Below are 118327 nucleotides of genomic sequence, written 5' to 3'. Positions count from 1 at the left end.
TGGGATGCCAGAGAGCCACAGTTGGTTGCTTCCCGAGCCCGACCCGAGGGGCCAAGGCCTGGGCGCAGGCCAGTAGAGGAGTCAGTCAGTAGTGCGGTGGCCGAGCAGAGGACCCGGGTCCAAGATGGGCCCGACCTGGAACCTAGTGGTCCCAGGGCAAGAGGAAGTCACGGGTCAGGCGCTGTCCCACTAAGGCGCCGGCGTCGGAGGCGGTGGCGGCGGTGCGGGAATTCTCTGTCTGTCGCGGAAGCAGGTCCCCCAGAGCGGAGGGGTCCGTGCTGGGGTTTGAGAGGCCATCAGACCCCCGGCACACAGTCCGGTCCAGCCGCGCGACCTTCGTCGCGCCCGCTCAGACCCTTGGCTCTTCCGTGATGGAGGCAGCTTTGGATGGGTGCGTGGCCGGGTGGCCGCGGGGCAGTAAGAGAATTCTGGCCCCGTGACCCGCCTCTACCCCCAACGTCCACGGAGCTGAGCGCCAAAGAGACCCGTGTTCCAACCTGCCCTGGACATCCTTGCCCGTTTATGTGTGTGTGGCGAGGCTCGGGCTCCGTGTCTGGGTGTGGATGTGTGCACGAGTGTGCGCATGTTTGTGCCTCTGGTTTTGTACGCTCTGGCTTGGCTGTGCGGCCGTCCCTCCTTGCTAGAGCACGGGTGCTCGCTCCATCCAGTGAAGACAGACAGACAGACAGACAGACTTTGTGGCTGCAGGGCCCTGCCCGAGCTGTCTCATCCATTGGCAAGGGAAGATGTTCCCGAGGAGTCGGGGCCTAGACACACGCTTCCTTCCTCGTCCGGGACTCTCCAGAGGACAGTACTCTCCACAGGCAAGGTGGGAGGAGGCCCGCTGGCCGGGTGGGACCGAGGATAGATAGTCCAAGAGACGCCTGGCCCGGACGGGACCCGCCTCTGCCCCCACCGTGCACGCGCAGAGCGCCAAGACCCAAGTTCCAAGTTCGCTGGGACCCATGGGCGCAGGATCATCTTGCGCGCCTTCGCCTTCCAGCGAGACATTCTCCCTTCTCCCGGGCGGGCGGGCTGAGCGGGGCGGCTCATCATCATCGCTGCCGCCGCCGCCGCCGCCGCCGCCGCCGCCGCCGCCGCCGCCGCTTCCCGGGGAGGGAGGCTTCTGCCACGGAGGAATGGATGGACGGGTTCTCCGTGGGGGTGGGGTGGGGGTGGGGGCAGAACCTGGAGCCCACGAGCTGGCATTCCAAGTTCCAGAGAGGGAACCAAGGTCCATCCAGGAGGTAGGGAAGGGTGTGTGAATGGGCGTGCATGTGTGTGTGTGTGCGTGTGTGTTTGTGCATGCCTTTGTGTGTGTGTGTGTGTGTGTGTGTGTGTCTGTCTGTCTGTCTGTCTGTCTGTCTGTGTCTGTCTGTGTCTCCTGGGGAGAGGAGGAAGAGGAGTAGGAAGGAGCAACGGGGGGGAGGAGGAGGAGGAGGAGGAGGAGGAGGAGAAGCCGACAGTTCCCCAAGGTGAGAGATGACAGTCGGTGCGAGCACCCCATCCGTCCAGGCACCACCTCGGGGCAGCACCGTCAGGAGGGTGAGCACCCTGTCTGGACGGGTGGATGACCCACCCGAAGGATCCGGCCGCCTTGCCTGCGCCTCCCTGGGCACCTCCCCTCCCCGGGAAGCCAGGAAAGAAAGTGGCAGAGCGCAGCCCGGGCAGGGCCACCCTCACCCCCACTCCCCACCCCCCCACCTCCACCTCCCCACCAGGACCCCCGAAGGCACAGAAATGGCCTGCAGGTCAGAGGAGGGCTCCAACCTGCTTGGCACAAAGACCAGGGGCTGGCTACCTGGCAACGGGTGGGGCGAGTCGCGGAACCAAGGCAGCCCCTGCCCTGGAAGGAAGAAGGTCCTGAGGCTTCAGCGCCCGCAGCCGTGGAAAGCCGAGCGGGGGAGCGGGAGGTGCGGGCGCGTGCACACCGGACCCGCCCGAGGCCCAGGGAGAGGGAGGAGCAGGCTTGCGGGCGAGCCAAGGTGCCAGGGGCCCGCCGGGTGTGCCCGGTGGGAGAGTGCGTCCGGCCGATGAAGCAGGACCGGGAGAGGAGAAGGTCCCGGGGAAACGCTGGCCACTGCCGGCCCTGGGCCCCCGCTGCGGGCCACGGACCACGGGCCACGGAGGCGGGCAGAGGGCTGAGGAGGGCCTCGCTGGCGTGCCGTCGCGTTGAGGGTGGGGCGCGAGCCGGGCTCAGGGGCGGCGGGTGGGTGGGTGAGCTGCTGAGGGCAGCGGCGGAGGTGAGGCTCTTGAGGCTCCGCGGGCCGGGCGCCATCGTCTACGGCCATACCACCCTGAACGCGCCCGATCTCGTCTGATCTCGGAAGCTAAGCAGGGTCCGGCCTGGTTAGTACTTGGATGGGAGACCGCCTGGGAATACCGGGTGCTGTAGGCTTTTTTTTTTGCCTTTGCCCCTTTTGGCCTTTGAAAGGCAGGCCCTTTGCGGCCGCGGGCCCCCATGGGGCGGGCCCCCGGACCCCTCCGCCTCCGCCTCCGCCTCCCACTCCCCCTCGCCCGCAAGGCTGCCAATTCGCCCGGCCATCGCAGCCCTCAGGCACGCTGCCAACCCACCGGGGGAAACACCCGAGTGGGGTTCCCAGGACCCCAGAAGAAGCTAAGATTCACATGAGAGAGGCAGGTCTCGCCTGACAGGCAGCCCAGGCTAGCCTTGCCCTCCACCAACCGGGGCTCCATCGCACCTGGCTGCCTGCCTGGCTCCACAGGCGGGGGTCTGGGAGGAGGACACTCCGGGTCCCGGCACGGGGGTGGGGTGGGGGGACAGATCCGCCCACCACCTCCACACAGCCCACCGCTTGGAAGCAGTCCCAGAGGAACCAGGCTCCCACCCGAGCCCTCCACCACGCCCACCTCCCCCACTAGGAGCCCCCACGGGATGGGGTGGTGGTGCCCAGGGGCGTGCCTACGGGCCTGCCTGCCTGCCTTCCTGCCTCCCTGAGTGTGTTTACTTTGGGTGCGTGCATTGCTGTGGATATTACTCTATGTAAATAAAACACTGATGGCCAGTGACCAGGCAGGAAGTATAGGCGGGACAAAGAGAGAGGAGAATTGGGGAAACAGGAAGAAGGAGGGAGAGACACTGCAGCCACCGCCAGGAGAAGAGCATGTAAAGAAGCCGGTAAGCCACCAGCCACGTGGCAAGCTATAGATTTATAAAAATGGGTTAATTTAAGATATAAGAACAGTTAACAAGAAGCCTGCCACGGCCATACAGTTTATAAGTGATACAAGCGTCTGAGTGATTATTTTATAAGTGGATTGTGGGACTGCGGGGCTTGGGGAACCTGGAGAGAAGCTCTCCAGCAACATGCACAGGTGAGTAGGCCCGTGTGGGAGTGCGTGTGGGCCTGTGTGCGTGTGTGCTTGTGTGCGTGTGTGCGTGTGTGTGTGTGTCTGTGTGTTCGGATCGGCCGCATTGTCATCTTGTGTGCCTGTGTAGCCTCATTCCTGCATCCTTGCATGTTTTGTGTGTTGGGGGGGGGATCTCACGCAAGTGTATGTGTGTGTGTGTGTGTGTGTGTGTGTGTGTGTGTGTTCCTGCGGGCGCACACGCACGCGGGCCTCTGTGCCTGCAGGCACCCTGGCTCGTGCGTGGGTGTCTGTGTGTGTGCGCGTGCGTGCGTGTGCGGGGGCACACATGCCCGAGTGTGTTTCCGTGTGGGCGAGCGTGTGTGTGGAGGTCTACGTGTGTGCGTGCATGAGTGTGAGTCCACGTGAAGCGGTGCCCTGGGGGGCTGCGACGTGTCCGTGGGTGTGGCTGCGCGTGTCGCCGGTGGGATGGGATGCCAGAGAGCCACAGTTGGTTGCTTCCCGAGCCCGACCCGAGGGGCCAAGGCCTGGGCGCAGGCCAGTAGAGGAGTCAGTCAGTAGTGCGGTGGCCGAGCAGAGGACCCGGGTCCAAGATGGGCCCGACCTGGAACCTAGTGGTCCCAGGGCAAGAGGAAGTCACGGGTCAGGCGCTGTCCCACTAAGGCGCCGGCGTCGGAGGCGGTGGCGGCGGTGCGGGAATTCTCTGTCTGTCGCGGAAGCAGGTCCCCCAGAGCGGAGGGGTCCGTGCTGGGGTTTGAGAGGCCATCAGACCCCCGGCACACAGTCCGGTCCAGCCGCGCGACCTTCGTCGCGCCCGCTCAGACCCTTGGCTCTTCCGTGATGGAGGCAGCTTTGGATGGGTGCGTGGCCGGGTGGCCGCGGGGCAGTAAGAGAATTCTGGCCCCGTGACCCGCCTCTACCCCCAACGTCCACGGAGCTGAGCGCCAAAGAGACCCGTGTTCCAACCTGCCCTGGACATCCTTGCCCGTTTATGTGTGTGTGGCGAGGCTCGGGCTCCGTGTCTGGGTGTGGATGTGTGCACGAGTGTGCGCATGTTTGTGCCTCTGGTTTTGTACGCTCTGGCTTGGCTGTGCGGCCGTCCCTCCTTGCTAGAGCACGGGTGCTCGCTCCATCCAGTGAAGACAGACAGACAGACAGACAGACTTTGTGGCTGCAGGGCCCTGCCCGAGCTGTCTCATCCATTGGCAAGGGAAGATGTTCCCGAGGAGTCGGGGCCTAGACACACGCTTCCTTCCTCGTCCGGGACTCTCCAGAGGACAGTACTCTCCACAGGCAAGGTGGGAGGAGGCCCGCTGGCCGGGTGGGACCGAGGATAGATAGTCCAAGAGACGCCTGGCCCGGACGGGACCCGCCTCTGCCCCCACCGTGCACGCGCAGAGCGCCAAGACCCAAGTTCCAAGTTCGCTGGGACCCATGGGCGCAGGATCATCTTGCGCGCCTTCGCCTTCCAGCGAGACATTCTCCCTTCTCCCGGGCGGGCGGGCTGAGCGGGGCGGCTCATCATCATCGCTGCCGCCGCCGCCGCCGCCGCCGCCGCCGCCGCCGCCGCCGCCGCTTCCCGGGGAGGGAGGCTTCTGCCACGGAGGAATGGATGGACGGGTTCTCCGTGGGGGTGGGGTGGGGGTGGGGGCAGAACCTGGAGCCCACGAGCTGGCATTCCAAGTTCCAGAGAGGGAACCAAGGTCCATCCAGGAGGTAGGGAAGGGTGTGTGAATGGGCGTGCATGTGTGTGTGTGTGCGTGTGTGTTTGTGCATGCCTTTGTGTGTGTGTGTGTGTGTGTGTGTGTGTGTGTCTGTCTGTCTGTCTGTCTGTCTGTGTCTGTCTGTGTCTCCTGGGGAGAGGAGGAAGAGGAGTAGGAAGGAGCAACGGGGGGGAGGAGGAGGAGGAGGAGGAGGAGGAGGAGGAGAAGCCGACAGTTCCCCAAGGTGAGAGATGACAGTCGGTGCGAGCACCCCATCCGTCCAGGCACCACCTCGGGGCAGCACCGTCAGGAGGGTGAGCACCCTGTCTGGACGGGTGGATGACCCACCCGAAGGATCCGGCCGCCTTGCCTGCGCCTCCCTGGGCACCTCCCCTCCCCGGGAAGCCAGGAAAGAAAGTGGCAGAGCGCAGCCCGGGCAGGGCCACCCTCACCCCCACTCCCCACCCCCCCACCTCCACCTCCCCACCAGGACCCCCGAAGGCACAGAAATGGCCTGCAGGTCAGAGGAGGGCTCCAACCTGCTTGGCACAAAGACCAGGGGCTGGCTACCTGGCAACGGGTGGGGCGAGTCGCGGAACCAAGGCAGCCCCTGCCCTGGAAGGAAGAAGGTCCTGAGGCTTCAGCGCCCGCAGCCGTGGAAAGCCGAGCGGGGGAGCGGGAGGTGCGGGCGCGTGCACACCGGACCCGCCCGAGGCCCAGGGAGAGGGAGGAGCAGGCTTGCGGGCGAGCCAAGGTGCCAGGGGCCCGCCGGGTGTGCCCGGTGGGAGAGTGCGTCCGGCCGATGAAGCAGGACCGGGAGAGGAGAAGGTCCCGGGGAAACGCTGGCCACTGCCGGCCCTGGGCCCCCGCTGCGGGCCACGGACCACGGGCCACGGAGGCGGGCAGAGGGCTGAGGAGGGCCTCGCTGGCGTGCCGTCGCGTTCAGGGTGGGGCGCGAGCCGGGCTCCGGGGCGGCGGGTGGGTGGGTGAGCTGCTGAGGGCAGCGGCGGAGGTGAGGCTCTTGAGGCTCCGCGGGCCGGGCGCCATCGTCTACGGCCATACCACCCTGAACGCGCCCGATCTCGTCTGATCTCGGAAGCTAAGCAGGGTCCGGCCTGGTTAGTACTTGGATGGGAGACCGCCTGGGAATACCGGGTGCTGTAGGCTTTTTTTTTTGCCTTTGCCCCTTTTGGCCTTTGAAAGGCAGGCCCTTTGCGGCCGCGGGCCCCCATGGGGCGGGCCCCCGGACCCCTCCGCCTCCGCCTCCGCCTCCCACTCCCCCTCGCCCGCAAGGCTGCCAATTCGCCCGGCCATCGCAGCCCTCAGGCACGCTGCCAACCCACCGGGGGAAACACCCGAGTGGGGTTCCCAGGACCCCAGAAGAAGCTAAGATTCACATGAGAGAGGCAGGTCTCGCCTGACAGGCAGCCCAGGCTAGCCTTGCCCTCCACCAACCGGGGCTCCATCGCACCTGGCTGCCTGCCTGGCTCCACAGGCGGGGGTCTGGGAGGAGGACACTCCGGGTCCCGGCACGGGGGTGGGGTGGGGGGACAGATCCGCCCACCACCTCCACACAGCCCACCGCTTGGAAGCAGTCCCAGAGGAACCAGGCTCCCACCCGAGCCCTCCACCACGCCCACCTCCCCCACTAGGAGCCCCCACGGGATGGGGTGGTGGTGCCCAGGGGCGTGCCTACGGGCCTGCCTGCCTGCCTTCCTGCCTCCCTGAGTGTGTTTACTTTGGGTGCGTGCATTGCTGTGGATATTACTCTATGTAAATAAAACACTGATGGCCAGTGACCAGGCAGGAAGTATAGGCGGGACAAAGAGAGAGGAGAATTGGGGAAACAGGAAGAAGGAGGGAGAGACACTGCAGCCACCGCCAGGAGAAGAGCATGTAAAGAAGCCGGTAAGCCACCAGCCACGTGGCAAGCTATAGATTTATAAAAATGGGTTAATTTAAGATATAAGAACAGTTAACAAGAAGCCTGCCACGGCCATACAGTTTATAAGTGATACAAGCGTCTGAGTGATTATTTTATAAGTGGATTGTGGGACTGCGGGGCTTGGGGAACCTGGAGAGAAGCTCTCCAGCAACATGCACAGGTGAGTAGGCCCGTGTGGGAGTGCGTGTGGGCCTGTGTGCGTGTGTGCTTGTGTGCGTGTGTGCGTGTGTGTGTGTGTCTGTGTGTTCGGATCGGCCGCATTGTCATCTTGTGTGCCTGTGTAGCCTCATTCCTGCATCCTTGCATGTTTTGTGTGTTGGGGGGGGGATCTCACGCAAGTGTATGTGTGTGTGTGTGTGTGTGTGTGTTCCTGCGGGCGCACACGCACGCGGGCCTCTGTGCCTGCAGGCACCCTGGCTCGTGCGTGGGTGTCTGTGTGTGTGCGCGTGCGTGCGTGTGCGGGGGCACACATGCCCGAGTGTGTTTCCGTGTGGGCGAGCGTGTGTGTGGAGGTCTACGTGTGTGCGTGCATGAGTGTGAGTCCACGTGAAGCGGTGCCCTGGGGGGCTGCGACGTGTCCGTGGGTGTGGCTGCGCGTGTCGCCGGTGGGATGGGATGCCAGAGAGCCACAGTTGGTTGCTTCCCGAGCCCGACCCGAGGGGCCAAGGCCTGGGCGCAGGCCAGTAGAGGAGTCAGTCAGTAGTGCGGTGGCCGAGCAGAGGACCCGGGTCCAAGATGGGCCCGACCTGGAACCTAGTGGTCCCAGGGCAAGAGGAAGTCACGGGTCAGGCGCTGTCCCACTAAGGCGCCGGCGTCGGAGGCGGTGGCGGCGGTGCGGGAATTCTCTGTCTGTCGCGGAAGCAGGTCCCCCAGAGCGGAGGGGTCCGTGCTGGGGTTTGAGAGGCCATCAGACCCCCGGCACACAGTCCGGTCCAGCCGCGCGACCTTCGTCGCGCCCGCTCAGACCCTTGGCTCTTCCGTGATGGAGGCAGCTTTGGATGGGTGCGTGGCCGGGTGGCCGCGGGGCAGTAAGAGAATTCTGGCCCCGTGACCCGCCTCTACCCCCAACGTCCACGGAGCTGAGCGCCAAAGAGACCCGTGTTCCAACCTGCCCTGGACATCCTTGCCCGTTTATGTGTGTGTGGCGAGGCTCGGGCTCCGTGTCTGGGTGTGGATGTGTGCACGAGTGTGCGCATGTTTGTGCCTCTGGTTTTGTACGCTCTGGCTTGGCTGTGCGGCCGTCCCTCCTTGCTAGAGCACGGGTGCTCGCTCCATCCAGTGAAGACAGACAGACAGACAGACAGACTTTGTGGCTGCAGGGCCCTGCCCGAGCTGTCTCATCCATTGGCAAGGGAAGATGTTCCCGAGGAGTCGGGGCCTAGACACACGCTTCCTTCCTCGTCCGGGACTCTCCAGAGGACAGTACTCTCCACAGGCAAGGTGGGAGGAGGCCCGCTGGCCGGGTGGGACCGAGGATAGATAGCCCAAGAGACGCCTGGCCCGGACGGGACCCGCCTCTGCCCCCACCGTGCACGCGCAGAGCGCCAAGACCCAAGTTCCAAGTTCGCTGGGACCCATGGGCGCAGGATCATCTTGCGCGCCTTCGCCTTCCAGCGAGACATTCTCCCTTCTCCCGGGCGGGCGGGCTGAGCGGGGCGGCTCATCATCATCGCCGCCGCCGCCGCCGCCGCCGCCGCCGCCGCCTCCCGGGGAGGGAGGCTTCTGCCACGGAGGAATGGATGGACGGGTTCTCCGTGGGGGTGGGGTGGGGGTGGGGGCAGAACCTGGAGCCCACGAGCTGGCATTCCAAGTTCCAGAGAGGGAACCAAGGTCCATCCAGGAGGTAGGGAAGGGTGTGTGAATGGGCGTGCATGTGTGTGTGTGTGCGTGTGTGTTTGTGCATGCCTCTGTGTGTGTGTGTGTGTGTGTGTGTGTGTGTGTGTCTGTCTGTCTGTCTGTCTGTCTGTCTGTCTGTGTCTGTCTGTGTCTCCTGGGGAGAGGAGGAAGAGGAGTAGGAAGGAGCAACGGGGGGGAGGAGGAGGAGGAGGAGGAGGAGGAGGAGGAGGAGGAGGAGGAGAAGCCGACAGTTCCCCAAGGTGAGAGATGACAGTCGGTGCGAGCACCCCATCCGTCCAGGCACCACCTCGGGGCAGCACCGTCAGGAGGGTGAGCACCCTGTCTGGACGGGTGGATGACCCACCCGAAGGATCCGGCCGCCTTGCCTGCGCCTCCCTGGGCACCTCCCCTCCCCGGGAAGCCAGGAAAGAAAGTGGCAGAGCGCAGCCCGGGCAGGGCCACCCTCACCCCCACTCCCCACCCCCCACCTCCACCTCCCCACCAGGACCCCCGAAGGCACAGAAATGGCCTGCAGGTCAGAGGAGGGCTCCAACCTGCTTGGCACAAAGACCAGGGGCTGGCTACCTGGCAACGGGTGGGGCGAGTCGCGGAACCAAGGCAGCCCCTGCCCTGGAAGGAAGAAGGTCCTGAGGCTTCAGCGCCCGCAGCCGTGGAAAGCCGAGCGGGGGAGCGGGAGGTGCGGGCGCGTGCACACCGGACCCGCCCGAGGCCCAGGGAGAGGGAGGAGCAGGCTTGCGGGCGAGCCAAGGTGCCAGGGGCCCGCCGGGTGTGCCCGGTGGGAGAGTGCGTCCGGCCGATGAAGCAGGACCGGGAGAGGAGAAGGTCCCGGGGAAACGCTGGCCACTGCCGGCCCTGGGCCCCCGCTGCGGGCCACGGACCACGGGCCACGGAGGCGGGCAGAGGGCTGAGGAGGGCCTCGCTGGCGTGCCGTCGCGTTGAGGGTGGGGCGCGAGCCGGGCTCAGGGGCGGCGGGTGGGTGGGTGAGCTGCTGAGGGCAGCGGCGGCCAGGCTCTTGAGGCTCCGCGGGCCAGGCGCCATCGTCTACGGCCATACCACCCTGAACGCGCCCGATCTCGTCTGATCTCGGAAGCTAAGCAGGGTCGGGCCTGGTTAGTACTTGGATGGGAGACCGCCTGGGAATACCGGGTGCTGTAGGCTTTTTTTTTGCCTTTGCCCCTTTTGGCCTTTGAAAGGCAGGCCCTTTGCGGCCGCGGGCCCCCATGGGGACCCGGGACCCCTCCGCCTCCCCCTCCACCTCCCCTTCGCCCGCAAGGCTGCCAATTCGCCCGGCCATCGCAGCCCTCAGGCACGCTGCCAACCCACCGGGGGAAACACCCGAGTGGGGTTCCCAGGACCCCAGAAGAAGCTAAGAGTCACATGAGAGAGGCAGGTCTCGCCTGACAGGCAGCCCAGGCTAGCCTTGCCCTCCACCAACCGGGGCTCCATCGCACCTGGCTGCCTGCCTGGCTCCACAGGCGGGGGTCTGGGAGGAGGACACTCCGGGTCCTGGCACGGGGGTGGGGTGGGGGGACAGATCCGCCCACCACCTCCACACAGCCCACCGCTTGGAAGCAGTCCCAGAGGAACCAGGCTCCCACCCGAGCCCTCCACCACGCCCACCTCCCCCACTAGGAGCCCCCACGGGATGGGGTGGTGGTGCCCAGGGGCGTGCCTACGGGCCTGCCTGCCTGCCTGCCTTCCTGCCTCCCTGAGTGTGTTAACTTTGGGTGCGTGCATAGGTGAGTAGGCCTGTAGTGGGTAGCCATTCCAGCTTGGTTCTGGTAGTTCCAACCCCCATTGAGACTCTGGCAACTGTCACGCCTAAGAGGCGTGTGTGTGTGTGTGTGTGTGTGTATGTGTGTGTGTGTTCCGGTAGGCCGTGTTGTCATCCTGTGTGCCTGTGTAGCCTCATTCTTGCATCATTGCATGTTTTGTGTGTGTGGGGGGGTGGGGTGCTCACGCACGTGTATGTGTGTGTGTGTGTGTGGTGTGTGTGTGTGTTCCTGCGGGTGCACAGGCACCCAGGCCTCTGTGGGTGCAGGCACCCTGGCTCGTGCGTGGGTGTCTGTGTGTGTGCTCCTGCGTGCGTGAGTGCGTTGGGGGGGCACACATGCCCGAGTGTGTTTCTGTGTGGGCGAGCGTGTGTGTGGAGGTCTACGTGTGTGTGTGCATGAGTGTGAGTCCACGTGAAGTGGTGCCCTGGGGGGCTGCGACGTGTTTGTGGGTGTGGCTGCGCGTGTCGCCGGTGGGATGGGATGCCAGAGAGCCACAGTTGGTTGCTTCCCGAGCCCGACCCGAGTGGCCAAGCCCTGGGCGCAGGCCAGTAGGAGTCAGATGCTGCTTCCCGGGGAGGGAGGCCTCTGCCATTGAGGAATGGATGGACGGGTTTTGATGGTATGACGGTATGAATGAAAAATGTCCTGTATGGGTTTTGTTTGAACACTTCCTCTCCAGTCGGTGGTATTGTTTGGGAAGTTTATGGAAATGAAGCCTTTGCTGGAAGTAGTCTTTTCGCTAGGAGCAGGCGTTGGCGTTTTACAGCCTGGCCCCACTTCTGTTTTCTCCCTTTCCTCTTCCCTCCTTCCAGTACACTCAGGCTCCATAAGAGGCAGGGCAACGGTTACTCATCACTCCCTGTTCCCATGTTGTCAACTACGTACCGCTCAGCTCCAGTGTAGCCTTACCTGCCTTCCAGCCCTTCACTTGCTAGTGCCCGTGAAGCCTGTGGTCATTTTCACATCTAGCAGGTTCATGGACTCCAGACTGCATGGAGCTCTCCAAAGAGGCCTCACGCCATCCTCAGTCCTCAGGAAAGTTAGGATTGTCTCCTATCCCAGCTAACGCAGCTGCACTGTGCAGCTGAATTCTCCCAGGAGACAAAGACCAAGCAGATCCTGGACTGAGGTCACTCACCGTCTTCCAGCACCTTCTGGCTTCTCTTAGGGGTTTACCATCACGAAAAGATGGCACTGGTTAGTTTTTGTCAATTTGACACAAACCAGAGTTAAAAGGGTGAGGAAATCTTAACTGAGGAGATGCCACCATCTGTGTGCCATTTTCTTGATTACTGTGGGAGTGCCCAGCCCATTGTGGGCAGTGCCACCCTGGGCAAGGTGGTCCTGAGTTGTATAAAAGCCATGCAGAGGAAGCCAGTAAGCAGCATCCTCCATGGCTTCTGCCTTAGTTCTTGCCTCCAGGTTCCTGCCCTGACTTCCCTCAGTGATGGAGTGTGACCTCAGAGTTCTAAGCTGAAATAAACCCTTCCCTCCACAAGTTTCTTTTGGTCATGATGTCTATCACAGCAATAGAAAAACCAAACCAGGACAGAGCCCTATAAATTCCACGAGTCTCTGCTGTTGAGCTCATGGTTCTATACCCCCTACCAGGGCAGGCTGTGGAGAGCCTGGCCCACAGGAGGGAGCCTGCCAGTCCTCTCTGACTGAGCTGCCCAGTCAAATCAAGAGCATGGGCTTCGTGCTCAACAAAGGACACTGAGTCACTCTCCTGCTGGGGAGCTTAGTACTCAGAGGTGACGTAGAGAAAGGACTGCCGAGGCTGGAGGCAGGACCCAAAGGGGCAAGTGTGACCCAGCCTGGGGAGGACATGGAAGCAGGTACACTAGAAGACCTCCACAGAGGCCTCACAGGTACTTCTTCCCCACAAAGACAGAATACAAAGGAAATGTGGAAAAGCTTTCATTGCTGATGATGAAGTCTATAAAACAAAAACTTGCTGTTCTCGCAGGAGAATGGGTATCATTTGGAAAGTGGGACAGGCCAGCTCTAAAGGTAAAAGCCCCCAGAAGGTAGCTATGTAGGGGCACCCACAAGTCCTGCAGGGCCCTGTCCCAGTGTCTGTCCGATCACTGCTGTCTCCAGGGGCTTGAACCCCACATTGTCCAGTGGGATCCCGAAGGCCAGTAACTTCGCCTCATACGTACGCAACAGGTCATTGTGGGCCTGAAAGGACAGAGCAATGTCAGGGAGAAAAGGAGTCCACATGGGCCTAGGAAGCATAGTAAACACGCTACGGCTCACCCAGAGGTAGGCTCCATCCCAGGGACGGGCAGGGTGGAAGATCTGGGCTAAGCATCTGTGAATGGTTTGTTCGGTGCTAGCGCCGATGTCCTTATGGCATTAACTCAAATAACTCACAATAAGGACAGACTCAGAGCTGAGAAGTGGGGGACGCCTGGCTCTTTAGCAGGTGCTTCCCAGTGAGGGTCTCTATCCCTTCCCTTCTGCCAAGGTAGAATGGCATCTATTCCCTGCCTCTGGAGACCTTAGCACCACCCAACTCCCCAGTGACTCTGCAGAGGCTACATGTGGAGGGCCCTGGGCCTCAGAAACGGTGCTCTTGGGGCCAAGAAAGACAAGTGAGTTCCCTGTGGGGAGGGGGTTCTCTGCTAATCTTGTTTTGGCTTCTGAAGTTTTGTTTTCATTTTTGTCTGGGAAAAGGCCCCACCATATAGCCCAGGCTGACTAGAACTTGCTATTTTCCCAGAACGGACTAGCACTCAAAATTTTACTGCTTCAAGGAAAAGTCAGTGTTCTCCAAGCAGTGTCTCTGGGCACAGCAACCACATTCTAGGACCAGGAGTAACTGGCCAACACAAAACAAACTCTGTGTGTGTGTGTGTGTGTGTGTGTGTACTTTGGTGTATGTGTTTGGACATTTGTTTGTTTTATTGATCTTTTACTTTTTTTTTCATTTTGATGGGTTTTATTTATTGCTTTTGTTTATGAAAGGAAGAGAGAAAGAGCATAAAGCTGAGTGGGTAGAAGTTGGGGGGTCTGGGAGGAGTTGGGGGAAAGGAAGGAACATGATCAAAATATATTGTATTAAAGTTTTTAAAATTAAAATAACTCTGTTTCACATGAGTGCTAAGATTACAAGTATACACCAACACACCTTGCAAAGTTTTGTTTTGTCTCTTTACACAGGGTCTCCCTATATAGCCACTGATATTCTGGACTTGCTATGTAGATCAGACTGGCCTATAATTTACCAAGATCCACCTGTCTCTGCCTCCTGAGTGGCAGTATTAAGGGGTGTGCCAACACATCCAGCTCAAAAAAGCATGTCTAGTCCTTTTTATGGTGTGTGTGTGTATGTGTGTGTGTATAAGAGTCCAGAAGAGAAAGTCGGATTCCTTGGAGCAGAAGTTACAGGCAGCTGTGAGGCACCCTCGTGGATGTGGAGAACTAGACTCCAGTGTTCTTAACCACTGAGCCATCTTTCCAACCCCAAAAATGCACTTGTTGTTTGTTTGTTTTTCTGAGACAGCGTTTCTCTGTGAAACAGCCCTGGCTGTCTGGAACTTGCTCTGTAGACCAGGCTGGCCTCAAACTCAGAGATCCACCTGCCTCTGCCCTCCAAGTGCTGGGATTAAAGGTGGACACCACCATGGCCCAGCTAAAATGCACATTTTTAATTGGGAAAATTTCACTAGGTGGTTGCAAAAACGTGAATTTGTTTTACTCATTTGTCTGAGACAAGGTCTCACTTTGTAGCCTAGGCTGTCCTTGAATTCCTGTTCCTCCTGCCTCGGCATCCCTGAGAGCTAGGATTACACTCGTTGATGAACTGAGTGAAATGAGAAATGTTTGAAGCCTGTGAGCCTCCCAGCAACTGATCAAAAGGTTCACTGGTTAGGACTGTTGTGCACACCTTTCATCCCTGCTCTCAGGCAGAGGCACACAGATCTCTGTGAGTTCCAGGCCAGCCTGGTCCACATAGTGAGTTCCAGGCCAGCCAGCATTATAGAGTGGGACTATGTCTCAAAAACAAAAGGATTCATTATCTTCATTGTGGTTAAGTAAAGAGAACTAATGTTTGGAACAGAGAGAAAAGGTAAATAAGGATGGGCTCCAGAGAGAACTTAGAGGCTGAGCTCTGGTTACCAGGCACCCCAGGTTCAGACACCTTGATCAGATAAAAGCCAACAATATTCCCAGCCCCCAAGAGCTATACTCACAGCAGATAGTCCTAATTTTGCTCAGCCATGTCAGCGCAGGGACAGGTATGATCGGGAAAGCTCTAGCCTGAGCACTAGGGCGGGCTGGGAAGCCAGGGCAGCTTGAGCAGCATGGAGCCTGGGAAGCAGTAACAGACACTGCCTACCTATATCTAGGGTTAACTGTCTGTCTGTCTGTTTTGTGAGACAGGGTTTCTCTGTGTAGCCCTAGCTGTCCTGGAACTCAGAGATCTGCCTGCCTCTGCCTCCAGAGTGCTGGGAAAAAGGCATGCACCAACCACCATTGCCCAGCCAATGTTCACAAGCCGAAGCTGGATACTTGGGCACAGCTCTATGGGAGGAGATAGCCCTGAGGGAGAAGGTGGGGCTTTGGGGATTGGGGGGCGGGTTAGCCATACCTTGCAGACACGGGCCAGCTCATACTGTAAGTCCTTGATGGTGGTATTCTTTGATTCTAGAACATCCTAAGGAGAGAGACAAGGGTGACTTAATATTTGTCATCTGATAGAGGTGGACAGGTGGACACTAGTCTAGGGCTTCCCTAAGGGTTGGAAAGGCACAGGGAATCGTAGTATGGGTCACCTCAGCCCATACATGCATCCACACAAGTCTGTCAGCAGGAAAGGTCTCCAAGGTATAAGCCAGGACCATAGGAAGGGACAGCAGCAGTGACTCTGCATTGCCTACATCCTTACAATGAAGCACCAGACTGCCCAGATGAAACCGGTTGACGTGTGTGTGTGTGTGTGTGTGTGTGTGTGTGTGTGTGTGTGTGTGTGTCATAGGACATGTGACACAGGACAGAGGTAATTGTGGGTGTCATTCTCTACTCTCTTTTCTTTCTTTCTTCCTTTCTTCCTTCCTTCCTTTCTTTCTTTCTTCCTTTCTACCTTCGTTCCTTTCTTTCTTCCTTCCTTTCTTTCTTTTTCTTTCTCTCTTTCTCTCTTTCTTTCTTTCTTTCTTTTTTTTTTTTTGAGACAGGGTTTCTCTGTGTTGCCCTGGTTGTCCTGGAACTCACTCTGTAGACCAGGCTGGCCTTGAACTCATAGAGATCAATCTGCCTCTGCCTCCCAAGTGCTGGTGGAGATGTGCACCACCACCACCTAGCCTGTAGGGCATTTTCTTAATGATTGATGCAGAAGGGTCCCACTCATGTGGGTGGCACCATCTCTGGGCAGGTAGTCCTGGATGGTGTATCAGGGATGGTATAAGAAACAGGTTGATAGGACAGCCAGGGCTCCATAGAGAAATCCTGTCTCAAAAAACCAAAGTGGGGGTGGGGGAAACAGACTGAGCAAGCATGAGAATAAGCCAGTCAGCAGCGTCCTCCATGGCTCCTTCTTCGGCTCCTGCTTCCAGGTTCCTGCTCTGACTTCCCTCAGTGATGGACGGTGATGTAGAAATGTGAGTGAAATTAACCCTTTTCTCCCAAATTAGTTTTAGTCATGGTGCTTTATCACGGCAACAGAAGCTAAGATTCAGGTGCAGACACCACCACAGCCAGCTTTTCATGTGGGTACTGGGGATCCAAACTCAGGTCCTCAGGCTTCCACAGCGAGACTTTACCTGCTAAGCCATCTTCCCAGGCCCTAATTTTTTTGTATGTTTAATTTTGGTTTTTTTTGTTTGTTTTTCTTTTGGGAAACGGGATTTCTCTGTGTAGCCCTGGCTGTCCTGAAACTCACTCTGTGGACCAGGCTGGCCTCGAACTCACAGAGACCCATGTGCCTCTGTCTCCAAGCGCTGGGATTAAAGGTGTGCACCACCACTACCTGGCCCTAATTGTTTTTAAAGGAAAAAAAAAGGTATCTGTATAACTTTTAAAACTCTCCAGTTGCTGGGAAGTCCCACCTGCTCCCTGACCACCGCATTCCCACCCAAGGCAGAGTGGGCTCTTTCTGACCCAGCTTCTGTGCTCAGAACCTTCCGTATTCCCATCATCATTAAACTCATTAGCCTAGTTGTCGGGTCTTTGCAATCACCCTCAGTCTGCATCCCCCACCCCAGGGTACTCCCTGGGGGTGGCTCAGCAGCAGGAGGCTACCTGCAATGCCTAATGTCACAGTGACATACAGGCGGCTAGGCAAACAGAACCGGTACATGGACTGACGACTTACACACAGTCAGTCCTTTGAGCCTCAAGTCTGTATGAGAAACTGGCATCCAAGTTCAGCCAACCTGTACGCTGATGCTGCAGCACTTCTCAGAATAAAACCTAACCAGCAGCAGCTGCATGACCGCCTTTCCGCTGCAAGCTCAGCACAAGCAACAGAGAAGCCAGGCGCCCTCCTGCCCTGGCAGATCTGCTTTGGGATGAATTGGCCACCCTTACTGGGCGTGCTGGGGCTTCAGACATGGCTAGTCACACCCTAGAGGCATCAGCGACTCTGGGAACAAAGCATCACACCTGTCTCCAGGGACCCTAGGAAAGATGACCACTGCTGGGGGCCACCCAGAGTCTGAAAGTCACCCGGTGACACCAGCTAGCTGCTGTTCATGACAGCCAGACTCCCTCCAGCTGGGCCACCTGCTCCTTCTATGTTCCCCTCCCCCAAGCACGCCAGGCAGAGGGAGCAGAGAGACCTGGCCATTGCGGAGCTTACGAGCAGGCAACAGGAGAGCTGGGAGGTCCTGTCAGAGGGTCAGCCTCCTGACTTTTCAGGTAGCAGAATCTTCTGTCCCCAGCTAACCCATGGTAGATGAAGTACCACTTGTTTTATTTATCACTGTCCCCACCTGGATTACCCCAGGACAGCACTGTCACATGAAGAAGTGATGTTCTTAGCTCTGTTCAGACATTATTCCCCAGGTCTCAGGAAAGCAGCAAGGGTTAAGTAAGGTTCCATGGTCCCTGTGGCACAACCCTCCTCCTTGTCACTGTCCAAATTCTAAACCAGCAATCTGGGGTACTCACAGTGACAGAGCCATCCCACCTCAAGGAACAGAGGACCTTGGACTCGCAGATTCCTGGATGAGCTTCCCCCCCGCCCCCCAGCTTACCCATGTTCCATTTAGTGACTAATGTTGTGGGACAATCGTTTTGTACACTGTGAAGGTGTGTCTCTGCCAAGGCACCCTCTGATGATTTGCTAAAGAGATGAACGGCCAATAGGAGAGGACAGGCAGGACTTCAAGGGAAAGAGAGGAATTTGGAGGAGGAATCTGAGAGATGTAGAATTCACCAGCCAGACACAGAGGAAGTGGGACGCACGGTACTGAACAGAGATAACAAGCCATGTGGTAGAATGTAGATTAATATAAACAGGTTAGTGTAAGTTGTAAGAGCTTGTTGGGAACAAGTCTAAGCTAAGGCAAAGCTTTCATTATTAATAAGTCATCTCCGTGTCATTATTTGGGAGCTGGCAGTCCAAAGAAAGTCTGACTATAGACTAAGGCTTGACACACTATGAGCCAAGGTAAAACAGGAACAGCAGAGACTCGGGTTAGGGACAGGGTTGGTGAGGGGCTGGGACAGCTCAAGAGAGATCACAAAGCTAGGTCTACATGGTGAATCCCTGTCTCAAAAAGAGATGTAGGGTAGGGGCAGAACCGGAAGAGGACAGTTCCAGTGCACAGGGGCCTGAAGCACATGCTCTGTTCTCAGATGCATAAACCATGGCAGCCCCTGACTTAACTGAGGGGCCTCTGTGCCACCCAAGAAGACAAAGCACAAGACTGGAGGACCCACCGTGGAAAAGAAACGCTGTGGCGCAGGAGGCCATCAGCACCTACCTCAAGTTTCCGGGACACGAGCGTCAGTGCCGCAGGATCCAAGTTGGAGGCTGCCAGCACCTCGTTGAACTGCACCTCCCTCTTCTCCACAGCGGCGTTCAGCGCCTGCAGTTTACGCTCCAATACTAGGTTCTTGAAGCCGGACTTCTGCTGCACCTCCTGGATGGCTGCAGTGAACTTGCGATAGAGCTCGTCTCTCTCCTGCTGCACCTGAGAACAGCGAGACCGGAGTGAGCAACAAGGACCCTGACGTGAGACATCCCTAGGGAGAAACCACTCCCCTGCCCTAAGGCTGTTGCTTCCGTAGACGGTCCCGTTTACTACTGCTACATCCACGGCACATGGGCATCTGCTGTGCACACTGCCTGCGCTCTACCCTACGTGCACAGAGTAGAAGGTTTACAGTTCAGCGCATGGCAGAAGGTGAGAGAGAGGAATCGGCATGACCGCTTATCCTAGTTAGGGCTACTATTGCTGTGATGAAACATCACGACCAAGCAACCTGGGGAGGAAAGGGTTTATACTTCTACATTGTATAAAAGGGTCATACTTCTACACTGTAATCCATCATTGAAGGAGGTCAGGACAGGAACTCAAACAGGGCAGGATCCTTGAGGCAGGAGCTGATGCAGGGGCCGTGAATGAGTGCAGCTTACTGGCTTGCTCCGCCTGCTTTCTCATAGAACCCAGGAGCACCAGCCCAGGGATAGAACCACACACAATGGGTTGAGCCCTCCCCCATCAATCATTAATTAAGAAAATGCCTACCAGGTGGTGGTGGTGCACAGCTTTAATCCCAGCACTTGTGAGGCAGAGATAGCCAGAACAGGGCTACAAAGAAAAACCCTATCTCAAAAAACCAAAAGGAAGGAAGGAAGAAAGGAGGGAGGGAGGCAAAGAAGGAAGGGTCTTATAGACCAATTTATTTATTTATTTATCATGTATATGGTGTTCGGCCTATATGCCAGAAAAGAGCACTAGATTAAATTATAGATGATTGTGAGGCACCATGTGGTTGCTGGGAATTGAACTCAGGACCTCTGGAAGAGCAGCCAGTGCTCTTAACCTCTGAGCCATCTCTCCAGCCCCCACAGACCAATCTTTAGAGTCATTTTCTCAGCGGAGGTTCCCTCCTCTCAGATGACTCCAACCTGTCAAGTTGACATAAGCCAGCACATGGCTCCTCTCAGCAGGAGCTGGTCAGAGCAACCACACTCTAAAAGCCACTCCACAGGTAGGTCAGGGTCAACCTTGCCAAAGTTAGGGCCAAGGGATCAGATGAGACCTTATCTTCAGTTACACCATATGAGTGAGAGCCAAAGCAGGTCCAGATCAAGCTTGATAAACTGCTTGTCAACCACTAAGATATCCTTGCCCATCATCTACACTTCTACCCATTAACATGCACTGTAAATAATCAAGGCTCTAGGCAGGGCACACTTAACATGCATTATGAGAATTCCTGTGAGTGGTAGAAGTTCACAGTCTTCCTTTGTCCTTGCTGATCCTCTTCCCTGCATTGATTCAAATGTCTATCCAAGGCCAAGCCTGTACCTCAGAGCCTCAGATCTGAGGTACACATGATCTGAGAATTTCATCTGTGAACTATACATAGTCTTTAGAGGATTCGTGAGTACAGCTCAATGAATGGCTTGTCCTCATCTTCCCCAGAGCAGGTCCCTTTGGAAGAGTCCATCTGGGTCAGACATACACAGACTTGCAGGGGCACCAAGCATCTCAGCTGGACTCTGTCACTGTCTGTCTGTGTAGGACCACCTAAGGGCAGAGTCCAAGGGGTCCCCAGTGCATCCCACTGTCCAACAAGGCTCCCTTCCTTCTGCCTGTGCATTTGAGGCCAGCATGGTGGGTGGGTGGGGCGCAGAGATGGGCCTTGTCAGCAAACCCTAGAGGCAGAAGGCACCGAATCCATGCATATCCACTGAACATGGAGTTAGAGATTGGTGGGATTCTGTGGCAGCTAGAAAGGCTGTGAAACCAGTATGTTCCACCTTGGAAGCTGGTCGTGGATAACTGCTACAAGAAAAGCTGCAGAAGATGGGCAATGGTGGCACACGCCTTTAATCCCAGCACTTGGGAGGCGGAGGCAGGAGGATCTCTATGAGCTCAAGTCCAGCCTGGTCTACAGAGAGTGCTTCAGGACAGCCGGAGCTGTTACACAGAGAATTCCTGTCTCGAAAAACCAACCCCCCACCCCCACTCCCCAAAAAGCTGCAGTATAAGCAAGGTGATATTTCATTCCTAACAGTAAGAGGGCTTTCACGTGTGTTGAGAACAGGAAAGAGTCACACTGGATGTTACATTAGTGGCCTCTGGGAACTCAGGTTAAAGGGTGTTTGGTTTTGTTTCTTTATCAAAGTCATAAGACGTAATTATTTATTAATTAATTTCTTTTGAGACAGAGTCTCCTCACGTAGTCCAGGCTGACATTCAACTATGGAGCTGGGCTTATAGGTGTGTCCTACACTTGACTTACTCCATCGTTTCTTTTCTTTTCTTTTTTTTTCTTTTTTCTTTTTTTTTCAAGACAGGGTTTCTCTATATAACAGCCCTGGCTGTCCTAGAACTCCTTTGTAGACCAGGCTGGCCTCGAACTTACAGAGATCCATCTGGCTCTGCCTCCCGAGTGCTGGGATTAAAAGTGTGTGCCACCACCACCCAGCTCTCCATGGTTTCTTTACAATGAATAGGAAATGAGTTAATACTAAGAAATGTACAACACAGATGAAATCACAGGGACCAAGCCTCCTCCACAAATTGACAGTCCACCAGGGATCCTGGTTCTCATGAGATGTGGGGCCTTCTACAAAATATACCACAGGTCTCTGCCTCATAAAAGTTGTGTGCATGTTGGGTAATGGTGATGTATGCCTTTAATCCCAGCACTTGAGAGGCAGAGACAAGTGGATCTCTGTGCGTTCGAGGCCAGCCTGATCTACAGGGAGAGTTTCAGAATAGTCAGGGCTACACAGAAGAACCCTGTCTCAAACAAAAAAACAAAACAAAAAAAAAAGTTGTGTGCACACACACCTATAATTCCAGCTAGTCAGGAGGCTAAAGCAGGAGGATGCCAGATCCCAGGAGCTTACGAGCAGGCTGAGTGAGACAGTGAGGCCCTATTTCCAAACAAACAAACAACAACAGAAACGCAGATTAGGAGGAGGTAGGAGGGCAGTGTCTAGCTCCCAGATCCAGAGCCCAGCCACACACCCACACCTGCTCACCTTGATGAACCGCTGCTCCAGGACCTCGTGCTCCCACTGAAGGTCTTTCAGGTCTTTCTCGGTGACCTTTAAACGTGCCTTTGTACACTGCGGGGGAAATGAGGGAGCAGGGGACACAAAATACTTAGGATTCCCAGACACTTACGTACCACAGACTCCTGGAGACAGCAAGGCCAGGAAAGAAAGGCATCAGGAACAACTGGCTGGAAAACTCCAGCAGCTGGGCCCCACCCAAGCTATGAGTGGAATGTGTGGAAAACTAAGGTCTAGTCTACAATGGCGCCTGCCTACTTATAGCTTCAGAAGAGTCCAAGAGAGGGTCCAGCAGCAGCAGCAGCACGTCGATAGCCCTTTCCTGCTCACACAGGGCCTCACGAGACATCCCCTCATATGCCTTCCCTGCTGGACCCAGCACAGAGAGAGGGGATTCAAAGGAAGGGAAAGAGCTCAGTAGGAAACTCACAACCAGGATCTGCTTGTCCCTTTCATAGCTCCCAAGTCTCCTCTGCATCTCATTCATCTCATCCTTGGCTTTCTGCAGAGGGTCTGCCAGCCGCCGGTTCTGCAGAGACACCTCCGCCATCTCCTTCTCCAGATGCTCCTCCTTCTTCCGCATGTCCTCCATCTGCTCCTGTTGGCACAGGGCACGTGCGGGGCTTGGCCTGGGCGTCAGCCAAATGCCCTCACTTTTATTGTATTATTAGTGTTTGATATGCGTGTAAGTGTGGGTGCGCATGCCACAGTACACTCATAAAGGTCAGAGGACAACTTTCAGGAGTTAATTCTCTCCTTCCACTACGGGTTCAGGGCTCCAACTCGGGTTATCAGGTTCACATGGCAAGCGCTTCTACCCACTGAACCATCTCGCTGATACTTTTTATTTTATTTTATTTTTTTAAGACAATGGCTCCCTAACCAGTTTAGGCTGGCTTTGAACTTGTTCTCTTCCTACTTCTACCTCTTTAGCACTGGGTTTGTGCCACCATACCCAGCTATGGATCCCCTCAAGGAAAAAGAGATCCTGAGGCAGGTATGGCGGCGCACACCTTTAATCTCAGCCCTCAGGAGGCAGAGGCAGGTGGATCTCTGAGAGTTTGAGGCCAGCCTGGTTACATAGTGAGTTCTAGGACAACCATAACTATTCAGTGAGGCCCTGTGTCAAAAAGCCACCCAGTCACATGCATGCTGAGGACCCAGTCCTCTTCTACATATGAGCGGTATTTTTGCAGGCTTAACCTCTTCTGAATTATGTAAGAACAGAACTTCCGTGCAGACGGAGAGATTACACTTGTTTAGACCAAAGGCGATTCTCTACTGTGGAAACCCTGCCAGTGCCAGGTGTACGCGTCCCAAGTCACCAAGCAGTGACTGATGGGCTGAACTCCTGACACCAGCCTGTCGGCACCTACACACTAGGACAGCTGACAGCTGTGTCCACACTTCAGTCAGTACGGATGGCCTAAGGTAGCCCTGCCTAGCATTTCCATGTCAGAACACCCTTAACTTTAGCTGAGAGTAACAGACGGACACTGTCCAATACCATTATAGAAGGGAGGGTCAGACCTGCTGGGACTGAAGCCTGGGCCCGCATCCCCGGGCCCTGGGCCTGTCTCCCAGGCCACATCAGTACCTTGAGGGAATTGATTAGGGCCAGGTTGTTAAGAGTGATGTCATTGTAGTAGTTCTTGATATCAGTGAAGGCCTCCTCGTGGCGCTGCATCAGTGTGCTGATCTGGCCGTTCTTCCTCTCCTCCACCTCATGGATCTCGGTCTTTCTCCGAAGGTCAAGCTCGTCCCTTAGCATCTTCATCTTCTTGTCGTACTTGGCCTCGATTTCTGCAAGGCAGCAAGCAGCACACGCAGCAGCTTAGAATGGGTGACCCAAAGCCACAGGAAAGGAAGGAACCAACAACAGTGCTCAAGAACACCCATGGGGAGGGGGGGGGGCTGGAGAGAGGGCTCAGCAGTCAAGAGCACTGGCTGTTCTTTCAGAGGACCCAGGTTCAATCCTCAGCACCCACATGGCAGCTCACAGCTGTCTGTAACTCCAGTTCCAGGGGACCTGATACCTTCACACCAATGCATGTAAAATAGTTAAACACTAAAATAGCTAAATAAGTTATATATATAAAAAAATAATATCCATCAGGGTCGGAATGGAGGCTGCGCAGGCAGCCCTGCCCAAGAGTCAGTTGGGCTTTGGGCTTTGGTGGAGCTTTTCCTGCACGTGCCGTATTCAGCACATAGGTCACTATCACCTTTCCTGTCTATGATAATCGATGTTTGCAGTGTGTGTCCCACACTAGGGCACACTGACCATGGCTTGTGTGGTCACATCCAGCCACACACAATAAACCTGATGGACTGCTGGCACGGAAAGCTCTTCAGTCCAGGAGCTAAGGAGAAGACTGAGTGGACTGCCGCACGCTGTTCACGGCTGGCTTCAGACAGAAATGGAGGTGTGAGTGGTAACTGCAGCTCCCCAAATTCACATGGGAATGAGGTTTTCTGTGACTCTGAATGAATCTGTTGGCTTTGGAAATATTCTCTCTTGATCTGGGCATGGTAGCACACTCCTTTAATCTCAGCACTAGGGGGGCAGAGGCAGGCAGATCTCTGTGAGTTCGAGGCCAGCTTGGTCTACAGAGTGAGTTACAGGACAGCCAGGGCTACACAGAGAAACCCTTTCTCGAAAAACCAAAAAGAAAAAAAACTGCGTGCGTGCGTGCGTGCGTGCGTGCGTGCGTGCGTGTGTGTGTGCGCGTGCGTGCGTGTGACTAAGCTGCTTTAAAATGGTTTATTTATGTGCCTCAAGTTACCAAGCAGAGATGGGAGGGTTCTCGGACACCATCCGACAAGCTGTATGTCTGCGAAACTGACCTCGAACTTGCCTTTCAAAGTCATTTCGCATCTTGGTGATCTCCTCAGCATGTTTCTGCACAAATGAGAAGGGGTGTTACTAGAAAGCCAGACAGAGAGGCCCAGGACCCTACCACCTGTGGGAAAATTCAGTTTAGTAACCCCTGTGCTGTGGCTGCTTTCTGGATTCCCCTTACCTCTACATCATACACTATGCCCAATAGCATGGCTTTGACAACCTCCACAATTCATACAGAACTCACTTCCCCCAGGGAGTCACCTCTGGATCTGACAGACAGTACAGACAGAAGCACCGGGCACGGCTTGGTTTCCACATCCGACCTTTCCAAAGCCAGAGGTCAGTAGCCACATCTCCATGGGGTGGCAGGCTCCCTCCAGTGCTAGCCTGCCTCACTATGGCTTAGAGCAGTATTCAGAGAGGATGAGTGTTTGTTTTTTGAGACAAGGTTTCTCTGTGTAGCCCGGGCTGTCCTGGAACTCATTCTGTAGACCAGGCCGGCCTTGAACTCAGAGATCCTCCTGCCTCTGCCTTCTGTGCACCACCATGCCCAGCTCAGAAATTATTTTAATAAGCAATTACATGCTACAATTTTTGTAAGATTTATTTTTTAATTATTATTTTATGTGTGTATTATGTCTACATATATGTTTGTGCACCATGTGCATGCCTGGTGCATGTGGAGGACAGAGAGGGAGTCAGATCTCTTAGAACTGGAGTTACAGACAGTTGTGAACCATCATGTGGGCAATGGAAATTTAACTCAGGTCTTCTGTAAGACCAGTACTCTTAACCACTGAGTCATCTCTCCAGCTCAGATTTTTATTCTATGTGATGGATGTTTTGCCTATGTGTATGTCATGTCTGTATATTACATGTGTGCCTGGTGCTCACAGAAGCCAGAAGAAGCTGTTGGATCCCCTGGAACAAGAGTTACGGATGGCTGTGAGCTGCCATATGGGTGTGGAAATGGATCCCAGGTCTTCTAGAAGGCGAGCCAGTGCTCTTAACTGCTGAGCTATCTCTCCCACACCTACACATCACAAATTTGAATAAAAGTTTTGCTAATTTATTTGTTAAAAACCTCTGATCATTTTTGCACAAAAATACAAGTCCCTGGATGTCAAAGAACTAGTTCAGAAGGCTAGGGTCACCTTTTTCACAGCCACCAGACCACAGCCTGTACCTACCAGACGCAGGTTCTTTATCACCACCTCGTTAGCCAACTCCTGCTCCTTGAGCTCCACTTTGAGCGACCTCATGTCCTTCCGCAGTGTGCCCTCCTGTGCGCGGTGCTCCTTCTGGGCCAGCTTCATGACCACAGTGCTCTCAGCCTTCACCTCCGCCAGGTTGTTCTGGTGCTCATACAACAGGTGCTTTACTTTCTGCTTGTACACCTGCAAAGACATGGGGGAGGGGGTGCCACATGCCCATCCGAAGCACCAGCGCGTGCCCAGCTCACGAGGAGCTAAGCAGCCGAAGACCTGTAGAGGGCAGCCTGCTCACACTCCTGCCATTCACAGGGGCTTCGGTTTAAATACTCAGGACCTGCAGGACCTCTCCTGCTGTGAGAAGGATGAAACTGCTCTCCCTTGTCCTCCTCCTCAGAGACTGTAGGGAGGTTCCAACGGGGGCACAGTGAACAAGTCATTCAGTTATAAAAAATAAATGGATAAAAATTAAAACCTCATGTTTTTGTTTGTTTTGAGACAGTCTCCTGTAGCCCAGGCTGGTCTCAAACCGCTTACATAACTAACGTTGGCCTTGAACTCCTGATCCTCTTGTATCTACCTCCCAAGTGCTGGGATTACAGGCCTGTACCACCATGCCCAGCTCTGTTTCAAGTACTTTCCAGTTTTGTTCGGCTGAACTCATAGCTGTTCCTGGACCTTATCACATCTGCACTTAGACCTCACCACAGTCCTCTTTCATCAGGGAAAGTGGTCCTCTTCCCCAGAGCACAAATGGAGCAGTGCGGGAAGATGTGGGCACTCACCTAGCCCGGGCTAATCAACAGAACCGATGCTGGTGGTCAATAGGTCAATAGGACAAACGACACAACCCGATCACCCCTGCAACCTTCCTTGGACTGCTCTAGAAAAATTGCCTCTGGTTCACAGTACAAAGAACACAAGCAAAGGAGTATGTTCCCAAAGAAAAACAGGAACTGTTCCTACCCGGCCCCGTCTCTACGCCGTGGCACCACGACTCCCGTGGGCACGAACTGACTCCACTCACCTTGATCTCCACCTGGTGCCTCTCCTCCGCCTCCTCCATCTCGCGGTCTTTGTTCCGGAGCTCAGCCTTCTTCTCCTCCAGCTGCCTCCTTGTGATCTCCCAGAAGGTGTGGATTTTGTCACGCTCCAGCTGGAAGTAGTTGCGCTCCTCTCGCTCTCGGTCCAGCTCCTCCCGGATGCGGGCGACATGTTCCTCTACCTAAGCGGGCACAGTGCATCCAGTGAGGCACCACAGGAGCCGTCCACCACCAGAGGGTGTGGATCAAGGGAAGCAGGGGGAAAAAAAAGGAAGGAGTCGTTTTACTAAAGTTAAAACACAAAGCAGGAAGGTTCCAGAGACAGAAAGCACCAAAAGTCTCTCAAATTTGGCAAAGAACAAAACAATTATATTTGTCCAGCAACTCCTGGATCCTTTTAAGAAATGTCTCAAAAGAAGCACAAGCATTTTTTTTCTTTTTCCTTTTCTTTCTTTCTTTTTTTTTTTTCTCTTTCAAGACAGGGTTTCTCTGTGTAGTTTTGGTGCCTATCCTAGATCTCACTCTGTAGACCAGGCTGGCCTCGAACTCACAGAGACCTGCCTGGCTCTGCCTCCCGAGTGCTGGGATTAAAGGCATGCACCACCACCACCACCTGGCCACAAGCATTATTTTTGTTCAAAGATATTAGTATTCCCATTGTTATTAACGACAAAAAAAAAAAAAAAAAAAAAAACTTTAAAAGGAAATAATCTATAACAATTTTAAACCAGAAAATGGTGAAAAATTGGAATATATCAACTGTAAGAGATATAAAAAATTACACAGAAGCTCATAAATATCTTCACAAAAGGTTAAATAAAAATAAAAAGGCCACCAGAAAAACTTACTATTAAATACCAATTATACAAAACCAGTGGGCTCTCTGCACTCAGCAGACCTTGGTCCACAGCCGGTCAGAAATCTGCAAATAGGCTAAGGGGAAAAGTAGGACACGCTTCGAGCTTTCTCTGGCTCCCGCTTCCCGTGGGAATCAGTTATCTTTAGGCACAGCCCCAGGACAGTCACTGTGAAGTCTTTTCTCTCTCAAGATACATTCCACACAGGGAAATCATATTTTACATTTCAATAAACAAGACAACAAGCAGCCAAGGGGCTCTGAGGAAGGGTGCTGAGCAGGGACTAGGTGCCTATGGGGGACATGGTACCCCAGAATCTGACCAGTGCCTCACACTGCACACTGATAGTGTCTGACTAGTGTCTTCACATCACGGGTCTTTGGTGTCGCTCAAATAGTTACAGATTCCTGTTCTGTTTGGCTCATACAGTGTCAGGGTTTGTCATCAATTGCTATTTGGATCTCTCATAAATATCCAAATTTCTAACTTCCCATGAAAAATCAAAAAGCTAAGAACACCAGAGTCCGGGGGCTGGAGAGATGGCTCAGCAATCTGACTATTCTTCCAGAGGACCAAGGTTTAATTTCCAGCATCCACATGGCAGCTAACAACTGTCCATAACTCCCAAGATCTGACATCCTCACACAGACATGCATGCAGGCAAAACACCAATGCAAATAAAATAAAAACGAATAAATTACAGATATAAAGAACACCAGAGTTCAATATCCACAGGGCAACCACCCAAATATATACAGAGTCTTGTCTTTCTGGTGGACCCTGAAGGCTTCCAAGACTGTGCTTCAAACATACAGTACATGGAGGCCAGCACCCGCTCTGCAGACTGTGTATGTATTAGGTATTTAGTGTATTGGAACACTAAAACATTAAGGTCCAGTCTCCAAAGATGTGAAATAAGCAGGGTACAAGAAACAGCATGTTGGGACAGCCTGAAGTTCAATCTATTCTCCATCCATCCATCCCAATCAAAACACAAACTGGATCCCCTGACTACATATCTGCTTAAATTGCTAATGGCTTTCCTGTACATAAAATAAAGCACTCATGGGACTAGAGAGATGGCTCAGTGGTTAAAATCACTTGCTGCTCTTGCAGAGGAACAAAATCCAGTTCCCAGCACCCACATGGTGGCTCACAACCATCTGCAAATTCAGTTCCAGAGGATCCAAAGCCTTCTTTTGGCCTCTGCAGGTACTGAACACACATGGTACACTTGCATACATGCAGGCAACACACACACACACACACACACACACACACACTAAATAAATAAGTCTTTTTTTCTTTTATTTTTTTTAAGACAAGGTTTCTCTGTGTAGCCCTGGCTATCCCAGAACTCAGAGATCCATTTGCCTCTGCCTCCCAAGTGCTGAGATTAAAGGTGAATACGTCTTTTAAAACATATATTTTGCATGTATATCTGTGCACCATGTGCATGCCTGGTGCCTGTGGAGGTCAGGAGGGCATCAGATCTCCCTGGGCCCCCTGAAATTGGAATTACGCATGGCTGTGAGCTACTATGTGGGCGCTGGGAATCAAACCTGAGTCCTCTGCCAGAGCAGCAAGTGCTCTTAACCAACAAGCCAACTATCTAGCTCCTAAAAACATTTTAGCCAAGTGATGGTAGCACACACCTTTAATCCCAGCGCCCAGAGGCAGAGGCAGGTGGATCTTTGAGTTTGAGGCCAGCTTGGTCTAAAGAGTGCGTTCCAGGACAGCCAGGGCTATACAGAGAAACCCTGTCAGGGTTTACCTTTTTTTTTTTTTTTTTTTTTCCGAGACAGGGTTTCTCTGTGTAGCTTTGCGCCTTTCCTGGAACTCACTTGGTAGTCCAGGTTGGCCTCGAACTCACAATGATCCACCTGGCTCTGCCTCCCAAGCGCTGGGATTAAAGGCATGCGCCACCACCGCCCGGCCTCAGGGTTTACCTTTGAAATAAACATCCTAGAATTTTCATGTTAAAAAAAAGAAAAAACATATTTTAAATAAAAATATAGCTATGTAAAATGGCAATGTAGAAGGCCGGTGCTGTAGGTGATAAAAGAAATTACCCAGAATACAAAGACAGAGAAAATTCACTGAAACATGTTGCAAACGAGCAGCAGGCAAGTTCCCAGACAGGTCTCACATGGTTGGGGCAGGATTTTAATGGAAGTTTTCTATGGTAGTTGAAAGAGAAGTTATTTGGTCTTATCTCATCAGCCATTTGTATGGGATCCATATCTAACTACAAGAGGCTGGGGGGACATCTCACTGTCTTATATGTAGTAAATTTATAGCACAAATTGTTTTTCTTGAGACTGGCCAGCAGTGTAGAGTACCACAAGTCATCAGGAGTTAGGCTGCAGCTGTCTATATAAGATCACACAGGCACTGAGTGGCCATGCCTGGTTGTTAAAGCATGGAAATTCTGCTCTTATATTTTTGGCCTTTTGCCTCTCAAATCATCAATACTTGACTCTTGTCCAACTCTAATTTCAGCTTATAACCACTCTCTCAATCTCCTTCATATTATCTTAAACTATTAAAATAGTAAGTCTTATTAACACAGCTGCATATAACCCTCCAGTCTTGTGTCAAAACCCCACAAGGCAGCCATCATCAACACAGACCCAGGTAGATACACCACGTTTGCCCAATATGTTGTAGCTTTCAAGAGCCTTGTAAGTTTTATAATTATGTTCTCCAGTCTTTTACATCAATATACGTAAGTGACTTAAAATAATTTGTATAAGGACATTACTTCCCCGAGTTCAATCCTCAACACTACCAAAAAATATAATAAATACATCACCCAGGAGCAGGAGCATAGCTCAGTGGTAGAGCGTGTGCCTTTAAAAAATAAATAAATAAATAAAGGAAGGAAGAAAGAAAAACCCTCCCAAACTAAGCACAGGCACTAGGAAAGGCAGCTCCAACAGGGCTACTCCATGTTGGAAGTTTTGTCAAAAATCAAACTGCAAGGGGCCAGCAAAATGGTTCAGCAGGTAAAGGTACCTGCCACCAAGCCTGAAAACCTGAGTTCAATCCCAGACCCTACATGGTGGAAGGAAAGAACCAACTCATACAAAAGAATTAACAGTAATTTAAAAAACATTGGCTGATTAATCAGAGTGAGACAATGTAACTGAAAGTAAACCATGTTCCTTGGAAAACTTGCCTTTTTTCTTTCTTTTTTGTTTTTTTTTAAACAGGGCCTCTCTCGGTAGCTCTGGCTGTCCTAGAACTCCCTATGTAGACCAGACTGGCCTTGAACTCACAGAGATCCACCTGCCTCTGCCTCCCAAGGCAGGAGCCACCACACTAGGCTACAAACTTTCCTTTTGCTACAATGTTTACTGGCAAACAAAGAATGACACATAAGTATTATCACATATGTATCAGCTCGATGAACAGCAGTAAGCAAAAAAAGAAAGAAAATACAAAGTTAAAAATAGCTCTTATGGCCGAGGGGTTAGGGAATCCTTCCAAGTTCCTATTAAAAAGTTTCGGCTGGTCAGTGGTGGCACACGCCTTTAATCCCAGCACTCGGGAGGCAGAGCCAGGCGGATCTCTGTGAGTTGGAGGCCAGCCTGGGCTACCAAGTGAGCTCCAGGAAAGGCGCAAAACTACACAGAGAAACCCTGTCTCGAAAAACCAAAAAAAAAAAAAAAAAAAAAAAGTTTCTTCACATGGCTGCATTGCACTTTTTAAAAACATGTACCACGGAGGTGGTGGAAAATATAGACTTAGGATTGGACAGACTGAGAGGAAACGGACAAGCGGAAGAGTGGATGAGTTTACCAACACATCCCCAGCAGTGCCCACCCTGGGACCGGACAACGCTGTGCTCACCTGCTCCTTGGTCATGTCCTCTGGTGGGAGCCCATCAACCACCGGGTTGCCCTTGGCTTTGCCCTTCTTCCCTTTCTTTTTGGGTGCCTTTGTTTGAAGAAGAGAAGACTGGGTAAGTAAAGTCCACTCTATTGACTATTTGCTTACACCAGCGTTAGGGGAAGGCACACCTGTTTAGAACCCCGACCTCTACTGTTCACACACGGCTGATTGGACCACTCACCTAGAGGGCATCACTATACTAACCTCCCCCCCCACCTCACCCCACCCCACCTCCGACTCCCCACTCCGGTTAAACACACACACACACGGGGGAGAAAGACAGAGTAGAGGGAATCATTAACACGTTTGGAGAAGCACAAAGAAGAAATCTTCCTCTTCAGAAAAGAACACTTTCTCTTTCCAAAAGGGAAGGAGAAGGGATCCTCTCCAAACTCATTCACTGCTGGATATAGGGCAAGGATTTCTTCAGTGTGGATATATATATATATATATATATATATATATATATATATATATATATATATATGAAAAACTCATTTGGGAGAGGGGAGAAGGGGTTGAGGGAAAGAATATTAGGAAAGAAAACTAAAATTAAGAGCATTTGAGGGTTAGTATGGAAGCCTAAAAGAAAAAGAAAAAATTATCTGGGCTAAAGGAGGAGCGTGCACACAGCCCACGCCACCCTGCAGAATGTTGGCTATCGTGCCTTAAAACCACCACAGAAACACATGCAAAAAACGTATCGCTACGTGTAGAGAATTAGCCTTTTAGCTAAGATCTAGCTCTTATTGGTGTCCATGCAGGAAGGAGTGACCCCATAGCAATGACCAAATCTGAGGCTTCGTTTCCTCCAAACTGCAGAGAACTCTGGTCAGGAGTGAGCAAACAGGACACTCGCCAGTGCCTGTAAACGTGTTCCCAGCAGAAACTGCTCGCAGGGTCCTGCTTTGTTTGAGCGGCTTTGGTAATGTCACAGAAGCTTTCGGGGAAGACTCAATAGCAGTAACTATTCACGAAGCTCCCACAGAGAGAGGCCACCCCACCAGCTGATGGCCCAGCTCCTGGCACAACGTGACAACACCTGTATCCTAAAGGGAAGAGCCTCATTATAGGAGGACGACGGTCTAAGGAGGCAGGGAGCTTATGCCTTGTTCTCCTAAGGAGCCTGAGGCCTCTGCCAAGGTGATATCCTCATCACTGTATGACACTCGACCCTCTCCACACCCCTTGGTAGAGAGGGACCTCTAGCCACCGTGGTAAGCACCGGGTCTCCACCTCAGACACAGAGTTCCTAGGGTTTCTCCTGAGCCAGACTCTCTGCTCCCTGTGGACCCTTACGTGCCCCTGAGCCTATAGGAGGTGGAATCCTACATCCCAAGGATCTGGCGGACTCAACTTCTGACTTCTGGACACCTTGCACATCAGGCGAGAGTCTGGCAAATTCGACAACCATCCCAGAGAACTGAAGAGCCCAATCTTAGTTCCAGTGTATTCAAGGCCCCCGGCATCCTGGCCTCCCCAAATGGGACCTCTAGTAATCCAAAACTGCAGGCCGCTAACCGCAGGCCTCCCCGTCCCCGGGACCCGGCCCTATCCGCATTTCTGCGCGAAAGTCCCCCTGTTGACCCCAGGTTCTCTGTGCACTGGACACCCAGAGCACCGGCCCGACTCACCATGCTGCCAGCAGTCCGGCACCGCCACTACTCGGAGATTGGCGCTGGTCTGCGGAGGCTGCGCTGTCTCCTGGCAACCCGGACGAGATCCCGCGCTGGGTCTCAAATCTTCGCGAGACTCTCCTCAGCGCCGCCGCCCCACCCACCCCCAGGGACCTCGACAACCGGGAGTGCGTCCCTAACGACGCGCCTGAAGAAGAGGTGCACAGCTTGCAGCTGCCGGCTGTTGCCTTCAGTGTATTGCGGGTCTTCTTCCCGCTAGAACTCGAGCTACAAAAGAGACGGTTCCTTCGGTTCTCCAGAGTCTACATGGCGGGCGCTCAGAGAAGAATAAAGAAGAGAATGTCTGAATGCTTAGTCTGCCACCCAAGCTCGGTTCCCAAATTGGTTTCAAATGTGAGCTAAGAGCCCGCTCCTGTGGTTGGTTCATCCGCCTTGCCCCGCTTGCGAAAATTCCTTTCACATGCTACTCTGATGAGACTGACAATGCATAGCTGGGCTTCCAGAAACTCGGGAAAGAAAGAGAAAGGCTGCGGGTGTTGTGCCTGTAATCACTGCACTGGGTTGGAAGCTAGCCTGGGCTACATAGTGAGTTCTAATCCAGCCAGAGCTACATACTAAGACCCTGGCTCAAAACAACAACAAACAGAAAAAAAACAAACAAAAACAAACAAACAAAGAAGGGCCAAGAAAAAAAAATGGCTTGGCAGAACTGGGCTGCATGCAATTCAGTAGCAGAGTTTTTGCAAAGACATGCTGAGTGTGCCCAGAGACAGAAGGGGCAGCCCGTCACACTTCCCTATCCGCTTTCCACAACCATAATATCCAACCAGGAGAGAAAGGCGCTCAGTAGTGGGGATCTGAGAATCACAGCAATGAGTTCCTCTTGTTTGCCTACCCACCCCCTACCTTCCCCCCACACAGAGATTCTTGGAAAAGAATGGCCAGCTGGAAGAACAGCACTGAATCCCTGTGAATGCTCAAACAGTGACTTATTTATAGTAAACCTTAACAAAGAGCCAACATGACTGCCAGACTGCTTTCTGTCAGTGAACTCCACGGTGAGCGCAGAGGGGCAAGGGGTTAGGAGTCTCCCAGAGGAGACTTGACGTGAAGCAGCGAAGTAGCACAGTCGAGTAATTAGTGAGCCCTTATCCACAACAGGGTAGGCGCCTCATGTTGATTTGCATTTTTCCTTCATTAGTCTACTGGGGAATCCTGAACTAAATAAATGTTTTAACAACTCCTTTCAGCTGGGCGGGGGTGGCGCATGCCTTTAGTCCCCATCACTTGGGAGGCAGAAGCAGCCAGATCTCCCAGTTCAAGGCCAGCCCGGTCTACAGAATAAAGAGTGAGTTCCAGGACAGCCAGGGCTACACAGAGAAACCCTGTCAAAAAGCAAAACAAATAAACAAACAAAACCCTTTCAGCCAAAAGGGCAAGAATAGGAAAGCTAGTTCAGGGTGGTACAGAAAGGGTTTTTGTTTGCCAGAAATCAACAGACAGCTTGACTTTGCAGTATGGGATTACAGAGATGAACAGCTTGGGGAGCACAGGCTGGAGATTCCCTGGGCTCCCAACAAGACACACCCTGATAAGGGCTTTTCCTGCAGAATTTAACTCCGGTTCAATTCCCAGCACCCACATGGTAGCTCACAACTGTCTGCAACTCCAGGATCTGACACCCTCACACAGAGACACACATGCAGGCAAAACACCAGTGCACATAAAATAAAAACTAATATATACATATATAACCTATTGACGATGTAACAGGGAACCAACCCTAAAGCACAGTGACAATACAGTGACCTAATTTGTTGTGCGTGTGAATCTGAAACTTGGCTATGACTAGTGAGGCAACCTACCCAATCCCCTCATCACCCTCTCTCTGGAAAACTCAAAAGTAGCATCTGGAACCACCTGAGCATAGTCAGGCCAGCTGTTAGCGATGATCTCAGAGATTGTCAGCCAGAACGTACACAGTGGAGTCTGGGTAGCCTGGTTTTCTCACCACATGGTGACCTGGTTTTTACAGGAGCCTTCCAAGAAAGCTGAACTTTTTTTTTTTTTAATGACCTAGCCTTGGAAGTCACATGGTATCACATCTCCCACACTCCACTGGTCAGTGCAGTCACAGGCTCTGACAACATTGAAGTAGTCTTGATGGGAGTGGGTTCTGGAAGAAACACTTGCAGTGGTTTTGGTTGGTTTGTTGAGGTGGGGTCCCATGCAGCCAAGACTGACGGCAAAGCTGCCATGTAACAGAGGAGGATCTTGAGTTCCTGTTCCTCCTGCCTCCGCCTGTGAAGTGTTGGGATTACAGGTGTGTAGCACCATGATCCGCTCCACGACATTTTAGCTGCCATAGTCATTTTGGAAAACACAGCATGCTGCCCCAGCTGACTAGGAGTGGCCTATGCCCAAACACTGTGGTTGTGGTCACCAGTGTGGTCAGTGGTCACTTGTGCTAGCCCCATACCCTAGCTTTGCCCCAGGAAGGGAAGCAATGACCAAAAACTGACCATTGGTTCAGCTCGTACTGGTGGGGCTTCAGAGGGCTTTAACCAGCAGGTGGGTGTGCTTCCTTGTTCTGTAAACCAAAGAAAAGGAGAACTACTAGCTGTCTGGAATTGGCCTTCAGGCTCAAAGGCCACAGGCTACCTAATGTCCGCTAGATCTGTTCAGGAAGCCGGAGCTTTGACTCAGACCCTACTGAATGAATGAAGCTGTTCGGCTACTGTCCTCTTAGCCACCCAGTGTGCCCAAGTCTGCCTGACTTACCCGCCGGTTCATACTCCCCTCAGCCTTTTCAGCTATGAATAACTCATTCTCCCTGATGGTTGTTTGCTTTGTTTTGGGGTTTTGGGGTTTTTGTAAGAGCAAGAGGATTTTAGGCTGGGCCTTCCTGACTCCTCGCCCTGACTGTGCATCATGAGGAAAGTTACTTTCCCGTCTCTGTGCTCAGTATCTTCAGATCTCCAGGAGGAGTAGGGAGGTACTGTGCGTCTTAGGGGTTACTGTTGCTTCGATGAAACACCATGACCAAAACAACTTGGAGAAGAAAAGGGTTTATTCAGCTTACATTTCCACATCACAGTTCACCATCAAAGGACGTCAGGGTAGGAACCTGGAGGCAGCAGCTGATGCAGATGCCATTGAGGAACTTGGCTTGTTCCCCATGGCTTACACAGTCTGCTTTCTTACAGAACCCAGGACCACCAACCAAGGGATAGCATTAACCACAAAGGGATGGGCCCTCCCACATCAATGATTAAGAAAATGCCCTACCGCTGGACATTGCGGAGACATTTTCTTAATTAAGGTTCCAGTCTCTGAGATGACTTCAGCTCATGTCAAGTTGACACGAAACTATCCAGCACACCGTGCAAAGCAAGCAGGCTTGATGCGGGACTAGCGTTTCGAGATGGGACTCCAGTTGTGGGTTCTCATTATGTCCAAGGCCTCTTTTTTCCAGGTCACACCCCCTCCCGGGCCTCACATTCTCAGTATGGATTCATAGAGCATTAATTAGATTCACAATCCCAGGCTTATAAACTGGGAGTTCCGGGGCTGCTTTGACCCTTCTTGTGCCACCTCCTCTCCTAGCTCCGCTGGGCCCCTCACGTACTTGGCGCCCCACAAATGCCTAGGGCTTATATGGATGGATGGACAGAAGCCCGCGCAGCTTGTCAGTGCGCAAGAACGCTGGACTGCTGTAGCCCTGGGTCCTCTAAGGGCTACTCGGTGCTGGAGGGATAAGGGTGTGGGGGTGTGGGTTGTTGTTGGCCAGGTCGGCAGGGGGCGCCCGAGGAACAGGGCGGGGCCGCACCTGTGCTGCTGGCTGCTAGGGATGGGGAGGGGACCGGCGCCCGAAGCAGCTGCGCGCCCCGCCCCGCGGGCTCCTCCCAGCCGCCGCGGCCCCTTAGCTGCTGCCCCGATGCGCTGCTCCCGAAGCCAGGACCCAGTAGTCGCCAGAGCGGTAGGAGCACCCGGGCCGGCTCCCGCCGCCGCTGCCCACACCCCTCGCGGATCCCATTGGCCGCATGGAGTCTCCGGAGGGCGCTGGTCGGGGAGGTGAGTCCGATCCGGGTCCCCCGAACCCCAGCAACAAACCGCAGCCTCTCCCTCTACCCATTGGCCCGCTGCTCCCGGGGCCTGGAGATCTGCAAGTGCCTCCTGAGCCGGTCGGTCCGACTCAGAGCTGGGGGCGGAGGAGGGGGCCGGGCCGGCGCCTTGGAAACGTGCGGGGACCCGGCTCGGGAAACACAGACTGCATCTCTTCCCCTGCTCTTCGAGCTCCGGAAGCCTTGCTAACTGCCTTCCTAGGCGGTGGCGAGGGGTTTCGCCCCGAGCCCCCTACCAGTCGAGGCTGGGAGTGGGGGAGGGGCATGCCGGGACCCGAGTTCGGGGTCTGGAGAGGCGATCCGTGGGGGGCGATGCTACCCGCTTGTTCACGCGTAGGCTTTGTTCGCCCCAGCGGCGAAACCAGGAGGAATGACAAGGGGCGGAAGGGGGTCTGGGGCTCCGGGCTGAGCTGGGGTTTTGGTGAGGTCATGGCGCATGCACCCGAGCTCCTGGTGCTGCAGGGCAGCGGTGTCCGTGCTGCCCAGCTGCCACATATTTGGAAGGGAAGGTGTGAAGGGTGTGCTCCCTCCTCAGCCTCGCTCAGCAGCTGGGGACCCTTGAGGACTAATATCCTACCGCGAGTCTGCCCTCCTTAGAGTCTGCCCATAGGCAGGTGGTTGATAATAGGGGGGAAACTCTTAAAAATCACCCCACCCCCCAACCCTTCTCAGCTTTCCAGAAAGCTTTTCAGGGATCAATCGCTGTGGGAACTTGGATGTAAGCTGAACAATCCTTCGCTTGCCTAGCCATGCCCAACACCTCTAGGATTTCCTGAAGGTCCCATCTCAAAGAGCCACCAGGTGCCTGAGGATTTGGCCAGCTTGCCATTCCGCTGACAGCCCAGCCACATGATGGCTTCTTCTGAAGCCCAAAGGGCTGCCCCCTGGGAGTCGTCCCCCAAGCTGTCTCCTGTGTCTGCAGGCGGGGAGCAATGTCCTGTTCGAGAACCCTTATCCTCCTAAGCACTAGACACCCTCCAGCCAGTGGGATTGGTTGTGCTTTGTCGTTGTTTTGAGGGGCGGGGGAGTCAGAACTGGCGCTATTGACAGTCCCAGGACCCTGGGTCTTCCAGCACCAGCTCTGTGGGTGCCAGAAGGTAGACGCAAGTACTTGCTTGCAGAGAGAGAGCTCAGGGCTATTTTTGAGCTATGCGATGTTTGCAACCTGCCTGTGCCCCCTGAACCTCCCTTAGCCTGGCTGTCAGTACAGGCAGCCCCTTGTATAGGGCAGAGGTTTTTCTTTCCTTCTCTGGAGAAAGGAAGAACTTGCCCAAAAGCTTAAACGGGGATGGAACGAGTTGTTTCTGATGTGTAAATGACGGGCTGGGGGCCTCAGACACCTGATTCAGAGAACAAATACCAGCTACTTATTCTGTGCAGGTACTGTGCCTGCTTGTGCTCTTCAGACCTTTAGCAGGGTTTTCTTGTCTGCATCCTGAGCTAGGGAGCTCTACTCATAAGGTGGGACTTCATGAGGCCTCATGTGGATAACTATGACCGTCATATCTGAGTTACACTTTGTTTTGGAGAGTGTGAAACACACACCAAAGCAGAGCCCAGTATGATGGAGGTCTGTATCCCACCTCCCAGGACCACAGCCAGGCTAGCTCATACAGATCTTGTCAGTATACCTTCAGTATTTCGCATCAAATCTAGACTCATTTTCATCAATAGCCACTGAAGAAACTATCTCCCCAAAGTGATATTTTTATAAAGTATCGTTGAGCTGGGGGTCTGACTCTGTAGTGCTGGCTATGGCACTTACTATGCAGACCAGGCTGGCCTCAAACTCGTAGAGCTCTATCGACCTCCTGGGTGCTGGGATTAAAGGTGTGCACCACCATGCCAAGCCTAATATGCAATTTTTGTACCTAAATAATTTTTTTTGGTGGGGGACAAGGTCTCATTACATAGCCCTGGGTGACCTGGAGCTCACAAAGATCTGTCTACCTCTATCTCTTGAGTGCTGGGATTAAAGGTGGGCCCCACCAGGCCCAGCTAATAAATTTTGGGGTTGTTGTTGGTTTTTCAAGACAGGGTTTCTCTGTGTCACAGCCCTGGCTGTCCTGGAATTCACTTTGTAGACCAGGTTGGCCTTGAACTCAGAGATCCACCTGCCTCTGCCTCTTGAGTGCTGGGATTAAAGGGGTGCGCCACCACTGCCCAGCTACTAATAAATTTCTTAAAAGTGTGCAGACCATGGAGTTGAAGGATGTGCATGAAAGTGTAAAAGATGCCCTCCTTGAGAAGCCCACCTGGTGCCTTGAGGGACCAAGGCTCTGTCTCTTCCTCATCTCCAAGGGATCCCCAGAGTCAGGGAAACAGAGGCTGTGGCCCTGCACTCAGAAGACGATTCAGGGAGAGAGATGTGGGGTCTCAGATGTGATGGTACAGATTCAGGGAGATGTGGGGTCTCAGGTGTGATGGTATGGATTCAGGGAGAGAGATGTGGGGTCTCAGGTGTGATGGTACGCATTCAGGGAGAGAGATGTGGGGTCTTAGATGTGATGGTACGGATTCAGGGAGATGTGAGGTCTCAGATGTGATGGTATGGATTCAGGGAGAGAGATGTGGGGTCTCAGGTGTGATGGTACGCATTCAGGGAGAGAGATGTGGGGTCTTAGATGTGATGGTACGGATTCAGGGAGATGTGGGGTCTCAGATGTGATGGTATGGATTCAGGGAGAGAGATGTGGGGTCTCAGATGTGATGGTACGCATTCAAGGAGATGTGGGGTCTCAGATGTGATGGTACGAATTCAGGGAGATGTGGGGTCTCAGATGTGATGGTACGGATTCAGGGAGATGTGGGGTCTCAGATGTGATGGTATGGATTCAGGGAGATGTGGGGTCTCAGATGTGATGGTATGGATTCAGGGAGATGTGGGGTCTCAGATGTGATGGTATGGATTCAGGGAGATGTGGGGTCTCAGGTGTGATGGTACGGATTCAGGGAGAGAGATGTGGGGTCTCAGATGTGATGGTACGGATTCAGGGAGAGAGATGTGGGGTCTCAGGTGTGATGGTACGGATTCAGGGAGAGAGATGTGGGGTCTCAGATGTGATGGTACGGATTCAGGGAGAGAGATGTGGGGTCTCAGGTGTGATGGTACGGATTCAGGGAGAGAGATGTGGGGTCTCAGATGTGATGGTATGGATTCAGGGAGATGTGGGGTCTCAGGTGTGATGGTACGGATTCAGGGAGAGAGATGTGGGGTCTCAGGTGTGATGGTATGGATTCAGGGAGAGAGATGTGGGGTCTCAGATGTGATGGTACGGATTCAGGGAGAGAGATGTGGGGAATGTGGCTCAGGTGGCCTCTACCACTGCGACAATCTCTCCTTCCTGGTGGTCATTTTGTTTACGTTTATTTATTCATGTCATTAATTCATTTGTTCACTTGACCAATGGCATAAAGCGTGGCCAGGCCTTTGGAGCCCAGCAAGATTTGAGCCTAGTTTCCAAGTAACAAATGTGCTAGAAATAGGGCAACAGCCAAGCATTATGTGACAAGTTAGCCCTTAGGAAACCTGGTAGGCAGGAAACTCGGCACCCCAGCTCCAGTCTCCACCTACAGGTTAGGGTAGCAGCAGCAGCAGCACCCCACCCCCACCCCACCCCGCCATAGAGGCAGTATGGGACCAGAGCCAAGGATCACTGTGGAGTCCTTCCAGGGCATCAGACACCCTCTTTTCTCTACCCTGTCCAGGGTGACTCGAGGAGATCTGAGCCCATTCAGCTATTGCTCAGACAGTCAGCCAGTATTTGACCCTGCCCTGGCCTGCCTGACACAGTGGCTCTGCTTCCTAACTGGGAAGGACAACAGATTTTGCTGGTGGAAAATCTGTTCCTTCTCCCTACAATACCTTGCAAAGAAGGTAGACTAACCTGGATGATTCTTAGCACAGTCATTTGGGGCCCTGGGGTTATCCATTCAGACAGAAATGAGAGTCATTCATTCATACATACACACAGATGGGAGTCATAGGCTTCCTCTGACCTGGTATAATTTGACTTCTGGCCTCAAACTCATGAACCGCCTGCTGCCACTTCCCAAATGCTGGGATTGCCAGCGTGGCCACACCAGCCTCAAGGTTGGTCAACTGACTTGTTTGTAGACAGTCTCACCGAGCTCTGCCTCCACCTCCCAACTGCTGGGACTATGGGCGTGTACCATAAGAATATTCTTGATGGTGACAATTCTGTCTTCCTCGTTCTCCTCCCCCCTCAGATTTGTTTTAGGACAAAGCCCCAGGATTTACAGAATAGAGACAGGACCAAGGCCAAAGCAAGATGGAAAAAAACAAAACTAGATACGTGATGCTACTTTAAAGACTTTACAGATTAACTCTTACCTAGTGTGCATGATTTGGTTTGATCTTGGTTTGATCCCCAGGACCCCACACAAAAGAGGTCCTGCATCTCATTGACTCTAAAATGTTATGGACAAAATTCGAAAAGATGTAATAAGGCCACTTGTCCTCGGGGCTGAAGACGCATGCGATCCCAGGATCTCTAGTGAGGGGTGCAAGAGAGGGGCCATACTTGCTATATAGCTAAGGTCCTAGATGGGGTCCCCATCTCAGCACAATACCTCAGAAAATAGAGGGAAGTAGGAAAAGTAGCAGCATTTCCTTTCTTCCGCTTAGACTGTGTGACCTCTCATAACATACAGATAGACTCTGTTCAGAGCCCTTCAGTGGCTTTCCCGGCGCACTCCAATAGAAGCTGGAGTTCATTGGAGGTCCACTGGTCCTGCACACAACTCCACTGTGGCCTTCTCCCCATCCCCCTGCTCCTGCACTCCTGGCCCCATCTGAGATCCACACTCCCCCTAGTGTGCATCCGATGGGGAAAGACTGAAGTATCCGTGGATGCTCCAGACCCACATCTGCTGCCAGCACATTTCACCAGGAAAGGCAGGCTAGCCTGACATGCAGCTGTCGACAGTGGGAGCCTGGGCTGTGGCCTCCTCACTTCAACTCTTTTTCACAGCAGCAGCTGCTCTTCTCAGTGTGCTCGGTGTTCATCACCCAGGGCGGTCAAAAATAATCCATCCCAGCACAGATCCACAAATCACACACACAGGTACTCACTGAGACACACCGTGAAGCACTAGAAAGCAGAGAGGGTAGTTGGAGGGTCTGGGAAGAGCCCTGGAGGACAGGGCAGGGAGGTAAGGAAGGCAGGTATGCTCTCCTCTGGGAAGACGGTGACCCGGGGGACAGGCACAAGGGGACAGACACAACCTGAGTAGCTGTTGAGATCTCTGGCAGGGTTGAGGAATGGCAAGGAGGCCGCTGAGGGGAATGGGATGGGAAAGGAAATGAAGGGACCTGCTGAGGGCTCTGAACTGTCCCATAGGAGAAGCTGCCATGGCTGCGTATGGGGGCACAGGAGAGTCCAGAACTCCATCCACTAAGTCATGACACCAAGCCCTAGAAAGGAAACCCTAGTCCTAGTGTGAGATGAGGAGCAGCCTCCACCCCAGCAGATCCCCAAGGGACTCTTGTTCTCCAACAGAAAATTGTTAAGTAAGAAAAACAAACAATCCACCTTTTGAAAAGTACATTCACCAAACTGCAGCGGGGCTGGTCGTGAAGGATGATGGGATAGAAGGATGCCACTTCTTTCTTCACCTCTCTTTCCATTTGAACCCAAATACTACGTAGGATTTTCAGAAGGCAGGCAGTCCCCAGCAGAAAGACAGGAACTCACGGGTTCCTTCGTTAAACCCTAGGCCAGCCAAAACCTAGACAAGCCGCAGTATAGGGACAGCAGAGCTGTACACTGGCAAACCTGATGTGGAATTCCCATACTAAGAGCTCCCTCAAGTTGCAGTGCTGAGGAGTCGGTCTGTCCATCCACTGTCCGTCTGTCCACTGGCAGATATCCTTTGCCTAGTCACCCAGAGAGGACAGGGCCTGAGAGGTAGAAGCAGCATCTCATCAGGCCACGAGCGAGTCTGGGAACCCCTGGCCACAGCAGAATGTCAGAGGACCTGACATGCCAGCTCCTCATATTCCTCCCCACTCGCCACAGATCCCGGTCCTAGAGGGATGTGGGGGTTCCCATGCGTGTGGAGGTGACACAATGTCTTGGTTGCAGAGATTGTTAAAGAAGTCAAGGTGCCACAGGCTGCCCTCAATGTCCCAACTCATGAGACAGGGGACACTTGCCATACACCTGTGACAGAGGAAGAGGAGGTTGGCATCCCAATACCAGCACCAGGGTTCCTGCAGGTCACGGAGAGGAGGCGTAAGTATCACTGACCATCCCAGCAGCAGAGAGAACCCCAGTCATTGGGGACAGAGCAGGCGGAGGACGAAAGACAGCAGCAGCACCACCCAGTGATGGCAGCTAGGCATGCAGCTGCCCATCTGCAAAATGGAGGAGCTGAGAAAGCTCTGCAGTCTGGAGTACGCAGGCCTGTTGGGGATCTAGGTTTGCCTGGGTCTTGTCTAGTGGTGGCTTCACAGAAAGTGCCAGTTCAGGGAATGGCTCAATGGATAAACTGATCGCTGTGCAAACTAAGAACCTGAGTTCAGATCCCCAACACTCCTGTAAAAAAAAGCGAAGCATGATGATACATGCTTATAAACCCTGAACCGGGGAGGCAGGAACAGAGAATCCTTGGGACTTCCTGGCCAGCCAGTATAGCACACTGGTTAGATGAGAGACCCCATCTCAAAAAGTAAAGCAGCAAACAATTGAGTTAGACACCCATCAGCTTTGGCGTGCATGCATGCATGTATGCATGCATGCACATATGTATGAAAACACACACACATAACCCAAGTGTCAGGTCACCCACGTGGGAAGAAGCCTTCATCAAGCAGGACTGAGTGGTAACTGTGTCTCCTGCAACCCCCAGAGCCTCTGAGCAGTGTCTCCTCTCTGGAGGTCCACTTCGATCTCCTGGACCTCACTGAGCTGACTGACATGTCCGACCAGGAGCTGGCCGAGGTCTTTGCAGACTCCGACGACGAGAACCTTGCCACTGAATCCCCAGCAGGTGAGGCTGCAGTGGTTAGGGGAAAGGAAACATAGAGGAGGAGGTCTGGGCCCTGTTCCCCTCAGATTCCGACTTAGAAAACGCTTTTTCCACCCAGCCGTGTATGCAGCACTTGTCCGCACATTGCGTCCCTCATTTACATCTTGCACCGCTATCTCCCACATAGGAAGGAATTTCCCTCCTGTCTCCTTCTCCTTGACTTCTCCCCATGAACAACAGGAAGCTGAAGCCATTGTTCCTTGAAAATATAACTTACTGGATGTGGGTTTTAAGTTAAGCCACACACACAGAGAGGGGGACATTCACCAACCTGGCCCCTCCTCAGATCACCTGACTGGCTAAGCCTCTGGAAGGGTGCTATCACCTGGAGCCGGCTGTGTGGGGAAGACCACAGCCTCACCATCTTCCCATGCTCTCCTGAACCCCATGCCAGCAGGGAATGTTCCAATCCCTATGGCCAGAACATACGGTTTGCCACAAATCCTAATTGGGGACAAAGCCTTCAATTAGTCTCCAATTAAAAAAAAAAAATACTTTTGGTTTTTCTAGGCAGGGTTTCTCTGTGTAGTCCTGGCTGTGCTGGAATTTACTATATAGACCAGGCTGGCCTCAAACTCAGATCTGCCTGCTTCTGTCTCCTGGGTACTGGGAATAAAGTGCTGTTTTTTGTTTTTTAAAGACATGGTCTCACTGGGCGGTGGTAGCGCACACCTTTAATCCCAGCACTCAGGAGGCAGAGGCAGGCAGATCTCTTGAGTTCAAGGTTACCTGGTCTACCGAATAAATTCCAGGAGAGCCAGAACTACACAGTGAAACCCTGTCTAGAAAAACAAAACAAAAGACATGGTTGACCTCTCTTTGTAGACCAAGGTGGCTTCAAACTCCGGAGATTCAACTGCCTCTGCCTCCCAAGTACTGGGACTAAAGTCACCACCACACCTGGTCTCCCAACATTTTAAAAAAGATGCCAAGGTGACCTTCAGCTGTCCACTTTGTGTTGTGGGGTAGGAAAATCAAAGGAGCTGAGCCACACCCCTACCCCCAAGTCAGAACATGCACACATGACCTGGGATAAGACCTACACACCAAGGACCTCCTGAGAGTCAGTTACCACCCTTTTTCTCTTTTTGAGACAAGGTCTCACCGGGTAGCCTGTTGCTCTTAAACTCAGAGGTCCACCTTTGTCTGCCCCACCAAGTGCTGGGAGGTCACTATCCTAGTTAAGGTACCACCAGCCCCAGGGAGGCTCTGAAGGAGCTGCTCACAAGCTTCCTGGAGGTTGGTGGTGTGGCCTATACATTCAGGGGAGCTGTGGGCTCTGAGATAGGACAGCTACATGAAGGGGGACCCTGGCTCCACCTCATGGGTATTCTTGTCCCATCTTTCCTGCAAAATGGAGCTCTGCCTGATCCTGGTGGCATTCCTTAGCTCTACCTTCCCTTCAAGCCTGCGTGTGCGTGCGTGCGTGCGTGCGTGCGTGCGTGCGTGCGTGCGTGTGTGTGTGTGTGTGTGTGTGTGTGTGCATGCGTGCGTGTGCGCGTTGAGTCAGGAATGCCCCATGACAGCTCTGGCTGGACAAGAAGAGTGGGGAACTCAACTCCACCTCTACCCCTAGCCCCATACAGCCTGCACCCCGGAAAGGGGCTGAAGTCTCATGATAGGGCAGAGACGATCCAGCTTGCAGGGCCCTAGCTGTACTAAGGCACTTAGGAAGTCAAGGCTTTGGTAGTGAGTGCCCTATCAGGTTCACACAGGGGATAGGGAAGACAGTCTTGAGCCAGGCATCGTGGTGCATGGCTTTAATCCCAGCACTCGGCAGGCAGAGCCAGGTGGATCTCTTGAGTTTGAGGCCAGCCTGGTCTGTGTTGTAAGTTCCAGTCCAGCCAAAACTATATAGTGAGACCTTGTCTCAAAAAACAAATAAATTAAAGAACAAAAACAAAAAAACTTGACTTGACTCCAGTGACTCCTAGGGACATCAGAAAAGCCCTTGGCGATCATATAAAATCTTCAGTACTGTGGCAGACACCCAGAAGCCTTATCAACAAGGTTGGCAGAGGCACAGTGTGGAGCCTCAGCCCCTGCCCCCCAATTTTACTCAACTCTAGACTCTGTGTTTTCACCAGGTCTGCACCCACTACCTCGAGCTGGCTGCCTACGCTCCCCCTCCTGGACAAAAGCAAGGGCGGAGCAGAACCGTGAGAAACAGCCCCCCAGTGACCCAGAACGGCAAGGCACAGTTGTGGACACGTTCCTCACTGTGGAGGGGCCCAAGGAAGATTAGCCCAACTCCATCTGTTCGAGAGTTGCTGAAGGGCTGGGCCAGACCACCGTGATGGCAAATCAGGACAGCACTGTCACAAGAGATGCACTCTGTCAACTCCAAGACTCCAGCCATCACCTGACAACAGGTCAAAGTCTGGGTGCCAGGCAAGGCCTCTGGGCACCCCAGCACAAGCACAGCCCAGTGGCCTTAGGTCCAGCTGGTTCCTGGACCCTGAATCAGGGATGACACTGTATGGAATCTCTGCCTTGGGATGAGAGGAGGAATGGAGTGGATAACGGTGGCTTCGGTCTTCTAAAAACTTGTCTCTAGGACAAGACTTTTTGTCTCTTGTGAGATTCCAAATAGGTTCAACGTACGGAGATCCAAGCCCATGAGAGTTGCCCAGGAACCTGTAGGGTGTACATCCAACCTCAGTGAGCTCATAAGCCCAAAGTGGATTTGGTGGTCACTCATGGGTTGGCTCTGCTGTCCAGCCAAGTGGTGAGGACAGGTTTACTTCCCTAAAATTTCCACCTTAAAATTTGCACCCTTCCTCTGCCCTGGGCAGGTACCACTGTTTCTAGTCTTCTCCCCGGGCCTGCCTCTCTTGGTCTGTGTGACAGCTCAAAGGCTGAGAAATTGTCCCATGTCTTCCTTACTTCAGAACACCAAACCTCAGTGACAACTCCATTGCTCGGAGGTACAGAGTACTGGCTCCCCATTCCTGTCTGTCTCTCTCCTAAGGGCATACACTGTGCCTGTCCTCCTCATCCCATTGCCTAGCTCAACCACCCACACAGCCTGTCAAATGCTCAGTTGGGACGCTCTGACACTGTGGATGTCTTGGGAGCAGCTCGGGGAGGCAGGGCCAATCTAGCCACCCCCTCTGCTGTGAGACGTTGGGCACTCAGTTTAGATGTCTCAACACGACTTTCATGTGCTCAAAGATGAAACAGACTGCTGCTCTGACCATGAATCAAAGACTGGTTTTGAAATAAAGGTTTACTTGCTTTCTGTCCCCAGGCCAACCTGCCTGCTGCCCACTGTCTTCTGCGGAAGACAAGGCTTTTGATCTTCGTTTGCAGTGAATGCTACTGGGGAAAAAATGCCCTGGGATTCTTCTGCGGGGTGGGAGCAGCATCCAGGATGCTCACACTTCAGAGCCACCCTGCCTCTGCACTGTTGACCCTTCAATGTGGGTTATTTCTGCCTGTCTCCTGAAATGAAAACCAACCCTGGTTTCCAAAGGACACAACCCAGCAGCTGCCTTTTAATCCCAAGGTAGCTGTGTACCCTTGGCCACGCTCCAACCTACCAGGGTCTTACCCCCACCACCCACTCTTCCGCTGGAGCTTCCACGGGGCACATTTACAGAGTGGCATTAAAGCCTCGCCATCTTTGGACCAGTGGCCCTTCTAGCTGGTATCAAAGTGCCACTGGGGTTCTCCTGTGCTGTTCTAGGCTGGATTTATTTGAGCGGCATTTTAGGGGCAGGTGCCCTGAATTTCTAGTCTCTAAGTAAGAAATAAAATCCTGCCAATTCTTCCAGACAACAAAGGTGGCCTGAACCGAAACACTCTGCCCAAAAGCCACAGGGAAGCCCAAACCTTGCTGCTTAAATTAACCAGTGAAGTGAGGGGATGATGAAGCCAGCCAGGAGTGACCACTTTCCTGCAGGCTCAAATGACCATAACTTTCCACATGGGCAGTCACCTCAGGTCTTTATGTTGGCAGCCAGGGCTACTGTATACATTTTCTGGGAATGGTGTGATTCCTGGCACATTCTAAACACCCATGTCCCCTTTCCCTTCCCCGAGAGGGAGGCAGGCAGGGAGAAGCCCTGCCAATCTTAGTGGCTCTTAGTTCTGAGCAGGGAAGGATGCCTGGCGCACATCCCTTGCTGGCCTTTACCTGCTAGCATACTTTCAGGTTTCCATGACAGGCGGAGCAGCACCAATATGGTGTTACCTGTTCTGCTGTCTAGAAATGGAGTGTCGTGACACACCCCTTAAGTCACGTAAAACAGGAAAATGGATTCCAGTGATAAAGGACCAGCAGAGCAAGAGGGTGCTGTAGCTCTCCAGAGCACGGGGCTCACAGGCGGATCTCCGTGAGTTTGGATCTGGATCAAAGTGAAAATGTGGGGTGGCAAACCTCCACAGGGACACTGACCCAACAGGATGGGAGGTGCAGCCCAAGTGTGGCTAGAAGTATGTTGACACCTCAGGACCTGGGGTGCACAGGAGCCCTGCTCCCAGATCACCTCAAAGGGTAGGAGGTCATTGTGGTCTGCTGAGCAGTGGTTAGGGTCGATGGTAATTCCAGTCTTCCAGAGGCGTACACTGCCTGTCCTCCACATGCCACTGTCCAGCTCCTCCGTCCCCATAGCCTACCACATGCTCTGATGGCAGGCTCTGACACTGTAGATCTGCCTCAGGACCAGCCCACCCTACCCCACCACTGGTCAGTGACTTTGGAAAAGAGTCCCACAGATAAGCCAAAGTAGCAACCTCCAATAACCCTGTGACAATGCTGGCCCTAGAGTCTCTGCCAGAGTCTACAATGTAATAGGCCTTCTGGGGCCAAGGAATCGTCCCCACTTCATCAGAGGGAACCTACGACAAGACCTCTAGGACCCTAAGTAGCTCAGTGAATAATGATTTGGTTGAGATCATGATATACACATTGAGCCCCAAAGATTTTTTTTTTTCCGTGACAGGGTTTCTCTGTGTAGTTTTGGACCCTGTCCTGGATCTCAATCTGTAGACCAGACTGGCCTTGAACTCACAGAAATCCACCTGTGAGCCCCAAAGAATTTAAAAATTCATATATTTAAAATGAATTCAATAATGTGGGGCTGGAGAGATGGCTCAGCAGTTAAGAGCACCAGCTGTTCTTCCAGAGGCCCTGGGTTCAATTCCCAGCAAACACACAGGGGCTCACAACTGCCTATAGCTCCAGCTCCAGGGGATCCAATGGGTATTGCAAGCACATGGTGCACATACATACATGCATAATACATACATACATGCAGCCAAAACTCCCATACTTATGAAATTAGAAATTAAAAAACATTTTTAAAAATTTAATAAAGTACATTTTACAAACAGCAAAAGTGGAAAGTGTCTGTCCCCTGATAAAATTTCTGAGGCAAATACAATTTAGAAAATGTACCATACTATGTATACCCAGTGTGTCTGCTCTTTAACCAGGCCCCAAAGAAAAGTGAAGGATAAAAAGGTTTAAGAGGCAGAGAGCAGGTCTCCACTCTCCTGACTAGTCACCCAGGAAGCCCATCAACATCAGTTAAAGGGCTGGAGAGAATTCAGCTGCTAAAGTGCTCGCTGCACAAGTATGAAAATCCAAGTACAGTTCCCCATCATCCACATCAAAGCCAGGCACAAATGCATGCCTGTAATCCCAGCACCGGGAGGCAGAGACCGGAGGATCCCTAGAGCTGCTGGTACAAATGCACGCCTGCAAATCTAGCCAGGTTCAGTAAGAGACCCCATCTCAAAAAACAAGGCAGATTGGCTGGCAAGATGGCTCAGTGGGTAAAGGCACTTGCTGCCAAGCTTGATGACTGTTGGGACCCACACAGTGGAAGGAGAGACTGACTCTCACAAGTTGTCCTCTGACCTACACATGTGTACCATGGTGCATATGTGTGTGTGGACATGCATGTGCAGACACAAGCACAACTAAATAAATGGGAAAAAAAATCAAGATAGAAAGCAATCGAGGGAAACACACCATGTCAACCTCTGGCCTCCACATCATCATATGCACACATGTGATCATATGCACACATGCATATGTACACACATGAACACCTGTAGGCACACATACAAAAACCTTTAAAAAGCCAAGGGAGCCAATGGATTCCTCCCCAGGCCATGAGCAGACTTGAAGAGCGGGCTGATGCAGCTGATGGTGCTCCCAGGGAGTCCTGGAGGAGGTACTCGAGAACACTCTCATGGAACTCCAGGACCCCAAGCATTGAGGTCTGAATGCAGGCCTCACCACACCCCAGGATCAACAGGAAAAAGATGCCTCTTTTAGCCCAACGAGGCTTGGACTCACAAAGCCCTTCCTTTAATCAAGAGCTGTCCTACAACAAAATGGTTGATAAATAGGCACCAGAGACAGAGGGCTCAGCCCAAAACAACCCTTTTAGAGATTCAAAAAAGGGGGAAGGTGCCGGGGAGAGGATTGCTGTAAAATGGAATTAAATCTGACACTCCACCAGTGAAGCAGACAATTCCCAAGGCTAGGCTCCAGGACTGACTGATAAAATTTCTGACGCTGCCACCAAGGCCAGGAATGGCCACACTTCTCTCCTTAGCCAGAGATCTGCAGGTCTGCTGGCTTTCTTTCCTGAGGACTGATCAGCTTAAGAAGCTAGCCTTCCCTTGATAACTGGTTTACATTTTCATTAATTCTTCACCAAACTTCATCTGTGTTGGTTCAACACGCATCCTCTGAGCAACCACCTCAGAGGCAGCTGTAAGGCTGCAGCACACTTGGAAACTCCATCAGTTCTGTGTCTACTGGAAGTGTGATATGGCTCCTAGTGGCCCTACACACAGAATCCCCAAAAAGACAACACACACTCATGGCCATAGAAGCCGGCGTCCAACTCCCTCTCCTATCTGAACTGAACTGACAGACCTCTAGGTTCAGGGCCGGGGCCTCAGGCTATACCTCTGATGCCTCAGCTACTCCCTTGCTGGATGCTGCCAGGCCCCAGCCCCCTCCTGTGTGGATTCTGAACGGTCTCACCTTTGCAGCTGTCCCTGTTTTAATTTGTTTTCCAGTTACTCTGGCGGCTGCTCCAAAAAGGCTGAGCAGCAACCCGTCAGCAGTGGTCACAGCGGCCACCCACAGGCCACAGCTATGCAGGGCTCTCCTGTAAGCACCGTTCAGTGCCTCCTTCCTCCCGTCCCTGATTCCAGTCTTTCAGCCCCTCAGGGAGGTCTGTGTCCTCCTCCAGGCTGCCGGTGCCCTCTACAAACTCCTCATAGGTGGACTTCTCTGCAAAGGGCCGAGGGCCCAGGAGCTCTATCATGTCGGCCTTCTCCAGCACTTCCTTCTCCAGGAGTCGCCTGCTCACCTGAAAAGGAGAGTTACCCATCAGGCTGCTGTGCCCAGGACAGGGATGGACTAGTGGTCCTGATGCAGGACATAACCTAACCTAAGTAGGCCCACAAAGATCAGCATGGCTTGACCATGCCCCACCTGGGACCCATGACCTGGCTCTCTCTGAGCGAAGCCCCACTCACCTTCTCTACCTGCTCCCGGCACTGCGTGAGCAGCTCCAGGGTCCGAGCATAGGCAGACCTGATAAGGCACCGGACTTCCTCATCGATGAGTTGGGCAGTTGCTTCACTGTATGGCTTTTCCACCATGGTTTCTCCTTGTCTGGGGAGGTCAAAGGATACCTGGCCTAGCTTCTCACTCATTCCAAACTGCACAATCTGAAGTACAGGAGGAGCCTAGGGTTAGTTGTGTCCAATGCAACTGGCAGAGTCACACACTAGGACACTGCTGCTTACCTGGGCATAGGCACTCTGGGTGACCTTCCTCAGATCATCCTGAGCCCCTGTGGTGATCTGGCCAAAGAAGAGCTGCTCAGCCACCCTACCCCCCAGCATCATACACATGCGGTCGAAAAGCTGCTCCCGTGTGTAGAGGTACTGCTCACGGGGAAGGTACTGGGCGTAGCCAAGCCCCTTGCCCCGAGGGATGATGGACACCTGAAAAATAAGAGCCTGGAGCTGAAGAAATGGCTCAGAAGTCAAGAGCATGGACTGCTCTTGCAGAAAACCCAAGTTCAGTTCCCAGCACTCACATCAGGTATCAGGTAGCTTACAACCATCCTGGAACTCCAGCCCCCGATCAGATGACCCCCTCCAGGACTCTTTAAGGACTGCACTCATGTGTACGACCACACACACACACACACACACATACATACACTCTTAAAAAAAATACAGGCTGGAGAAATGGCTAACAGTTAAGAGCATTAGTTGCTCTGGCAACAAATGCACCCAGGTTCAGTTCCCATCACCCACACAGTGGCTCACAACCACCTGTAACTCCGTAAGTTGAGTTCCAGGGCATCTGACATTCTTCTGCTGGTCACCTGGTGCACATAAACATGCAAGCAAAACACTGACACGAATAAAATAAATCTTTAAAAAAAAATTAAAATTAGGGGCTAGAGAGATGGCTCAGCAGTTAAGAGCACTGGCTGCTCTTCCAGAGGACCCAGGTTCAATTCCCAGCACCCACATGGCAGCTCACCACTGTCTGTAACTACACTTCCAAGGGATCCAACACCCTCAAGCAGACATGAATGTGGACAAAAGACCAATGCACATAAAATAAAGTAAAATTAAATTAAATCTTTAAAAAAATTTAAAATTAATCTTTAAAAAAATCCAAAGCCTTGTCTTTGTCAGCCTCAAACAAACTGTTCCACCAGGAGCTACACTGGCCACGCCCCCTTATGACTGAGGGAGGCAGGGTAAGAGCCCTGAGTTTGAGCCACTAGAGACCAACGGAGTTACCCTGAGGAGTAACACACCACAGCCTCAGTGTCTGACTGTCTACGAGGCTCTTCAGGAACTAAACACACACTTACTCTGACAAGAGTCTGATCCAAAGCTTAAGACTTAAGCAAGGCCTCACTCAGAGCCAATACCTCCTGCTCTGCTTCTCCACCCCAAAAGGAACTGGACAAATTATAGACCAACATATTCCTTGAAAAGTAAAAGGGGGTCTGGTGAGATGCTCAGATGGTAAAGGCACTTACCACCAAGGCTTAGGACCTGAGTTTAATCCCCAGAACCCACACAGGAGAAAATTGGCTCCCATTTCAGACCACCATGTGCTCCCTCCTCTCTCCCCCCTCCTTCTCTCCCTCTCTAAAACACAGAAAAAGGAGAGTGAAGGGCCATGTCTCGAGTGTGCTGTTCCTGTGAGGGCTGACACCTAGAAAGCCAGAGATGGCACCCAGGCCTAGAGGCTGCCGAGGCCGTCAGCAGACACCCTCAGCTTGAGAAACTGACCTTCAGCAGAGGATCTGCATGTTCCAAGAACCAGCCCACCACTGCATGCCCAGCCTCATGGTAGGCTACAGTTGTCTTTTCACTGGGTTGTAGGACCTGCGTCTTCTTCTCAAGGCCTACAAACCATAGTCCAAGGAGTGAGAAACGGGAAAATGTCCGCCCACAAACCCCCAAGGGCACCCAACAGTCTGGATTGACGGCCATGTCCCATTCCGTGGTCTTGTCGGGAACCTGTCCCTCCCTCTGGATCAGACACAGCCTTCCTTGAGCACCAGCTCCACCCTACTCTCTGCTCTGTAGTGACACCCACCTCCCAGCACTGGAGAGCACCCCATTCACCCAGTCTAACCAACCTGACCCATCCTGCTTTAGAAAGCCGTTTTTAGGGCTGGAGAGGTGGCTTAGCAGGTTACGAGCACTGGCTGCTCTTCTAGAAGACCAGGGTTTGATTCCCGACACCCACACGGCAGCTAACAACCATGTGTAACTCAGTTCCAGAGGGATCTAACACCACCCCCAACACCTGAGGCAGGGTTTTTCTATGTAGCCCTGGCTGTCCTGGAACTCACTCTGTAGACCAGGCTGGCCTCAAACTCAGAGATCCGCCTGCCTCTGCCTCCCCAGTGTTGGGATTAAAGGGCATGCACCACCACCACCCAGAACGACACCCTCTTTTGGACTCTGTGGGCACTGCACACACATAATACACAGACAAACATGTAGGCAAAATACCCATACATGTAAAAGTCAGTCAATAAATCTAAAAAAAATTAAACAGCAAGCCACTGCCAGCCAATGAACTTCTGCGTCAGAAGCACAGGGTCGCTTTCTGTCATGTGTCAAGAAGCAACACCCATGCATGTCGAGACAAAGGGAGATGTTCTCAATGTCCGATCTGCACACCTATCGCAGGTGCAGGACAAAGAGAAGCAGTTAACACCATGTGTTGAGCTGTTTAGACCACCACCGCAAGGACTGATGAATTAGCTCACCAGAGCCACTGGACAGCCCTCAAGAGTGTATGCACTCCTCTATACAGTTCAACTTTAAAAAGGAAACTTCAATAATGAAGCTTAAGGATATCTGCCAACCTCGCTAAACTTCAGTTTCTGGCACAGGGATGTGTACTACCATCTGCCTGATTCCCTTCTCCAGGAACCACACCAGACCAGCCAATGGCAGCATGAGGTACCCTCTCAGTTTCAAAGCCCTATGAGACCCTTAATTCACCAAACTCCAGTTCCTGCCTGGCTAGCACAGCTAGCTGAGCTGCTCCAGGCGGCTACATGAACTTCCCAGACGGCCTGTACACCGGCTGGAGACAGAAACACGTAACCGTCACTAACAATGCTGTCCCAAGAGAGTTCAAGCAGCGGCGTCCTGGGACGGCCTCTGCCTGCATGGGCTTTTCCTTGTAAATATCGGTCATCCAAGCTCTGCTCTTCCTCCCTCCAAGTAGATGTTCCTGTCTTCTATATCCACGCCTAGCTCTGGCTTCCCAAGGTCTGCAAATGGCTGGCATATAATTCAGAGGGGAGTGAAAGCTGCTAGGAGAACCCTAGTTCTAAATTTTGGTCCAAAAAAACTGATCATGTCTTTACATGCTGAAGTGAGGCTGAGCTATCCAAAAAGTGCCTGTCCCTTCCCAGGGGACGTGGGCTCACCTCCAATGACCCTCTCGATGGCTTGCTCAAAGTGCCGCTCCTGGACAGAAGAGCTAAGATGGCGGGCAGCAATCAGTGCTGCTTCATTGCACACATTAGAAATATCAGCACCTGAGTCAGAAAAAGAAAGTAAAGTCAGTGTTTCTGGCTGCTAGAGTTCTACCAAGATCAACTTCATTAAAGGAAAATCTCAAGTAGAAGCCAGGTTAAACTCCAGCAGAAATTACTTCATCAAAGTTTCTCGTTAGTTATGCAGTTTTAATGAGAAATAATCCATGTATCATAAAGGCATATGCAACATTAACTTTTAGTAAACTTACCAATGTGATGGTTAGTATTAGCAACCTGAAGGAATCTGCAATCACACGAGGGACAGATCTCTGGACTTGTGTGTTAGTTTGAATGAGAATGGCCCCCACAGGCTTGTATGTTTGAATACTTGGTCCCCGTTGACAGAACTGTTTGAGAAGGATTAGGAGGTGTGGCTTTGTTGAAGGAGGTGTGTCACTGGGAGTTGGGATTTGAGGTTTCAACAGAGTCCACACTATTCCCAGTTAGCTCTTTCTGCTTCCAACTAGTGGTTTAAGATGTGAGCTCTCACTCTCTCCCACTGCCACGCCTTTGCTCCACCATCACAGTCTCTAAAGCCAGAAGCCCAAAATGTTTTGGTAATAGTCTTTTATCACAGCAAGAGAAAGGTCACTAAGGGGCTGGAGAGATGGCTTAGAAGTTAAGAGCACTGACTGCTCTTCCAGAGGTCCTGAATTCAATTCCCAGCAGCCACATGGTGGCTCACAACTGTCTATAATGAGACCTGGTGCCCTCTTCTGGCCTGCAGTCATACATGCTGTATACATAATAAATGAAAGGTCACTAGACAGCATGTGGGTACTAACATGCATGGACTCACTGTTCTCCACTCCTGGGTCGGATGTGACCAGCTCCCTCAAGTTCCTGTCATTACGACTCCCATCATGATGGACTGTAACCCGGAACTCTGAGACAAAAATAAACCCTTCTCCCTTAAGCTCCTTTTGTCAGGGTGTTTTATCCCAGCAACAGGAAAAGAAACTAAGACACTAAAGTTTTCAACTATGGCCCTAATCCTGCTCTAAGACACTTTCCATCGTCAGAAATACATTATGCCTTTTATTTTTAATTCCTATTCCCACCCCAATCAATTACTAGTCTGTTTTCAACTCTGTGGACTTGAATTTTCTGGATCTCTACTGAAACTCCAAACTCTCATGGGAAAAAGATTCATGTAAGATGTGGCTTTTTATATCTGGCTTCTTTCTTTGAGCATTACTTTTTAGACTTTTCTATGTTGTATCAGTACCTCAGCCCTTTTTGTTAAATTGTATTTATTTTAAATTCACAAGTATGTGTCTCTATATATGTAATACGCAGCACGTGGTGCTTGGTGCCCAGGGAGGCCAGAACTGGAGTGGTAGCTGTGAGTGACCACATGGGTGCTGGGAACCAACCAACCCAGGTCCTCTGCAAGAGTAAGTGTTCCTATAGTCTCTGAGCCACCTTTCTAGCCCCTGGTATTTCATTCCTTTTTACAGCTACAAATTGTTCTATATAGTATATACCATATATTGCTGATCGACTCATCCATTGTTAGAAATCTGACTGAGTTTTACTGAGGGACTATTACAAATAATGGGGCTATGAACATGCATGTTCAAGTCTGAAATACATTTTCAATTCTCTTGAAAACACACATAGGATTAGAATTGCTGGGTCATATGGTAACTCTGTTTGCTTTTGGACTATCAGACTGATTTCTGTAGTGGCTATACAATTTCCGTTTTATATTTCCACTAGCAACACGAGGTTCCAATTCTTGTTCTCAGCTTTTTTTATTCTTTTAGTATAGCCACCCTTTCAGGTATGAAGTTATAACACACTGTGGTTTTACTTCCCTAGTAATCAATGTTGAAAATTTTTTTAATGTACTTACTGGACATTATTTGAAGAACTGTGTATTTAAGTCCTTCCAAGGGTCTCATAGTCTCAAGATAGCCTCCCTGGTGTGAGGATCATGGCGTGTACTACTATACTTCCTTTTTTTCCCCTAAGGTATAAAAGCTTTTTAAATATTCTGCATACCATACCTTTATCAGATACATGATTTTCATTCATTCTCCTGAGTGTTATCCTTTGAAACATAAAGATTTAATATCAATATGTCTATTTTTCTGTTTGTTTGTGCAAGCACTGGCAATTCAATGTCATAAAGATTCACCTATTTTCTTCTAAGCGTCATATAGTCAAAGCTATTAAATTAAAATTTTATCCATTTTGAATTAATGTTTGCAGCTGGTAAAGAAAGGATCCAACCTCATTCTCTTGCCTGTGAAGACCCAGTTGTCCCAACACCATTTGTGGATGAGATGGCTCTTTTCCCAACTGTCAAAAATTATCTGATTAGTGACATAAAGCTTCTATCTGGACTTTCATCTCTCTTCCATTGGCCACTGTGTCTCCTTTGCCAGGACCACACTATTTGCTTACAGTGCCTCTGTGGGAAGTTCTGAAACAGCAAAGTGTGAGTCCTTCAACCTTTACAAGACTGCTTTGGTTGTTAGGGGCCCTTGCAGCTAGTTCCACTTGAATTTCAGAAGTCAGTGTTTCCATTTCCAGCTTTCATTTCACCTCCTTCCTCCTCCTTGTGGAATCTGTAGGCATGAAAACATTGCTCTACACTGTGCCCTTTAACACAGATCTATAATTGGTTTTATGTCCTTGTTTTTTAAAGTTACAAACATTTACCTACAGAGTCACCTTTGTAACTGTGTTCTTCTTTACGGCCTCAAGTTCTTATCTACCACCCTCTCACTTCAGCCTGAAGGGCTTCCTTCATCCCTTGCAGGGCAGATCTACTATGAAATGGTCCTCTGTCCTTCATACTCTGTGATTTTTCCTCACTTTAAACAGTAGTGTTGGCGGTCTCAACACACTTAACTGACGGTTTCCTCAGAAGCTCAGCAGTGCCCCTGGGACTCTAGTTTCTAAACAAAAGCAAGGTGCTCATCACTGAGGACCCCCAAAACTGTATGTGCCCCTTGTCTGATACTTTTAAGAGTCTCTCGTACCTTTGGTTTTCATACTTGATTTATGAGTCTTACTGTGTGGGGGCCTGTGTTTATTCCTACTTTGAGTTCACTGAGTTTCTTGGATGGATGGATGGATGGACGGACGGACGGACAAATGGATAGATGCATTCGCGTCTTTTATCCAGTTTGGGAAGTTTTTGTCATCATGTCTTTATTAATCTCTGTCTGTCCTTCCCCAAGTCCGACAGGTGGTGCTGGCCTGCCACAGGTCCCTTAGGCTCTGCCTTTTCTCCATCTTCTTCTCTTTCTGTTCCACAGACTTAACACTTAATTGGACCTATCCCCACATTTCCTGGTTCTCTTCTGTCTGTTCAAACCTACTGTTCTGTTCCTCCAGTAACTTCCACATTCTACTTACAGTACTTTTCAGCTCCAGACTTAATTTGAACCTGTCTATACTTACATCTCTTCACTCTGCTTACTGGGACAGTTTTCCTGATTTCCTTTAGTTCTTTGTCCATGTTTTCTTTTAGATCTTTGAGAATATTCAAGATACATAATTTAAAATTTTTTTTTGTTTTTTGAGACAGGAATTTTCTATTGTAGCCTTGGCTGTCACGGTACTAGCTCTGTAGACCAGGCTGGCCTCAAACTCACAGAGATCCACCTGCCTCTGCCTCCCAAGTGCTGGGATTAAAAGCATGTGCTACTACGCCCATTTTAATTTAAATATTTTTTATAAATTACATTTATTTATGTATTGTGTATGAATGTGTCACACTAATGTTAGTGGTCAGAGGACAAACTGGAAGCTGGTTCTCTTTCTACTCTGTGGGTTAGTGGGATCCCTTGAGCTCTCTCACCTGCCCATTTTAAGAACTGCAGGCAGTGATGGCACATGGCAGGCAGATCTCTGAGTTTGAGTCCAGTCTGGTCTACAGAATGAGTTTCAGAACAGCTAGGCCTACACAGAGAAACCCTGTCTCCAAAAACAAAACAAAACAAACAAAAATTGCTTATTATGCTTAATATTGTATTTACTTGGGGCTTTAACTTTTCCTTCCTCTATGAACATACAACACCTGCTTCTCTGCAGGTTTTATAGTTCTCTGTTAAATCATCAACCAAAATTTTTGGTATCTGTTTTTATTTTTCTTGATACATTGCAATGCCAAAATATGTAGAGACCATGAAAGAAACTTAAGCTGGCTGTTTTCTGGGGGAAACACCCAGGATTAAAATAGTTGCATCTCCTAGTCAAGGGTCAATCCAAAATCATACAGGGGGAGAAGCAGCCTTCCACAGTAAGAACCACTGGGGGGCCACAGTCAGTGCTGAGCTCTAACGCTGAAAACACACCATCAGTTCTTTTAATGTGGGGCTTTACATGGTTCCTATTGTCCTCAGCATCTTGGTATTCACAGAAATTTGTGCTATGCCCTTTAGGTACAATAAAACTTGGGGAGGAAAAGTACTTGGTTTTTGAAAATTTATCTTATTACTTACTTATGTGTATGTGGAGGCCAGGAAGAATGCATCAGATCCCCTAAGCAAGAGTTACAGCTCTACCCACTGTGAGTGCTAATAATTAAACTCTAGTCCTTTGGAAGAGCAGCAAACAATCTTAACCACTGAGCCATCTCTCCAGCCCTGGAAATGCACTTTGATGAAGCAAAGCAGCATCCTCAAGTCCACATGGGAATGGGTCAGTGAGTTATTGGGGAGTTCTAAGTCGGTCCTATTGCACAACAGCATGGGATTCTCTTGTTGAGTCCTCCAAACTGAAAACCCTCACAGGCTCAGCAAGGAAATCTCAAGTCTGGGTGGGTAACTTATTTAACTTACTCTAGTTCCTTAGCTGGGCATGTAAGTGGACACCTGAATTCTGCAAGGGGTGAAAAAATGGGACAGGAAGGACACTCTAGACAAGAATACCAAGAAGGCCTTCACATGTTGGCCACAGACAAATGTGTCCTGTGTGTGAGCATGTCTGGCCCAGAGTTGAGCAGGATGCTCTAGGTGACCAGAGTGAGGATGCTCCGCCGCCAAATGACCCACAGGGCAGAAGCAGACAGCTGTGGAGCAAACAACTTGCTACAGTAGCCAAGAGGCAACTGTGGTCTTCAAAGGGCTGCTATGGAGAGGCAAAGAGGTCAGAAAACCCATTCCGTAGGTTCCCACACATTTCTGGGGTTCAAACCACTCTGGTAGGAAAACAAGAATCCTAGCACTAGAGAGGAGGTTTTGAAAAAGGAAAAGCCAAACAATCACTCCAGATGGGAGTTCAAGCCAAGATCAAAGTGTGATATGATTCATCTCTTCAGATGATCCTCCTCAGATATGTTTTTTTTCATCTCTGTAGTAAAGACTTAAGTCTAATTAGAAATCCAGAAACTCAAATGGGTACCAACAGGCTTAGGTCAAGAAGATGTGAAGCCTTTGAAATGTTTCAGGAGGTTCAAAGTTCTATAGACCAGGGTGACCGTTTGCCAGGACCAAATAGGCAGCTGTGACACCCACCAGTCAACACAGACTAATGACTGCACTTGGCCCTGTACGATGAGTGGCTGAGCAACAACACTTACCAGTGAAGCCCGGAGTGAGAGCCGCTAGCTTCCTCGAAAGAGCATCTTTGGTGAGGCGTTGGTCTAGCTTGAGTGGACGCAAGTGGACCTTGAAAATAGAGGACCTGCCTTTGATATCAGGGGGACCTAATGAAGAAAATGAGACATACAAAGTTATGTTCTCAGAGCTAACTACTTTGCAAAACTTCAAGGACAGGCAGCAGAACTCCCTGCCTGCATCAAGGTGGAAATGGTAAAGAAGCCCAAAGTGGGCATTTGGCTGGTTAAGCATTTGGCTGGTTAAGCTTTTGGCTGGTTAAGCATGTGGCTCGTTAAGCTTCAGGCTTTCCAGCAGTAGTTCAGCTGAGAGCCATTGGGATGAGGACACAGAAGCTTCCAGTCTGAGGAAACAGGACCAGCTGAGGAATTGGCAAGGTGAGATAGCTGTGGTTTGTTCTGTCTCTCTGATCTACCAGCATTGACCCCAATAACTGGCCTCGGGTTTGATTTTATTAATAAGAACTTTTAAGAATCCTGCTACATCTGGCGCCCAACGTTCGTGTTACGAATTCATGAAAAAACTGTTTGCCTGTGGCCTTGTGAGCCCCAACTCAGGCCCAAGCTTCACTCAGTCGGTTGTGGTGGCGCACGCCAGTTGGATTTGCTGAAGGAGGCAGAGGCAGGAGGATCCCGAGTTTGAGGCCGGCCTAGGAGGCTTGGGAGAACCTTTGGCCTGGACTGAACCACAAACAGTGGTGGGACCATGGAAGCAGTGGATACTGCTCCACGTTGCCAGCTCCTTCTCATCATGTTGGTGACTGCGGTGATGCTGCTACCTGGGACAAAGGGTTTACTGCTGCTGGTTCAGAGAAGAATTGCCAGGACCATCGTGTTACAAGAAAGCATCGGCAAAGGTCAGTTTGGAAAAGTTTGGCAAGAAAAATGGTGGGGAGAAATTGCTGTGAAGATTTCCTGTTCTAGGGAAGAATGTTCATGGTTCCGAGAGACAGACATTTATCAGACTGTGATTGCTCCAAACCACAGAGGAGGCAAAAAAAAAAAAAAAAAAAAAAAAAAAAAAAAAAGTCTGCAGGAAACCATGACCATGCCTAACAGTGACTTTGAAATCTTCAAAAAAATGACAGGATCCTACAATGATGATTCCACATGGACTATAATAAAGCCATTAAGCCGATTAACACCATGGAAAAATAGACTTTGGACTGCAAACTGGTCAGAACAATTTCGAGAGGACTAGTTGAGATGATCCAGCCTGATAGACTACTCAAACAAGGACTTGAAACAAGCCCTGAACTTTCCTTTTATGCAGAGACTGGAGAAATGATACAGGACTTGGCGATTAACCCAAAAATTTTCTTTTCAAGATTCCCTAAAGATATCTTCACCCCTAGAAAGCAAAAAGAAAAAGAGAATATAGATATGAGATAGATCATCGAATCTACTCTGAGAAAAAAGATAAAGAAATACTAGGATAAATAGGTAGATCATTGAATCTACACTGAAGAAAAAGGGGAAGATATAAAAATGACAAAAGGTAGACTACTGAATGTATTATGAAAAGAAAAAAGAGAGAATATGGATATGATAAGATAAAAAGGGAGATTATGGAATCTACTTTTAAAAAGGAACTGCTTGTTTTAAATAAGATAAGTAATGAAAATTTATTGGTCTGAGTTTATCAGATATTACTGGACTGGATATTGTTAATATATATAATGGAGTTTTTATCTGAATCTGTCAAATGTTAATGGACTAGACATCATTAATGTAATTTGGGCTGTATATATTGCATATACTTATTAGATAGTTTTTCTTGTATTAGTTATAAGCTTTTTTAATTTTAGACAAAAAGAGAGGAGATGTGGTGGTATTGTGTTCACCAAAATATTGTGTACCTTAATAAATTTATCTGGGGTCAGAGAACAGACAGCCACTAGATACAAAGGCTAGAAAATGGTGGCACTCACACCTTTAATCCTAGCATTCCAGAGATAGAAATCCCTCTGGATCTCTGTGAGTTCAAGGCCACATTGGAAACAGCCAAGCATGGTGACACGCCTTTAATCCCAGAAAGCCAGCCTTTAATCCCAGGGAGTGGTGGTAGAAAGTAGAAAGATATATAAGGCGTGGGGACCAGAAACTAGAAGCATTTGGCTGGTTAAGCATTTGGCTGGTTAAGCTTTTGGCTGGTTAAGCATGTGGCTCGTTAAGCTTCAGGCTTTCCAGCAGTAGTTCAGCTGAGAGCCATTGGGATGAGGACACAGAAGCTTCCAGTCTGAGGAAACAGGACCAGCTGAGGAATTGGCAAGGTGAGATAGCTGTGGTTTGTTCTGTCTCTCTGATCTACCAGCATTGACCCCAAAAAAAAAAAAAAGAAGCCCAAAGTGTACTTGCACTGGGCAATGCCATACATCAAAACACCTTCTTGGACTAGGTATGTAGCTCATTGGTAGAGTTGGCATGAACATGGTGGCCCTGGTTCAATCACCCCACACACACACACACACACACACACACACACACACACACACACACACACAAAATCAACATGCGCATACCTACCTTCTTAATCAATATTAAATCTATTCCCCAAGGCCATGTGACCCAATAGAAACTGTCCCAGACACAGGTAATATCTACCCAAGATCAATGTGCTCTACTTGGGAAACGTCAAGGGAAGGTGACTATTCTTGATCATTGGGGAGAAGTGCTGTGAGATGTCTTTCCGTACACTGTGAATATATGCTGTTCCCATTGGTTAATAAGTAAGTTGCTTTGGTCTATGGCAAGGCAGCCTAGAGGCAGGAGGGAAATCCAAGGAGAGAGACGGAAAGAGAAAGGCGGAGTCTGGGGGGAAGCCAGCCTGCTGCCCAAGGAACAATATGCCAGCAGATCGGCAAGCCATGGAACACGTGGCAAAACATAGATTAATAGAAATAGGTTAATTTAAGATATAAAAGCTAAAGACAGGTGGTGGTGGCGCACACCTTTAATCCCAGCACTTGGGAGGCAGAGCCAGGCGGATCTCTGTGAGTTCGAGGCCAGCCTGGGCTACAGAGTGAGTTCCAGGAAAGGCACCAAAGCTACACAGAGAAACCCTGTCTTGAAAAACAAAAACAATCAAACAAACAAAAAGATATAAGAGCTAGCTAACAAGAGGCCTGCCATAGACCATACTGTTTGTAAATAATATTAAGTGTCTGAGTAATTACTTTATAAGCGTCTGTGGGACATCAGGGCTGGGCAGGACCGGAGAAAATTATAGCTACAGAGAAGGACAAGGGATAAATCATTTTTTCCCTAAGTATCAAGGTCTATGAAAATCAAGTCTGGAGAACAGATGGAAACAAGCTGTACCACTCTTACCTGTGCTCACTACAAAGACATGTGGACAGCCAGACCACGCCTGTTATTCCCAAGATGTGGACTGTCAGACGGGACCCAGCATCAACACCTCCCAAAGCACAGGAAGTGAGTTAGCCAAACCTTTAACCTCAGGGGCTGAGGTCCAAACCCAAGTACCTACATGACAGGTACTCACCAATGTAGATCTGGCGGTCAAACCGGCCAGGCCGTGTTAGGGCTGGGTCAAGGATATCAGGGCGATTGGTGCCAGCTAGCACTACCACATTAGTGGCAGAGTTAAACCCTAAACACAAGAAATGCTGGTTAATCTGAGGAAGGCCCAGGCAATACCAGAATCTGTATGACCATTCCAAGTCAGGCGCCATGCTGACTCTACTTCCCTGCTGCTAGCCCCACATCCTTCCCTAAGTGCCAAGAAACGGGCCTGAGGCCCTGCCCAGCTGCCCCAGGGGCCCAGGCTTGCCCCATTTTAGGGAAGACTTGACCTCTGGCTCTAAGCTCTCACTATTACCATCGGCTGTGAGTAAGGTACATTTCTGCTGGTGGGAAAGCAGACCTTTTCTCAGCAAACAGCGAACTCTATAATTTGAGACAAGGATAAGAGATAAAGCCTGGAACATGGGAGTCTCTTTGTATTTCTCACTCCTGCTACCCTGACACCATCTTGTCAGGGCTCACTGCCTCCTTCCACCCAAGTCCTTGTGGGCTTGAAGGATTCATCAAGTATAACCAGGTGATGGCAAGCAAGGAACACTCATCCAAGGTGAGGCCATGAGGATGACGGTTAGGTGTGCACATGTGTTTATCGTCTCCACTCAGTTCCCACCAGAGGAAAGCATAGTAACAACCTATTTCACTCACCTTTGGGTACTAAAGATTTAGTACAGGACACCAGAAACAACTCTGGTATGTACAGAAGTGCATATGACTGGCTTGGCTGTCTTAAGGACCACATGAGTGGTTGCCACCTTCTCAGACAATGGTTCCTGGTGCCCAAACTACTAGTGCAAACAATGTTATTTATGCACAATACCTGCCTTCCTCCCAGAAGTCTGGAATCTTGGTACATGCCAAGCAGAAGGCACCTGACCAACACCCAATGAAAACAGCAGGGATCAAGGCAATTCCTACATGCCATCAGTGTGTTCCTGGAGAAGACCCTAGAAGCTGCATCTGGTTAATGGACCATTCCCTGTGCCTTCTCTTTTGGCTGATTTTGCTGTGTGTCCTTCCTTTGTGTTGGATCATACCTGAGTACAGCTGATTCTGTGACTCCCTGGTAAAATACTAAACCCAGAGAGGGCTTAGGGACCTCAACATGACACTAAAGCTAAAATGAAGACAAAATCTGCCAAAGATCCAGTGGAAGCTTTACCAAACTCAAAAGTGGGATAATGACTACAAGTATTCCATGGAGGTACACCCTGGCTAGAATCACTCTGAGATCAGCAGAACAAGGCCCAGAGCCAAAGGAGTGTGGCTGAGTCCGCTCTATCCTATGTGCACCAACAGGGACACTCATGCTCATATACATGTTTACCTCCCAAGGGAAGCAGGTGCCCTCATCCCAGCTAATTCCTGCCTCCTGGCAGGTAGGAAACAAATCTCCCATTGTGCAGTGAGGAGCTCTATGTGGATCAAACACTGATTTCTTATTTATGTTTGATTTGAGAACGTTCTTTTTTAAAGTCAGAACGCATCAGCCAGACACAGTGGGCACATGCCTGCAATCCTAGCACTCAGGAGATGGAGGCAGCAAGAATCAGACCTCTAAGTCAGGAACCTCTAAGAATGAATATATATTCCTGCTACAGTGTCCACTCACCATCCATCTCCACAAGCATCTGGTTTAAAGTGTTCTCCTGCTCACTCTGGCCTCCCAGGTGACCACGGCCTCGCTTCCTGCCAATTGCATCAATCTCATCAATGAATAAAATACAAGGAGCATTTTTTCGGGCCATCGCAAACATGTCACGAACCTGGAAAAGGAATGCAGACCGTTTTGTTGTTTCCGTTCCTATCGCACAGGAGAACAGTTCACCCTTAGCCCCCCCCCTTGATACATCGGTACCTCCCTAATGGGGTGCACTCAGCGCTTGTCCCACACAAAGCCTAGAGCTACACAATGACCAATCCTGGACAAGAAGTGTGTTGGCACCTTCTATAGCTGGTTACCCATCCACCTACCCGTGCCGGCCCAACACCAACAAACATTTCCAGGAACTCCGACCCATTCACAGTGATGAAGGGCACGTTGGCCTCTCCAGCAGTTGCTTTTGCAAGAAGTGTTTTGCCAGTTCCAGGTGGGCCAGTGAGCATTGCTCCCTGCAAGAAAAAAGGGACACCTAGTTCTCCAGAAGGACAGACAGAACACTAGGAACAAGCCCAGTTTCCTAATACATACAGGCAACTTCTAGGGCTAAAAAGGACCTTAAATCTACCACTTTTAGAGCCTAGGGTTTTTAGAAAATCTTTTTTCCTTAAAAAAACTAATACTAATCCCAACACTCGGGAGACAGAGCCAGGTGGATCTCTGTGAGTTGGAGGCCAGCCTGGTCTACAGAGTGAGATCCATGACAAGCACCAAAACTATACACAGAAACCCTGTCTCGGAAAACAAACATACATACATACATACATAAATAGAAAACTCCCAGATCCAGACTCTCACTGGAGAAGTTGTCTTCTGCAGGAATAAGTCTAGCAGTTTACTGGTTCGAAGAACCAGAGTGCTTTTCTTTTTTTTCTTTTCTTTTTCGTTTTTCAAGACAGAGATTCTCTGTGTAGCCCAGGCTGTCCTGGAACTTGCTTTGTAGACCAGCTGGCCTCAAATTCACAGAGATCTGCCTGCCTCTGCCTCCCAAGTGATGGGAATAAAGACATGTGCCACCATCTTCTGTCTCAGAATGCTTTCCTTAATGATTATTGCCAAATTGCTCTCTAAAACAGCAGTACCCTTCTGCACGGCCTCCCAGGAGTGAAACACAATTGCCTGTTGAAATCCAGCCAGGAAGCCTGTCCAGCTTCACAGCTGGTTTGAAGGGTGGACACAACTCATTTTGGGGGGGTTCCATCAGTTGTTCAGGCCAGGCACTTAGGACCCCAGTCTGAATCCCCAGAATCCATGTAAAGCCAGGCACAATAGCAGTGTTCCTATATAAGACAGCAGCCAGAGACAGGAGAATCCCCACAACTGTAGCCTGGCATACACAGCAGCAAACAGCAAGACATCCTGTCTCAAACAAGGTGGAAAGTGAGCTTGTCCTACGACCCTCACACACGTTCTATGGCACGCTGTGTTGCTTAGTTTTGTCAACTTGACACAAAAGAGTCTTCAGAAAAGAGGGATCCTCAATTGAGAAAATGTTCCCATTAAACCGGCCTGTAGACAAGAGTGTGGGGTGTTTCCCTGACTGAGGATTGGTGTGGAAGGGCCTAGACCACTGTGGGTGATGCTACCTCTGGGCAATTGATCCTGGGTTATATAAAGAAGCAAGCTGAGAATCAGGCAGCGGTGGCGCATAACTTTAGACCCAGCACTTAGGAGACAGAGGCAGGCAGATCTCTGTGAGTTCGAGGCCAGCCTGGTGTACAAAGTGAGTTCCAGGACAGCCAGTGCTATTACACAGAGAACCTTGTCTCAAAATCCCAGAAAAACAAAACCAAAACCAAACAAACAAAAAAGAAGCAAGCTGAGTGAGCCACAGGGAGCAAACCAGTAAGCAGCACTCCTCCACGGCTTCTGCCTCCAAGTACCTGCCCTGCTTGAGCTCTGCCCTGACATCCTTCACTATTACTTGGAGTCCAAGAAGAAACAAATCTCTTACAGGCTGCTTTAGGTCATGGTGTTCATCACAGCAATAGAAACTAAACTAAGACACATACATGCCTACACTCACACATGAGCACACATTTGGAGGAAAGAAAAAAACAAGATCACCAATTCACATCTGTATAACACCTTCATTTTCATTTTATGAACTATTATGACTGAAAATTAAAAGGATTTCTTAAAAAAGTGATTACATTAATTTAGCTGTGTTTAGGGGGTGGGGTTGCCATGCCACGGTATATATGAGGAAGTCGGAGAACAACTTGCAAGAGTCAGTTCTCTCTTTCCACCATGCAGAAAGAGCACGTGGGCCCAGGAACTAGAATCTGGGCTGTCTGTGCTCGCTTCAGCAGCACATAGACTAAAACTGGAACAATACAGAGAAGATTAGCATAGCCCCTGTGCAAGGATGACTCGCAAATTCGTGAAGCGTTCCATATTTAAAAAAAAAAAAAAAAGAATTTGGGCTGTCTCCAGGTGGTGGTGGGTCATACCTTCAAACCCAGCACCTGGAGGCCGAGGTACATGGATATCTGAGAGTTTGTGGCCAATGTGGTCTGTGGAGCTAGTTCCAGGCCAGCCAGGGCTATACAGAGAAACCCTGTCTCTGTTGAGGGGTGACTCAGGCTGTCAGGTTTGAAGGCAAAGCTCCTTTACCACCACACCCAGCTTACTGTTCTTGAATGTGCATGTGTGCACACACTCACCACTGCACATATGCGGAGGTCAGAGGACAACCCACAGAAGGTTGTTCTCTCTTTCTATTATGTGGATCTCAGGATCAAACCTGGCTCATCAGGCTGGTGGTGATTGCTTTCACCAGCAGATCCATCTCACTGGCCCCTTGAAAAAGATCAAGACCCTGTTTCTGCTGGGCATGGTGGCCCATGCCTTTAACGCCAGCACTTGGGAGGCAGAGGCATGAGATCTCTGTGAGGAAAGCAGCCTGGTCTACAGTGTCTCAGGCCATCCAAGGCTACAGAGAGACCCTGTGCCAACAACGAAGCTTGTGTGTAGAGTTCAGAGTGCTGGGTTACTGTCAGGTCACCATAGATGAGATCGTAACATTAAAAACAGACCAAAAGCAAACGTGGGCTTTTTTGAGACAGCGTCTTTAGTCTACAGCCTAGGCTGGCCATGGACTCACTATGGGGCCTACACCAGCTCGGAACTCTCACAAGCCTTCCAACCTTGACCAACCAAGGGCCAGAACTACAGGCGTAAGCCATCTCACCAATCAAACAGGAGGACTTCAGCGTTCTACACCACAGGCACAATTTCCATCCTCTACTGTGGTTAACAGAAATACAAACTTCAGGAGGAAAAAAACTTTGTTAAATATTTATCTCTTCTAAATAACAGCAATCTGTACTTCAACTTGGTGCCTGGATTGTATCACTGTTTCCTGAAATCACTACCTTTGGAATTTTGGCTCCTAAGTCCTGATACTGCTTTGGGTTCTTCAGGAAATTCACAAACTCCATAATTTCCAATTTGGCCTCTTCACAGCCAGCCACATCTGCGAATCGCACATCAATGTTGTTTTTTAAGATCTTGGCTGTTGTCTCACCAACACTGAAGAGGCCTCCTCCTCGGCTACCACGACCAGTCCCCATTGGACCCCTCTTCATGGTATAGAGGAGGATGCTAACCAGGACCAGGGTGGGTACCAGGCTTCGGAGAAGAGAGCTGCAAAAACCCAAGAAAACCACTTGTTACTTTCACTTAAGAGCAAGGTCAGAAGTCCCACTGTTACCAGAAAGAGCAAACCATTCTACGATTTTCATTGTACCAAAGGGGCAGTTTCTAAAAGGTCCTAACAGCACTGCTTCTGCCCTGACCCACAGCGGGGGGGGGGGGGGGGGGGGGGGGGGGCTGGCTGGCTTAGCCTTTGACCAAACAGATCTGACAGACGCTTAGCCATATGCTTTCTTCAGAAGACTCTGGTTCAGCAAAGATATCAATATCTAATACTTTTTTTTTTTATTTTTCCTACATACTTTCCTATACACTTTTTAAAGGCCGCCTGGCATTCTCTTTGCAATAAACAGACGTAAGCCAGTGCCATGGTGTATACCTGGGAGGCTTAAACCCAGGAGTTGAGACTTAGATGGCTATCAGAGTGAGGCCACTTCAAAACAAAAAATTTTAAAAATAAAAATAGATCAAAATATTCTTTAAGTATTGATACTGTAAATATTAGCAGATGCCTATAATATGTTTAAAAAAAATAAGCACACCCCAAAATAGGTTAAACACTGAATTTCTGTTTTGTGTTCAGAATCGGATGCCCTACACTCGAGTCTCCCAAGGACCTCCACACCCCTAGAACTCACCCATCACTCTCAGTAGTATAGACTACCGCAGCCTGGTTGGTGGGCTCAATCCCCAGCTCCCACTGAGCAGACTCGAGGTTCCGCTCAAAGGTATCAACACTACCAATGTTAAACCACACGAACTTCTGCAGAGACCAAGAGAAAGTTTAGGTTCACCATTGTGTCCCAGGGGGATTGACGCTCTCATCCACATCTGTGTTCTCCCAGAAAAGCCTCTTTCCCCTAGCTCTGACAGACAGATATGGACAAATCCCTTCCTGGAGCTAGCTCCAAGGGCAAGCAGGCAAACAGCAGCTCATTCAGTTGTGGTACACGAAACTTCAAGGTTTTAAGTTCTAGACAAAATATAAAATGCTGCCACAATAGCCAAAGTCTCCCTTTGTCTTTTTCTACCTTTTCTCCAAAATTTTGGCAAGTGGTTCTTACATATTACTTGACAAAAACTAATTATAGTAGTCTTAAAGGCTTCCTGCACTAGCCATTATCTATTTAAGACAGTGAGATAAACCATAATTATCAAGATAAATTTTTAAATTATTTTTATTTTTTTGTGGCCAGGCAGGAGTGGTGCAGACCTTTAATTGGGAGGCAGAGGCAGGCGGATCTCTGTGAGTTCAAGGCCAGCCTGGTCTACGGAGTGAGTTCCAGGACAGCGAGGACTACAGAGAAACGCTGTCTCAAAAAAACAAAACAAAAAATTATTCTTTGTGCATGGGCATTTGCCTGCATAACGTCTCCACACTCTATGCATGCCTGTTCCCTGTGCAGGCTGCATGATGTCTGTTCACTCTATGCATGCCTGTTCCCTGTGCACTCTATGCATGCCTGTTCCCTGTGCAGGCCGGAAGAAAGTAGCATATTCCATGGAACTGAAGTAATGAATGCTTCTGAGCAATCGCATGGGTGCTTGACATTGAACCTGGGTCCTCTGGAAGTACAGCCAGTGCTTGTTTAACCACTGAGCCATCTCTCCAGCCCAAATCATCACAAACAACATGGACTGATGGACAACTGGGAAGGTACTTTACTAAACAGACAACTATAGCTTACAGTTTTTAAAAATAACCTATCCTGGGGCTGGAGATGGCTCAGCAGGAAGAGCAGTACTGCTCTTGCAGAGGACCACGTCAGGAGGTTCCTAACTCCAACTCCAAGGGGACCTGATACCTCTGGCCTCAGCAGCCACCTATACTCACATGCACACACCCACACAGACACATAATTAAAAATAATAAAAATCAACTCTTAAAAAAAAGTGATCTGGTGTGGTGGCGCACGCCTTTAAGCCCAGCACTTGGGAGACAGAGGCAGGTAGATCTCTGTGAGTTCGAGTCCAGCCTGGTCTACAGAGTGAGGCTGTCTCAAACAACAAACAAAAGGTATCCAGGACACTTGGCCACACATCAGCCCCTCACCTCGGATGTCGTCCCAGGAACAGGAATAACTCGAACAAACTGCTTGTTCACAACCTCCAGCCGCTCCACCTTGGAAAAAGAGAAAAGCAGTCGTAACAGCCAAGGCAGTAAGGACTTTCAGGCCAACCATAAGCAGTGTAGGCACAGGCACACCTACATCCTAAAGACAACATATCCTCCCTACCATCCACAGCCCAGTCTAAGGAAGTTTTAGTTTCTTGTTCCCTTGGATCTGTAAGCTTGGGGCATGAATCTACCTCATTTTAATAAAGAAACTATTAAATTCAGGAAGCCTCTCAAATTTAGAACATCTGAGCTCCATACTCGACTACTTGAAACCCTAAATGACTACAACAGATTAAAACCTGTTAGTATATGATGTGTATGAACTTGGATGCACATGCCACCATATGTGGACAGGAGAGGACAACTCCAACTTCAGGGGCCAGCCCTCACCTCCAACCTTTTCTAGACAGTGTCTCTGTGTTCCCATTGCATAGTCCAGGCTACCCAGCCCACAAGCTTCCAGGGATTCTCCTTTCTCCATTTCCCATCTCCCAATAGGTGCATAAGGATCTCAGACATCCTTGCTAGGCACCCAGCTTTCATGTGGGTTCTGGAGATTTAAACTAATATCCTCATACTTGCTCTGAAAGTGTCTACACCCACAAGCCATCTCTCATACACAATACAATAAAATCTTGAGTATAGACCTGATTCAGAAACATTTTGCTCACCACAAAAAAACAAACAAACAAACAAAAACAATGCCGGTAAGAATAAAAGCAGTCCCAGAGGCTCATGAGCTACCACAGCTGTACAACAGACTGGTATGCCTCTGAGAAACAGAAAAAGAGAATGGCACACCTATATCCCAGGACTCGAGAAGCAGGAGCATTGCTGCACGTTCAAGGCCAGACTGGGCTGCAGAGGGCAACCTTGCCTCAAAAACAACCAGAAAGGAAACCACAACTTGATACAATCCACTTTGTAACTATGACGACACAGTATTGTTCCTCTTTCTCAATTTGTTTTTATTTATGTGTACATGTCTGTGTGTCTACTATATATGTACAGGTGCCCACACAGGCCAGAAGAAGACATCAGACACCCCAGGGGTAGAGTTCCAGGCTGTTGTGAGCTGCCTGATATGGATATTCAAGTTCTCTGGAAGAAAATCAAGTGCTCTTAACTGCTGAGCCATCTTTTCAGCCCATCATCAAACAATTTTGAACCACTACAATATAAGTGACTAATGTAAACTTGCTCTTTGATAAAGATCCTCCCGAACACAGTAAAGCAGCAGGTTATCTGCCTGAGTTCGGGACACTCGGGAACCTGCCTGCAGGTCCTATTCTGCACTTAGCAGAACTCAGGTTCTGTCTCACTCTCCTCAGCAAGCCCACAGACAGCAGGCCCGTAGGCAGGGAAGGGCTGTAGCAGCTGTCTCCCAGTACTGTTAGCGGAGCTACCAAGTACCTCTCACAAGACAGATCTCACAAGCCTAGGGCTGGCCAGCAGGGGCCAGGGGTACAGCGAAGGGAAAAAAAAGTTCTCAATCAGACAAGAGACTGAAATTCAAAGAGTAATGGATAGAGCCAAATTTTAAAAGACAAGCTCATGTTTTATCTTTTGATAATGCCAGGACATGGTATTAAGACACCTTCTACCCAACCAGAAAGCAGGACTGACATTGTTCTGTTCTGCTTGAGCTGTTCCTGTCCCCAGGTGGGCTGCTCAGAACTCCATCACACAGTAACCTGATTCTCAGCCCCTCCCAGAGCTCACAGCTCCTTCAGGGTATTGTAAACCTCCTGCATAGCACCCTCTTTCCCAAGAAGACAAGTCTATAAATCTCCTCACCAGACCTCTGGCTAGGTAATACTGTACAAAGTGTTTCCAGGTGATCTCTTTTCCAGGATTTCGGAAATAGAAATATAAAAATCCTGCAGCCACGCCTGCCCCCAAAACAGCCAGACTCCGGAAATCCTTGTCATCCCAAGGAAACTCTCCCTATAGAAGAAAAGAAAACACATTTTCTAGTTAAATAACAAATAAGGTGGTTTCATTTTTTTGCTTAAAATTTTTTTCTCTTTAATTTTTATTTACATGTATGTGTGTGTATCCAGGAAAGGGGGTGCCCATGGCCCAAAGAGGGAGTTTCCATGGAACTGGAGCTACAGGCGGATGTAAGCCAAACTTGTATCCTCTGAACAGCATGAAAACGACAATTTCTCTATGCAAATGACAATTTTCTCTTTTCAGTATGTATAACCCTGGTTGGCCTGGAACTGACTTACTATGTAGGCCAATCTAGCCTCAATGTCACAGAGCTCTGCCTATCTCTGCCTCTGGAGTATTAGGTGTGGGCATTCAGGCATCTGTACTGGCCTGCCCTTAGGGTCCTGACAGGATACATCCTCAGCTGCAGCCACTAAGAGCACCCCCTGTGTGCCTTCACTAACTTCCCTTATAAAAGGCGGCCTTGCCCACCTCCTGTCTCTTTCTCTTCTTTTTCCTTTGCTCTTGTCCCCAGGAACGGGTCTCTGCCCCCTTCTCTCCCCTCCCCGCAATAAACCTCCCACGTGGGCCTGTGGTATGGCTGACTCCTTCCCGTCGTTTTTTAAAATACATTAGGATTAAAGGCATGTGCCACCGTGCCCTGCAGAAGGTTCTCTCTTATCTTGGACTCTAAGTCTTGACACATCTTAATAAATTTCTTAACTCTGAACTGTCTAGGTCTCTCAAAAATCCATCCTGGAAATCAACACCAACAGTAAAAGCATTAAAGAGGGACCTTTCAGAAATGACTAAGTCATGTGCGCTCCATCTTCATGAATGGAATTTGTATGCTAACATTAAAGGTCTTGAAGGATGGATTTTGTTCCTTCTTGTCATATAAGGATACACTATTGCTCCTCTATGGACAAAGCAGTATAGAAGACACCATGAATGGAGTCTTGAAAACAGAGACCAAAGCCTCTATAAACCCTGGACACACCAGCACTCTGACCATGTATTTTCGAGCCTCTTCAACTGTGAATAAATACACGCTGTTTACAAATTACACAGTCCAAGGGGCACAGTGGTGCACATCTGTAATTTCAGCACTCAGAAGCAGAGACAGGAGGTTCATCACAAGCCTAGGTTACACAGTGAGTTCTAGGCCAGCCAAGTTTACATAGGAGACCATGTCTCAAAAGAGCCAAAACAAACAAGAAATCGATCAAACTATCCAGCAATTTTGTCTAAGAGCAGGAACAAAATAAGACAAAGACCCCACAAAGCCTGCATTCTGTAGCAACCACACTCTCTGGGGAAGTGACACATGGCCGCTTCTGGTCTTTAGATGCACACAAACCTTCTGCATCCGTCTCCACCAGGCAAAGTCATCTTGCTTCCCTCCTCTCTTGCCTCCATCTCCTCCAGGCCCAGCGTTCTTTGGTTCTACAGTTTATGAGATTTAAAAAAAAAAAGAAAGAAAAGTCTTCTATTACAACAGAAAAAGGAGGATGTATCATTTTCCAGAGAAAGAGAATTCAGAGAACAGAGAACGAGCCAGAGAGCTGGTTCAGTCTTGTGCTTGCTGTGCAGACACAGGGATCTGAGGTCAGGTGTCCAGCACCCATGTTCAAAGCCAGCCTCAGTGGCACATGATCCTGTAGACTCTGCTCCGGCAGCAGAGACAAGAGGGTCCCTGAGGGTCTGGTAAAGCAAGTCTAGCCCACCCAGCGAGTTCCAGGTTCAGAAAGAGACCTCGCTTCAAAAAACAAGGCGGAGATGCCGGGCGTTGGTGGCGCACCCCTTTAATCCCAGCACTCGGGAGGCAGAGCCAGGCGGATCTCTGTGAGTTCGAGGCCAGCCTGGGCTACCAAGTGAGCTCCAGAAAAGGCGCAAAGCTACACAGAGAAACCCTGTCTCGAAAAACCAAAAAAAAAAAAAAAAAAAAAAAAAAAACAAGGTGGAGAGCTGGTGAGATGGTTCATCGGGCAAAGCTATTTACCACCAAGCCTGACAGCCTGAGTTCCATCCCTGAAACACGAGGGATGGAAGGAAAGAACCAAGTCTCACGAGTTGTCCTCTGACCTCCACATGTGCTCAGTGGTACATGTTGTTAGATTCACAACATGCCCCCAGGTTGGGCATGCCCGGCGGACCTAGACACTTCCACCTAGTCATTACCAGGTCAAAACGTCTCGTGTGACCAGGACTCCATGGCTTTGCATGGTTGTGTAAAGCACGCAGTGCAACCATGTGATCTATGCGCATGCATGGAGTAGCCACATGAGTCTGTGTACACAGTCGCGGCCCAGCCTTTATAAGCCGGCCCCATATCCCCGGCTCCTCTCTTTATGCACATGTCTTTCCCGCAGGCCTGTCACGTCTGTCTCTCTCTCTCTTATCTTAATAAAACTCTTGTTAGTGGATTCTGTCGTGTTTCGTGACATTTCCTCGCAGGGTAAGAGCGACGCCAAATAACTAACACACATGTGTGCTTACACACGTACCCGTACATGTACATACATGCACGCACGCTCTCTCTCAGATGAACAAATGTAGTTTAAGAAATTAAAAATAATTTAATGAGTGATTAAGGAAGACACCCACTATCCACCTCTAGCCTACAAACACATGCACATATATTTGTCATGTACATACAAATAGGCACACCAAAAAAAAAAAAAACAGGAAAAAGAAGAAGCTGGGAGATATTGCTGAAAAGCAGCTTCAGATACATATAAAAATCACTTAAATTTTACTTAGTGTGCTTCAAACATTACCTGTCTGTTTTTATTTTTTGAGACAGGGCTCCATTATGCAGCCCAGGCTAACTCGGAATTTGCAATCCTCCTGCCTTAGCTTCCTATGATTACAGATATGTACCACAATAGCAGGCAGTCCTAAATTTTAACAGCAATCTTTCTTTTACTCTTGTATAAGGGACCAGTCTTAGTATTATACATCCCAGGGGCTCAGGAGAGAGAACTACTAACAGTGAGGACTATTTTGGGAAATAGAATCTCAGCACATGTGCTATTCTCTCTCTGTCTACAGAAAATACCTGCCTTTTCTTTCCCTGGGCACAAGGTTCCCTGCCTCCTCAGGAATGTTATTCTACCTCTCACCTTGATATGTAAAAACCTCTTTTGTTCTCAAAGTGCTCCGGAGAACCACTAGGCCTCCTCTTGGCGAGAGGATGGTCTGAGCTTCATTAACACAGGAAACAAAGCTGTGTGTCTCCTGCCAGCTGGTCTCCTAAACTCAGTAGAACAGTTAGTAATTTAGTAGGTTCAGCAGGTCTGCGGAGCTGAACAGTTTACCAATTGGTCTGGGCACGCAGGATTTCATAGCAGAAGACAGCTGGAATATTAAAGGCCAGGTAACACCAAATATTCATAATAAATGGCTTTGCCTTTTGACAGACCCTTGGCCGGTCAGGTCAAAGATCAGCTTTAATACACAGCTGAATCTCTATGATATATTCTTGCGGCCTGCAAGATTTTTCTTTTTTCTTTTTTTAGCTAAAAATAGCTGGGAGGAAAGAAAGAAGCAGGCTGACACAGGCCCATCCCTTCTCGAGAGACTCAAGATGCATGTCGCCTGCAATCAAGAACAGTATGTCAGTGTGTAGAAAAACTGCCATGTGCATTTTTTCTTCTTTTTGAGTCAAGGTCTCACTATGCAGCTCTGGTTGTCTTGGAACTCGTTATATAGACCAGGTTGGCCTCCAACTCACAGAGATCCGCCTGCCTCTGCCTCCTGAGTGCTGGGATTAAAGGCGCGCGCCACCATGTCCAGCCCACGTGTACACTTTTGACTTATGGACAATAATGAAGTAGAGTCCCCTGAGCATCTTTCTGCAATATTCATACAAGTTCTAGGTCAGACCAGTCCTTCTCTACATACCACCACTCCAACAACCCTGAAACAGTCTCATGCAAGTCCAGAAAAGGCTACAGTGACACCAGAAATGGCAACATGAATGAATGATTGTGGTGATATTTTGTTTGTGCTCTAATAAATAAGGCTTGCCTGAAGATCAGAGGGCAGAGCTAGCCATTAGTTAACCATAGAGGCCAGGCAGTGGTGGCACACCTTTAATCCCAGCACTAGGGAGGAGGAAGTAGGAAGATCAGTGGAGTCTCATGCCTTCAATCCCAGCACTTGGGATCTCCTGCCTTTGATCCCAGTACTCGGGAGTAACACACCTTTTATCCCAGCACTAGGGAGGTGAAGACAGGAAGTGATATGGCTGGGCAGAGAGAGGAATATAAGGTGGGAGGAGACAGGAGCCCTTTCGGCCTAAGGTTTAGGTAAAGGTAAGGGGTCTCTCCAGTGGCCGTCTTCTTTACTTCTCTGATCTTTCAGCATTTACCCCAATATCTGGCTCCAGGTTTTTATTATTAAATCAATTAGGGCCAGGTGGTAGTGGCGTACGCCTTTAATCTCAGCACTCAGGAGGCAGAGGTAGGTGGATCTCTGTGAGTTCAAAGCCAGCCTGGGCTACAGAGTGAGTTCCAGGACAGGCTCTAAAGCTACACAGAGAAACCCTGTCTTGAAAAACCAAAAAAAGAAAAGAAAAAAGAAAAACCGGTAGCAAGATGTACCACCATACCTCCCAATTAGCTTGTATGTGTTTCTTTTTTTTTAAATTTATTTATTTATTATGTATACAGCATGTATGACTGCATGCCAGAAGAAGGAGCCAGATCTCATTACAGATGGTTGTGAGCCACCATGTGGGTGCTGGGAATTGAACTCAGGACCTCTGGAAGAGCAGCCAGTGCTCTTAACCTCTGAGCCATCTCTCTTACTATTTAACGCTCCTAGGTACCTAAGCAGGTGAAACACACCTGTTAAACCCATCTGAATCACCAAACTGCTATGCAACTTAAAAATGACTCATAGAGGCTGGAGAGCTCAGTGGTTAAGAGCACTGGATACTCTCAGACAGGACCCAGGTTTGATTCCTAGCTCCCACTTGGCAGCTCACAACTGTCTGTAACTCTAGTTTCAGGGGATCTTTTTGGCCTCTCTGGGCACCAAGCATGCATGTGGTACACAAACACACATGCAGGCCAAACACTCAAGCATTTGAAATAAAAATAAAAAATAAACTAAAATCATCAAATGTAGAACTTGACAGTCTGACTTATCAAACTGGCCTTTTTACCTTTTTTTGGAGTTACTGAATTTCCTGGGTCTGTACTTCTTCCATTCTTCTTATTCTTAAAATATTTCTCAAACCCTTAGGGACAAAAGGGAGAAGTCGTGGTATTTTTAAAAGGAACGCACACTCAGAAAAGCAGGAATACAGTCAAATCTGGCTGACAAAGTAAGAAAGCTAGCTCTCCTTCCCGCCTTTCTTCTTCCTGATCAAACAACATGCAGCCCCAGGTCCACACACAGACATATGGACTAAGGAATATTTCTTCTACTTTCTGGAGATAGAGGTCTCCAAACGCTTCTATGAATACAGTCCCTTTGCTCAGAACACTCACCACAGGTCCATGGCTTACTCTGAAGGGCTCCAATAGACCACTGTGCTCCAGGTAACTAGTCTACCTGTTTTACTTTCCAAACCTGAGGCTGGATCCTCAGAATCAACGATGCAGAAACCCACATGAATTCCCACGCCTCCTGAAAGCTTCACCTAGCAACATCCTTCTGAGACATTTCACTTTTGCCAGTGTCAGTGATGTATCAAAGCGACAAAGGCACGCAGGTGCTACCGTGAGGCTCAAGGTGGAAACTAGACAGGGAAGGATGGGAGCATGCTAGCTGTCATGTCACTGTGGGAGACACCCTGAGCAAGTCACACTAGTCCCATAAACTTCATGCAGCTAGGGAAGGCAGAGAGTGAAAGAGGTACCATACCTTTGGGGGGTTTTGAACACAGCCGTGGGGGAAACGAAGTCAGTCTTCCCTGCAGAGCCTGCTGCTGCAAGCATATCCCCTGATGACACTGAAAAGAGAGACGAGCAGGCTGTTCCTGCAATGGGACACAGCATCCTCTCAAAGCGGCCAGGACAGGACTCAAGGGACAGGATTCTGACTGAGGTGTGGGCTTATTGTTTGCCCACTTAGATATTCAAACAGAATAAATATGAACTAAATTCACTGTAAAAACTCACACAGGATTTTTTATAGTTATAATATCCAGCCAGGCAGTGGTAGTACACGCCTTTAATCCCAGCACTCAGGAGTCAGAGGCAGGCGGATCTGAGTTTGAGGTCAGCCTGGTCTACAGAGTTGAGTTCCAGGACAGCCAGAGCTAAAGAGAAACCCTGTCTCGAAAATAGGTGCTTTCTTTTGTAAGCTGACTTGGTCATGGTGTTTTATTGCAGAACAGAAATCTAACTAAGACAGAAGTTGGTGCCGGGAAGTGGGCTATTGCTGTGACAGACCTGACTGTGTGGTTGTTTCCTTTTGGTTTTTTGTCGTTGCTGTTGAGGGACATGGAAGACTTTGGTACTGTGGACTAGAAAGTGGTTCAATGTTTCCAGCAGAGCTTAATGGGCCACCCTAGTAGGAGTTTGGAAGACAGTGGTGCCGAAAGCCATGTGGAGGCCTAGCTCAAGAGGCTTCAGAGGGAAGGAAGGACTTTAACAGCAGTGGACTCGAGGCATGCCTGTGATACTTGGTCAAGAATGTGGCTACCTTCTGCCTTCATCTAAATTAGAAAGTAACAGACTACTTTCTTTGGTGGAGGAGTTTTCAAGACAGCCTAATACTGATTTTGCCGGATGGTTATTAAAAATCACCCTTACACAAGTCTACAATGAAAGAAAATAAGTAATATCAAGGACTATGGGGGTCCAGCCCCTCATAGTCCCCTCCCAGGATCTGGGAAGAATCTACAACCAGCTGATAATTAATCTTTGATGAAAAGAAATGAATCTATGTACACGAAACTTAGTCGATACACTTTATTCTTCTGAGTCAGTTCTCTCTCTACACAGCTTCTATTCTGCTCTCATATCTAGCTCCTTTCTTGCTTGACTTCTCCCTACATTAATCTGCTGTCCCCTCTAAGTTCTATCTTAATTCTCTCATCTTAGTTCTGCCTCATCTAGGTCCTTTTCATCTCGTTCTTACCCAGCTCCAGCTCGTACTTCACCATCTGACTCTTCCTCATCTTCCATCTCGTCCACACATTCTCTCTGGTCAAAATCCTCTTTATCACTCTCCATTCTCTGTCTCTCAGTTCTCAATGTTCCTTCTAAGTCTCCGAAGAATCCAGTTATAAACCCAAGCAATAGCAAGGCCCTGGTCAAGCAAGGTCATCAGGCTTGAATTCTATGGGGTTATAAAGGCAGTTAAGAATTTTCCTCAGGCAGTGACCACCAGGCTTTCTTTTACAACCCAAAATGGGAGTTGTGAAAGAGGAGGTCAACTGAGTGCTAATGACCGGTTAGTGTATGAAAAAGGGGATCCATGTGCTCAGTCTACATTCCAAGAAGTGGTTAGGTAAGAAGTTAGGGGTCTGTTAGTAAGTAAGGTTGTGTAAGAAAGGAGGGTCCAACCTAAATTGCACAAGAAATAAAGCTATCTGCCTTACCTAGGAGACAGGTGTTGTTTTGTATGGCCTTGGATGTTTGATAGGCATCTAGATAAATATACTGTTAGGAGTTCTTGGAAGCACGCAAGAAAATAATTTTAGGAACCAGCTAATATGTATACAAAAGCTAAAATATCACCATGGCTTGACCTTTGGAGAAGTCCTTGACTTTTCCAAGTAGTAGCTTTTGTGATTGTAGCTGAATTCCATTACGTTTTCATGCGACTTGCAGCAAAGTAGGGCAAAAAAGAAATACACATGTACAACTTGAAAAGAAAAAGATCACCAGGAAATGTAACGTTGGAGCCAAGGCTTGTGCTGACAGAGAGAAGGAGGGGGGGAAGGGGGGTGACCTGATCTGCACTGGAATAAAGGGAGGGCAAGACTCCAACCAGCTAAACTTCCAACTTGTGAAAGATTTCCTGATCCTAGGAAGGGAAAATACAGCAAGCAAGCTGAAAATGTGATTTGAGGTGGCCAAGGCTCACCCCAAGTGCCTACATGAAGGCCGGAGAGGTCCAGAAACCCTGAGAGGCCATTCTATGAAGCAGTGAAAGTGACACTTGGATCGCGTTAGAGATACCAAGAGGGTAGAGATGCTACAGCCGTGATACCTGCCAAGGAGAGCTACACACAGAGAATGGAGCCAGCCCAAGAGAGAAAGTACCTTAAGAACCAAAACTGTATCTTATGGCCTCAAGGGTTGTGTGTTTGAAGTGAGCTTTGTTGATCTAAGAATGATGAAGTTTCACTTAGAAATTCAAGCTAACTAACTGAGGATATTCTAGACAAAATCTGTCTGACTAACTTCAGTAGCATGAGTCCCATAGTTAACAAGACTCATTAGGCCCTTCCCTTCCCAAATAGACCATCAGCAAAGATTGCTGAGACTCGCTCTCAGACAAGACAAACCACAATAAAGATAGACTGCCTGGAAGAAGCAGAGTAGCCTAGCAACATGGATGAAGCAAAGGCCATTCAAGCTGCCTAGAAGACTCTCAGACAGCTGAGATGCCTGGAAGAGGCTCAGGTCAACCGAGCCACTAGAAATGGACACTCTCCAACTTGCTGAACTACCTGAAATTTGTGCAGTGTGCTCCAGGTTTCTAGCTTTTGTGAGCTGTCTCTCATGCTTGGATGGCCTCTGGTGATGCATCTGTCTCTGAGTCATTTCTGTTCCTGTAAGTAACTCCATTTACTGGTTCACCAAGTTGGACTTCAATGCTACCCATAAGTTTGGTCTGATGTCAGTTCCTATCTGGGGTGGACAGATGTTCATTCACGTGTCCAAGGACAAGTGTCACACGACGTCATCTCTTTAGTCTGTGGCCAGTGCTCCCTGTCTAGGGTGAACAGACATTTATTCGCCCACGGAAAATGACACAATCAACTCAAAGACCATTCAACTTACTTCTTTTTTTTTTTTTTTTTTTTTTTTTAAAGATTTATTTATTTATTATGTATACAGCATGTATGACTGCAGGCCAGAAGAGGGCACCAGATCTCATTACAGATGGTTGTGAGCCACCATGTAGTTGCTGGGAATTGAACTCAGGACCTTTGGAAGAACAGTCAGTGCTCTTAACCTCTGAGCCATCTCTCCAGCCCCATCAACTTACTTCTTTCACAAAGATACAGGTCCACGGCAGTTCAGTGACTGGTTGTGCTATAATAACCTATAACACTCACTATATGACTGATCTTCAACAGGTTAATTCTGTTCTGGTGAGAACAGGATCTGCAACACCGAACGCAAAACAACTCTGCAACCGACAGTGCTAGAAACAAACCTGTGAACATTTTCCTAACCTGACTGTGAAGCTATTTTCTCCAAATCCCAAGATCCGACCCTGGAGGAAAGAGGGACGCTCTTAAAACTCAAGACACTCAGAAACCTTATGCTCAGGAAATTACAAGGTTCACAAGGCCCATCCACAAAGTTAAGCAGGCAATAAGCAACTGCTGCGGAGATGAGACCCTCTGTGGTGGCACTGACTGTAGGTTTTGCAGGGAGCTCCAGGAACGCATTTTCCCTGGGTTGTTGCCTATGTGTGTGACTTTTAATGATAAACTGCTTTTGACTGACTCATTCCTGAAAGTAATTCTTCCCCAGTTGGCCCCGTATTTAATTCCAGTGAACTCATTGGTTCACAAAGCTAGAGAGATGGAATCATTTCTTTGACCTGTCATGAGTGCCCTGAGGTTAATGGACATTTGTTCATCCAAAGTTACACTACACTATGACATATTAAGAGGTAACAGAAGTTCTGGACAGCTCAGGCAGTTACACAGAGAAACCTGTCTCAAAAAACCAAAAAAAAAAGAAAGAGAGAGAGAGAGAGAGAAAGAAAGAGAGAAAGAAAAGAAAAGAAAAGAAAAGAAAAGAAAAGAAAAGAAAAGAAAAGAAAAAGGGAGCAACAGAAGCAAAGACGAGTTGAGGAAGAACAGCTGTATGGCCCCTGAGACGAGTGATAACAGACTGATTTAAAGATGGAGAATCCGCATGGGTAATTCCAATATAGCTACCTTTCTCTATGAGGTATAGGACAGTGAGTCTCCTTACTGTAGTAGCAGATGCACGTTCTATGCGACGGATGGTAAAATATGTAATAAGGTTGAAAGAACGAAGAACGAAGCATCCATGGCACGAATCCTATGGTGGCCATCTTTCTCTGCTTAGTATTAAGAGCTACCCCTCTTTAATGAATGAATTCCACCTTCTAAATGGGGACCCTCCCCCCCAATAGCTGAAAGATAAACTGTAAACCCTCAAGTGCTAGGATCAGCAATAGGTAGACACTGGTGGAGTCTGAAGCAGAAATCCGGAAGCCGCTGCTCCCGACCCAGCCGCAGGCGGATGACGTCACTGCGACGTCCGGTGAAGCCCCCACCACGCCGCCTGAAACCTGTGGAGGACGCTTCCCTGCTCACCTGCCGAGCAATGCCACCGACCCTCACGCTGCTCCAGGCCGCCACGCCGCTCCCTGCGCAGCCGCCACATCGCCACAAGTTGGAAAAACGCCAGGGCAGGGCCCGACTGCCCGCCGCCCCCACCAGCCGGAGTAACATCCCCCGGCCCTAACCTCGCGCCGCCTAGGCGCGCGCACGCGCAGCAGGCGGGTCATAGTGCGCCACGCCCCGGGGCGCGCGCGTGCGCAGCAGGCCACAGCATTGGCTCGGACCCTCCTTCCAGCTGGCCAATTCGCAGCCTTACTTTTAAAGATCCCGAACGGGAGTGTCGCTTTGCGCGGCCTGATGGCCGATGACGGGTGACCCGCAGCCAACCTGACCTAGGCACCAAAGGCATTTAGACGTATTTTAAATGTGTCATTGTCATTGACACCAGTGGTTTGGGCGGGTCACCTGACTGAACTCTTAGAGCCTGCTCCTTCCGTGGGTGTACGGGTTAGAGGTGTTTCCGGGTATTTCGCATCTAGCCTAGACGTGCTTCGACCTCTCGTGAACAAAGGGACTGCTTGGTACACGTCTTGCGTGATTGTTACCCCTCAGAGACCTCTGTTTAGTTTTGATTGGCTAGCTGGTTGGTATATGCAGCCACGTCAGCTTTACATCGCCTGCGGTTCTGCTGACCAGAAATGTGGGCTCGACACTAGGGAGGCGCGTCTGGCCCCTGGGAGTGCAGAATGAACCAGTTTCTGGACAGTGGGGCCTATTGTGCTCCTTCGTGGGTATCTGCTGCACCCGAGTTCTTCAGGGTAGTGCAAGGGTAACGACAACATTCTAAAAGCACGGAGGCTGCTATGCGTACGTTTCAAAGGTAGAAATGCCTGGGGAAAGGCCCCTGGATGCCATTGTCACCCGTAATGCCAAAAGGAAAGGAAGTAATTATCGTCGACATCAAATTACAAGTGATAAGCCAATTCCAAGCCAGGCAGGGCTACATTGTCAGGCCCAAAAATTTCTTCAATGTGTCTGTGCCGCCTATGGTGACATCATTTACTTTTGGGAGTAAATGGCTTAGTCAAGACCAAATGTTGAAAAGATTTTTATGATTTGTATCATGTTATAAAGTAGTTTATAATATCAAAAACAAAATTCTTGGGAGCTGGAGCGACGGCTTAGCAGTTAAGAACTCTAGCCAAGGACCTAGATTTGATTCCCAACACCCACGTGACAGCTCACAAGCATCTGTAACCCCAGTTCAAGTGGACCTGTTGCCCTCTTCTGACCGCTGTGGACACCAGGCATAAACATGGTGCACATACATACATGCAGGCAAAATACTCAAACAGAAAGTTAAAATATAATTTTTAAAAACTTGCCAGGTGTGGCAATGCACACTTTTAATATCAGCTCTCAGGAGGCAGAAGCAGGTGGGTTCCAAGTTGAGGCCAGCCTGGTCTACAGAGCAAGTTCCAGGACAGTCAGGCCTACTTAGAGAGATCCTATCTAAAAAAAAAAATAAATAAATAAAAATAAAAGTAGCCGGCTGGGCACTGGTGGCGCAGGCCTTTAATCCTAGCACTCCAGAGGCAAAGGCAGGCAGATCTCTTGTGAGTTCGAGGCCAGCCTGGTCTATAGAGCGAGTTCTAGGACAGGCCCCAAAGCTACACAGAGAATCCCTGTCTCGAAAAACCAAAAAATAAAAATAAATAAAAAATAAAACAGTGCCAAAACTTAAAAATAAAACAGACAGTATTAGCCAGGTGTGGTGGTGCAGGCTTTTTATCTCAGCACTCTGAGGCAGAGGCAGGTGGATCTCTCTGTGAGATCAAGGCCAGCCTGGTCTATAAAGAGTTAAACGTGTGTCTTCAAGGTGAAATCCAATTTATTGATACAATGTTTCCAGTATTAACAGTATTCTAAATGAAATGATAGCAAGATCAAGTTAAGGCACACCATTTAATGGATGTCTATATACTATCTAAGCAAAGCCGTATGAATAACAAAAATATGTAGCTTTGCTTTTCAATTTGATACAGGAATTTGAAAACAAATTTCAAGGTTTCTGGGAAAGCAATATTTTGTCCTATTTCAGCTCCATTTTCAGTTTCCAGGGACATGTTACCTGCCATTTCGTTTTGTTTTTATTCTCTTATTCTTTGAGTGGAGGAGTGTGGAGGCGGGAAGTCAGCCTGTGGGAGTCAGCTCTCTCCTACCATTCTGAGGGATGAACTCAGGTGGTCAGCCTCGGCAGGAAGAACCCTTACCCACTGAGCCATCAGGCCAACCTAGGAGACCCCTACTAATTTTCAGATGGAGTCTTCCCAGGAACAAATGCTCTAGGCTTCATAATCATGCCTCATTCATGCCATTGCTTTTTAGAAGTACTTATATTTGTGAGCAACTATTTTCAAGGATGAAACAGTAAAATTAGAACCAAAACATCTGACATTTCAGAACTCACATAATTTCAACTAGTTCCATCACACCAGGCATTGATTTTTGTTCACTTCCCAAAGCAGGGGTGGGTGCACATTGTGCCTTGGCATGCAATGATGGTCAGGAGTCAGCTCTCTTCCCAACACATGGTCTCAGGGCTGGGCAGCGAGCATCCTTACCTTTTGAACCATCCCACTGGCATTCAAACCAGATATTGGTTTATCAAATACAGTGTGAAATATCTAAACTAGTTTTATGTGTCCCTCTTCTTACATTTTTTTAAAGTTTGTATTTGTTTTTTAAATTAATTTTTTTTTTTTTTTTGGTTTTTCGAGACAGGGTTTCTCTGTGTAGCTTTGCGCCTTTCCTGGAGCTCACTTGGTAGCCCAGGCTGGCCTCGAACTCACAGAGATCCGCCTGCCTCTGCCTCCCAAGTGCTGGGATTAAAGGCGTGAGCCACCACGCCCGGCTTAAATTAATTTTTTATGTATGAGTGCTCTGTCTGCATGTATACCTTTGTGCCATAGAGGGCATCAGATCCCATTATAGATGGTTGAGAGCAACCATGTAGTTACTGGGAATTGAACTCAGGACCTCTGAAAGAGCTGGCAGTGCTCCTAACTGTTGAGCCATTTTACCAGCGCCCCCCTCTTACATTTATTATTTAAAAAAATGTTTTTCAACCAATAAAGTTATATTAGTTAGATACATTCATTTATCAATGATCACAAACTTGGGACCTGCTCATTGATTTTAAGACTTTCCAAACAGGGCTCCACATTTCACTAGTATTTGTATATTTAATATGTGGTCCAATGTAACTCTTCATCCAGTGCAGCCCAGAGAAGTCAGAAGGTTGGATACCTCTATACTAAAACCTCACTCATAAACACAGAATCAATCACCATTTCACAATTATTATACTCCAAGCTAGGCAAGAATTCAGTGGATGCTAGAATTGATAGAAGTTACAACAGGAACTGGATAGACAGTTCCATGGTCTCAAAACATCTCCACATTCGATACTATTGACAAACACATAAACAGTAATCTAATGGAGAAAGCTGGCACACACCTGTGAGGGTTTGAATATGAAAAGTCCCCACAAGTTCATGTGTTAAACACTCAGTCCTCAGGTAGTGATGCTGTTTCTGAAAGTGGTGGAAACTTTAGGAACCGGAGTCTAGCAGAAGGAAGTAGGTCATTGATGGCATGCTTTTGAAAGCATGTGGTCCTGGCTCTCTGCCATAGAACACACAGCCTCATACACATTCTCCCACCACAGCGTTTTCCCTTACCATATGCCAGAATCAGTGGAGTCAAGGACGTGGACTCGAGAAACCATGAGCCTAAATCTTGTCTTCTTTTAAGTTCTTTTTTTTTTTTTTTTTTTTTTTTTTAAGACAGGGTTTCTCTGTGGATTCTTGGCTGTCCTGGGACTCACTATGTACACCATGCTAGCCTTGAACTCTGAGATCCACCTGCTTCTGCCTCCCAAGTGGTGAGATTAAAGGTGTGCACCACCATGCCCAGCTAAGGTTGCTCTATCAAGTATTGACACAGCAGTGAAAAAGTAACTAGTATGCCACCTTAGCCAGGTGTCTTGGTTATTGTTCTATTGCTGTGAGAAAACACCATGACCAAGGCCTTTAATGGGGGGCTTGCTTACAGTTTCAGAGGCTGAGTCCATGACCACCATGGCAGGGAGTGTGGAGGCAGGCAGGCAGTCCTGGTGCTGAGCAGTAGGTGAGAGCTTATATCCTGATGCCCAGGCAGGAGGCTGAGAGAAACTGGGCCTGATTAAACCTCAAAGCCCACTCACTCCCAGTGACACATCTTCCACAACAAGGCCACATCTCCTAATCTTCCCAAACAGTTCCACCAACTTGTCAAACATTTAAATATCTGACCTTGCAGGAGCAAAGGCAACTTGGGATGTATTTTGTTTTGTTTGGGGGGTTTTGTTTATTTATTTGTTATTTACTTAATTCTTTTGGTTTTTTGTTTGTTTGGTTTTTTTTTTTTGTTGTTTTTTTTTTTGTTTGTTTGTTTTTTTGAGGCAGTATAGCTTTGCGCCTTTCCTGGAACTCACTCTGTAGTCCAGGCTGGCCTCGAACTCACAAGAGATCCACCTTCCTCTGCCTCCCGAGTGCTGGGATTAAAGGCATGAGCCACCACCGCCCGGCATTTTTTTTTTTTTTTGTTTTGTTTTGTTTTGTTTTTTGAGACAGGGCTTCTCTGGTGGTTTTGGTGCCTGTCCTGGATCTTGCTCTGTAGACCAGGCTGGCCTCAAACTCAGAGATCTGCCTGGCTCTGCATCCCGAGTTGGTTTTTTGAACTCAGAGATCCACCTGCTTCTGCCTTCCAAGTGCTGGGATTAAAGGCATGCACCACCACCACCTGGCCTTGTTTTTTTTTATTTTTTGAAACAGGGCTTCTGTGTGGAGCTCTGGCTGTCCTGGAACTCACTCTGTAGACCAGGCTGGCCTCAAACTCACAAGTCCCCCTGCCTCTGCATCCTGAGTTGGCTTCTGTTTTGACAGTCTCATATAGTCTAAGCTGCCCTCAGACATATTCATGCAAAGGTCATTGTGAACTCCTGGTATTCCTCCCTCTACCTCCAGAGTATTGGATTACAGTCCTGTGCCACCATGCCCAGTTTATGCTAGAGATCAAGCCCAAGGCTTCATGCATGCTAGACATGCTCTTTTCCAGTTTAGCTGCACCCCAGTGTGAACAGATCTTTCTGCTTAGTTGTTTTTTTTTTTGTTTGTTTGTTTGTTTTTTTTTTTTTTATGTAGGGTCTCTCTACATAGCCCTGACTGTCCTGGATCTCTCTCTGTAGACCAAGCTGACCTCAAACTCACAGAGATCCACCTGCCTCTGCTTCCTGAGTGCTGGGATTAAAGGTGTGTGCATCACCACACCCAGTACTGTGAATAAAATCTTAACTTTGATGGGTGAATTAAAGACATGAAATACTATTATTTATTTATTTACTTACGTACTTATTTATTGGGGTTTTGTTTGTTTGTTTTTAGAGATAGAGTTTCTCTGTGTGGCCCTGGCTGTCCTGGAACTTGTAAACTAGGCTGGCCTTGAATTTAGAGATCCACCTGCCTGATTCCCAAGTGCTGGGAATATGGTGTGCACCACTATGCTTGGTTGAAAAAAAATTTTTTTTTAATTTATCTATTTTACTTTATGTGTACGTATTTTGCCTACATGTATGTATGTGTACCACATTCGTGCCTGGTGCCTACAAAAGTCAAAACAGGGCATAAGATCCTAGGGGACTGGAGTTACAGATGGCTGTAAGCTGCCATGTGGGTGCTAGGAATGAACCCAGGTCCTCTGCAAGAGCAACTAGTGCTCTTAACTACTAAGCCAATTCTCCAGCCTCAAAAAAAAAAAAAAAAAAAAAAAAAAAACATTCTAGAGTAATATAAATGTGAATTTAGAAGGGGCAATATCTAAAAATTAAAAACAAATTACACACACACACACATACATGCACACACATGCTCACAAGTGTACACGCAGAAAATAAAAATAAAATGAACAGGGCAAAATGTTAACATTTAGGGAATCCAGAAAATGGGCAAATAGAAAGTTTTGCCTATTTTAAAATAAAAGCATCAAAAGAAAATAACACTTGAGTGAGTTCGAGGCCAGCCTGGGCTACCAAGTGAGTTCCAGGAAAGGCGTAAAGCTACACAGAGAAACCCTGTCTCGAAAAACCAAAAAAAAAAAAAGAAAAGAAAAGAAAATAACACTTGAAACCTGAAAGGGAGCTGTACATTCCTAGGTGGAGGACATCCAAAGTGCAGCTACAGTCCCTGACCTGTGGTTGGAGGCATCTCAACCCAGAGTCTTCTGTGGGTGTGTGGGTGTGCCAATAGAAGGAAAGAAATAACCCCAAGCGCTTAGGCTTCTCTCTGGCATAGGGTAACAGCAATTTAGCCTATGAAGATTGAATTGTTTGAGGGTGTCCTATTTGGGGGAAATCATAAAACATTTTCCCACTCTATGTCCCAAGCTGACCTCTGACTCTGGATATTCCCTTCTTTCAAGTGTTGAGACTTTGGGGGTACACCACCATGCTGGGACATACTGAAAGAGTGTTTGAAGTTCCTCTGAAACCAGTGCATTGAAAACATTATTCAAGGCAAAGGTCATGGCCTTGAACTCCAATCATGGCACTTTTCCTGCATCTGGCTTACAGAGATGAGTGATGTTTCCAGGAGCTCACGTAGAGTTCTTGCGGACTCTGCCATGATTATACAATCGGATGGTCTCATACTTAAGTAAACAAGACAATCAAGGGCTTCAGAGAAACAAAGTTCCTATTACAGAGCATTCCTTATATGCCAAGTACATGAGAAATGGTAAAATATGTGAAATTCCTGGAACCTAAACCCCATGTGTGGGCATCCCATCTCACCCAAATGAAGACCAAGAAAAATTGGGAAATTTTTCTCTACACATTGTCAGAAAAGGCTCAGGCCTTGTCTGACACCATTATAAATGTTTCTCCCAGTGAACCCCTAAATATTATTTATCCTCAAATACCATACTGAAACCCATGAAATAGGGAAGGCCAAGATGTTTCCCTAAATCTGTAATTGGCTTGTGTGTCTGAACTCTGCTTTATCCAAGATTCATAATACACCAATCTAGATAGCCCATATTTAATGAGACTGAGAAAATGGCATGGTCATGACTGGGCTTCCCTGATTCCATGCTGGATATCACTGGGTGTACTCTTCCATAAGTGTTAGCCATGCAAATGGGCTTTTGCTCCTGGCTAGATTATTATTATTATTATTTTCTCCCAAGATAGGGTTTCTCTGTGTAGCTTTGCGCCTTTCCTGGAACTAACTCCAGGCTGGCCTCGTATTTTGTATTTTCAAGACAGGATTTCTCTATGTAGCCCTGGCTGTCCTGGAACTCGATCTGTAGACCAGGCTGGCCTTGAACTTGGAGATCTGCCTCTGCCTCCTGAATGCTGGGATTAAAGGCATGCATCACTACTGCCGCCACTTGGCTGGCTAGACTCTTCTTACCAAGCTGTAGACTCACAGAGGGACCCATGACAATCTACATCACCCTGAAGTCGAAGGCAGAGAAGAGGTACTGAGGAAGGAGGTTTGGGGTGTATTGTAAGAGGGGCCCCACACTTTGTTCAACCGACACCGGACTTGTAGCATTTCTTTAGACACTATGATTTATAGCTGGGAACATGTGATGCTGATTACACACGAGTTCAGGAAGGGCCAATAGCACAGGACAGAATGTGATACAATGTAAGAAACACAAAGATTCGGGGGGGGGGGGGGGGAATGGCATTTGGTTTGAAGACCCTCTGTAACACCAAAGAGGAAGCAGGACAGGGACCTGCTGCTGACCCACGTCACAAGCAAAGGAATCCTTATTCTTCCACCCTGAGGTAGGTCAACTCCACTTTCCCTATTTTCCAGATGGGAAAATTGAAACAGAAAAGATCGCAAGAGTAAAGCCACCTGATGGTACAGAGGAGCAAGACAGAGGTGGCAGTATGTCCATCCACCCCTCAGTCAGGCCAGCAAGCTAAGCTTCATCCTGCTGGTTGAGGCATCCCTTCTTGTGCCTCATTAAAGGTGAGGGAAATCCAAGTTGGGACACTCCTTGGCCTCTGCCCACCACCCGTGTGTGTCAAAGGCAATTCCCAGGCAGGGAGCAAAGGGGCGGAGTGCAAACGATTCCTGCTTCCTAGGGAGAAAGACAGAAGCCAGATTCTCAGAGCCCCTGACTCTACACACCTTCAACCCTAAGATTTATGGGGTGTGTGCATGGAGGTGGAATGTGCCTCACTGGAAAGCTGTAGGTCATGCCTACCTTCAAAGCCTAGACTTTCCTGCATGGGCCATAGCGCTCCTGCTTGGGTCTCTCTCAAGCAAATATTCCTCCTAGCTCTTGGCCCCAGGCTCCTAAATCAAAACTCAGTAACTGGTCATCTTTAAGCAGAGCCCTGCAGCAACAGGGCAGACTTCTGTGGGAAAATTTGGTCCCCCAAATGCCACACTGGCCAACAACAACTGAGCAGCTAACCTGACCTTGAACCTGTTCCCCTGGAGACTGAGATATCTTCCTTAGGATGAGTCCTCAGCTGCCCAGCTCAGAGCACCAGGATGAAGTGGACTAGGCTACAGCAGGCCTGGCAGGCGTATCTGCCAAGAAAAGCTCCACAGACCCCTCCCTCCCTATTGTACAAACAGGGCAGGGAAACACACAGGACTGACAGACTGAGGAGGAGGAGGACTCTCAGGATGCTGAGACAGTCCGTGCGTGGGACACCATTGTGAACAGCTCCAGTCAGAGAAAACCTGAAGCCCTAAGGAGACAAGGTGCTAAGAGGGACAGAAGCCTCTAAGCAGAACCTAAATTATCTACGGCAAAGATAAAACTCAGTCAGGAGGCTTCCTCTGGTCTCACTGGACAGGCCTCTGGAGTTTCCGACCAGTTGTCAGGGTAGTGTAGACAGGGCAGGGCCCTCTCTAAGGCCCAGAAGGATTGGTTGTAAGGGACTGGAGGGCTCTGTGCCACAGTAGGGTGACCCCCCACTTTCCTGGGGAGCCACATCCAGGCTCCCCTGCCTAAGGAGTCCTACAGTGGGGCAGAAGCAGCACTCTGACCCCTTGTAGCAGCACACCCAAAAAACAGCCAGGCAAAGAACTCCAAGTCTTAGCAAGCACCTGCGGAATGAGAGTCCTGGTGGCTACAGTCACTTCCTTCTGGCCCCAAAGAGATGAAGAGGCCCAGAGAATGCACTCAGGGGTCTCCAGAGGAGAATGAACACCTGGCTGGCAATGCCAGCAGGTTGACAGCCAGAGGGGAGGATATGGTGCCTGGTGTCTCCTCCAGTGTTCTAGGCATCCACATCCAGACCAGGTTCCTGGAACAGTGACTGCTTCCTCAAGTTGAGCCGGGCACACTTGGGGCACGTGGTTGAGTTGTCATAATAGCAGTCCCTGAGGTTAGAAAGATAGGCTGGGTTCTGCACAGAACACTTTACATCCCAGGCTAGCTCTCAGTATCTTCCCGCAAATAGGCAAGCAAGCTCAGAGAAGCTCACAGCCCCAGAGCAGAAGCAGAATCTGCTTCCAAGTATGATTTACCACAAAGCCTGGTACATAGGTGCTAGCCTCTACTGGAGAGAGTCAGGCTTCCAGCAATCATCCCCAGGCTCTAAGCTTTTTTTATTTGTTGTATGTGTACCTGTACATGTGAAGGTAGGCACATACATGTCATGATACACTTGTGGAAGACAGGAACAACTTGCAGGAGGTGGTTCTCTTTCCTAGGCTTGGCAGCAAGCTCCTTTACCTACTGAGCTATCTAGCCAGCCCTCTGAGCTCTTTCTTATTCAGCCATCTCCATCATTTATTAATGCTAATGCAGCTCCTACCCCTGGTTCCCAAACTGTGTGTCAAAGTATGTTAGGGCTCACTCAGCAGACTCCTTTGTTATTTTGGTTTTTAAACTTTTCTCTTCGGGCTACGATGACAGACGTGTACTACCATGCCCAGCTCTAGTCTGCACGAGAAATCAAACCCAAGGCTTCCTGCATGCTAGGCTACATTCCTAGCCCCTTAATGGAACTTTTAATTTGGACGGACACATCAGGGCCTAACTCCAAAGGGCTCTGAACACCAGACAGCAAAAGCCCAAATGTCTACCTCCTCTCTCCTGGGCAACAGGCTTCACAGGACCAGCTGCAGCCAGGGACAAGGGAAGGCATTCTGCTTAGAAGGCAGGGAGCAGCCTCAATACCTAGCCTGAGAGTGAGCCACGGCCACACCCACCTGTGGAAGACGGCTGAACAGTCGGTGCACACAGAGGTATGGCTGTCAAATGGGAACAGCACGTCACCTTCTTTGCAGAGTTCACACACGAACCCCTTGGCTTGGCACCGCTGTTGGAAAGGGAATCGTATTAATGACTGGCAAATAATGCCAACTCAGGCCAGGAATACACTGGGCAATCCTGATCCTGAGGGCTGGTGGACAGAACAGCTGAGAGTCTCCTCTAGACAGGGCCATGATCATGGAGGGGATGAGGAAACCCACCTCACAGTCCAGCTTGATGTGCTTGGCAAAGAGCATGTGGATCTCAGTGAGCGAGCAGCTGAGGCGGCCCATGTGGACCTCTAGGAGGTCCTGGATAGAGTACATCTCATCGTTCTCCACAAAATGCTGTCGGTCCTGGAGCTGCCAAGACCCAGCAGGTGTTACTCCAAATGCAGGGAAAGGGTCCCCCATTCCCCACCCATGGCCACGCCTGTTGTCAGGGCCCAGGGTTCTTGTGGAAACCACAAGTTTCATAGGGTGTCTGTATAGGGACCTCAAGAGCTGGAGAAGCCAAAGGGCAGATATGGCCAGGGCAACATTTCCTGATCTATATGCCCCCCATTGCACACACCTAAAACGCCTCTCCAGCCACGATGGCTGTTCGGTGCTCCTCACCCCTCACAACAGCTTTCCCCTGCCATCCACGCCTCTTCCTGCTCCTGGTCTCTGATTAGCTCCTTCCAGTTCTTCCTACCCCTTGCCCTGCTTGCTTCCATGCACAGTGCTCACACCCCGACAGACCGCCCATTTCCCTTGCCTTCCGGACCCATCGGCCACTCTCCAAGGGCGTCTTGCTAACTATTGGCATAATTCAGAACAGTCTCTGAGATTACTTATTGAGCAAAGCAGTGGGTGAGTCTTAAAACTTGGGTTTTGTTCAACCTGCCCAAGGAGGTCAAGGCTACCTCCATGAAAGCTAAACACAACAATGGCTTATCTTAGTTTCCCAAACAGATCATCAGAGAACACTGTTGTGTGTAGAATATTTGACGGTTTGTTTTAGATGACATTCCCAGAATAAGAAGTTTGGAAGGCTGCTAGAAGCATAACCTGTCGGGCTACTGCATTATCTGAAGAATCTGAGCAGGAAGCATCCGATCACCTCAGCGGGCTCTCTGAGACCTGTCCCTCTAGCAGTCTGACCTGCAGTAGCAAGCGTGCCTCCATGGCCTCCTTGCAGGTGATGAAGTATGGCTTCATGAGCAGGATGTCCTGGCGCAGCTTCTGCAGACACAGACAGCAGGTGGACATCTCAGCCACGGCACACTGGTGGAACTGTTTCTGTAAGGCTAAGGGGCTGGTTTTGTACTGGCTTTACAGGGGCCATGCGCGCAGGGGGGGGGGGGCTTCTCCTCATACTGTGGGTGACAGCAGGGTCAGCAGGGACTGGGGAAGGTGCCCTCAAATTCCACAAGATGGTCGTACATTTGAATGGTCTAGCCAACCTCAAATGCAAATCACAGTTTCTGAGCTACATAGGATCTTGAGGTTCATTAAACATGCTTCTTGAGATCTCCCATTCATGTCACTTAGCTCAGTCCTAGAGACAAGCAGTGGGCCCATTCCATACCCCCCCACCCCCCCACCCCCGCCTCAAGTCAGCACTAAGTCATATCCAACACAGTGAGCCAAAATCCTAGGCAGGCTGGGCGGTGGTGGCGCACACCTTTAATCCCAGCACTGGGGAGGCAGAGGCAGGTGGATCTCTGAGTTCGAGGCTAGCCTGGGCTACCAAGTGAGTTCCAGGAAAAGTGCAAAGCTACACAGAGAAACCCTGTCTCGAAAAAAAACAAAAACACACAAATAAAAACAAAGAAACAAAAAAAAACCCCCAAAATCCTAGGCAGATCTCATACTGCTCATCAATGCCTTGGCCTTGACCACTCACCTTGCTCTGACTCAGACCCCTCCCCTAAACCATAGTCTCTAAGTCCTTTCTACTAACTTGCCCACGACATCATCAACTCCTGCCTGAACTACAGCACCTTCTGACCTCAGCCCCGACTCTTCCGGCTACAAGCGGCCAAAAGCCATATAGAGCTGCTAAAAATGTCTAGTATTCACTTGGATTGCTGTAAGTATAGGGTACACATTAGAATTCAAAGTTATAGTACACATAAAAAGAGAATAAAATAGCTTGACAATTTTGTATGTTGATTGTATATTATAATAATATTTTGATTCTATTGGGTTGAAGAAAATATACTACTAGATAGGTGTAGAAGCACAAACCTGCTGTATATCCACACTTGGGAGGTAGAGACAGGAGGATCAGAGTTCAAGACCAACCTCAGCTATACATCAAGTCCAAGGTCAGCCTGAGCTACATGTGCTACCATGCAGATTTATGCAATGCTGGGAACTGAACCCAGTGCTTCCTGCATCTGAGTTTCATTCATCTGAACTACATCATCCCCAGCCAGGTAGGTAAATAGGTAAACAGTTGATTGACAGATGGATAGAATTAAAATTGTATTTCGCCTTCTCTCTCTCTCTCTCTCTCTCTCTCTCTCTCTCTCTCTCTCTCTCTCTCTCTCTCTCACACACACACACACACACACACACACACACACACACACACACACACACACACTTTCTGACAAGCGCTCTGACTATCTAGCTCAGGCTGACCTCACACTAGTGATCCTCCTACCCAGGCCCCTAATGCTAACATCACAGGGATGAGCCACCACCCTAGGTTCTGCTTTTTCAATGAGATTATTAGAGAATTTCACATTGTTTTTATGGTTGTAACTTTTTGTTTTGTGTTTTGAGGCAGGGTTTCTCTGTGTAGTTTTGGTGCCTGTCCCGGATCTCACTCTGTAGACCAGGCTGGCCTAGAACCTGCCTCTGCCTCCTGAGTGCTGAGATTAAAGGCGTGCACCACCGCTGCCCAGCTGGTCGTAACATTTGATCTAAGAGATAGCAAGGAGCCCGTGAAAGCAGCCCACCTCCTCTGCCCAGAGCCTCCCATGGGCAGACAAGTCCACTCCAACCCTACGCAGGGCCCATCCTCACCCGGATCTCCACCAGCTCTTCCACGTAGTTAAACAGCAGCGGGTTAATCTCCCGGAGCCGGAGCACTGGCCGAGACACCATCAACGCCAGGTAGCGCATGCTGCAGCGGGACACCTGCAGGGTAACCGAGTGACCAGCTTGCCGCGCGGGGCCCGGTGGGGCCGTGCCCACCTCCGCCCTGCTCTCTCTCCACACCCTCACAAGCCCCGCATCTCCCGAACCAACCTTGCGTGGCTCAAAGTCCCAGTTATGCACCACTCGGGCGGGGATCACGGCCAGGTCGTTCCAGTGGCAGTGGCTGCAGTAGTACTGGCCAGTGTAGTCGCACTGCCGAGCCTCGCTCGGCACACCTCCTGTGAGGGCGGGGTTGTGCCGAGGTCAGACAGCCAGGAGGGACCAGGGTCTGCCTGCCCCGCCCAAGGACGCGCACCATGTGGTCTATCCTCCCTCACCAAGGCTGCAGTAAAGTGTGAGCTGAGTTAGGGGTCCCCTGTACCGCCCCCCGCCAGACTTGACTTACCCATTCTCATCCAGGAGGCCCTCGGCCATCCCAGTGTCTCGGCAAAACGAGACAACAGAGTAGGAAGACAGAAAGAACCCCTGAAGGGACCCCACAAGTTCATAGTAGTTAATACTTCCATCTCGAGAATGTTTTCATTTCATGCTAAGCAAGCACATCGCCAGTGCGGCACCATTTGTTTCCCCCTAGCCCTTGCCTTTGTGGGCTCTCTGTGACGGTGGGAACACAAAGGCACTATAGTCAGAGATCAGAGATCAGCCCTGGAGAGACGTGGACAAGTCAGGAAACAGCCGGAAACTGACTATTCCCGTGGGGACTGGAGGAATGGCAGTAACTTCCCTTTGTGACATCCCAAAAACAAGGCCCATGGACTGTGCTGGCCCCAGGCCCTCACTCAGCTGTTGTAGTACATCTTCCTCACACAGCAGCCAGGTGCCCTTCCTGGACCAGCTCTGCCACTGTTCTCCCCCCAACTTGGAAGAGGACCCCATCATTCACTCACGCAGAGAGATGGGGGCCCGGCACTCAGCACATCGGTAGTCCTGGCTGTCCAGCCCAGTCTCAGGGCAGATGTTCAGCTCATACTCAGCCTGGTGACTAACCTTGGAGCTGACACAGGGTTTGGAGATGAGGTTCAGGCACTTGCTGTGACAGCGGTAATAACACCCTGCGGTGGGAAAATACCCGTATCTCTCAAAAGTTGTGGTGTGGATCGCCACAGCCTAGGATGACCTTCAGCTGGACTGCTCCACACACGTACCCCATCAGTGCCCCTCCAGTGTCCACATCAACTCAAGACTTTCTCCTTGCACTACTGAGTAGCTCAGCATCTCAAAGGTCCTCATGTCTCTGGACGCCGAGCTCTGTCTCTTAACCATGACTCACTCAATTATAGCGTCGACCTGTCATTAGCATCCATCAAACCCCAGCTTTCCAGTGAAGTTTCCTCTCTTACATCTCAGCTGTCCTCTCCATCTATCTCAGGTTTCAGCGACTCTATCCTTCTGGGGTTGAGACCACAGCATGAGTCATCCTGACTCCACTTATTTCTGCAGCCAGCACTGACCTCACCCACTCCTCACACAACACTCAACCTTCATCAGAGACGACCCTCTCTTCCTTCCAGCTCAACTTAGCAACCAGAGTCTAAGTATTCAGCACCCACGTATAGTCCTCACTGCACATACAGAAATGTCCTTGGTCTCCTCTGATGGTACCTCTACTACACCTCCCCTTAGACGTGGTACTTATCCTCGCAGGCAAGAGACACACATCAACCACAGGGCCTTTGCATATGACTCCTCCATACCACATCCTTCCTCCTTAGATAATACTCCTGGCTTGCACCCTGACCTCCAAGTGCTTGCTTAAACTGTCATATGAGTCTTTTCAGTTTACCAAAAATAGTACCCGCTGTACCCCCTATAAATATTGTCCCCCTTCAGTTTTCCTTCCTAGCGCTGACATAGCATGCCGTTTCCTAATCTGGCTTCTCATACAGAACAGTACCATCATTCTGCAACACTCTCTCTGCACTATCCAATATGGTAACCACCAGCCTCATGTGGCTACCGAGCATTTGCAAAGTAGATAATAAAACTAATCTACATATTCAACTCAGGTCAATTTTAATTTCAAAAACCTTCTGTGACTCATCAGCACTATACCAAACAGCTCGGATCTAGAATCATAGCCAGTGAAGGTAGGCACACTGGTCTCCTCTGCTCCTCCCCTCTCCAGCGCACGGCAATGCGTGGTCATCTGTACACTCTGGACAAGTCACTTGAATGTGACCCACGTCTGGGAGCAGAGCGTCTACAGGAGTGAGTCTTGGTCCTGGCCTACCTGTACAGGTGTACCAGGTCTGGATGAGGCCCCAGATGATGGTGTTGCACTTATCACAGGTTTGCTTGACACTCTTGCTCTTCTCCTTGTAGAAGCGATGCTCTAGGAGAACCCGGATATTGGGTTCCTCCTCATTGGGATCCTGAAGGGGAAAAGTCATAGGTGAGCTAAGCTGTAGCTCCTCCCCTTTACTCCAGAACGTCAGCAAATGCCTTCCAGGAACTGCCTGTAGCAGAGATGCTAAGTTTCAGCCCAAACACATCTTCCCCTTCCCTCCTTAGCAACATAACTGTAGCTGGGTACCAACCCTCAAGAACACACCCAACTTTCCCCGGCCTCTTTGCATCCAGGTACAGCTGTACAGTCCCAAGGGCCTGTAAGCAGGAGGGATGTTGCCTCGGACCTTCTGTTTGCTGTGGTAGGGTGACCTCAGACTCCCTTCAGGATCTGGCAGAGTAACAGAAAGGATGACCTAGGGCTCTAATATTTCTGGCTGTTGCCTGGACCAAGTGAGTGGTTTTCTTTCATGAGGAAAACAAGCACTGTTCCTGGCATATGCTTGCTACCATATCTATCCTTACCTATTCCCTAACGAATATCCACTTTAAACTCCCAGAGTTTCAGAGTCAGTATAAGGGATACAACAGACCACCAAGCCAAAAAACAAAACCACAGGCTTGGGACTAAAACCTGGGGTGGATTCTATGACACACTGTCACCTCCTGCTGACACCTTCAGGTTATCACTCCTCCCAGGTCACACAACTCAAAGAGCTGTCAACACACTTGCTTCAGTGGGTGGTCACAAAACTCACCAACAGCTGTGATGGTTTCCGGAATAAGCACATGCATAATCCAAGTCTAATCAATTACTGGGAATGTCCCTAAGCTTGTGACCCAGGCCTGGCTAATCAGTCATCACTGACCTCCTGCCCACACTGAGAAAGGTAAACTTGTGGAAAGACAGGTTTCAGTTGCTGAGGTCAGCCCTGCCACCTGAAGGCCGATTCAACACAAAGTAGATCAAGAGAGTGCAAGATTCCTGACATTGTTAGGAGCTGCCCTCCCCCCAAATGGTTAACAAAACAATCTTTCTTCCCTTTGCTCTAAACACCTTAGGATTGGCTTTCTGTCCCTCCAAATCAAGAGGGGCTGTCCTACCAGGGAAGTGACTAGCCTACACTTTCACCCTGCTTTTCTCTCCCCCACCCCCTGGAAGGAGCCAATGGCACCCTGTCCTCCTGCCTCCCAGGGTTCCAGCCATGCTGCAAGGCACGTCTGTGGCAGAGCAGGTCCGCACCCACCTTCAGCTCCTGGAGCTTCAGCCGGAGGTGAATCAGCCTCACCACAGCATCCTTCTGTTTCTCTGACTGCTCCGGCAGCTCCAGAATCACCTGCTTGCATTCTTCAATTGCCTGCCGCAGCTGCTGGACATCGGAGGCCAGGAAAAGACCCTACCCAGGTTGGAAGGCCACAGTCAGATGACCACCTGGAAGCCCCGCCCCATGGAAGGTAGGCCTGTCCTCATGAGCACTTAGGCACATAGCAGACCTCCGCTCCTTCACCCAGATGAGGACTTGCTCAAGGCCCAGGAGAGTTAGCAACACTTGAGAACCCACTCGTGCTCCCTGCTCCTAGCTGGACCGATCTACCCACGGGCCTCCAAACACTTAATTCGGGAGACTTTCCGAAAGACAACTTCCACAGCTGCCTCGGTTGATGAAGTGCTTGCCTAGCATACACGAGGTCCTGGGTTCGGTCCCCAGCACCAAATAAACCTCCCTTGACCTCCCTTGATGGTCTGTCATCCAAACAGGAGGTGGAGGCAGGAAGATCGGGGTTAAACAGAACCAACTGGAGGACAGACAGGGCTAGAGACTTATCTCAAAAACAGGGAAAAGAAAATAAAAGGGTTAAAGTCATCTTCAGTTACATAGCAATTACATAACAAGTTTGAGGCCAACCTGGGCTACTTGAGAACCTGTCCTAAAGACAAAACAAGGGGCTGGGGAGATGACAGTGAGGTGCCTGCCATTCAAGAATGAGGACCTGAGTGGGGACCCCGCACACAGATAAAATGCTGCGTGTGGCAGAACAAGTCTATAATCCTAGTGCTGGGGAAATGGAGGCAGGATGATCCCTGTGTTCCTTGGTCAGCTGGGCTGGCTGAATAAGTGAGCTCCAGGTTCAGTGAGACTCTGTCTCAAAAATAAATAAACAAGGTGGAGCAGGTGAGGCAGAGGCAGGTGGATCTCTGTGAATTAGAAGCCAGTCTGATCTACTCAGCGAATCCCAGGCCAGCCAGGGCTACATAGCGAGACCCTATCTCAAACAAACAAACAAACAAATAAATAAATATCATGTACTCATATACCAAACACACAATTAAGAAAATGTTTTTTAAAATGCCAGGCCCAGGTGGCACAGGCCTTTAATCCAGCACAGGAGGCAGAAGCAGGTGGATTTCTGAGTTCCAGGCCAGGCTGGTCTACAGAGTGAGTTCCAGAACAGCCCAAGTTATGTCGAGAGAAACCCTGTCTCATGGGGGTGGGAAGTGGGGATGACGCCGAAGAGCCGGGAGTGTTAGTCAGTAGTAGAGTGCTCATCTAACACGCCAGAGGCCCCAACATCACACACACACACACACACACACACACACACACACACACACACACACACGCACACACACACACACACACACGCACACACACACACTTCCTCTTTAGAAATCCAAATCCACAGCCTTTTTAGCCATGCTGTTTCATTTCTAAAAAGAAAGCTGAGAAAATGAGGAAGAGGTCTGTCTCTGGCCTAAAGGCTAAGAAGCTAGTGAAGCAGCCTGAAGGTGCACTCACCCCAGACTCAGTACTTCCAGGTGCTTTCTCATCTACTGTCCCAGAAGCTCAGAGCCTAGCTAAGGCTCCAGACCTAGAATGCTCTGCTTCCAGGTTCAGACCTCAGAGCGTGTGTGTGTGGGGGGGAGGTGGTCAGCTGACTCTGCCCTCAAGAGACACCCTCCTCCTTCCACATGACGGGCTTTCAAAAGACCCAGGCAGAAAGGTAGTGGTGCCCTTCCTTCCTCTTTGGAGCTCATTTTGAGGCTAAGAGGAAGTGTGAGACATGTTATAAAAGACAGAAAACACCCTGGGCCTGATGGCATGGGCATGCAATCTAACTAGTTGAGAGTCTGAGGCATTAAAAAATTCAAGAGCTGCCTGGGCTACAAAGCAAGTTTCAGGCTGGCCGTAGAAACTTAGGAAGAATTAATTTCAAAATGAAAAGTTAAAAATGGGAGGGTTGGGGATTTAGCTCAGTGGTAGAGCGCTTGCCTAGCAAGCGCAAGGCCCTGGGTTCGGTCCTCAGCTCTGAGAGAAAACTGGGAGAGTGAGGACTGGAGTGACAGCCCAGCAGTCAAGAGCACTTGCTCCTAGCTGGGTGGTACAGCGCACACCTTTAGTCCCAGCACTCGGGAGGCAGAGGCAGGTGGGTCTCTGTGAGTTCAAGGCCAGCCTGGGCTACAGAGAAATGCTATCTTAAAAAACCTAAAAAACAAAAACAAAAACAAAAGCACTTGTTCCTCTTGCAGAGATATTAAATCAGTTCCCAGTACCCACACAGTGGTTCTCAGATGCCTATAATTCCAGCTCCAAGAGATCCAATACCCTCTTCTGGCCCCACAGGCACACATGTGGTGTACATACATACATGCAGCCACTCACACACACACAAAAAATAAAAATAAATAAATCTTTTTTAAAAGAGGGGTTTGAGGCTGGAGATATACCTCAGTTGTATTCCTGAGCATTCCTGAGGCTCTGAGTCTAATCTCTAGTGTACAGACACACACATAAAAATTATATACATACATGAGCTAAGCATAGTGGCACACACCTTTGATCCCAGCACTCAGGAGGCAGAGGCAGGCAGATCTCTTTAAGTGCCAAGGCCAGCCTGGTCTACATAGTGAGTTCCGGGCCAGCCAAAGTAATATGGTGTGACTCTGTCTCAAATAAAAATTAACATACATACATACATACATACATACATACATACATACACGGGTGAATGAATGAATGAATGAATGAATGAATGAATGCATGGATGGATGGATGGATGGATGGATGGATGGATGGATGGATGGATGGATGGATGGATGGATGGATGAATGAAAGAGGAGCTCCATCTCCCTTCCCCAAGCTGTCTCTAGACCCTCAGACTTTGAAGATGAGGTCAGGTACCATGTATGTTTCAGATTCGAAACCCAGGAGACTTGGCTGACTTGGGAGCCACTGAGTCCAACAGTAGTGGCTACCTAGAAAGGAAGCTGCACCCCAGCTCAGGAGAGTGTCTAGACCGCTAGCCACCTGGAAGTACCGTGATATGGATAACACCTACGTAAGGGTCTAGACTCCAAACCTTACCACAGGGCGGGAAAAGTGGTCTTCGGACAGGCCAAGATCCATCACGCGCTCAGAGTAGTGGAACTCAGGCTCCCCAGTGGGCAGCTCAGGCAGAGTCTCTGGAGTAAGAAAACATGCATGAAAGGTGGCAAAGGTCTGCCTGCTGCTCTTTCTCCTCATTCCCCGGGGAGGTAGCTGGGGTGGAGAGAATCGAGCCAGAGTGTTGGGGAGCCCACAGAAAGGGGGTACTGGAGAAAGCTAGGCACCACTCAGCTGTCTGCTTCTGTCCGGTTGGCATTTGTAAGCGACTTTGTCTCACTGTGAAAAGCAGAAAGCACTAATCAAAGTTACAAGTGAAAGGTTCCAGTTCCTGATCCCCTTGTAGGAAGTCTGACTCTTGTGCTTTGCTAAAACAACAATAACAACAACAAAAACTTGTGAACCAATACTGGTAGTGCCCAGGGAGGTCCACAGGTAGTATTATAGAAACATCCCAAACTGGGTGTGGCCATACGTGCCTGCAATGCCAGCCTTTGGGAAGCTGAAATAGAATCACTAGTTTCAGTTTCAGATCAACCTTGGCTATAGAGACCCAGTCTCCAAATAAACAAACAAACAAACAAACAAAAAATTGTCCCAATTTCTAAGGCAGATGCTTCCTGTGTGACTGAAGAAAAACCACTCACTGTCTACATCACACAATTCATGAAGTCCTGTGTGAACTTCAGGCCACCCAAACAACCACTCTGGTCCCAAGACTCTAATTATCTTATCCAAAATGACTGCCCTCCTCCCTTTCTGATCCCAAGAAGGTGAAGGTCTATCCATTCATTCATTCGACTCTTCTCCTAGATCTTGGCTCTGAGTTTTCTCCAAGTGTTCACTCAGCACATACGTGTGAGGCCCTGGGACTCAACGGTGATTCTCCAGACTCAGATCCCTGCCCTCTAGAGTGTTCATTCTGGTCAGGTGGAAAGCGACTATGCCCACCCCACGGGAAGAGCCACAGGCAGAAAGAGCGGAGAGGCTGGTGTAAGGTGTCCGTCTATACAGCCCTCACCCTGCAGTGCTCACCTTCAGAAGTGACTTCTTGGGACTTCTCACTGGGGTCCTGTTCATGTTGTCTTGGTCCAAGCGGCTTGTTGAAAGGGTTGAGGTGGGCCTGCCGGAACCGAGCCAGCTTCTCATCATATTCCATAGCATCCCACCTGCAAGGCCCAGCAAGGCTGAGATGGGTGGCCAAGTCCCAAGCTCATCATGGCTCACCCCTTTTCTCCAGTAACCTGTCTCTTTCACTTCCCAGAGGCTGGGAGATAGTGCAGGGCAACCCCACAAAGGAGCCTCATCCTTCTCCTCCCCACAGGCCACCTCATCTACCTCTAACCAGGCTCCACAGGCAGTGTGGTCTCAGAAGAGCCTCCAGTGAGGAGGGCTAGCCCAGGGGTACAGGCTTATTCCAGGGTGCCTGCTCCTGTGCAGGAGATCCTTTGGCCCCAGATGCTGTAGGGTTCCAGCCCTGGGGCTACTGGCTCTTTGATGGGCCTCAAATGGCAAGTTTCTCACTTGGCCCCAGGCCAGCCAGGCCCCTGCTGCTAGCCTGTTAATAGAGACACACCTCTTGGAACTGGATCTTCCTTCCTGTCCCCTTACTGGGGGTGCTCCATATAAAGCAGAGCACCCAAAAATACCATCCCAGTTCACCGGTGGAGCCAAATCCAAGGCCCATCCTTGTCCTGCTCCTGGCAGGGTGACCTAGGCACTCTTCCCTGGCCCCAACAATGCATCTGGGTTCTAGTATGGGCTAGTACCTCTTGAGCCTGTATTCCAGTCCTGCTTCAGAACCACATGGTCTGAGCTATTCCTATAGCTTCCTGCCCTGGGATCCCATGTAGCAGGAAGTGTTTAGCGTCAAGATCACTAGGCACCCTTTCCCCTCCCTAGAGTTCAGCCCACATTGGGAATACAAAGCCGGTGGCCCCTGGTAAAAAGGGAAGGGCTGTATCTGAATGAAACAGAAGCGGCTGGAATGCAGGCCTCCACTTATCTAGTTGGGCCACATTCCATAGCTTCTCTCTGCCTCTGTTTCCTCACCCAGAGGCGGGGCACTGGTTGGTGAAACTAGTTCTTAGACACTTAGCAAAACAGGTGTGGTGATGCACGCCTTTGATCCCAGCACTCGGGAGGCAGAGCCAGGCGGATCTCTGTGAGTTCAAGGCCAGCCTGGTCTACAGAGTGAGTTCCAGGACAGGCAACAAAACTATACAAAGAAACCCTGTCTCAACACACCCCCCCCGCCCCCCCCGCCCCCCCCCCCGCTCCCCCCCCCCCCCCCCCCCGCAAAAAAAAAGACAAAAATGAAAAAAGAAAGAAGACAATCCGTGACTCCTTCCCCGCTCTTTCACGGAAAAGAAAAACAGGGGCTCTAAGTCCCGAGTGGCTGACCCTGCTCAGTCCTCACTCTGGAGTGGGAACCTGTACTGATGGCTCCTCTCAACACCTGCCGGGGCCCTCTAGAGCCAGGTACTCCGAATACCTAGAGGCCTCCTCCTGCTGGCTTTGCCTCTGTTCAGGGAGAAGGCCATAGTCTGACGAGAACTACCAGCTGCTAACAGAAGGTCCAAGGCAGTGGTTCTCAACCTGTGGGTCTCGTCCCCTCCCGGGGTTGGGTTGAATGACCCTTTCACAGGGGTCGCATGTCAGACATTTACATTTTGATTCATGACAGCAGCAAAATTGCAGTTATGAAGTAGCAACAAAACTGATGTTCTGGTTGGGGGTCCCCACAACAGGAGGAACTGTATTAAAGGGCCCGTGTATCAGGAAAGTTGAGAATCACTGCCTAAGGGGATGAAGGTGGCCTGGGCTGATAACTTTGGGTAAGTCACACAGCGTACTATAGTCAGGGGTCCCTCCCTAGTGCCCAGCACCTCCCATGCATGCTAAGGACTAGCCAGAGTGCAGGAGAGATTAAACTACGCCCGTGTTCACTCACCCTTTCATCCTGAGTGAGGAGTCATCATTGCCGCACGATTGCCCAGTCTCCCCTGCACCTAGGCATGGTAATATGACCGCTCCGATCAATAGAACAGGAGCAGAAAGATCACTCGGGACTTCTCAGAATCCTTCTTCCGCCCTTTCTCCTCTGTCTGGAATGCAGATGTCATGGGGGAAGCTGTCAGAACCACCTTGAGCTATGACAGAAGCCACAAATGAGGACTGCCAAGTAACAAGATCGAAAGCAATCCCACCGAGCCTAGAGCTGCTCACCGCTAGGTTTCAGTCAAGTAAGGCAGAAACAAACTTGTTTATTCTACTGCTATTGGAAAGGAGAGTTGTTTCTTGCAGTCAAAATACACTCTGATAGACCACTCCAGTCACCTCATGTTGATAAAATGAACAACCTCAACCTGAGTGCCAGCTCCGCCAGCCTCACAGCCTTTCTCTGCTCCCGATTTCTCATGTCTCAAAAGAGGAATTGTAATGGTACCACACAGGGTTAAACAGTAACAGGGAAAAACATGAAGGGGGGCCCCCCAGCAGACTCTCGTACCCTTAATCTATAAAGCCTGTTATTCACCCAGTTCCTCCCCCTCTTGTTAGCACTCTATGGATGTGCCCATTGCCCATCCTCTTATTGCAAAATTCCACCAGGCACAGAATAATGACAGGCTGTCTCCAAGAACAAACTAGCCATCTATCTCTATCTCTATCTTACGTGGGAAAATTCCCTTCAACAATGAGAAAGACTCCGGGCAGTGGTGGCACAAGCCTTTAATCCCAATACTAGGGAGGCAACCTTTTTTTTTTGTTGTTGTTGTTTGTTTTTTTGGAGACAGGGTTTCTCTGTGTAGCTTTGCGCCTTTCCTGGAACTCACTTGGTAGTCCAGGCTGGCCTCGAACTCACAGAGATCCGCCTGGCTCTGCCTCCCGAGTGCTGGGATTAAAGGCGTGTGCCACCACCGCCCAGCATAAAACTACATTCTTGGCCGGGCGGTGGTGGCGCACGCCTTTAATCCCAGCACTCGGGAGGCAGAGGCAGGCGGATCGCTGTGAGTTCGAGGCCAGCCTGGGCTACCAAGTGAGCTCCAGGAAAGGCGCAAAACTACGCAGAGAAACCCTGTCTCGAAAAAACCAAAAAAAAAAAAAAAAAAAAAAACTACATTCTTAAGAAGTGGAGGCAGATGGAGCTCTGTGAGTTCAAGGCCAACCTATACTACATAACAAGTTGCAGGCCGGCCAGAGAAACATGGTGAAGCCCTGTTTAAAAAAGAAGGAAGCCTCATGACTAATAAACCTTCTACCCTCCCCAACAAACCAAAACAAGAAAATGCCTTAATTTTTCTCTCTCTTGGCAGCATGAGCTTCTCCAAACCAGCTCTTCCCTTCTCTCAAACTCTCTCTTTACAATGAAAACTTCTGCCTAGGAGTTCACACACAGGCTGGCTTCATTTCCATAACCACCGAGACAATATCCATGGGGTCTAGTATCAGGATTGTTGTAATGATTAAATTCATTAATAAAAAGTTCCACCGGGCAGTGGTGGTGCACGCCTTTAATCCCAGCACTCGGGAGGCAGAGCCAGGCGGATCTCTGTGAGTTCGAGGCCAGCCTGGGCTACCAAGTGAGTTCCAGGAAAGGCGCAAAGCTACACAGAGAAACCCTGTCTCGGAAAAAAAAAAAAAGTTCCAAGCTGGGCAGCAGTGGTGCATGCCTTTAATTCCAGCACTCTGGAGGCAGAGGCAGGCAGCCTGATCTACAAAGTGAGTTCCAGGACAGCTAGAGCTGTTACACAGAGAAGTGCTGTTTTGAAAAACCAAAATAATTAATTAATAATAATAAATAAACAAATAAATAAATTTTATTTTATACTATTCTCTTGCCTGGAAGTCAAGAGAGTAGTCTGAGGTAGAAGGGAAGGATGACTGTGTAGTTTGGTGACACCAGAAACTGGAGCTGCTGCTCAGCAGCCACTGACATCCTATGGTGACCAGCCCAATCTCAGGGTGCAGAAGCCACTCCCAGAAGCCTTCCCTGGAAATCTGATGTTTTAGAACATAGTCAGAGGGGTCCAAAGACCTTGGCAAGAATATTTGCCAGCAACTCTCCTCTGGGCTACCTTTCCAAGAAAATGGTTCCCTTAGCCATCTCCTGAGTGGCACTGCCACCACCTGATCTGGAACAAAGGCAGGGGATGAATTAAGCAACTGAGCCACTTGACCTGCCAGCCTAGTTTGTCTGGAACCAGTTTGGAGAATCACATTGCCCTGACAACTGGGAACAAACAGACAACATCCCAGCACAGGCTGCTGGGAGCAACAGCTGGCTTTGAGTATGACACCATCTCCTATTTCCCCACCCACCTCTCTGCACCCAGAATTCATGGCTGGCCTCAAGAAAAAAGGTTCAAGAAAGGGCCGGGCGGTGGTGGCGCACGCCTTTAATCCCAGCACTCGGGAGGCAGAGGCAGGCGGATCTCTGTGAGTTCGAGGCCAGCCTGGGCTACCAAGTGAGATCCAGGAAAGGCGCAAAGCTACACAAGAGAAACCCTGTCTCGGAAAACCAAAAAAAAAAAAAAAAAAAAAAGGTTCAAGAAAGGGGAAAACAAAACTCTATTCTATCAAGCCCTCTCTGAGTAAAGATGGAGGGACTGTGGACACATCAGAAATACTAGGTGGAAGTTCAGAACGTGTTTCTGATATCAAGAGCCTGCCTCCCATGTATTACTGTGGGTTCAGGCACCAAAAAGAGCTAGTCCGAGGGCCACAGGAGAGCCTGAGAAGGTACAAGGTACATCCTATCTGTAGCAGGGATGGACGGGAAATACAGGCTAATCAGGGCCAGTGCTAACCATTCTCAACTACCCAAGCAGGAGCAGCGAAGCCACCCCAGAAGCGCGGCTCACACTTCTACCCATTACAATATGAATTCATTCTGAGGATGCTCCTGTCCTCACTGGGGCAGGTCTGTATGACACTCCTCACTTATTTCATGAACTGTGAAACCGAAGGCTCAAAAAAGCCCAACATGGCAAGAGGGCGGACAGCCCTGTGATCCTCATGTCGGAAGTCCCATACACAGCCTCTGACTGCCACCCGGGGGCTGGAGGGGCGGGGGTCCCCATCTGTGGATGCTAAGCTCTGCCCCATGTAATGCGGGGACCAATGAGGTCACCAAGGCCTTGCGCACAGCGGAGAGCCAGCAGGCGGCAGCCGGGAGCTGGACGTCTTGCTTGAGGCCTCTGCCAGTTCTGCGCCCTGGGTGCGCGCGACAGAAACCGGATCCCGGAGTCCGGCCAGTGGCGATTGCGTGCCGAGATCTGTACCCTCGCCTGCTTCCCCACCAGACCCACGGGTCGCCTGTGGAGACCGCTCCGCCGCTTACCTGGCTGCCGCTACATTGTACCGGACCGGCTGGCTACACTGTACTCCGGTGTCGCTGCTACATTGTACCGGCTCCGCCGCCCGCTGCTGCCGCCTCCGGCCAGGAGGTTCATGACACCGGTTGCCCCTCTGGCTCACTAGAGTGCCTCCCAGTCTCCTGCCTCAGGGTCATGGGTGCTTTGCCTTTGCCATGAGTCTTTTCTCGCTTCTGAGAAATTTTCTTCCTTTAGTAATTGCGTTCGAGCAACCACAGTGGCAACCCCTCAACGTCCCCACAAATCCAACTCTGACATTCAACAGTCTCCAGGACACCACCATGTAGACACCTAAGGAGCATCTCAAGCTCCAAAATTCTGAGAAAACACCACCACCACCACCACCACCACCACCACCACCACCACCACCACCACCACACACACACACACACACACACACACACACACACACACACACACACTCTTTGATATCAGGTGAATCATTCCCACCTGAGGCCAAACTTTAGTGCATTCCTGATCATATTCCCCAGATGCTTTGTGGGGCCTGACTTCTGGCAATGCCCAGGACTAGGCAGTCCTCTCCCACTCCATGGTAACCACCACAGCCATGGTAGCCTCACCATGCTCAGCTCCCTTCAAGTCTCAGCCCAGCAACTGGAAGTGTCCTGGGGAAGAAGTCTGCCTCAGACTTCGCTCTCCCAGCTCTCTCACCAGCCTCCTCCTTCCTCGCCCCTAAAAGGCCAAGTCCATACTTTGGGCCTTCTCCAGATCAGTCTCTATGAAACATTCTTTCCTAATGACAGCCAAATGTCTCCCCTAATGCCTCCATCCTCAGTTGTCAGCAGAGGTCTCTGAAAGGTAAGGCCCTTTCCCTAGCATACTCATCACTGTCTGAAATCCCTCCTCTTACATTTGTACTTGCTGTCTGTTCCCCATCCCCAAAGCTAAGAGCTAAAGGCAAGCACTTTGTACTCCTTCTCCAGTGCGGGAAGCCGAGACCACTGCTTGGACCCAAAGGTGCCAGTCACACAGGCCCAGGAACAATTGAATCCCCAGATGAGGGTGGTCTGAGTAGAAAATGGTCTCCTTAGCAGGTGAACTACTCCATAGCCAGTTAGTAACAGTTACTGATATGAACCAGCGTCCACACTAGCAGTGGAACCTGTCCCTCTCCTTCAAAGAGAGTCAAGGGTGGACCCAGGTCTGCCTCCTTCTCAATTACCATAGACGCTGACTATTCCTCCATTGATTCAATAGCATTTTTATTGAGTACCAACTATAGGCCATGCGTGTCATGCTCTGGCAAAACACCAGAAAACAACACGGAGAAGCCTCGATGAGGATGCAGCACCCAGGGACCAGACAGACAAATAAGAGAAGTAAATCAACCAGGTGTGTGTGGAGCGTCAAGAAGGAAACACAGGCTGATAAAGCGGTACCTGTGATTAGAGAGGGAGGCTGGATGTTTGACTTAAGATTTGAAGGGTTAGAACATGAGAAACACTTTAAAAAATGAGATTCAGGGGCTGGAGATATGGCTCAGAGGTTAAGGGCACTGGCTGCTCTTCCACAGATCCTGAGTTCGATTCCCAGCAACCACAAAGTGGCTCACAGCCATTGGTAGTGGGTTCTGATAGCCTCTTCTGTCATAAAGGCATAGATGCAGACAGAGCACTCATATACATAAAATAAAATAAATAAAATCTAAAAAAAAAATGAGATTTAGGGGATGACAGCGTCATAGTTATTTTCCTATTGCTGGGAAGAGACACCAAGACCAAGACAGATCTTGCTTATAAAAGAAAGCTACTTGCTGGCAGATCTCTGTGAGTTCGAGGCCAGCCTGAGCTACCAAGTGAGTTCCAGGAAAGGCGCAAAGCTACACAGAGAAACCCTGTCTCGAAAAACCAAAAAAAAAAAAAAAAAGAAAGAAAGAAAGAAAGAAAGAAAGAAAGAAAGAAAGAAAGAAAGAAAGAAAGAAAGAAAGAAAGCTGCTTGCTTGCAGTTTCAGAAGCAAGCTTGGTGCTGGAGCAGTAGCTAAAAGCTTGCATCCTGATTCACAGTTGGTGTCAAGAGAGGGGGAAAGAGGGAGAAAGGAAGAGAGGAAGAGAGAGACAGACAGAAAGATGGACAGCCTGGGCCTGGCATGGGGATTTGAAACCACAAAAACCACCCCCAGTGACAAAACCTTCTAATTTTTCCCAAAACAAGTTCTATGATCCAGGGTCTAGGAATTCAAATATATGAACCTGTGGAGACGTTCTCATTCAAACACCACAGGCAGCAAGGCCTGTAACCCCGACAATTAGAAGGGAGTGGTAGGAAGATTGGAAGTTCAAGGCTAGGCTTAGCTCCATGAGGGCTCAAGGCCACTCTGGACTACGTGAAACCCTGTCTCAGGGGAGAAAAAAATGGAAAATTGTGGTGGTTTGAATAAGAATGGCCCCCCAAGCCTCATAAAATTGAATGCTTGGTCATCAGGAAATGGCACTACTTGAGAGGGATTAGGAGGTGTGGCTTTGTTGGAGGAAGTGTCACAGAGGGTGGACTTTGGGGTTGCAAAAGCCCAAGCCAGGTCCAGCGTCTCACTCTCCCTTCCTGCTGCCTGTGGATCCAAATGTAGAACTCTCAGGTACCTCTCCAGCACCATGTCTACCTGCATGTCATCATGCTCCCCACCATGATGAGAATGGACTAAACCTCTGAAACTGTAAGTAAGGCCCCATAAAATGCTTTCTTTTATATGAGTTGCCATGGTCATGGTGTCTGTCTTAGGGTTTCTGTCGCTGTGAAGAGACACTGTGGCCATGGCAACTTTTATAAAGGAAAATAATTCATTGGGGGCTGGCTTACAGTTCAGAGGTTTAGTCCATCGTCATCACGGCAGGAAGCATGGCGGCATGCAAGTAGACATGGTGCTGGAGAGTAGCTGATAGTTCTACATCCAGATTCACAGGCAACAGGCAGAGAAAGTCACTGGGCCTGGCTTGAGCATCTGAAACCTCAAAGCTCACTCCCAGAGACACACTTCCTTCAACAAGACCACATCTACTCTAACAAGGCCACACCTCCAATAATGCTGCTCCATATGAGTCTATGGGTGGCATTTTCATTCAAACACCACAGTGTCTCTTTGCAGCATAGAACACTGACTAAGATAGAAATAAAAAGAAAGAAATAAGTTAGACTCCACAGAGGCCTCAAGGAGTTGACCCACAGAATTAAAAGTTAGGTCCAAGGTGAAGTAAAAACAGAAGTGCAAGTAGAGAGCTGTGGTCCAGCTGTAACCATGCTGACTTCGATTGTGGTCAAATGAGAACTTTCCTTTTTCTTCACACTTTTTGTTGAGATACTATAGGCATACAATAAATTGTCCTTGAAGTATGCAGTTTGACAAGTGCTGACATATGTGTAGACATGAGAAAACTGTAATTAATATAGTCAACCTATCCATCATCCTCTAATGCTTCTTCACTCCATCTTTCAGTTCACCTCCTAATCTTTCCCTCGGCCTCCAGAAAACCACCGATCCCGGCCATTAGGTTGGATTTTTCTATAAGGTTATAAAAAGGGATTCATGTAGTGTACACTCATTTTTTTCTACCTTCTTTCACTCCACATAACTGAAACTCTTCTACATCATAGCAGGGGGTATTGTGAGAGGATTTGGCAGGTGGAGCCAAGGTGTTCCACAGCAGGTGAGAGACAGATACACCATGCAGACAGTGCTCAGTTGCTGTGGGATGGTCTGTATGTTGCTCTGATTGGTCAATAAATAAAACACTGATTGGCCAGTGGCAGGCAGGAAGTATAGGTAGGACTAACAGAGAGGAGAATTGAGAGAACAGGAAGGCAGAGGGAGACACTGCCAGCCGCTACCATGACAAGCAGCATGTGAAGACACCGGTGAGCCATGAGCCATGTAGCAAAGTATAGATTTATAGAAGTGGATTAATTTAATATGTAAGAACTAGATAGCAAGAAGCCTGAGCCATTAGGCCAAACAGTTTAAATAATATAAGTGTCTGCATGTTTATTTTATAAATGGGCTGTCGGACTGCTGGAGCTTCACTCAGTGGAGAGTTTTATTTTGTGGGGGGAAAAGAGAGGGGAGAGGGAAAGAGGAGAGAGATAGGGAGGGAGGGTGCGGGCTACTTCATGGCGAGAGGGGGAAGAGAGAGAGTGAAGGGGAAGGAATCCTTTATTAAAGGGAACAGAACATAGGATGATGTCAGGAGGAGGATGTCAGGATGCTGGGCAGGCCTGGGTATTATCTGCTTATTGGCCAGGATTCCAAGAAGTGGGTCTGAATGCTAACAGGTGGCAATGCTTTCCTCCCTCCCTCCCTCTCTTCCTCCCTCTCTCCCTCCCTCCCTCCCTTCTTCCCTTCCCTCCCTCCTTCCTTTCTTTTTTTTCCAGATCTGAGGATTGAACCCAGGGCCTTGCACTTGCTAGACCAGCTTTGCTCTTTATGGTCAGCATCATGGTATAGCTATAGCACTCACCTGTTGAACATCTGGGCTGTTTCCAGTGTTTGCTATTACAAATAAACCTGCTATAAATGTCAATGTGCACATCTTTGTGTGGAGAAATGATTTTATTTCTCCTGACAAATGCTCAGCAGAACAGGTAGCTCGTATTGTAAACTTGTGTTTAATTTCCTAGGAAACTGTTGTTGTTATTATTATTATTTACAAATGGTGTTGTGCCAGTTCACATTCTTACTGATAGGGTGCTTAGTTACTGTTCTATTGCTGAGATGAAACATCATGACCAAGGCAACTTATAAAAGAAAGAACTTAGTCTGGCAGTGGTGATCCACATCTTTAATCCCAGTACTCAGGTGGCAGAGGGATGTGGATTTCTGTGAGTTCAAGGCCAGCCTGGTCTACAGAATGAGTTCCAGGACAGCCAGAGTTACACAGAGAAACCTTGTCTAGAAAAAAAAAAAGCATTAAATTGAGGGGCTTGCTTACAGTTTCAGAGTTTCAATCTATGACCATCATGATGGGTAGAACAGTGGCAGGCAGGCAGGCATGGCACTGGAGCAGTAGCTGAGATCTCATACATCTGGGCCACAAGCTGCAGGCACAGAGTGAGATGGGGCCTGGTGTAGGCTTTCGAAACCTCAAAGCTCACATGCAGGGACACACCTCCTCCAACAAGGCCACGCCTTCTAATTCTTCCCAAGCAGTTCCACTAACTGGGACTGAACATTGAAATATGTGAGCCTATGGGAGTCTTTCTCATTCAAACCACCACATAAAGTTTTAGCATTCAGTGATCCCTTAATGTCAACATCGCTGGGTGTATCATTGTCTTTTGAACAGAAGAGTACCACATTTTGTTTCGTTTTTCAAACCAGAGTTTCTCGGTGCAGCCTTGGCTGTCCTAGAACTAGCTCTGTAGATCAGGCTCGCTTCAAACTCAAGAGAGATCCTCCTACTTCTGCCTCTCTAGTGCTGGAATTAAAAAATATGTGTGCCACCACCACCTGACTGAGTAACACATTTTTTTTTTTTTTTTTTTTTTTTTTGGTTTGGATTTTGGAGACAGAGGCTCACTCTGTAGCCCAGCCAAGTCTGGAACTCACTATCAAACCCAGGCTGTCTCAGCTTCCCAAATACTGGGATCACACATGTGAACCATCATGTCTGACTATGATTTTGTTGTCAAAAGAGCCCTCTGATGTAGTGTGGAAGTAAACAGCCCAGGAATATAAAAAAAAAATTGTACGCTTGTAGCCTATACACGTATTTCTGAGTGTATTAGGACTGATAGGGGCTTTGACCTTTGCCCTGCATTCTCCAAGGCAGGGGAAAGGCACTTTAAATGAACCCACAATTATGTAAACATTTTAAACTAACACCCTGTAATCAGAAGTCATAAATCCTGGATCCCCACTCCTATCTCAGAGATCTCAGAGGTGCCCAGAGAGTGCTAGCTCAAGTCTCGAGACACCAATACCCCCCAAATGCCATAAATCTCAACATGTACTCTCTGCCCTGTGTATAACCTTTGGCTATACAAAGAAGCTTGTACACCTTCCTCGGGAATACAGAGTCCAATGATTCACTGTAGCCCTAACTAGTCAGTATTTCTTTTCCTGCAGTGTTTTAGAATAAATGTTGCTTCTGATTTTTAGACCCTGGTGTTCTGCTCCCTGTTATTTGTACAATTCCAGGACCCAACAGAGGTGGATGAGGACAGGCGGGAAGAGATGACACAGTCAATTGATATCCTCTCTCCTGGAGCCAGGTGCTTCCACATCCATGGCTCTGATCCCTCTCCCCTTCTCACCAGCCCCACCATTCATACTCCCCTCAGACCCCTCCCCTCTTCCAGCTGAGTCTGCCAGCTCTCTCCCACCCATCTGTAGCTAAAACCACCCTCTGCTGGTGAAGTTTCCTTTGGGTGGGGTTCTGTTTCCCTACCCCAAGGTCAAGGGCACAGCAGGAGGCATGGGAGCATATGCAAATGGACTGCACACCCTACCATGACTGCTCTGAGTACGGCATTTTTCAGAAATGTCTTCCTTGCCTAAAGGTGGTGCACGCCTTTAATCCCAGCACCAAGAAGGCAGAGGCAGGCAGATTTCTGTAAATTCCAGGCCAGCCAGGACTACATCATGAGACCCTGTCTCAGATAGATAGATAGATAGATAGATAGATAGATAGATAGATAGATAGATAGATAGATAGATAGATAGATAGATGATAGATAGATAGATGATAGATAGATAGATAGATAGATAGATAGATAGATGATAGATAGATAGATGATAGATAGATAGATAGATAGATAGATAGATAGATAGATAGATAGATGATAGGTAGATAGATAGATGATAGATAGATAGATAGATAGATGATAGATAGATAGATAGATAGATAGATAGATAGATAGATAGATAGATAGATAGATAAGCAAGCAAGCTTTCTTCCTGCCATGTGGCTCTCATCTGCAGTCCCTGCACTAAAGGCTGAGACAGGTAGACTGACTGCCATGAGTGTAAGGCCGGTCTGTGCTATATGAGACCATGACTCAAAAATAAAGTTAAATAAGAAAGGGCAGTAAGGATTTTAATTAATATAACTGTGTTGGTAAGGGAATTAGAAGCACCTCAGCCCATCTTTGGAATGTGGATATAAGCTTTAGGTTTACACAAAGGAAGAATTGGAACAGAGATAGGAGATATGCATAAACAGTCTTCCTTAAACTGTAGTCTGGGTGATCATTGCCCCAATTCTAGGTCTGCGGGATAAGGTTATTGATTGAGGAGACAGTCTGGTTCCCATGCAGTAATGGCTCCTGCTTGGGGTGCT

The 118327-nt window shown here is 49.6% G+C and overlaps 4 protein-coding genes and 4 non-coding genes across 16 annotated transcripts; 5 read left to right on the top strand and 3 right to left on the bottom strand.

Moving 5' to 3' along the window:
* Positions 1–2279: 2279 nt before the first annotated feature.
* On the top strand, positions 2280–2398 carry LOC143273596 (5S ribosomal RNA). Its single transcript, XR_013051779.1, has one exon. It is a non-coding gene; the product is annotated as a 5S ribosomal RNA (ribosomal RNA).
* A 3683-nt stretch (positions 2399–6081) lies between these two features.
* LOC143273595 (5S ribosomal RNA) lies at positions 6082–6200 on the top strand. The gene has a single exon (XR_013051778.1). It is a non-coding gene; the product is annotated as a 5S ribosomal RNA (ribosomal RNA).
* Positions 6201–9874: 3674 nt separating this feature from the next.
* On the top strand, positions 9875–9993 carry LOC143273540 (5S ribosomal RNA). The gene has a single exon (XR_013051722.1). It is a non-coding gene; the product is annotated as a 5S ribosomal RNA (ribosomal RNA).
* A 2522-nt stretch (positions 9994–12515) lies between these two features.
* Drc4 (dynein regulatory complex subunit 4) lies at positions 12516–33436 on the bottom strand. 2 transcript variants are annotated; one of them, XR_013051369.1, is made up of 12 exons: positions 33307–33436; positions 31631–31717; positions 26903–27100; positions 25855–26061; positions 24667–24721; positions 23417–23622; positions 22250–22417; positions 21787–21873; positions 21593–21678; positions 18545–18754; positions 15211–15276; positions 12516–12794 (listed from the first exon to the last, which is right to left on the bottom strand). XR_013051369.1 is itself a non-coding variant. In XM_042277838.2 (11 exons), the coding sequence occupies exons 1-11, from the start codon at positions 33307–33309 to the stop codon at positions 12645–12647; spliced, it is 1437 nt and encodes a 478-aa protein (XP_042133772.1). In that variant the 5' UTR covers positions 33310–33436; the 3' UTR covers positions 12516–12644. The 2 variants fall into 2 exon arrangements, 1 of the variants encoding a protein (XP_042133772.1); XM_042277838.2 differs by lacking the exon at positions 21593–21678.
* Positions 33437–37132: 3696 nt separating this feature from the next.
* Positions 37133–46860, top strand: Dbndd1 (dysbindin domain containing 1). The gene is given in 5 exon segments (XM_006987427.4): positions 37133–37303; positions 37305–37383; positions 43541–43690; positions 44307–44447; positions 46574–46860. Coding segments are annotated over 5 exon segments (672 nt in total). The 5' UTR covers positions 37133–37159; the 3' UTR covers positions 46732–46860.
* Positions 46861–49783: 2923 nt separating this feature from the next.
* LOC102909622 (mitochondrial inner membrane m-AAA protease component AFG3L1) lies at positions 49784–85076 on the bottom strand. The gene is made up of 17 exons (XM_042277837.2): positions 84543–85076; positions 79928–80015; positions 79224–79298; positions 75411–75496; positions 73913–74062; positions 72050–72118; positions 70635–70759; positions 69717–69987; positions 66654–66791; positions 66292–66445; positions 64642–64749; positions 61101–61226; positions 55451–55561; positions 53787–53902; positions 52269–52469; positions 51996–52190; positions 49784–51826 (listed from the first exon to the last, which is right to left on the bottom strand). Exons 1-17 carry the CDS (start codon positions 84678–84680, stop codon positions 51608–51610), a joined length of 2370 nt encoding a protein of 789 aa, XP_042133771.1. The 5' UTR covers positions 84681–85076; the 3' UTR covers positions 49784–51607.
* On the top strand, positions 68636–68742 carry LOC121829956 (U6 spliceosomal RNA). Its single transcript, XR_006072995.2, has one exon. It is a non-coding gene; the product is annotated as a U6 spliceosomal RNA (small nuclear RNA).
* Positions 85077–92163: 7087 nt separating the features above from the next.
* On the bottom strand, positions 92164–111093 carry Def8 (differentially expressed in FDCP 8 homolog). Of its 8 annotated transcripts, none has more exons than XM_076572282.1 (13): positions 111008–111093; positions 107618–107816; positions 105700–105833; positions 104647–104744; positions 101530–101679; positions 100227–100368; positions 98884–99048; positions 98087–98214; positions 97862–97975; positions 95987–96067; positions 95063–95203; positions 94799–94908; positions 92164–93964 (listed from the first exon to the last, which is right to left on the bottom strand). In XM_076572282.1, the coding sequence occupies exons 2-13, from the start codon at positions 107623–107625 to the stop codon at positions 93862–93864; spliced, it is 1374 nt and encodes a 457-aa protein (XP_076428397.1). In that variant the 5' UTR covers positions 107626–107816; positions 111008–111093; the 3' UTR covers positions 92164–93861. The 8 variants fall into 8 exon arrangements, with proteins under 8 accessions (XP_076428397.1, XP_076428396.1, XP_076428398.1 ...); XM_076572281.1 differs by having other exon boundaries at positions 107618–107771; positions 111008–111089; XM_076572283.1 differs by having other exon boundaries at positions 95063–95197; positions 107618–107771; positions 111008–111088.
* Between the last annotated feature and the right edge of the window lie 7234 nt (positions 111094–118327).

Source organism: Peromyscus maniculatus, chromosome 5 (genome assembly GCF_049852395.1).
Source record: "Peromyscus maniculatus bairdii isolate BWxNUB_F1_BW_parent chromosome 5, HU_Pman_BW_mat_3.1, whole genome shotgun sequence".
Classification (NCBI taxonomy): Eukaryota; Metazoa; Chordata; class Mammalia; order Rodentia; family Cricetidae; genus Peromyscus; species Peromyscus maniculatus.
Note: the sequence above shows the minus strand (reverse complement) of the source record. Positions and strands in the feature narration are given on the sequence as shown.

Coding starts and splice junctions, on each gene's coding strand:
- Drc4 (XM_042277838.2), bottom strand. Junction 23,623..24,666: donor CTTTGAAAGGCAAGTTCGAG/GTCAGTTTCGCA, acceptor GCTGCCTTGCAG/AAATCGAGGCCAAGTACGAC. Junction 12,795..15,210: donor AGCTGGCCCGTGTCTGCAAG/GTATGGCTAACC, acceptor CTGTCCTTTCAG/GCCCACAATGACCTGTTGCG.
- LOC102909622 (XM_042277837.2), bottom strand. CDS start 84,680: ATGTTACTCCGGCTGGTGGGGGCGGCGGGCAGTCGGGCCCTGCCCTGG. Junction 79,299..79,927: donor GTGTTCAAAACCCCCCAAAG/GTATGGTACCTC, acceptor TTTGTCCCTAAG/GGTTTGAGAAATATTTTAAG. Junction 51,827..51,995: donor GCCGGGAGCAGGTAGAGAAG/GTGAGTGGGGCT, acceptor TCTCCTTTTCAG/GTGAGCAGGCGACTCCTGGA.
- Def8 (XM_076572277.1), bottom strand. Junction 96,068..97,861: donor AAGAGCTGGTGGAGATCCGG/GTGAGGATGGGC, acceptor CTGTGTCTGCAG/AAGCTGCGCCAGGACATCCT. Junction 95,204..95,986: donor AGGCACGCTTGCTACTGCAG/GTCAGACTGCTA, acceptor GGGTCTTGGCAG/CTCCAGGACCGACAGCATTT.